This window comes from Diplotaxodon limnothrissa, linkage group LG1, assembly GCF_057381915.1.
Source record: "Diplotaxodon limnothrissa isolate DT_005_m linkage group LG1, D_limnothrissa_male_GT1.1, whole genome shotgun sequence".
In the NCBI taxonomy this organism is placed as follows: Eukaryota; Metazoa; Chordata; class Actinopteri; order Cichliformes; family Cichlidae; genus Diplotaxodon; species Diplotaxodon limnothrissa.
The window spans coordinates 22,634,833-22,779,011 of NC_140596.1; the positions used below are offsets into that span (position 1 = coordinate 22,634,833).

At 40.2% G+C, this 144,179-nt stretch overlaps 5 protein-coding genes across 5 annotated transcripts; 3 read left to right on the plus strand and 2 right to left on the minus strand.

The window, feature by feature from the left end:
• Nucleotides 1-5,493: 5,493 nt before the first annotated feature.
• Nucleotides 5,494-6,961, plus strand: polr2l (RNA polymerase II, I and III subunit L). Its single transcript, XM_085355136.1, has 3 exons — nt 5,494-5,598; nt 6,052-6,156; nt 6,455-6,961. Exons 2-3 carry the CDS (start codon nt 6,062-6,064, stop codon nt 6,561-6,563), a joined length of 204 nt encoding a protein of 67 aa, XP_085211262.1. The 5' UTR covers nt 5,494-5,598; nt 6,052-6,061; the 3' UTR covers nt 6,564-6,961.
• On the minus strand, nt 6,659-13,195 carry LOC146639771 (cleavage and polyadenylation specificity factor subunit 7-like). The gene is made up of 10 exons (XM_085355124.1): nt 13,140-13,195; nt 12,771-12,941; nt 12,145-12,348; nt 11,033-11,136; nt 10,796-10,941; nt 10,367-10,697; nt 10,057-10,160; nt 8,834-8,978; nt 8,357-8,709; nt 6,659-7,179 (listed from the first exon to the last, which is right to left on the minus strand). Exons 2-9 carry the CDS (start codon nt 12,858-12,860, stop codon nt 8,361-8,363), a joined length of 1,473 nt encoding a protein of 490 aa, XP_085211250.1. The 5' UTR covers nt 12,861-12,941; nt 13,140-13,195; the 3' UTR covers nt 6,659-7,179; nt 8,357-8,360.
• Nucleotides 13,196-13,470: 275 nt separating this feature from the next.
• Nucleotides 13,471-17,658, plus strand: sdhaf2 (succinate dehydrogenase complex assembly factor 2). The gene is made up of 4 exons (XM_085355150.1): nt 13,471-13,601; nt 14,541-14,764; nt 15,162-15,271; nt 17,275-17,658. The coding sequence occupies exons 1-4, from the start codon at nt 13,575-13,577 to the stop codon at nt 17,403-17,405; spliced, it is 492 nt and encodes a 163-aa protein (XP_085211276.1). The 5' UTR covers nt 13,471-13,574; the 3' UTR covers nt 17,406-17,658.
• Nucleotides 17,659-26,576: 8,918 nt separating this feature from the next.
• syt7b (synaptotagmin VIIb) lies at nt 26,577-105,948 on the minus strand. The gene is made up of 13 exons (XM_085355403.1): nt 105,852-105,948; nt 105,364-105,467; nt 95,601-95,680; nt 94,429-94,563; nt 88,259-88,459; nt 78,140-78,487; nt 73,133-73,255; nt 36,611-36,746; nt 30,121-30,388; nt 29,841-30,010; nt 29,407-29,521; nt 29,017-29,216; nt 26,577-26,681 (listed from the first exon to the last, which is right to left on the minus strand). The coding sequence occupies exons 1-13, from the start codon at nt 105,946-105,948 to the stop codon at nt 26,577-26,579; spliced, it is 2,082 nt and encodes a 693-aa protein (XP_085211529.1).
• LOC146639774 (uncharacterized) lies at nt 55,529-56,747 on the plus strand. The gene has a single exon (XM_085343328.1). It carries the CDS (start codon nt 56,070-56,072, stop codon nt 56,721-56,723), a length of 654 nt encoding a protein of 217 aa, XP_085199454.1. The 5' UTR covers nt 55,529-56,069; the 3' UTR covers nt 56,724-56,747.
• Nucleotides 105,949-144,179: the final 38,231 nt, after the last annotated feature.

Genomic DNA, 144,179 nt, shown 5'->3' on the forward strand with positions numbered 1-144,179 from the left:
TAATAAAAAATTTCCTTTTGGGTTGTGCGCGTGTGTGTCGTCAGCTGGTACGGACCGGTAGCCTCTTAATTTGCAAGTTACTATCTTGAGATATCACTTTGGTCTTTGGATCGACATATAAATGGCGTCGGGGCTGCTGCACATCTTGCCGTGGTCTTGAAAAGAAGAAATAAATGCGAAAATCCTCGTGAGAACAAAGAGCCATTGCAGCCACAGGACTTCACTTTTACATGGAAAAGTGAACCAAGAGCTGAGCACTGGGGCGTTTTTTTTTTTTAACAAACATCTAAAAAAAAAGAAGCTTTTAGAAAAAAAAAATTTCTTTTTGTTTCAACTTCAAAATCTGTATCTGCGCACACACACACATGCAAACGTTTGTCCAGTGTTATGTAACTATGATGTAACCAAAAGAAATCAGATATTTAGAATATAAAATATATTTAGAATAAAGAATATGTTATACATTTTAATAAATGTATATTTATATAATTTATTTTATTATTGTAATTATTTGTTAATGTATTTATTGTTCATGTACCCAGTGACGCTAAAGCCTTGATTTTCCGCTTTAATTTGGAGGATGTTGCCTTTACGTTATGAATAGCGTCTCTAGCCTACGTCACTCTACTCTTACGTCTTATAGGTTGGGTAAAAGGTTAATAATTGATGGCCATACTGTCAACGACATACCAATACACCCCCGAAATCCTGTAAGATTAAAGTCAGCTCCTTTTATCCACAGAAACTGTTTTATTTGCAGTTAGCTGTCTGATTATCGACAGATAATTAAAAAAAATGCTTCTAAACGAAAAAACAAGTTATTTTAATGTATTAGCCTGTATTTGACTAGTTTAATGATCACAGTAATATAAACTCGATAAATAATGAAGGAAATCCCATTTATTTAGCCGATAATAAGACAGCGGGTCTGTGCTTGCGCAATAATCTCAAAAAGACGTGATCCAGGAGTCGACTCCCCCTAATTTGAGCACCTGATGGTACGTCCCAGTTTCTCGTCCTCTCCCTCTCATTTTCCTGCCGTCTGCTTTCTGCGTCCTCCATCTCTCCGCTGTCTCCCACCTTCCTACGTTAAGGACATTCAACTTTTGCCGTGTTTTCTGTACCACCCGTTATCCCTGTAATATATATATAGTGCTGCTGGATAGGTAGGTGAAAACTATATTTCCTCTATTAGATATTTCCTGTATAACAGGGGACTTTTTTGTTAAGCTGCGTCCAACATGCATTTTGTAATATTGAAGCTGAATAATGCGTTCTTTTAGTCTTGTCTTGTATTTATTCCTCTTCGTTTGTTCTAATTAGCATTTTCCCTGATTTCCTCTGTTGCAGTGACTGTACTCCTTATTTCTTTCCTCCATCTTGTCCTACATTTATAGCACAAATGACTCATGCGGGCTTTACAGAATAGAGAACAAGGAGGGGAAAAAAGATAAAATCTTCATGTTGCATTTCCACTATAGGCTCTTCTCACGGTCAAAGGAGTAAAGATTAAGCCTTACATCAGCTCTGCAGATGCAATGCTTTCCTCCCCCCTTGCCTCCATTATAAAGCTAGAAGATTGTCCCATGAAAAACCTTAACATAGGACGCTTCTGTGGCTTCTTTTTCCTTCAGTGGGAGATCGTGTCACAGGAGATGTCACCAAAATAAACAATTTCGAGCCCCTATAAGCACCAGAGCATTCCTATCAATGTCATATTTCCAAGGTCACATTTAAGGCCCTATCGCCTCACGACTGCTTCACTGCTGTAAGGTGAATCCATGATTATCAGGTGGTCTTTCATATGCCAGTGGCTTTACACTCAACAGAGCATATGACATGATGTCTGAGCCCAGTTTAGAGGGATAATCTGGCAATGTCTGTTTGCTGTCTTTTTTTTTTTCCTCAGTGAAGCAGCACAGAGCTGACCTTATAAAGTATCCTGTGACCAGACCACACCTCTGTCTCAGAGCTGATGGAAGCCAAAGGCAAGCCTGGGACTTCAGCTCCAAAGGCAGCACCTAAAGTGGAGAAAAAGGAGCCGGCTGCCCCACGCAAGTCTGACCCTGCCCCTGCAGCTCCTGAGCCGGAGCATCGCCCTCCTGCGCAGGATGGAGCAGCGGAAACAGAGACAGCAGCAGCAGGTGACGAAGCTGCAGCCTCCGGCACAGACTCTCTGGAACACCTGAAGCCCTTTCTTATTGGTGGGGCCGTTATTGCTGCGGGAGCCATTTTGCTCGGAGTATTGCTACTGGCGAGGAGAAATTAAAACCAAATCATTATCTGAAGTTGGGGTATTTATTGGTTGATGACTTAGATGGTCGCTGCTGATTGGTTCACAGACTATCATGATAAAGATTGGGGACTTTTTCTTTTTGTTTTTTTTAGCCCTGCTTTCACTTGTAGTGAATCAACTCATTTGATTTCCGATCAAGGCTGTATATGGAGCATAATTACACATATTATATGCATGAATTTGCTACAATACTGCATCTGAAGTGTAATTATATAATTATAAAAAACACACTCAAAAAAACCTTACGCCGAGCTAAAAACCTGAACTCTTAAAGGTAGCTTATTCAGCTGCTTTGTCTGGTTTAATCTAATTTGAACAAATATTGACAAAAATGTTTAAATATTTGTACATTCTTGCACCAGAAATGAGCTTGGTTCACTTTGCTAAAAGAAACACGTGAAGCCTCAAATCATAATATTGAACCTTTGAAATATGAATAGCAGCTATCAGAGTTCTAGGTTTTTACTTTACTTTAAAATGAGACTGTTGGAAGAGAAGAGCAGAGAATAGCTGGGATTGTGCACTGTGGTGTATTGAAACTACTCTGGCTAAATCATTGATAGCCTAATGGAAGGTACTGAGTTCCTCTATTAGTATAGAGCGTATGAGACATCGAACTGGCGAACACAAGCAAGTACAACACAATAAAAATTCAGAGAGAACACATAAGTATGCAGGGGTCGAGGAATGGCACATGAAGGGTCGTTGGATGTAAAATATGTATACTGTGGACCAGAGTATAATAGTGCAGTTATTTATTATTGTAGAATAAGCAGATCTATTTTACTGTCAAATTATATCACAAATCAATAACCTTTCGTGTCTTACACAGCAGCCGCAGTCATGCTGTTTCAATCTGTTTACATCTTACAGTAGATGTTTAGCTGTAGCAGGCTGAACAGCCATTAGTGTTGTGTATCAGGTTAAAAGCCTGCTGCCAAAACATGATAGTTATTTCTGTCCTCCCTCTGCCCCTCTTATGTTTTCTAAACCTTGTCAACCTCATTTAGGAATTAGTAATGAGAGCATCCCGAATACTCTTATACAATGAAAGTGTGGTGTGCATGAACTATTGTTCTATAGTTGGATAGAACTGTAGTTTAATCAAAAGGGAAAAAAGCAGTCTCGGTTTTTGTTCCTGCACTCATTAACTTGTACAGCTGTACACATTATTTCCAACTCACATTGCAAAGCTCATGGGGGGGATTGTCCCCCGTTCCATAAGTAGATGCATAAGACAGTTCTAACACATATTTAACTTTAAGGATATGTATACATTTTACACATTACTGGCCATTAACATTGTGCTAACACTCAGCACTCATCACTACACTTAGCACCCCAAGCATGTCCAAAACATAGATGGCCTATGCCAACACTGAAACAAACTTCACCTTACATTGTACAATACAGTGTACCAAAAAAAAAGAAGAAGAAGAAGAAGAAAATTCCTATTTTCATAATCTCAACAGCGTATAAATGCAATAATTCAGATAGGACTCCTCATTTAGCACACGTGCGGTAGCAAGTTAAATTATATAAACATTGTCATAATGTGTGATGTTAGTGATGGAAATGATGGCGATGTTACATACGATGATAATGAGGGTGATGGTATGCTGTGGTATAGTATGGTGGCTGTAATGATAGTATTGATGGTTATGATATATTTTTTTATATATTTATAACATATTTACCTTATGCACCCTCCCCTTAGCTCCCAAACTTCTTAATGTGTAAAAAGAAAGTGAAACCCAACTTTATTAAAGGTAGTGAACCAACCCAAGTGAGTATGTCTTTAATCACAACTTCAGCTTTAAATGGGTTATAAATGATACCCAGTTTCATCTGAACTTTATATTTACATGTCTATTAAAAATCAACAACAACATTGTTTATTTATGATGGCATAGTTGAACCTTTTCTTCTTATGTATATGTATGTGTGTGTGTGTGTGTGTGTGTGTGTGTGTGTGTGTGTGTGTGTGTGTGTGTGTGTGTGTGTGTATATATATATATATATATATATATATATATATATATATATATATATATATATATATATATATACACACACTAACTTCTGGTTGACTTAATTTTACTTTCTGTATTCTGTGATTTGTGATATTTACTACTATAATTTATTATTTTTGTATTTTGTTATTATTTGAATTTTATTCAGTTATTTGTCACAACAAAGTTTATAGTTCACCATGAATGTATCAGACTGCATCAGGTGTCCAGGAACGTCTTTAATCACTCTTTTATTACCCCTTTTGAGGCACATTTCATGTAAAGTATTAGGGTGTATTGTTGGTGTCAGGGTGTATTGTTATGTAATTCATTTTTACTCCATAATCAATATCTGCTGGCCCACGGAAACCATTATTGTGGTCAGGTCTACTTTGCTCAACACGTCCTCCCAGAAGGATGTTTCGTTAATGTGACATAGGATGTAGTTATACCGCTGAGAAGTATTGTGTCTGTTTTTAAGGCATCTGCAGTTTGCTCTATAGTTAGTGTGACAGCTTGCTTTCTGCTGAGTCAACTTTATGGTCATTTTTAGAGCTGTACTTATGTGATGCCAATGCTATATGTGAGATTTTCATAGCTTGGCTGCTGCTTTTCTATCATTTTGCCAATGAACAATTTACATGTATTATTAATAATATGGAAGCTATAAGGGTACATAGAAACTGAATTCTCTCCTAATATCTCCATAGGTCTCTCTTATTAATGTGTGTGTACAAGATAATTTACTAGAAAAGTGATATGTATGTCTAATTTTATTCGTACAAAGATGCGTTATAATGAAAAGAAACACCTACTCAAGCTTTTCGTTTTACCTCTAAATGTCATAAAATTAAATTCACTCCGCTATTGCAGATGAACAAAGGATAACCATCAGCAGGGAGGCAACACATTTCCACACATGAAGTAAATTCTCTTATTTGCACAAGATATTTTCCACATCACTTGTTCATAGATATAAATATTAAGTCCATACAGTTTAGGCTTTTTTTTTTTAATTTATAACTTAGCGATAATTCTAAATGTAGTTAACCTTTACCCATGCTACATCTCTCCGAGAAGTTTTGTGAAATTTTTCTAGATTATTTTTTTCCCCCGGATCTTGATGAAAAACAGTGAGGCCGAAGTAGTCCTTTATTTTGAAAGATTCTAACAGGAAGTCTTCTTGTTGTTGCGGTTGGAGAAAGCAAAGCTAGCAGTTACAACTTCTCCGGTGTTTGTTTCTCTCAGAAGACCATAACTTGTGTACTTTAGCGAACGATAGTGGCAACGGTGAGTAAATAAAACGTGACCTTTTGCTTTTTGTGGTAAACAACCAACACTGCGATTCGCAACATGTTAAAGCAGCTAAAGTTTTATGCTAAGCGCGTGGTTACGCATGCTGAAATGGCTAGCTAGGTGTTTTGTTCAATTAATTTGATAACTGCTCCTGAAAAAACACGCACAGATACAAAAAATATCAATAAACAACGCACAGGTAAACACCGTTTGGGTTTATCACCTTGCATAATTTATAGTTGTCTTAGCTACACACCAAAGATACAGTATTAGCATAATAGTGACGCTAGCTAGCTCGGAATTAGCCGGGCACCTACTAATACTTTCAAGTTAAACTTATCGTCGTTTTTCGTAGATCTACGAAAACAAAATTGGGTCGTTAACATCACATACGTGTTTGATACGTAATTTTATTGGGTAAGTTGAGCACCAGGTCTCTATTCACAGGTGTCTAAACATGATCATCCCTGTACGGTGCTTCACGTGTGGCAAGATTGTTGGTAACAAATGGGAAGCATACCTTGGTCTTCTTCAAGCCGAGTACACAGAGGGGTAAGACTAATACATTCTGTTTTGTTCCACTGACATTGCCTCTTAAATTGTAAGTAACTGTTGTATTATGGCAACACAACTTAGTAGCAGTGCAATCGCTGCACATTGAACTTTTTTCGTTTGTAGAAGTTGAGTGGTTTGAAGTCAGCTTGAAAATTAGTTGATGGATTAAGTGAATCATAATTTCATGAGGCCATTTAGACCATTTTCCTCAGTGTGTTCAGTAATGTCCATGTACTTATTCATTCAGGATATCATGCATTAGCTCTGACATTACTTGTTCTTCTTCCTTCTCAAGTGACGCCCTGGATGCCCTGGGACTGAAGAGGTACTGCTGCAGGAGGATGCTTCTTTCTCACGTGGATCTTATTGAGAAATTGCTGAATTATGCGCCATTGGAGAAATGAAAACTAGAAGAACTGTTTGGACTTTGTGCAGGCTGAAGTTTTGAGCGTTTGTGTTATTAATGTGATGCATTTTTCTAAATAAAAGCTGTTGATGGCATTGCTACATGTGCTTATACCTTTGCTGTCTTGTGTAGTTGCAAAGCTTAGTCCCCACACTTGTTCTATGCATTAAAACCAAGCAGCATGATAAATCTTGTAGCGAGACTTTCAGTAGTTTTACATTTTAATGTGTTAACAGTGGTCCAAACAGAGGCAGTTTAAATGATTTTTGTGGTCCCCAGTAAGCAGATAAAACAACTTGGATTTATGTTTATGGATATTTTTTTGTACATTTAATACAAAAAGTGATAAATTTTACAGTTACATAAATTAGGGGGCGCTTCTGTGCATGCAAGCTTTGAAAGTTGATGTCCCAGCAACAATTCTACAGTCTTTATCTAAAATTACAGATCGTGGAGAACTTAAAAAAGAAAAGAAACTCAGTACCTTCAAAGAAAAAAAGTACACCTTGGACTTTAGAAGATGCATATCCGTAGTTTAATCTGGAATTCTTCTACTTTTGTCCCAAAAAAAAAAAAGGCCTGTCTTTGCTCTGCTTCAGTCACAGGACTTCAGTCTAGGGATGGGAAAATAATACATTTTGAAATCCACAAATTTTACAAATCAGACCTACACTATACTAAACATAAAAGTAAATGTTTGTATGTTTTCAGAAATACATTTCCTAAATGGGTTCTGTCATTTTAGGATGCATCCTGTGGTGTTTCACACAGCAGTATTTGTGCTAATCCCTTACATATATCTTGACTAAAAGTTCTGCATTTGATCAAGTAAAATGTTTTCATTTTACTTGATCAAATATAGCTGTGCTCTGTCTGGTGCAGGCAGATTTAATAAATTGATCCACTGTAATATAGTAAATTTAGTGAGTTTCACTTTATGAACCATATACACATACATAATACAGTAAACTGCCAGAAGGATCCAGTCACCAATCCAAATATTTAAATTCAGATATTCAATCACTTCCATGACCATAGATGTATGAAATCAAGCACCTAGTCATGCAGACTGCTTCTACAAACATTTATGAAATGTAATGGAGCTCCTGCTCTCAGGACAACATACACTCAGGTAACACTTAACCATCTCTCTAAGTTCATATTAAACCATAAGTGACAGATGTGAACTTTACTGCTGAAGTTACCTCTTTTCATAGTACAGGCCTCAGATCTGATGAAAAGTACTATTAATATGAGAAGATATTAGCTATAAGAAGCTTTTATACATTTATAAACCAAAATGAAAAAACTGACACTAAATAATAAACTACTATTACATCACAGCACAAAGTGCTGCTAAATTCCTGAACAAATTGTTGAAGGTTGAAGGAAGTAAAGCACAGTTATTGTGCTCTACATGAATAAATCTGCATTATCAGGTTTACTGAACAAACTAAAAGATGTAAGTCTTATTTAAGTTTTTTGTACTTATTACTGTGTAATGAGAAACCTAACACGGATGACAGAACTTCTTGAGAGCAGGCGACTTGTGTTTTTTTTGTCACCATAAGAAAAACAAAAGGTGAAATAAAAAATGGCTCATTTGTTCAAGTAAGTTGTTCCAGTGAGTTAGCAATATCGGAATGCAACCTATGTGGAACACACCTGGGCTTTCCTTCCATCAGAGGTCAAAATGTCTACTGGAAAAATAGTAGATATTCCAAAAACGTGAAACTGATTGATGGTAAAATATAATTGTAGTGTACAAATTAATATTAGTGAAAAACTTACCTAATTAGTGGTACCTGTCTTTGTGATCTCTGTGTCTTTCCCGTTCCCGTGAATACGCCTTTTCCCTTTCTCCACTCCAGGAGTGCTCCAGGTGTCTTCGAGACATTCCTGCATCTTCACAGACAGAAGAATAGTCCCTATCACGCTCTCTGTCACGACTCCTGTCCCAGTCTCTATCACGCTCTCTGCCACGACTCCGTTCCCGGTCTCTATTACGCTCTCGACTCCGTTCCAGGTCTCTTTCACGGTCTCTTTCACGGTCTCGGTCACGGCTCCATTCCCTGTCTCTGTCCCGCTCTCGCTCTCTGTCCCGACTCCTGTCCCGGTCTCTTTTTCCAGAGCGACTTTGTTCACTGAAAAGAAATATGGTTTTGTAACAAAGTAAGAAATCTAATGCTAGGTCCAACCTGAGTATTAGTTCATATACATACATATATGGACAACAACGACAGCGTTTTGATAGGCAGTTATACAAACCTGTAGCCATAGTTGCCCTGGATAGAGACTAGACAATCCTTGAGTGATGTGACCAGCGTCTGGCATCGCTCATCTCCATACACTCTGGACTGCTTAATGATGGCAATGGCAGTTAATAGTGTTTCCATGGCCACCTGCAGGTCTCCTGATGTAGAAATTTGGGAGATATTAGAAGCATTTGTTTGTTTAGTAACGAAACACTTTAAAGTTCCTAGGGTTAGGTTTAATAAAAAGTTTTTGAAAATGGGCGACAGTTACTACAAAATTCATTAAAGATAGGAAAGTATCTCGGAACAGAAGCAGCAGGGAGGCTTGTTGAGTCAGAAGACATAAAGCCTGGCCTGAGGTGATGATTCACCTATGTGTATACAGAGACCCAGAGCACGCAGCCAAAAAAAGGCTGAGAGGGCTTTGGGATAAATCTCTGCATGTTGTTAAATGTGCCAGCCGAAGCTTCATCTTAAACTCCTCTCAAATCCCAAGTAGAAATAGAACTAAGAAAGGCTCTTATTTCACTCTGATAGAACTAGAGGAGGTAACAAAACGTTTGAAGAAAGTAGAAATTAAAAGTGTGCAAAGCTAGAAAAACATAACCAAAAACCTAAAGGTCCCAAAGACACAGATTGTGTTGTAAAAGCGCTGACAATCAAATCTGATTAAACCACAACCAAACAGTCATGTTTTTCTTATTTTGCCACAAATATGCTAAATGTACTAAATTCTTGAGTTACTCATTATTCTTTGTATCTTTCTTCAAAGGAGCCAGTCTTTCTTGTAATTTTTGCAACTGCAGTATTTTCAATAAACTGAACTGAAGTGGAGACCAAAAAAAAAACAAAAAACTGGCAGGCCAAAATAATAATAAAAAAAAACTATCTATAAAAAGTCATGTCCTTAAAAATAGGAATAATCTACCAAAGAACTAGAACTGTTGCAGAGATCAGACTGATTAGCATTAAAACAGCATTTTCAGAGCCTTTCAAATAATGCATAAAGTCTGTAATGATTTATGTACACAATACGGTATTTATTTTTTATCACTAGTAAAAACATGTATTCCAATTATATCTAAGACAAAAATATACTATGATATGTGTGTGCTTCCTAATTCAAGTGCAAGTTGTGTGGAACAACTTTACATTTTGAGTGTTTCTCCAACTGTCTGTTAATCATTGATAATAAGCATAAAAAAAACCCTGTGTCCCATATGCATTTATACTTACCAGCTGTTGCACCACTCACAGCTTTTGTGATGGCACTGCTGGCAATGGTTCTGTTTCTATTCATAAGCTCCTCCAAATGTTGATCTGAACTTTTAGGTGTGTTTCTGTAAAATAGGCAGTTATTAGTAAAAGTAACTAATGTTTTAATGTTTTCTTTTTTGTAACTTCTAGTCCTAAGTAATCTCTATTCTCATTTATGCCTCTCTGTATCCTGTTCATTGGTTCACGTTCCACTGGAGGTTTAATATGATCTCTCTGTAAATGCCTTTAGTGTGTCAGTGGCTAAAAAAATTAAATAATGTGTTCTCACGTTTGTTGGCTGTAAGCTTTGCTGCTGTGCCCATCCTGTGCTGGGCTGAAGTATGTGGGATGCATACCAAGAGACGGGTGGCTTGGGACAGGGACTGGATGAGGAGGGAACAGCGGGGCTGCCATGAGCGGAGCGATTGGCATATGTGGAAACAGGGGAGGTGGATGACCAAAAGAAGGGCCGGGTAATGGAGGAAAGCTGTTAGCAAGTGGATGGGATGGAAAAAGTGGAGGTATAGCAGACGGGGCGGTCTTCTGTGCTAATAATACTGAGAGAATCTCATCTGACGAATCAGATTCCTTGGTTTCTTTGTTAGTTCGCAAGGGTACACCTGAAAAAAACAAAATACATCTCCATGAAAAATGTTATCCTGACATTTAGTAATACAAACTAAATATCAGGGTGTTGTGAGAGTCGTCTTCCCCTTACGTTTGTTTGCTTCCTCTTCAAAAAAAGCAAGGTTCTGACAAGTGGCATAGCGACAGTCTATCCTTTCCCCGTTGATTTTACACTGTGGTACTTTTTCCAACATTAGTTTTAGTGACTCGTCTGACGTTATCACCACTTCTGCAAAGCTGCATCACAGAGTAGGAGATAAAATTTAAAAGAAAAATACAAAAATGCTTTATTTTTTAAAGGTTTCTCTATATTTTACACAATACTCACCCTCTTGACACACCATTACTTCTGTCCTCAGCAAACTTGATGTCTGCGATGTTCTTCACACCCAACCCTTTGGCCATAGATGTTAGGTCATTCTCAGTTACCCACTGCAAGGATGAGAAGGTTTGTAAAAAAGAAAAAAAAACTGGTAGGGGGAAAGTCATTCAACTTTATGGTAAATGGTAAATGGCCTGAATTTGTATAGCGCTTTTCTAGTCCTTAAGGACCCCAAAGCGCTTTACACTACATTCAGTCATTCACCCATTCACACACTGGCGATAGCAAGCTACATTGTAGCCACAGCTGCCCTGCGGCACACTGACAGAGGCAAGGCTGCTGGACACAGGCGCCACCGGGCCCTCTGACCACCACCAGTAGGCAAACATGGGGTTAGTATCTTACCCAAGGATATTTGGCATGCAGCCAGGTGGCAGCCTGGGATCGAACCACCGACCTTCTGATTAGTGGCTGACCTGCTCTGCCACCTGAGCTACAGCCACCCCATATGCCACCCCTTTATAGGTATAACAGATCATCTACTGCAGCAGTCCCCAACCCCCGGGCCTCGGACCGGTACCGGTCCGTGAGTCGTTTGGTACCGGGCCGCGAGAGTTAAGGCTCAGGTGTGAAATGTATGTTTTTCAGGGTTTTTATCGGTTTTCAGCGTTATTTTGTTATCGTTTTTATCGTTTACTCGGGTTTTCCTTGGTCTTTTCACGTGTGTTATGAATAAATTTTCTTTTTTTCAGTACCGGTACAAGTTTTATTTTGTTGTATTTATCCGCGACACCTTAAAGGCCGGTCCATGAAAATATTGTCGGGCATAAACCGGTCCGTGGCGCAAAAAAGGTTGGGGACCGCTGATCTACTGTATCTATGTAGCCTTTGCTAGTTTCTCCAAATGTTTTAACACATTTGGAGAAGAACTGGAAAATTACTAAAGTAATGCCAACTGTGTAAACAAATGGCAAGCATGGTATAGTGTGCTATCTGTCTTGGCATTATATAAAGAATCTAAAATCAGATTATTATTTATTGTTTTCCAGTAATGTTTAAGTATTAACAGTGTTTCTAAAATGGATGAAAATGTATTGGCAATGCAAAACTCAACTCACCCATGGGAAATGCCCAACATATACAGAAAGTCTCCTTAGATAGTTTGCTCTTTTTGGAGTATTTGCTTCTGTTGATTTATCCTCTTCCTTAGCTGATGTCTCCTTACGTAAGGACTCCTTGGTAGCAACATTCTTGTCTTGGTTAACAGAACCGGTTAGAACGGCATCAAAAAGTTCATTTGCTTCTGCAATTCTATCCAAATCCTGTGAAGTATAGAAAAAGAATAATTACAGCAGTGGGCAAAAGTCTTGTCAATGCTGCATATGATCACCTTTACTTTTCAACACACAAACTCTGTTAATTTTGTCTTTTAAAAAATATTTAACTAAAGAAATATACAACTAAAGCCCAAAGAAACTATTCCAAATCGGTTCTTTGTTAAATTTCATCCTTTTAGTTAAGTATTTTTCATGTCATAGGTGAGTTTTAAGTAGCTCAAAAACATACTAACATATATTCCAGTATTAGATAACGTAAAATTAAAAAAAATTAAAGGATGTGGCACCTTCCTTCTAGGAAGATATGTACCGCAGTTTTATTTTTGACCGATTGTTTCAGTAAACATTATGTTTGATCGTTTCATAAACTGACCCTTTTTTTGCATTGATTTCAATGCCAGACTCACCTCGTCGTTTTGATTCAGGTCACTATATAGATCTATATCTTTGTCCTCGGTGCTTGGTCCAGCTGCATGTTCTCGTCCTGCAGCAGCCATCCCGTGGGCCGAAGATAATTAATTACTTGCAATCCAGCTAGTAATTGTTATTTGTTTTAAGTGCAGCTCGCACATGCACACCTTAGAAATTAACACAAAGGATGCACTTTTAGAATTCAGAAATTTCACTTTTCCTTATTTTGTTAGCTAACGTTAATGTTCCGCTGGACTTAAAATAAACATACTGTGGCTAAAACTGAGTGTGACAAACCGAAAATATAGTTTGCGGAAATAAATGATAAGAAAGCTGAATTATGATGAAAACTTTCACAAACATACAAGGTATTTCATAGCACGAGCTACCAGTTTACTTCTCATTCGTTCTCTGATCAGCTTAAGCTAATGTTGCTACTCTGGCAGTTGGTGCAGCTGACATAGTCACCGGCTGAAAACAACAATCGACTTTTAGTTCCTGTAGTCAAGTTGGTTTAGTTTTTGGTAAAGGGTCAAGCATGTATTTAGCTAATGCATTTGTTTTTGAGTACGAAAAATAAATAAATACACAGATTAACTATATAACCTCTAAAGGTCCAACTGTGACGCCAGCTACGTTTTCCTGCAGTTAAACAAAACCACGTGTGGGCTGTGTACAGCCCTCCCTCCGGTAGTTTCCTGTGACCGTACTTGTGTAATTTCTGTCAGACAGCAGAAAAACATTTCGACAGGGGAGACGGATACGTCAAATTTGTGGACCTTAAAAGAACCTGGGTTAAAATGCTCTCTTCTATTGTCGCGAAAAGGGTGAGCTAGCGAGTAATTCGTCATTTGTGTATTTGTTGCTTGAAATCTGAATCTGTGGCCGTCGTAACGTCAGAGCTCGCCGTCTAATTCTAAACATTTTTAGCGTTAGTACGTTTAATGTTCAATAACAGGACGCAGTAACAGACTTAATAGTATTAAACAAACGGTTCAGTATTTCGCGAGGGTGTGGCATTATTATTGTCAGGGTTGATTTAGCTCTGGTGCAGAGAGGTTGTCCTCCTCATTTTCACTCCAGTCTTTTTACCTGTTTTGCTAAGCCGCTCAATACTTACTTACCATTCATTCAAGCATAAAATATACACCTGAAATGCGGGATGATCTTTGTTTTAGTCAGTTTGCTCGTATTTGTCAAAAAGCACGAGGAAGCATGGAACATGTTTATTGTGATGTGTCTACCTGTGAGTAAATGAAGGACATTGTTTGCATTATAATGTCTAACACTACATGTAAAAATATAAATAAAATGAATAATGAAACATTTGAAACAATAACACTTAAATTGGAAGACTGAAAGCCAATTTAAATTAAACAGAAAACACAAATTCTAGATCATAAAATGAGAAAATGGTAAATAAAGTTGGATGCTGATACCTGAACATAAATTGAAAATACTTAAGAATATTTAGTCTCAGCATGACTCACAATTATCAGTGATGCAATGTCAGCTGAAAAATGCGAACAGCAGAACACAGTCTCTAAATTGTTCCTCATGCAACTTATTAAGCTGTAATGGCAGTTTAACATGTAGATCCAATGCCTGTATTAGCTTTTAGATAATAATTGCTACCACAATCTTGCCCAAATACAATGTTTGTTAGTAACTAGAATAATCGGATGTACTGACTCAGCACGTTCAGAAGACACAGTGGATTATTTTACCTATCACATGTGTCTTTTAATGTGTGCTTGTCCCATCAGCTGGTAACCGGGATGTGTCAGGCTGCTTGGAGACCAGCAATCACAGGGCTGGTGTCATCTCGTGGTTACCGCGGGGACTCTCCCGAAGACACAAAGGTTGACCTGATTGAGATCCCTTTGCCCCCTTGGAAGGAAAATCCAAGCGAGCCCATTGACATCAAGAGACGCCGCCTTCTCTACGAAAGCCGCAAGAGGGGCATGTTGGAGAACTGCATATTGCTAAGGTTGCTGAATTGTACTGATTTTGTCCGTGACCTGCGTTGTTCATTCATCCATCTCAGCTTTAAAGGATGTGTTTACATCCAGTATTTTTTTAAGCACGGTTTTAAGTTTGCCTACCATCGATCTTTGCTCCTTCCTTAATCAAATCCAGTGTAAATGCGATCAGTGACAATAATTCATATCACTGATTTTTAAATACATTCTTGAGAACATTTGAGTTTAAAATGAGGCTTTGGTGCAGTCTCATAGTAAAAATTTCATTGTATATGTGAGAATAATATTTTAAGCATTTTCAATCATTAGAGCTGTTTTTTAAGTTTTTGTTTATCATTGTGAAGGATTTTTTTCTCAGAAAACAGGAAGGAAGCTTCAGATCCTGATAAATTTTCTGTCTTGTAGCCTTTTTGCAAAGCGATACCTGAACACAATGACTGAGAACCAGCTAAAGCAGTATGACAGGCTGATTAATGAACCAAGTAACGACTGGGACATCTACTATTGGGCAACAGGTGAGAGCCAAGTAGTGTTTTTCTTTTTAATTTTGCAGACTCATTTTCATGTTTTGTCTCTGTTCTAGCTCTTAGTTGTTTTGGAAGTGATTTTAATTTTTTAATGCTTTGCAAATGTCTTCCCAAAACTCAGCTCTCTTCATTAAGTCCTCCAACACCTCCCTACAGCTGCTCTTACAACCCATGACAATGTTGGGAATGCTGCTACAACATGAAAAAAAAAAATGACTGTCTTTACAAACTCACCTTCAGTTAGCTCCCTCCACATGTATTTTTAAAACCAAATAGCACTTCTGTTGATAGTTGTAATTAGCTATTCTTCTATGACCCCAAATCCAAAAAAGCTGGAACGCTGTGTGAAATATAAAGTTCAAACAGATTTCAAATCTCATTACTCCACGTTTTATTCAGAGTAGACCATAGAAAACATTTCAAATGTTTAAACTCTGAAGAAGAACATAAATACAGCTATTTTGAATTTGATTCAGCAGCAACATTTTTTTTCTCTTCTTTGAAGAACGTTGGGGAACTTTCAGGACTGGAATCTTGTCCCATTCTTGTCTTATTTAGGATTTAGATGTTTTACAGTCCTGGCTCTTTTTTGTTATATTTTACATTTCACGATGCTCTAAGGACCTGGGCTCTTCTGCTACAAAGCCATGATGGAGATGATGAAATATTCCAAGTCTTAGGAATTTTACGTTGAGGAACATTATTCGGAAAGTGTTCCACAGTTTAGTGCGGATTCAGGAACCTCTGCTCATCATCTGCCTCTCTAAGATGCTCTTTTTATACTCAATCATGCTACTGACCTGTTGCCAGTCAGAATCAGAATACTTTAATAATCCCTAAGGAAATTATGTGGGTTACAGTCCCTCCAAGACGATAACACTAACAGACTGAACTAATTAAATTATGCAGTATATTACAAAGTTAATAAAATATAAGAGAAAGGTCTAACATCTATACAAATAGCTCAATTTAAATATCAAGAATATTAATTTAACTAAATAGCTGCAAAATGAGGATAAATAAAATGGTAAAAAAAAAATAGAATAGTGGCAACTGTAGTAAAATGTTATTATTATTATTATTATTGATTTTTCTTTTATTGTTACTTATTATTATGTTGCAGGATGTTTGAGTTCAGATGAGCAATGAATGAAACTGTATAAAAAGTGCTACACAGATAAATAAACTTGCACATTAAAGCACTAAAGTTAGCAGAAGATGGAAGTTTGGGGCCAGACATTACTCAGTTACAGATATCTAAAAAGCCTTTGACTTGTTTGCAGCAACAAAGAAAACAGCAAAAGTCAATTTGTTTTCACCTTCTAACAACAAAATGTGTAAAACTCCAGTGGCTATGATTATTTATTATTATTTTGGTTTGTTTTAACTGACAGATAAGAAATAATAAATTGTATTTGGAATAATAGATGATGATGATGCTGTTGTTATAACAGTGCTTATAAATGAACTACACTTCACTTACTGTTTTTAAGCTTTATCCTTGGAACTCATTTACTTTTCCTGGATAACTTGGCTTTTTACTCTTGTAATTTACTCTAATTTGTTCCGGTCATTTGCCTTTTTGTGTGTGAAAACAGCTGAAAACAAAATCACTGTGAGAACAGCCTGAGCATACCAAACTGGCAGCATCTCTAGACAAATAAACTGTTGCAGGAATTCTGACAGGACTGGGACAAATAATTACAAAGCTGTTACTAAGTGATTAATTGAAATGCCCCTTTTTTTTTTTTTTTTACATTTAGAAATTAATCAACAGAATTTTCAAAGTGACATAGATGTACTATTGGGATGAAGAGGGAATGATCTTATTTCAGTTGATGCATATTGTGCTGCATCTTATTATCACTGAGGCAAAATATGTTCCATCAGCCTACATCCGTTTCAATTTTATGCTCCTATATTGTTCTAAAATCGACTGAGGTGATTCTTTATTTTATGCTCTTTGCATCCTGGTCTTTTTATACTTACAGAGGCTCAGCCCACCCCTGACGTCTACCAAGGAGAGGTCATGGATATGCTGAAGGAGTTCACAAAAAACCGCAATCATGAACAGAGGCTGGACGCGCCCAGCTTGGAGTACTTGGAGAAAGAAAACCAGTGAGGTCTTTGGCCTGCAAGGCCTTTTACAGAGACTCATTAAATGAGGGTTTCGGAGTGAATGTGAGTGTAATAAATCTTTACAGAAATGCTTCAGAAGTTGAAACTTGCTCTGAATATATTGTATTATAAATGTGTGATTCAGTGATGTATATTCAAATTCCTAGGTTTGCTAGAGGCTTACTGAAGAAGCCACCTTTGACTAATGGCTGCAAGATGATTTGGAAATCAATTTTACTGTGCCTATTATTGACATTGTGGGTTATTTAATAAATGTTAATGCTTGTCTCTTTGCATTGCTGTGTCATTCATGACTGTGATTGTGCCTATAATGCCACGGTATTGGATCACGTGACTGCAGGAAGCCATGACTGACAATATAGACACTATTGTTACATAAGGAAGGTTGTGCAGCCTGCAGTGTGGGTTTACAGACACCAGAGGGAAGCAGATCCCTTCAGTTTCAGTGTCAAATTCAAGCTCCGGCTGATTTCAGTGTGGCGAATGGCTCGCCTGAAACCACACATATCTCACGTACCTTATTTTTAATGCAGGATGCAATGTGAAAATATAAGCTATCTAAATAAATTACAATTAAATTTAAGCTGTGTATTTTTAAGCCTTTATTTACAGTAAAAATACTTTCTGTCAAGCTGAGTTTTGCAATCAAACCACATATATTATTGGTTAAAACCAAAAAAAGGTTGGGTTTTTTTTGTCTCCCCTTCTAGTAGATATGCATGTATTGACTAAGGGGAACATTTTTTTTTTGTCCAGTTATGTGTCATGTCTGTCCAGTGGAACCTTGTACTGAGTGCAGGAGGGAAATGCCCTCTGGCCAGGAGATGTGCACAGACTCTAAACAGATGACAAGCCCTCCTGTGTACGTCCATCGAATATTAATGCACACATGACTTGCAGCCAAGGTGTTACACAAACAAGGCAGACATGAGACTGAGGCAAATATATTCTCCTTTAATAAGGGAGAATATGTTGAGGAAGAATGACCTTCACTTGTTACATTGTCAGCTTTTCCTAAAATAGACCGAGATGATGTCAGAAGGGTTCCCCTCTGTGTGGTTTTTTTCCGTTTCACTGCCATCTGTCTCAGAGCTTACCTTTATTGCGAATGGAAATTAACCAATACTTCAACCATGAAGTTTATTTCTTTTATCCATTTCAGAGGAAAGCTAAACTAGTATGCTACATACACTTTTTGCAGTGGGTGTAAAGGCGATCAAGTGTTCACTCACCGAAAAGGTTGTGTTTGAACCTTCTGATTGGCTGAGGTTTGTATGTGCAGAATTATTTGCATGTTCTCCTTGTGCTTTTAAGGCTTTCTGTGCACATTTCAAAAACATCCATGTTAGATTTACCAGTTATTATGTTTACTCTGAAGTGATCAATTCATGGTGCACCCTGACTCTTGCCTTGGGTAAGCATGGGTATCTATTTAACCAACGACATGGACAGATATATATTTATTTATTTATATATATATATATATATATATATATATATATATATATATATATATATATATATATAAAGACTTTTTGGGTTCTTTTTGTTCTTTTCTTAGTTTAATGCTTGTCAAAAAATGTTAAATTATGTAAGAACATGGAAAAAAGTCCAAAGACAAGGAAAAAAGTTTATAGCAGTAACTAGATCCACCGTGACTGGCTCTAACAATAAAAGACAGCCTACACGTGATTACTCAATCTAATAGCAATTTCAATGTGATTGATAATATAACGTAATAATATGAATGACACTGGGGTCTTTTTCTTATAAAACAGCTCCTTTTACATTCATTATTAAAGTTTATTATGCACCTAATACATGTGCATTAAATACTATACTTAAGAAACCATTAAAATCATTTTACATTGTCACTTACACATAAATGACCTCAATATTTTTATCACCATTGCAGCCGAGAGACCTGAATGTGATCCACTGTTGGTGTCACAATTCCTTGCCTTAAAAGAAAGAATAACACCTTAAGATCCCCCATGCAGGGGAAGCACAATTCAGGTCTTTATTGCTTTGAGGCTTGTTTAGAGTGTATATTCATCAGTTGCCCACACACACACCCACTGTGTCTATCTGTAGCCCGCCGCTCCTGTCATCCTCCACTGCTGCTTCCCGTGTCGTGACAGCTCTCTGTTTTATCCTCAGCACTGCCGTCACCCTCTGCTCCCCTGGAATTTCAATCTCATGTGCTTTTGTTTCCTTATTCCACCAGCACCACCTGCAGCAGCACCCCTAGTGCGCCTCTTGTCTTCCAATGCCTGCTGGAGAGCTGTGCGCATAAGAAAAGTGTCGAGCGAGGAGGCATGCCCGGTTTTATTCTGAAGACGGAAGTGTTAGATAAGTTGGTAAATTGAACACCCTCTGTCATCATTACATGCATGCACACTTGCAGTGAGACAGTTTAGTGTGTAGGAGGCAGAGCAGGCAATTTGCTTAATTCTAGAGATCAGTGCCGATTCTAAAGATCCATGTTAATTACCCTTAAAACCAAGCCTCTTTGTTGTTGTTGTTGTTGTTTGCCTGAGCTGAAGGAAGAGGAAAGCAGGGAGCAAATGTGATTTTATGTATTTCCACCATTGGATGAATTAACTGAAATTTTATCTGCTGATATGTGTATTTGGAATTAAGCTTCTACACAGAGGTGGATGGAATCAACACCCAAAACTCTTTAGACATCTTTGGACGAAAACTGCACATTAAGAGCTCTTTGCAAACAGACCTCTGTTACGTTAGATAGCATTTTGATGTTGGTTGGGTAGCCAACCAGCCACATTGTTTGTGTTATTTTACTGACATAGATAATCATATTGCAAACCTTTAGGTTGGTCTTGCATAGAACAATTTAATTTATGGTACTCCCCTTCAAGCTAGAGCTACATGCGTATTATTTTCATACATAATGTTCTTCAGACCAGCTACTTTTTTTCTCAAACTTGAAGTACATAAAACAGACAATACTTCTGTAATTTTGATTAAATTGGATTATGAATGCATTCCATTTTCTTAACTGGTTATTCAGCTTAGAGTCACTGAGGAGCACACAAGGCAGCACACAATCACGTGGCAAATGTCATTTTTTGTAACAAATTTGTCACATGGTTCAATAAATTCTCCATTTTCAAAAAGTTAAATCTTTCTGGCAATGAGTTCATTTTCAGGCTTTAAGGGGTTAATTGACTTTGAAACATGGTACCGTTTTTGGTGCTGGACGGGCTAGTCTGAGCATTTCATAGACTGCTGATCTCCTGGGATTTTCCCACACCAACGTCTCTGGGGGTTTACAGCGGATGGTCTAAAAACATTTTGAAAAATATTCAGAAAGCCGAAGATCTCTGAATAAAAAAGGCCTTGTTGATGCCAGAGGTCAGAGGAGAATGGACATACTGCTTAGAAGGCAACAGTAGCTCAAAAAAGCACTCATTAAAACCAGTGTATGCAGAAGAGCATCTCTGAATGCACATGTTGAACCTTGAAGCAGATTGGCTACAGCAGGTGTAATTCCTGCCTGCTAAGAACAGGAATCTCAGGCTACAAGTCAGATGGGCTCATCAAAACTGTACAACAGAAGGTTGGAAAAATGTTGCCTGGCCTTTTGAGTCTTGATTTCTGCTCTGATATTCAGATGGGTCAGCATATGGCAACAACATAAAGGCATTTTCTTGGCACCAACACCATAGCCTAGAAGAGTTGCTGAGCATATCCATTCCATTATATCCACACTGTATCCATCTTCTGACGGATGCTGCCAGCAGGATAACACATCACAACACTAAGCTTAAAACATCTCAAATTTGTTTCTTGAACATGACTTAAATGACTTCGACAATAACCAGATCACCATCAATAGAGCGTCTTTGGGATGTGGTGGAACTGGAGACCCACATCATGGATGTGCAGCCAACATATCTGCAGCAACTGTGTAATGTTATCATGCCAACATGGACCAAAATTTTTAAGTAATGTTCACAGCGCCTTGTTCAATCTATGCCACAAAGACAAGGCAGTTATAAAAGCTAAGGTCCAACACACTACTGGCAAGAAGTGGCCATGGATCTCAGGGGTCTAGGCCCACCTAAAAGAGTGACTACACCCCCTCAGCTGCATTTTACTGATGCACTTCAACTATAAGTTACACTAATTCATACAATTTGGTAATGAAAACCTGAAATATCACAGATAAGTTACTGTAATGTGAGCACAGTAGTTCTGCATGAGTTGAGGTAATCAGCACGACTCTGAGGAGGACACTGAGCAGATATTGAGAACTAGTTTCAAAGCACGACTCTACTGAAAAACTGCGAAACAAATGTAAATGTGTTGATGACACTGTGCGCTCACAATCATCCGTCCTACTGTGTGGAGAAAAAGTCTCTATTGTTTGTCTCCCCCTTTGCCTCTGCAATCTAAGATAGATATTTTTGCACTTTTAGAGTTGTGGCTAAATGTCTCCATGACTGTACTATCATATATAGCTGTCCTGAGCCAAATGCCTCCCCCAGTGTCAAAGTTGGTTGCCCATCCAGCACGTATGGTCTGCTCCTGACCCTGGTAGCCAGTAATCAAAAACTTAAAATAAAGACTGAATTAACTATTACTGTGAAATACACGTGTGAGTTAAAGTAATATAAATAAAAGAAAATATGAAAAATTCATACAATACCAGACCAGAAGTATCTTTGTTTTATATATACATTTATATCATTATATACACTGTACAGATTTCAAAAAAATAAATGGTCAATATTTAACATTGTGCACCCCACGGATGTGTAACTACAAAGAGAAAGGGAGTGAAACAGGGGGGTTTGTGATATCAAGGATAGATATCTACAACCCCATTAGTAATGATGGTTCTTTTTCTCTTTTTTTCTCCATACAGAACATTTTCACAATCATTTTATACAGTCAGTATATAAATTAAAATGTTGCTGGTTAACCTCTCTTTGTCTCAAGCAGTCCCTAAAGAGAATGCCCTAAAACAGAAATGCGAGCTTGTCCAGTAAACTTTACCAGTGTTTGGTTTTTGGCCAGTGACGAGTGTAGAAGACAATTTTAGCTCGATTTCTTAAAAAAATGTATCAAACCCTGACTGATCTTTAACCAATATTTAAATTGCATTGATTGACTTTCACTAAGCCTTTGGAATGTAATGCTTTGTCAGCAGGGCAGTACATCAGGACAGACAGATGAATATGAGAGGTGGTTATTTTGGGATGCTCCAAGGCTCTGCTCTGACCTGAGATGTAGCTAACAGTGAAGCAAAGAGGTGATGATTATCTCCTGTCTCACCTTTTTTCCCCCCTCCTCCCTTCCTGACACTTGGAGAGGGAGCGCATATGGTGAAGAGCAAGGCGTGACGGGGTTCATAAGGCACACACAGAATACTTTGTGCCAGAAAGCATGTGTGCACAATGGGGGTGTTTTGAGGGAGCATCAGCTGTGACGTGAAGGAGCAACCCTTCGTTTTTTGGCCTTGGTGAATTAGATTGGTCCACTTAGAGAGGCGAGATAGGGCATAGAGGAAAAACGTCTTCAGCTGCTTTTGTTTAAACTGAAAATCTGGTGTATGGCGGTCAAATGGAGCAACTTTTATCTGTGGTTGTTGTAAAGCTTTTTTCTTGTGACCTTCACTCTCAGCTCATGTATAAGAGATCTAAATGTCCTCCAAACATGAGGAAAATAAGCCTGCTGTGAAGAGAGGTTTGTTCCAGCATCATCGTCAACAAGTGCAGTGATTCTTCAAGAAGTGACAACTTAAAAAAAAGAAGAAAAGAACATACTTCTCTGTACATCTGGATTCATACAGAATAAAAACAGCAAAGAATGCTGTTCAGTATTAAACTGGCAAAATAGAACTCAGTGCAGATATACACACAGGGACTCACAGTAAATACAATCACACAAACATAAGTTCAAATACTGACATTCAACCACGGTGCAAACACACACACATACATCCAGTAGACAAAAAACAAACAGTGGAATGTAAAAAGACTTTTCCCAACCCCAGGTGTTATTACTCTCATTTGTTTCCATTCATCCCAACAGCTCGTGTCTGTACAGGACTTGAGGGAGGTCGCATTCAGGCAGCAAAGATGTTTAAAAAAAAAAACTAAATAAAGACAAACTCTGACTTTACATTCCCAGTTCTCGTTTCAAACAGAAAGGTGACAGGGCTTTCTCAACTGCAGCTCCACTCCCTGTGTCCGTTACAAATCCTCCAAATGCTGCTGTCTTTAAGTCTAGATTAACGACCCAGTTGTAGTCCATGATATTCCTGGGCTCTTAATCTCTTGACAATGTCTGCAACTTGTGGCTGCAGTCTTATTTTGTATTTTGGGCATATTTGTAATTTGTAATCTTGTAACAGTTTATAAACTTTTGATTTCATGTGATTTCTTCTCATATTTTACTGCATGTATTCATAAATTGTCAGTTCATCCCAAAAAAAGAGTCTAAAGGTTCATGGTCAACCTTGAAAACACAAATCTCAACTATATAAATACATTTTTAAAAAACCCTCAAGGTCTGCTTTCTTTTGACTACTACTGACTATTACTCATGGCTGCCCAGAGCGGTTTGCTCAGGCGGAGCCTGCACATACAATCTGAGATTTCTTGAGAGCACAAAGTGGCATCGCACCAAAACAGCCAGTTTTAAGTTACTACTGTAAGAAATATTTTTCTTGTAGTTTCTGGTCACTGCCACTGATGTACTGGACTTAGAGAAACTTGCTGGTATTGCATATTGGTGCAATGCCATGGTGTAGGATTGGGCACTTTATCACCATGAGATCTTGGAGATGGTTAAAAAAACAGCAGTAAAAAGCTAGAAAGAGGACATAAGATCTCAAAAAATGTTTTTCCAATCTATCACTAGTGTTATCAAGCCATGCATTAACGGTTGGCTGCTGTGGTACCACAGCAGTGAAATGTGATGGAAAAAAGTGAAATTCTAGTTGTAGTTTATATTTTCTTATAAACTCGGAAAACGTAGTGGTAAAAAAAAGAAAAAGAAAAAAAGAAAAAAGGTTTAAATATCAGGACATAAAAAACATAATCTGTCCTAGCAGGTCTTACAATGAGGTAAATACAACCTCACATGAAGTATAAAACATACTACACAGTCTCATTTTTTAATTCAAGAAACATTAAGCCAAAATGCCGAAACAGTGTGTGTGAAAAACTATGTGCACCTTAGATGTTTGGTCATAGCGCCACATTTGGAGAAACCCAAACACAGCAGATCAGCACAAACATCAACTGTCAAGCACGGTGGTGGAGGGGTGATGATTTGGGCTTGCAGCCACAGGACCTGGACACCTTGCAGTTATTTATCAAACTATTCTAGAGTCAAATGTGAGGCGATTTGTTTGACAACTAAAGCCTGGCTGCAATAATATCCCAAGCACAGCAGCAAATCTACAACATTGCAGAAAAGCTAAAAATTAAGGTGTTGCAAAGGCCCAGTCAAATTCCAGCTCTTAACCTCAAGTTATTGCTGCTAAAGGCGGTTCGATAAGCTTTCTACACACTATTTCTTCATTTTGGCTTAGTTTCAGTTAAACTAATGTGTTGTTGTGCATCTCAGGTTGTATTTACCACATGTCAATAACTTTTAATTATGTGCTGGTATGTAAAACTTTAGAACTGAGAAAGGGTGTACCTTTGCTTTACCATGTCTATATGTCGTCAACAATTTGCACAGATTGTTTTCTGCTCTCAAAGAAAACCATTTACATTGGGGTTTCTGGACTATATCCATTTACCAAAACACAACAACGTTAAAAATCAAAGTGGTAAATTGTTTGACAATGAAATCCTCTGTTATATATTTCCGGCAGTTAGTCTGATTTTCTGAGCTCAAATCTTTTACATGTGAAACTGAAACTAGCTGTCTTTTTTGAGACCACTAAAGGGCGTGTTAGAAAGTTGTGTATGTGTTTTGGACAGACTGACACTAACTTCAGTGACCTCCACCCACATGTTCAGCTAATCTCATTTTTTGTCATTGTTATCAAGGGCAGTTTGGTTTTCGACAATATTCTTTGTTCAGCCGTGCAAATCTAAAATATTTCCTCCCTCACACACACACACACACACACACACACACACACACACACACACACACACACACACACACACACTCGCACACACACTCGCACACGCACACACACGCATTATCCCCACACTTCCACACTCATGGAAGCTGCTTTTTGCTTATTTTCTGGAAGAACAGGTTGATTCTCTAAGTTCTTTCGAAACAAAACTCATTAAATAAATAAATAAAACACAACATTAATCACTTTACTCTTTTTTTCTGTCCATCGGGAGTTAAAGAAAATAGGAAAGCAGTTTGACACTTGCCCCTTTTAGACCAGTGCTAAATGTTCATGTTCATATCCTTTTTTTCTTATTTTTTTCTTGACGATCTTCATTTGGGGTTACAGCACATCACCCACAGCACGCACAGACGACAAAGGGTTCCAGCCAAGGGAGAATTATTACAGTGGTAGAAGGAGGAGGAGGAGTGAAGAGTGAAAAACATGATGAGTGACAGAGTCCAGTTCCTGTCCATTTTAAATACAGCCCATCGCTCTTCTGTTGCCTGTGCCGCTTTTCCTGATTTTTTTTTTAGGCATTTTAAAGGAATGTCGGAAGAGAGACAGAAACACAGAAGGATTCAAACAATCAAGCAAACAATCAAACAAACACACTGCCACAGCGGATGGTTGGAATGCCTGTTTGATCCATTTTTGGTTGGTAGTTTGTAATTACGGGTGTTAAGAGGTACTGCTCTGATGTAAAACATTAGGGAAACGTGGTGGAAGAAAAAAAAAAGAGAAAAAAAAAGAAAGATGGAACAAGGAGAGCGTATGACATCAAAGACATTTTTAAGTTCAGACAAACGGATGAGACAGGGTCAGGCGGGAATCAGATCTTGACAGGGGTGAAATTTAAGGAAGGTGTCATGAGAACTGAAGGCGAGGAATATCAAAGAGGCCTGAGAACAAAGAGATGATAGATGGTCTGAAGCCCAACAGTGCATTTAGGTAGTAGGGGATATGTGCCGAGGGCAGGGGCAGGGTGGGGGGATTCTTCAGGGGAAAACAATGTAGGCAGGTGGGCTGCTGGGTCCTTCAGGCCTTAAGAGCATGCCACTGGGCCACGGCAGTGCGAGGATGACCCATCATGTCTTTCCAGTGTTTTACCTCTGCAGGGCCACTCTTCCATGAAAGATAAATCTGTGAGGAAGAGACAGTCACTGTAACTTCTATACAGCCACACAGAGATAGATGTTATTTGTAAAGAATGCTCCCAATAAAACAGCAGAGTATTAAGAGAAAAAAACTGTGACTCTTAAGTGTAGCCCTTTCACCACTAAGCCTGCTGCTCTAATTGGAATTTAACTCAAATCCAGAGCAGAAAAAAAGCCATTAGAGCAAGAGATTTCACCCAGTGAAAAACTCAGAGAAAGGCTAATGCTGTTACTAATAGGATCAAACACAGACTCGTCTGCAAGCGATTCTAATGTAGCAAGAAACTCCTGGATTCCACATGAAAAATTGTTCACTTTTTCATTGTTCTCTATTCTACGAAGCTATTCTAATAATAGGCAACTGCGGCGTGAAAGAAAATAATATATGTGGTTAGAATGGGAATACATATAGTACCTGTAAATATTGTAGATGTGTATGAAAGCCTTATAAAGTAAATGCTCTTCCCTGCTGTACACAGCGTATAGATTTTTTTTAAGTGCCTGATGAAACAAAGATTTGATTTAAGCTTTGGTGTATTCCATTTTTATTCTCCTAATACATATACCGTATGTTTATTTATAGAAAAGCTGGTGTTTGGTTTTAAAAACAAGCAAATCATTCACTCTGCACAGGGAAAAAAAGGAGTTATTTTGGTTACTGTTAAGTCTGATATCTGAAGCAGTTATGGGATAAAAGAAACTGTGGTTTTATGGGATATTAAAATCCTGACAAATCCCACAAGTTTCGAGAAAAGAACAATCTAATTTGGTAGTAATTACAACCGAAGCAGAAACTGTTAAATTGCATGTCCAGTGAATTAATTCATATTAATTGTTGAGCAAGCGTAACACAGACTTGTTCAGTCAGAGCACCCAATGTGACTTTGTCTACAGGCAGCAGTACAAAGGAATACATAAACAATGGTCTGCAAAACTCCTTGAGCCAACCCTCAAATTTTTATATTTTGCTTGGAAAATGAGAAATAGGTGCAGTGATTTATTGAAGCAGGTGTAAATATACACGAAAATACAGCATGTAAAGTAAAAACAGAGTTTGTACAACGGGCTTGAAAATCAATATTTGGTGTGACCACTTTTATTCTTCAACACAGCCTGAACTCTTTTAGGCAGCTTTCTTGTAATTCCTTTAAGTAGTCTTCAGCAATAGTTCTCCAGGCTTGTTGAAGGACATTCAAAGCTCTTTTTTTTGGATGTTGGCCGTTTGACCAGTTTTCTCATATTTTTTTGAGGACACACTCAACACCATGCTGCGATATGGCAAGCGTACAGCAAATAGCTCTTTTGGAATTACCTTGTTGGTCAAAAGATGCAATATTATACTGTCAAATTGTGTTACTTTTGGCATTTTTGTAGATTCAACTAAAGAAATGGGAACATATTATGTATGTTTTTGCGACAGGCAGCTAGTAACAAAAAAGGATACAAATTTATAGTTGGTTCTTTGTTAAATTTTCTGTCATGTGTAGACACAGCACTGGTTAATCCCCTCAAGTTATTTGCCTGCTTGTGTGTGTGTGTGAAGGGCAGGACTGAAAATGTGTGGAAAAAGCAGCCAATGTCCAAAAACAACATTTGAAAGATCTACAGAAACCCTGGAGAACTGTTCTTTAAGACCACTTTAAAAAGTCACAAGAAACTCCAAGATTCCTTGGTTGCAAAATATAAAGAAATGAGGGGTGGCTTAAGACCTTTGCACAGTACTGGGTTCATATTTGCCGTTTAAAGTAAAGTACATCTACATGTCTTTGTGTCTAAAAGAAGCTGCAATTTATTAGATTTTTTTCCCCAGAAAGCATTAAAACTACGAAAAATTATAGGAAACTAAAAGATGCAGATAAGAAGTTTAAAATGTTTAATCACGTTGTAACAGAAATACATTAATTTTTCTCAGAGTTGATCAGCTAATTCAACAAAGAAATTCAGGGGATATTCCGGTTAAAGCTGGAAAGGTTTAAACTCACCATCTGCATTTAGCCAAAACAGTAAATGTGCAGTTTGCTGACTGTGTGTATCTCCATCTGCCTCTGTGCCATTCCTAAATGTTGTAGTATTAAGTCTAAATAAAGCACACTTTTACTTTCACACTTAAAATTAGCTGCTTGTTGTTTGCTGCATATGAGTTCATTTACAGCACAGGGGAATGAACTGCATGTTCCAGCAGGGGTCAGTAGAGACTGGCTCACTGATCATCTGCTGATGGTCTGACAGACAGTCAGAAAAACACAGAGGAAGAGAGAAAAAAAGAGGAGGAAGAAGAAGAAGAGAGGAAGAGGCGAAGAAGAGAAGTGGGAAGGAGATACCTTCCCAATGACATCATTGCGGCTGAGTCTGTCCTTGTCCATGACGGTGATAATTATGGTGGTCTCCCTCAGCACGTGGGCAGGCACGTCAAAGGGGAAGGACTCGTTGAAAACAGGGTTCAGACAGCGCTTCATTACCACCGTCTTCTTCTTCTCCACACGCTTGTCCTTGTGCATCAACCACACTTTTACGTAGGGGTCTGAGGAGAGGGAAATGTGCCGGTTATGAAGCAATATAGCATTCATGAATTACCAGAATTGGGGATTTAATGAGAACAAAAAAACAACAACAAAAAACCAAAAATGAAATATAAACACGCTATTTTCTCATTTTCTGTTGTTGGAATGTAAAAATGTATTGAAGAAAGGAAGATGAGGGAGTATCTATACCAGAAGTGCCTCCAATGTCCATGGCTTTGAGGTTGCGGGCTTTGATGATGCTTACAGTGATGGTGTTGGCTGTGGGGTTGTAACACAGAGACACCAACAGATCCCCTCGACTTCCCTGGAAAAAACCATAGACAATAACAAAAACAATAACAAACTGTTCATTTTTAATTGCCTCATTGCATTGCTCTCCATTCTGTCACTCATCCTATGTTTCCTTTGCTTGCCTGTGTTTCCTTCATCTACCTGTCAGCCTCTCCATATTCCCTATCCCTTCTCCCTCTAGCATGCTGCTACATCTCCCATGGGAGCATCACGGCAGCCAGGAATGACATCACCCGCTACATTCTGTCCCATCTTCTCTTTCTCTTCATCTTGCCCCCTCCCTTCCTGTCTATCTTCTTTTCCTCTACTCAGCCTCTTTCCTTCTTACTCACACTGCCATCGCTACATGGTTTCAGCTCCTTCCAGAAAGTCTGCATGTTGGCTAGGTCCAGCTTGTTGAGTGGAATGGACACCTCTCCTATTGGGTCGTTCCTGCTGAAGCGATCGTAGTCAAGAACCTGGAGGTACAGGGTCCTCTGAACCACCTTCTCATAGGGGAACCCTGAGAAAGAGATTCACACACGATAGTCTTAATATGTTACAGTGATCCAGACAGAAATGACTGCCTGCATATGCTGTGAATGTGTTTAAGGAAAGGCTTCCTGATCACACCTTCGAAAAGGAAGGTCTCGTTCCAGTGGGGGTTTAGATTCTTCCTCTTCACTTTTGTCTCCAGTTTGTGCTTCTTGTCTGGCAGCAGGTATAGTTTGACAAATGGGTCAGAGGTGCCAGAAAAGTCCTTAGCTGGCAAATCCTGGCCTTTGAGAATTTTCACAGTGAGGGTGGAGTCTTGAAAACTGTATCCAACACTGAACTGAATACGACCCAGCTTTTCACACACTGGACCCTCATGTTCTTCTTCCTCTGAACCTGGTGACAGCTGACAGAACAAGAGGAGATAAGCAGGGCATTATTTATTTTTATTCAACTCTGTTATCTTATTGGAGGATTTACAGCACTGGGAAAAGTCTTTAATCATATTCATTTATTAAATAAATAATGAATAAATAAATACACTTTCTTGAAATGCTGATTTCTATTCCCCTAGCCACACCCAGGCCTGCTTACTGCCAGACCTGTTTGACCAAAGAATCACTTGAATAGAGTCCATCTGACAAAGTGAAGTAGGCTAAAAGATGTGAAAAAGTTCACTGACATCTATGACTCTGGAAAGGGTTACAAGGCCATTTCTAAGGCTTTGAGACCCCAGTGAACCATAGTGAGAGCCATTATCAACAAGAATGGAGAAAACATGGGGTGGTGGTGAATGTTCCCAGGAGTCCAGGCCTACCAAAATTACCCCAAGAGCGCACTGACGACTCATCCAGGAGGCCACAAAAGAATCCAAACAACATCTGAACTGCAGGCCTCACTCACCTCAGTTAAGGTCAGAGTTCTTGATTCAACAATGAGAAAGAGACTGGGCAAAAACGGCATCCATGGGAGAGTTCCAAGGAGAAAACCACTGCTGACCAAGAAGAACACCAAGTTTGAACCACACCAACACCAACACCAACATCAAATTTGCCAGAAAACATCTTGATGATCCCCAAGACTTTTGGGAATATTCCTTGGACTGATGAGACAAAAGTTGAATTTTATGGATGGTTTGAGTCCTGTTAGCTCTGGTGTGAAACTAACATCTCTTAAGTATCATAAAAAGAACACCATACCAACAATTAAACATGGTGTTGGTAGTGTGATGGTCTAGGGCTGCTTTGCTGCTTCAGGACATGGACAACTGGACCGGTGAGATCACCGTTGAATGGCACAAAAAATTGAAATGAAGGTTTTGGCATGACCTTAAACAGCCTGTTCATGCTTAAAAATGTCCAATGTGGCTGAATTAAAACAATTCTGCAAAGAAGAGTGGGCAAAAATTCCTCTGCGGGGTGAAAGTTGTGAAAGGTATCGCAAATGATTGTAGTTCTTGTTGCCAAGGGTGGAAATATGACAATTATAAGAAAGATTCCAGAAGGAATCAGAGGAAGAGAACCAGCACAATCTTGCAAAAGAGATTTTTTTACGGTACTTCCTGCTTAAACAAAAACCAAAAACAACAAATTGGCTAAAAACAATAATTGAATGGATATAAACTGAATTTTGTTTCCAAGGAGATAAGATTCCAGTTAAAGAATAATATGTGTTAATGCAGATAATGTCATTTTCCGTGCTGCTGAACTGGTGTGTCCAAATTGTGAGTAGATAGACTACTTTCTATAAACAACTTCCACCCACTGTGCAGTATGTTGTACATATGTCATTTGGGGTGGTGTTGCACAGGTAGTAGAGGTGGCGGTTTGATCATTAGCCCAGCCACAATAACAGACTTGTATGGTGACTCTGCCATAGTTGCTATGTGAGTTTGTATGCCTGTGTGGAAAAAGAAACCATCTGTGAATGATTTTATAGCACTTCTCTAAAGTTAAAAAGCTGGGTTTTTTTTTAGATTATAGATCTGTAATAGCCATGTGGCAATGCTGCTGTCAGTGTTGATAATAAAGTGTTTAAAATCTAAGCATACTGCTCAGATTTAAGTACATAAAGGATTATAATAAGTCCCTATAACAAAGAATACTGACGTGATAATGAGGGGGTTATTTTGAATATAAGACTGTTACATTAGACCGCATTACTTTATGTTTTTTTCCTAATGAACTGGGGCTGGATAGGTATAAAAGTGTAGCACCGCGGGAGCTGCACTGCTATGATCTAAATCAAGGGTCAAGCTCTGCAATATTCACAGCATGGTCACACAGTCTGAACACTTAAAGAGGAGCGAACACTAAACAAGTGACTTGAACTCCACACCACGGGGGGCACCAATTCTGAACTTCACCATAAATACCACAGCTTGTAAGTGGCAAACTAGCATGATGTTATGTTGCATGGCTAGCGTCCCCCATAAGAAAAGGGCAGAGCTGGTTGCATGGCTGTTTGGAAAAGCAGATTATCTATTGACAGACACATCCTCTGACTGATGGTGACATGGCCTGAAGGGAGGGAGAGAATCCAGTTTAAAAAGTGCTATCTGATGGGGGAAGAGCTGGAGGCATTATTCAAGGGGCAGAAACATAATATCCAATTCTGTATTTTCCCACACAATCCTGGTGGTGCTGCCCAGCCTCATTCTCTATGCTGAATATGTTCACTTTTCATTATGCAGTCCTCCAGCCAACAGATGGCCTAAATTGCTATTCCCAATTTTCTGCATTTGGATACTCTCGTTTTCTTAGAGTCCCCCCCTCCCTTCTTATCCAGTTTTTAAATTTGCCTTCCTAATTTCTTTTTCTAAAAACCACAGCGATCCACGTGCAACAGAGGCAAACATGGCCAGATATATACAGTGGGGCAAAAAAGTATTTAGTCAGCCACCGATTGTGCAAGTTCCCCCACCTAAAATGATGACAGAGGTCAGTAATTTGCACCAGAGGTACACTTCAACTGTGAGAGACAGAATGTGAAAAAAAAATCCATGAATCCACATGGTAGGATTTGTAAAGAATTTATTCGTAAATCAGGGTGGAAAATAAGTATTTGGTCGCCTCAAACAAGGAAAATCTCTATCCATCCATCCATCCATCCATTCGCTTCCGCTTATCCTTTTCAGGGTCGCGGGGGGCGCTGGAGCCTATCCCAGCTGTCATAGGGCGAGAGGCGGGGTACACCCTGGACAGGTCACCAGTCTGTCGCAGGGCCAACACACAGGGACAGACAACCATTCGCACTCACATTCATACCTAGTGACAATTTGGATTATCCAATTAACCTATCCCCACAAGCTGCATGTCTTTGGACGGTGGGAGGAAGCCGGAGTACCCGGAGGGAACCCATGCAAACACGGGGAGAACATGCAAACTCCACACAGAAAGACCCCGGCCTGATGTTGGAATTGAACTCAGGACCTTCTTGCTGTGCGGCAACAGTGCTAACCACCGTGCCACCGTGCTGCCTATATATAGATTATATCATATTATATAGACACACTCACACACACCACACATAAATGTATCATTTACTCTTGCTTGAGTAACATTTGCTAAAAACCGCAGAGCACATCTGTTTTTTGGAAGTCATGTCGTTAAATGCACAGTTGGAAGAAAAAGCGTGCTAACCCTTTGGGGAAAAAAGTAACTTAGGCTTTCAGCACTTCTACAAAAACAAGGACAGATCTTCATCTAAACCCCAATATATAAAAGAAAAAAAATAAACAGTTTTACATTTTATGTTCTAATTATGCATAGGTAATAATCCCTCTGACTGCATTCCTTTATCAGCAGTGACTCCTGTCAGATGTTTCCTCGAACTGCTTATGAGACCAGCACAGTATTAAGGAGGAATTCAGGACTGCTCCTCACTACATAACTGGTTTGAGTTCATCAGTAATTCTGAGATGACTTGAGTGGACTCTTTAGGTCATGCCACAGCATCTCAGTTGGGTTAAGGTCAGGACTCTGACTCGGCTATCTCAAAGCATGAATTTTGTTCTTTTTCAGCGATTCTGATTCTTAATTTACTTGTGTGCTCTTCGTCAGTGTCTTATTCCATCAGTAAATCTCTCCAAAGCTTAAAGTAATTGACTTTTGCCCTGATACTACAGTTCAAAACTTCTTCACACAACTTTAAATTCATTGTTTCCCCATGGATTGCCAAGAGGCCAGGCCTAATTCCAAACTTACAACATGCTCTTTTCTTCTTCTTGTCCTTTCCTCATTGTTATGCAGCATTTTTCTCACAGTGGATAAAAAAAAGTCAGATTTGAGGGAGCTGCAGAGATCTGTGCAGATGTCCCACTTTTGCTGTCTGACTTCTGTTCTTTTTCACTTCTTTCAGGGCTTCGTGTTGAGTTCGTTGTGTGATCTTTGCAGGCCAGCCACTCTTGGGAGCACAGCAGCCCTACATACCTCCACTTTGAATCAAATTGTCCTTTTGCACCTCGATGAACACTCATAAAAAAGCATTTAACTTTTTTTTTTCTAGCCACCTTTGTGCATCTCTACAATGCACAATGCTTCTTCTGTCCTGTGAGTCAAAGTTGTTGTGATCTAGGAAAGGGTCACACATGTCAGTCTTGAAAAAAAGCAACCAGACTTCACCTCTACAAGCGACACTTCCAGTCGGATCTCCCGATCTCTTAGAACGGCTGATTCCAAGTAGTTTTTGGAGAGCTCATGAGCACTTTTAGCAATTCTTGACTGCAAGTGTTCAAGAACAACATAAAGCACACTTTTATGTTGTTTCATCAGATATTATTTGTCTATAATTCTGAGCTATTATTGTCAAAATGTTACAACCCTTTCCTTTCCTTTGTAACTGCGATTCAAAAATGAATGGACTAACCCTCGGGTGCTCGGGATCCTTCCATTAGATTCCTTGACAGTGGCAACAAACGGTAGAATATCACTAGCCTTATCCTTTAAACAAATAAAGCACATATAAGCCTCCCTATAATGTGTGGATGTGTGATAATAGGCAAAGACACTTTTCACACCACACTTTCCACCACTCTGTGAGCACCACACAAAATGAAAGCCGTGTCAGAGTACGTACTGATAAGAACCTGATGCTGACAGGACCCCCATGCAATCTCCCCCAAACCCCTATCACCTGAGATGCTTGAGTGGGTTGGATGCATATATACTGTGACGTCCAATAACATTTCACTCGGTCCCTCCTCTCAGTACTGTCTGTATATATGACTATGTCTTTTCATATAGCACCACAAGTGGCTCAAAAGTGCAGGATTGGTATTTTCAGCATGAAAGGAGGGTTGTGTAATATATAGATGGCTTTGGCAAAAGTGCCCAGAATGAGTATTATCATTAGGCACTGCCACTGTGAATTCCTCAGACACCCCATGAAACCCACATAATTACACAGTGCTCATACCGATCTGCCATATTTTCACAGCACCCACAGCAGCACTGCATGTTCTCTCACAGCTAATTACCGAACCTCTCTGAATCAGGTGCACGTTGCCGCCCCTCCCGGCGTCTCACTTCAGGGTAATGATTGCTTTATGTTTCAGTTAGCTGACTTACTGTATAGCCGCAGCTAACTGTAACGCTCTACAGGTAGGTGCGCTGAGGGTGAAGGAGAAAGCACTTTCCTGAGTGATGAAAGACTTCTCAAGCAGCTTTCCTCCTCAATTGAACTGAAGCGCGTAGGCTTTCTCCGTCTTTGAACCAAAAGACTGCATTATATACAGTAAGTGACACGTAGCTCATGATAAATAAATCTGCATTGCAACTTTGATCTTATCTTTGAAGCCTTGCCAATTATTTCTCATATAGTGAAATATCAAAGAAAATCATTGCACTTATCAAATAAACCACTGTGATCTAGAAAGCAGGTAAGCAAGCAAAAAGGTTATCTGGTGGGGAAAATTGAAGGTTTCTGAGAAAATCTACTACCTCTAAAATATATTTTCATTTTAGATTGGCTGCAAACAGACACCCCACTGGCACGATACATTTTTGTGTTTTTTCAGAAATGACTTTGACAGGTTAGGTGTTATTATTACTGATAGCAATGATTGTCAAAATACAAAAATAGGGCCACGATGCTTAAAAAGAAAGAAAGAAAAGAAGCTGGGATTGTACTTTATCGCTGACATTTAATTCAGCACAGTCAGTGAAAGTGGATCATTTTAACTCAACTGTCAACTGCTGTTTTCAAAGGTAAGATAAACTGTCAAGCTGCAAACCGCCTCAAAGAAGACGATTAGCTGCTATAAGTTAGAAAACTGGGCAGCACAGGCGATAAACATAAACAGTACTGCTAAATGTATTAATTTGAGCTTTTAAAACAGTGTTCTTTGTAATGGTGATTAATCACAAACGGGTGAAAGTTTTGAACATTTTACACTATTTTCATCTACTCCTTTGGCTCGTCTTCCACTTTCTTATCTCCAGATTTGCATGCACCTTTCATCTTAGATTATGAAAGATGATCTGAAAGTACCAGTGAAGTCTCTCTGCCATCTCATTTATTCTGATTCAGAGGCTTTGCCAAAAGCAGTTCTTCCTCTCTAAATATAGTTGAAATCATCAATGCAGAAAGCAGACTACAGATCTGAGCTATTAGTACTCGTGTATGTTACCATGAGCATGTCACTGGTGACCGAGTTGGCCAAGTCAGAAACAGAAGAGTTGGCTTCGTGGCCCTGCCCGTGGCGGCGTCCGGTCTCGTCTGGAGTCTGACCTCTGGGGCTGCTGCCTGGTTTGTTACCTGGAGTTCTGTTAAAACAGAAACAAGCACAGTGATTTTTACACATATAGCTTGTTTCCAGTGTTCCTAAGTTTATCCTCAATACATGTAGTTTACATCCTCGGGCCAAATATTAATTATTTGTTTTGAAAATTTGTATTTAAGTGTAGCTAAGAACCAATATCCTACCAGACAGGCCACAGGAAGTCAATTATCATTACCTACAGCAAGAACCAATGCAATGAAAAGAACAGTTTTATAATGGCCTATAAAGGGAGAGAATTCACTGTCAATACAGATAACACAAGAAACCAATAAAACTGGATTGAAAAAACTGTCTAATTTAAAGGGCTTACCCTGATTTGAGTCACGGTTTGTGTTATAAGTTGGTTTGCATGTGTGTGTTTCATTATTACACCATGAAAATGTAAAGATTTGTGGCCTCAAGATCCTAATAAACCAAAGTAAGGTAAGGTAAATTTCCTGGCTTACATTACCCAATTACTCTTGTTTCCTTGCTGTTCCACTTCAGATTTTCCAGGTATTTCCTTGTGCGTTTTTCCTAATCTTTCCCTTTAAGTGACCTTTTGAACTAGTTTTTGGGTTTTTTTTGCCCACCTCATGTGGCAGTCTGCTTGCATAGATTAAAGATTTGGATCTTTGAATTGTAATTCTGTCTCGTGGGTCCTTTTCCCATTACATTCGTTTCAAATAACGTCAATCTTCCTGCCAGCATACAGTGACATTAGGCAATAATATGTTTGCAGCAACTACTGGATGGAAAATTACACTGTCCCTGTAAATAACGACAAATATCAGTGGACACTTTAGTAACACCTGGCTGCTACTGTTTTGGACTCCTTTTTACATTCACAGCTGCATGAATTCTTCATTGCACAGATTCAACAAGGTGCTGCAAACAGCCCTCAGAGATTTTGGTCCATGTTGACATGATAGCATCACACAGATGTTGCAGATTTGATGGCTGCAGATCAATAATGTGAATAATTGCGCTGTGATCCAGTGACTATGGAGGAGACCTCAGCTTTGAGCTTTTTGAATGGTATGTTTTCTTGATGGAAGCAGCCTTTAGAAGATGGATACACTGTGGTCATAAGGGGATGGACACAGTCAGCAGCAATAGTCAGCTGGACCGCCATTCGATCTGTGCTCAGTTTGTACTAAGGGGTCCAAAGTGTGCCAAGAAAATATCTCCCACACCATTACATCACCACCATCAGCCCTAACCTTTGATACAAACCAGGATCCATGCTTTCATGTTATTTATTCCAAATTCTGTCACTGCCATCTGAATGTTGCAGCAGAGCGCTGTCATCACCCAGAGAACAGCTGCTCACTCTGTCAGTGCGCCCCAGGGCAGCTGTGGCTACAATGTAGCTTGCCATCGCCAGTGTGTGAATGTGTGTGTGAATGGGTGAATGACTGAATGTAGTGTAAAGCGCTTTGGGGTCCTTAGGGACTAGAAAAGCGCTATACAAATGCAGGCCATTTACCATTTTTTTTTATTTTGTGTTTTTCTGAGATGGTTGTGTGGGCAAACCCCAATCTGGCACCAACAGCCATGCAACACTCAAAGTCAAAGTCCTAAATGCACTGAGTTGTGATTGGCTGAGAAAATGTTTGCATCAATCTGCAGTGAAACAGGTGTACCTAACACAATGTCTGATAACTGACAAGTGAAAACAGTCAACCACGTGCAGCAACAGACTCTCACACTGGTATATTAATAACTGTTTCCTTTTTAAAAAAAAAATCAATTTAATTGTTTCTCCTCTCTCCCCTATTTTGGGATTGGTCATGTCTCCCTGTGCTCTCTTTTTTCCCTTTTCTCTTTCCCCTAACCCCCAACTGATTGCAGCAGATGGCTGCTCCTCCCTGAGACTGGTTCTGCCGGAGGTTTCCTCCTGGTGAAAGTAAGAATTTTTTCTTCTCACCACAGCACAGTGCTTGCTCACAGGGAATCGTTTTATTGTTGTGGTTTCCTCCTGAATACCGTAGGGTTTTTACCTTGCAGTATAAAGAACCTCGAGGCAGCTGTTGTTGTGATGTTGCGCCACATAAATACCTCTGAATTGAACTGAACTGAACATATTACAGTGATCCAGATACTTTTTTGTATTTAAGTTGCTCAGGTAGCATAGGTTGTAATAAAATTGCATCAAAAAGACATTAAAGCAGTCATGGCCAATTTCTTGCAGTGGTTGACTATTAATATATATATATAAATTAAAAACGCTCCAAGATAAACATACACCAGTGCAAAACTTTGTCAGACACCACCTGTCACTTTAGACACTTTGAACTATTTTTAGAAACAAATGCTGCTTTTAACGATGCTGCTAAAAAATTCTTCCCAGCTTTTTCATTATGTAACTATTTGGGATACAGAAAAATACAAACATGTGATACCAGTCTAGGCATAGTGACAAATAACACTAATAAGATGATGCAGCGAGAAAAACAAAAAATAGCGAGAGTGACAGTCAGACAGACAGAAATAGCGAGCGAGTGAGCAGGTGAGATACTAAATACAAAGGTAACAGCGCAAGTTAGATTAAAAGAAGGGAAAGATGATCCACGAGATGAGATAAATTAGAGTAAAAGCAAAGGAGATGATTTATTTTTATTGAGACAATGAACGAATGAATGTGAGACACAGTTAGACACACATTAAGCTTTAGCTCAGAGAAGGGGAGATGGGATAAAAGCTCTGAAACAAAGCAGAACAGAATTGGCGAGGAGAGTCAGACACGCTAAAAAGCAGACAGAGGAAGCAAACTGACGTGTAACACAGGAAAGCAAAATAGAAGGAGGCTGGAGAAAGAGGGGTGAGAGATAGACAGGGGTTACACAGCAAAGAGACAAGCAGAAGTAGAACGATGCTGAACAAGAAGAGGTAAAAAAAGAAAAGGATATGGTGTGGAAGAGAAAAGAATGGATTCGTCACTCCGCGTTTATTTCCTGTGATTTGCAGGTCATAGAGCCAACGATGCACCACAGCCTCAATTCAAACTGTAATGGTTTATGTTCCACAGGTCTGTCAAATGCAGATTAGTCTCACATGCATGTGATCCCTGCAGGTTAAGCTAAAAATACTCAATTGAACCTTTTAATATCGACCCTTAATACGTTAGGGAACCATGTCCCACCTTAAATAATTACATAACACCTGGATGTCTCGCTCTGCCACTGATGTGACTCTCACCGGCACAGTGTGTGGTCTGTGTTTTACACATTGTTAATATTTCACCACTAATACATCTAAAGTTTGTACAGCAGCTGATCAGCTCACAAAGCACAACTTAACACACAATTTTTTTTACAAAGCAAAGAGATGAGTTAAATGGAAAACCTGACATTCTCACGAGACCTACCATATTTGAACAAGTTCCCGCAGAGCCAGGTACCTGCTGAGCTTTGAAGGACCAAACAGTGAGAATAAATGGGTCACATCGTTAACAGAGTTCATAGAGAGGACAGAGGGTACCTTGACACAGACACAAGACTTGTAATTGTGCTGTGGTGGTGGAGTAGTTAGTGCCATTGCCTAGGAGCCTAACATGGAATTGTGGGTGGGCCTAAGGGGCCCGACTGATCATACTTATCAGTGATGGGAATAACGGCGTTACAAGTAATGGCGTTACTTTTTTTCAGTAACGAGTAATCTAACTAATTACTATTTCTATCGTTACAACGCTGTTACCGTTACTAACAAGCAGAGCTGGACCGGCCATCGGGCATACCGGGCATTTGCCCGGTGGGCTGATGGTGATTTTTTGTTTTTATGGGCCGATGGGTGTTTTTTTTGTTTTGTTTTGTTTTTTGTAACGGTATAAACAATGAAAGATGGTGGATTGGCCAGATGCTGGCCGATGTGTAAAAATAACTCAGTTGTTTGGTGGTGGCTATGGTGGAGCTTCCACAGAGGCCAGCAGGTGGATGAGAGAAAGGGGAGGCAGGAGGAGGAGAGACCCGAGGCGGCCTCCGGTCCGAGTGTCAGGTGAACTGAACTTCAGGTAGGAAGTTATGACCTACAGTCTATATGGGTCAGATATAAACCAAGGTTAGGTGTGGTTTATTATTTGTGCTAACTTTTTACAGTCAGTTACAATAACTCGTACTGTGTACTAGCTAGCATGATGGAGTTTCTATACAGCTGGGTGGGTGCTATGATGTTACTGATAGTGAACTTATTCATAAGGTGAGTTAGTATAGTTGCCAACTGTCCCGTAAAAAACGGAATTGTCCCGTATTCAGAGAAATAAAGTAGTCGTGGTAAGCCAATCACATGACTTTAAGATGACAAAGCAACAAGGTGATATATACCAGTTTTTAAACTGTGCTGATAGGCCATGTCATAGTCATGATAAACAATATATATACGCGTGTTTCTTCCTGAATAGTTTCATGTTTACTGTCTAAGGACAGCGCTAGCAAGCACTCTCTGCTTATGAACAAAAATTTAAAAAACAAAACAAAAAACAGCCCGTTCGTTTTGGTGGAAAAATGCACCATGACGGCCAAAAGGATGATACCAAACAAGGCAAAGTAAATACTTTTTAAAGATGTAATGTGGAGGGAAAATCAAAAGTAGTGAAAAATGGCCAATTATACCCTGGACCCCAGAGGGTTAAATGTTTTTTTAAAGTAACGCAATAGTTACTTTTCAAGTAATTAATTACTTTTAGAATCTTGTAACTCAGTTACTAACTCAGTTACTTTTTTGAAGAAGTAACTACTAACTATAATTAATTACTTTTTCAAAGTAACCCAACACTGATACTTATACTTTGTATGTTTTCCATGTGCCGGCACGGGTTTCCTGCAGGTATTATGGCCTCCTCCCGCAGTGCAAACAGGCAAACATAGCAAAAATGATTCATGAATGGTTTGTGGAGCACAACGAGTTTTAAATGTTGACATGAATTCACTCCAATCTAGCATCTGTGGGATGATGTGGGCAAACAAGGGGCCCCACCTCGCAACTTACAGGACTTAAAGTTTAACTGTTGTTAAAATCTTGGTGTGAGATACCACAGCACAGTTTGAGGGGTTTGGTGGAGTCCATGCCTCAAGAGGTCAGGGCTGTTTTATCAGCAGAAAGGTGGACAATATAATATTAGAAAGGGGGTTATAACGTGATGCCTGATCTCTGTATATATACATTGTGTTAAAGGACTGAATGCACATTACATGGCTTTGGTCATTTCTCGACAAATATTCACAGCAAAATAAAAAGGAGATCTTGTAGGGAAATAATGGAGAAAATGCCCAGCTGTGTTTATGTAAGGTTCATTGTTTAAGGTTCATGTGGCCTCTGTCTTGTGTGTTTGATAGTGATTTAGTAGGGCTCATTGGGCTGTCACTTTGCCAACCCTTCCTACAAATAAGCATTTATAGACTCTTTGGGTAGAGACCAGCTGACAAGCATATATTATGTGCCCTATAGTTTAAAGTGAGGAATGTCTTATCCATGAAACTGAGCTACCACTGAAAACACATTTAAAATAAATCCTTCTTAAGAGTTTCATTTAAAAAAAAATAAGAGGAAAATAACTCAACAGTACAACCTACCTGGAATATAGAAACAAACATTTTAACATTTTTAGGTACTAAGTGGGATGCTGAGATTTTAGTGTTGGCAGCAGACATTTAGAATTACTTTGACTGTGCCAATAACCACAGTTTTCAAACCGGTCCCCACTGAAAACATATGCTTGAAAGCACAAAGGTGGATTAAAGCAAGTTCTCTGCTCTTGATTATAGTAAAGACACGAAATACAATCTGGGTTTGGACAAAAATCAAAAGTAAATAAAATCACAAAATGTTTTGACCATGATTCAGTAATTCTCTTTTGTCTTTCCTGGTCTTGGTCCACATCTTTAAATTCCTATCCTTTGAATCTTTGAATGCTGGCTATCCCTTTATTGTTGTGATCAAAAACAGTGTTTGTTCCACTCTTAACTTTGTGGGACACTTTTTAAACAATATCACCATTTCCCAAAAGCACTGATTTTATATTAGTCCCTTCATATGTCTGAGGGCTTATAACATTAATGTTAACTAACTAATAAAAGTTTTGTTGAAAAGACATTTTCATTCTATGTAATCAATTCACAAATGTATAACTTAATTAATCTTCCATGTTTCTCAACCCTTACATGCTATTCATATTCCATACTTTTATATTTTAGCTTGCTTCAGCTTTGACATAATATGTGTCTATAACAAACTTTGAACAATATATCTATTAAGTATGTGTAAATAGCCTATTTGGCATTAATAAATGGATAATCAGTCCTTAATAAATGTTTCAGTGAGAAGGGAAAATGTATTTCTTGCATGTATTTTTCATGTCATGTTTTATTTAAGACATGAAAAAACCCAACAACCACCATGTTATAGTATTATTTTGAAATAATGTTATGATGATATGCGATTCCCACACTATCTTGTCCATCACACTGCCTCTACCAGCTTGCTTTCTTCCCATAGTGCATTCTGGTGCTAGGTGTTCACCAGGTAAGTGATGCACATGCACATGATGTAAAAGAAAACGTGATTCATTAGACCAGGCCACCTTTTTCCACTGTACTGTGGTCGAGATCTGATGTTCACATGGCCATTGTTGGTGCTTTCGGTGGTAGACAGGAGTCAGCATGGGCACTCTGACTGTTCTGCGGCTATGCAGCCCATACCATACACAAAAAACTGTAATGCACTCAGTATTCTGGTGCCTTTCTATCAGAACTAACATGAACTTTTTTAGCAATTTGAGCTACAATAGCTCATCTGTTGGATCAGACCACACGGGTCAGCCTTCCCTCCCCATGTGCATCAGTGAGCCTTGGCTGCCCATGACCCTGTTGCTAGTTCACCACTGTTCCTTCTTGGACCACGTTTGATAGATACTGACCACAGCAGACTGGCAACACTCTACAAGAGCTGCAGCTTTGGAGATGCTCTGACCCAGCAGTCTAGCCATCACAGTTTGTCAGACTTGCTCCTTATGCTTTTATACTTTATACTGCTTTTAAACTTTAAGGATACAAAGTTTGTTTATTTGCTCCTTTATATATCGCAGCCGCTAACAAGTTCTATGATGAAGAGATAATCAGTGTTATTTACTTTACCTGTCAGCAGTCATAATGTTATGCCTGATCGTTGTGTGCATTGATTAAAAAAAGTTTTAATCAATGCACACTTGCATAGATTATGCATGAGAACATATTCACTCCTCTGTCTACTCTAGTATATTGAGGTACTGAAAGTTTTTTTTACTTGATGAATAAAGCTCAAGTAGAGAGATTCAGGTAGAGTCAAACAAACCTCTAAAAGCAACCAGTGGAAAGTGTGCTGGATAATAAATGAACAGGTACTGTAAAAATGTTCCCGTCTTTCAAACATGAGACACACAATTAGTTGTTCGGTGCTCGAGCAGACACAAGAAAAGCAATAAACGATTAACAAAAAACAGACAGCCCCCCTTCCCAAAAAATGCCATTATAATGTATGGATCCAAACTGGGAGTTATCCAGCTCGACATGCAGAAAACATCTGTCAAGCCCTTCCCTCTCTTCAGCTTGATAGCCTAATTTATCAACAAGAAAACAAAGCATAATTCACTACATTGCTCTAACGTGTGCATTTATCATTGAATACTCAGTGAAAACACAAAGTTTGCATAAAACATATACCAGACAAAACATTTATAGAAAATAAGATACCATTTTTAGTAATGTAAAAATTTGTTCTACTCGTTTATCATAAGAGAGATGCCATTAATTGGTTATAAATTTTAAACATATCTAATAAAAACAAAAGGGTCGGATTCTTTTGCATTTCAGGTGATTAGAGCCTGAGCAACATAGGATTTATAAGACTAATACTGATATTTGGTGATGCGATACGCCAGTATATTGGACAACAGTTTTTTCATTCAGAAACATGATACTTAAACAAATTACCATTAGCACTTGCTTTGTGCAGTTAGTCATTTACTCCTTTACATCCTCCCAGGCTACTCAGGTCCGCTAGTGTTGTGTTTGTGGTGTTCCAGACATGGGTGTTGCTGGTCTGGATTGACTACAAGAAAGCCTGCGGCTCTATGCTCCACTCATGGATACTGAACTGCTGGCCACTGTACAAGGCTAAAAGTGCACTAATAACATTCATCAGGAACTCAATGGGAATGTGGAAGACAACGCTGGAGGCCAACTTGAAGGGAACTGCACATACCAAGATGATACATTGTCCCTGCTGCTGTCCTGCCCATGATTGGTCCCCCTAAGCCAGCCCATCATTAAGCGCACTAAGATTCACGACTGGAGTGATCATCATCCACCTCTATATAGATGGATGACATAGAGCTATATGCCAGGAGTGAACGAGACATCGACTCACTGATTCACCTCACCAGGATCTACAGTGAGGACATCAGGATGTCATTCAGACTCATAAGTGTGGCCGAATGGTTGCAAAGTGAGGGAAGGTGATCCAGACTAAAGGACTGGAGCTCCCAGAAGGTAGAATAGGAGATATACAGGATAAGCTACAAATGCATGAGTATCGCAAAGGCCGATGAAAACCATGTTAAAGATGCACAAAGGTTAGCCACAAACAAATACCTCCAGAAAAAGGTGTTGAGAAGCCATCGAAATGGTAGGAATGAGGAAGACATCAATACACATGCCCTACAGGTCATCAGATACCCAGCTAGAATGGTAAATTGACCACAAAGGAAGACAGATGCCACTGATAGGACACCAAAACTCACAATGACAGAGATCTCCAACTGAGGTCCAGCACCCAAAGGCTCTATGAGGAAGGGCGAGGATTAGTGATTGTCAGAACCACAATCCATGATGAAACACAGAGCATTCATGAATATATCAGGAACATGGTACCCGGAGATGAGGTGCTTGGGCAGCTGAAGATTGGTCATTCCTAAGAAACAGGAAGAGGAACTGTCAAGGATGACCACTGACAGATAGCAGAAGTGGCTGATATCAAGAAATCCTACCAGTGGCTGGAAAAAGCCATCTAAAAGGACAGCACAGAGACTTTGATCATGACAGAACAAGAACAGGCCCCACGCCACAGATCCATAGAGGCTGTGGTAGCACATAGTAGTTGTCACGGCGAATGGGATCAGCCGTGTGGAGAAAGTAAAGGAGGATCCAAGCGCAGGCACTCGTGGAGGTGCGAAGGGTGTTTATTGTAAAAATAAAACACGAACACGAAGGTGGGTGAGCAGAGGCACATGGCGGTAGATAACAGGGAGAACACACGGATGAAACACAAACAGACCAGGGACTAGTACACGAGTAGACACGACTTAAATACACACAGAAGAACACAGAGAGATTACACACAGGTGGGGAACACAACTGGAAGTAATTGACGAGACGAGACAAGGGAAGCAAAACTGAATACACTCACATGAGACATGGAGCTTCACAATAAAACAGGAAACAAGAAACAACTACACAAAGACGCAGACTTGACACTGAACTAAACCTACAGGAAATACGAGGGCACCAGAACAAAACCTAAGAACTAAACCCTAAACCAGAATAAACTGAAACATAGAATATGATAATAACCAAAACGGGATGACAAAAGAATAAGAACATAAATCATAATACAGAAGAATACCAAAATATAAGAAACAAGAAATGCTGGGTCAAATGACCCAGAACCATGGGAGCAGTAGGATATAAGATGCAAGCTGGGACTGCATACACGAGGAGGCACAACCAAGTGGCTGGGATAGTGTACAGCAACATCTGTGCAACATATGGACTAGACGTCCCCAAGTTCTGATGGGAGACACCACCAAAGGTGTCTAAAACTGGACCAGTAGTACCAACCGATTCCAGGTACAACACCAGCAATCTCTGTCCAGCAGAGTGCAGTCAGCTGCAATCAGATATTTTTTTAGATACTGCTATAATAGTGGAAACTCTTACAAATAAGAAGACCAGCGCTTCTGAAAAGCAGGCTTCAGGCTCCTCTAAAAATTTGGTTTTTAACCCCATATTCTTGAATGTGATTTCCCTATATCATCACCTCAGACACAGACCTCCCAACCACCCATCATTTTACCAAGCGTCCTTTCTTTGTGTGGATGTTTGCGCTTAGTCTTAATTTTTAAAGGTGGCTTTCAAAAGTTAACTTTGCTAATTATGAACCAGCTATATTATTCAGTATGTTTCCAGCTTGTTTTCAGAACCTATACTGACAAATGGAGGTGACAATGCTCAAAAGCCCAAACAAAACAGAAGACAGGAGAGGAGCCTCCAATCAGAAAAAAGCAAACATTAAGTGCATTAAAGAGGCAGGAGCTAAAATGTTGTGTGGACTGTAGATCATGCACAAATACTCTAGAAGATTTCAGTAATAAAAACGTGAAGCTGAAAATGAACATAATAGGTCTCTTAAAATTTTTATTGGGTGATCTGCCTTAAAACTTTTATTTTTTCATTTCCTTCCTGCCTGAACTGCAAATAAAAACCTGCTGCTGCTTCCTGTGTCATCGAATCACGCCTGTTGACGGTAATGTCCTGGGAGACATTGAGGCTACTGGGTGTGGTAGGGAGGTGAGTTCATCCATGCGTGTCAATGTACATATTTACTCACTGCCAAACACACACACACACACACACACACACACACACACACACACACACACACACACACACACACACACACACACACACACACACACACAGGTTGCAGCAAAGCAGCTGCATAATATTTCAGACAGACATGATAACATCCCCAAATTAGCTTTATGTGCAGTGATATAAAGAAAATGATGAGACGTGACAAAAATAGGCCTTTGTTACTCTGAGAGAACGAGGAGAAAGAGTAATTATCTTCCAGGATAATTCTCACTAAACAGCTGAAATGTTGCTCTGCAGTTATCTGTATTCAGCAGCAGAAATACATACACTACTTTGGCAATCATTAGAAAATAAAAAAGGTGTTCACATGCATCATGCCGTGGTTATCAACTTAAGAATTTCTCCAAAGAGGAGTAAAAATATCTTTAGCCACGAGTTGCCCCTTTTTCTGCCAGCTAGTGACTATCTTTTCTGAAACACAACACCAGTTACATAATTCATCCTTTAGAGGTTGTTGTAACCATGACTACTGAAATGTGTGCTCCCACTTAAGGTTGTACTCACTACCATCATGTATTTTACACGGGGGTGAAGTAACCATGGTAACAGGAGCCTTCAAAAGAGGGCAATGAAATCCAAGGAAGTTCCTCAGAGAGGGGCATATATTAAAAATAGCACCAAAAAAAAAAAAAAAAAGCCTGCAGGGCAAAGGGACCAAACATTTAGAAATGCCTTTGAAAGACACTCTTTGACTTCCTCATACCTACACTCTTCTAACCCCCTGTGACATGCGAAAACACCTCAGCACATACCGCCATGTACGTGTGAGCTCACGCTGAAAATGGCTGATTCATAAATGTCAAAAGAAAGTGCAGAATAACCTCCAGCCAGCAAAACAACAGGCAAAAACAGAAATGGGCAACTATGGACTTCTACCTTCTTTTCCCTTCTAGACTATCGAACTGAAGAAGCTCTCGTTACTTTGCTGTTTCGATGGTAGGGAAATGCGAACGAACAATCAGAAGTTTATAAAACGAGACACAGGAGTGCGCGCACACACGAGCACACACAAGCATCCCCTGGAGAACCACTTCGATCTGCCAGAGTGAAACTTGAAACCCGACTTTTGACCTCATGGCCTCAATCTGAGTTGAAAGCCACCTTCTGAGTAATTGGACAAAGCAGGTCATTACATCCCCGGGGACAATGCAGTGAAATCTTATCTTCTTCTGTGTAACATGTGTATTGTCTGCTGGACAGGCTGGTGAGCACTGATTAAGAAAGAGTGAATAAATGAAAGGAACATGCTTCATTCATCTGGCTTTGACAAAGGTGTGTCATAGAAGTAATTATTGGGGAAGAGACTGGATTTAAAAAAAAAAAGGAAGAAATTTTCATTAGGAAGCTCAAGTTGGAGAGTATATCTTCACAGAAGACTCAATGCAGGCAAAGCAATGTGTGCATTACAAACGTAATGGATGAGGATAATTTCAGTGAGTGTGTTTATTTATTTCATTTTATGGCCATAATTAAATCTTTTTGATCCCACTGTTCTGTCACAACACAGCTCCTTATAGCTGAGACACAAGAAAACAATGTGATGGCTGCACAATTACATGGATTCTGTTTGCTTACAGGTGCCACCAAAGGGTCTATATGCAGACTTTATGAAGCAGCTGATGAGCTTCTGTTTTCTGAATACACAATATGAAATCAGCAATAAAACCTTTATTAAATGTTTAGCAATAGATTCATCAGATTAAATCATAAATATTTTGTCTTCAAGGTGACTATTTAAAAGTGACAACATGAGCTTAGGTTTTATTATTTTTACATTCTACTTAGGTTTTTTTTAATTTAAATATTAAAAGGGTCGAATTGGTATTTATAACTTATTTGACAATTAACCTTAATACATTTTTACAATGTGCAGTAAACTTCAACAGCTCAGTTACACCAGAGTAAATATAGCATGGCAACCTCCTCGTGACAAGGAAAAATAGGTGGTTGCCGGGTGGTTGTATTGAATTTTTGGCATTTATTGACTGATCATAAGTAGCTACAGTGACCAAGATAAGATAATTGCACAGGCTGCCTGGTGGGAGGAAACTTATCTCTAAACAATTGCACTTTAACTCGGACTACAATCACTCTCAGGCGAACTAGCAAAGGCAAATAATTGCAATTTAATTTATAAATGAGATGGCAGTGAGTGCAACTTGTCTGTGTCATGGTTCTGGGTCTTTGACCCAGCGTTTTGAGTCTCCTGATTCTTTCTTCTGCTTTAGGAGATGATTTAAGTTCAAGCTGTGTACTGTTTACTCTTGAATTAGTTCTTCTCTGGTACCTCTGAGTTTTTTTTAACCTACATTTATGTTTCATGGTTTCTTGTGTGATATTAGTTCCCTTTCATGTTCTGGTTTTGTCTCTGTTTTCTGCTCAGCGTCTCATGTGGAAGTCAGTCTTGTCTCCATCTTTATTTACCTCTCTGTCTACCCAGTCATGTCTGCTAACTTCACACGTCTCAGTGTTTGTTACTTCCTATTTTATTTTGATTGTCCCTTAGTTTTGCTTCACTGTGTCTCGTTAGAGTCCATTCAGCTGTGGTCCCTGACTAGATAAATGAAACCAGCAAAAAAAAAGAAAACCAAAGCCTCGCCCTCAAATCCCCCCCCCCCCCCCCCCCCCCCCCCCCCAAAAGAAAGAAACAAAACAAAACAGAGCTATGTTTAAGAACTGGAGCTAAGTCTTTGCGTAATTGTGCTTATATTTATATTTAGTATTTAAAAAAAAAAAGAAAATAATGTATACCAATGCAGGGCAACTGTCCACAGGGGACCTCCATTGCTTTTTCTGGTGCTTGGAAATGAAGCAGATTTCTCTGAGTCTGCCCAAGCTGACAGTTATCTACACTGACAGAGGAGTGCTGATGTGACATCATCACATCACAATGTCAGTCAACACCCTCAGGAGAAGGAGGATAAGGTGAATAAGGGGATAGAAATGGAAAAGGAGAAAGGGCTAGGCAAAAGGCAAGTAGGAAACAAGGTTGTGCAGTTAACTTAGGGAGGAAACTAGGAGAGATGGAGACGAGATGAAGGACAGGTGACAGTGACGTTAAAAACCACAGTGAGAGCAGTTGAGGGTAAGGTAGAAATTGATGAGTGAGGCGGGAAAGAAATGGGCGGCACAGGACAAGGGAGCAACATTGGATGGATGGGTGAGAACATGAGGGATGAGAGTTACTTTCTGGGCCTGAATAGGAAGTGTGTCTCCATAAACATGTATCTGGGTCTTGCTGATCATACACTAGCCCTAGGAGACCATGAAACACAATATAGGTCCCACATCCCATGATGGATGAGGCTGAGGCGCCGATGTCAGCGCTCCCCACCAACGGGGACAAATCACTCGGGCACCACCCCCCTCAACACACAGGCTAATACAACAAATGGAGCCATGGACAGTGCTGGACTGCTTTGATGCTCTTTGAATAGACTTCCACTGACTTGCTCTTGACATTTATCCACTGGATGGAGCTTTTGTTGTTGTAAATTCATGCATGAAGAGGGCTGCAGTGACATCTTCTGCATCTGAAAACTGGGAGGGGAAAAACATAAAGAAAACTCAGATCAGGTGAGTTTACTGTCATGGAAACTATTTATTTTCTCCTCGCTGATCTTTGTCTCTTTTACTGCGACACTCCCCTCACTTTCCTTTCGTGGCCTCTCTAAAATCAGCTCCCTGCTCAGAGCCACAAGCAGCAACAAGGGAAATGGTGAATGAGCTCCAGACTTTGTTCTGACAGTATTTCTTTTTTTTTTTTTTTTTTTTAAAGATATTTCATTTGTGCTGACCTACATTGCTTTTTTTCCTCCAATCAACCTTCCTCCCAGGGCCACTGGCAGCTTCAGAGGCCGCCATGGGGACCACTGGCCAGCCTGGAGAGTCATTAAGAAGCTTGACTCGGCCTGATTGCTGGCTCAGGCACACAACTGAAAGATTCAGATATGCCATCTGACAAAGGGTGACAGCAACTTCCTGCTTGATTTATACTGTACAACATTACCGCTGCCATGATTACAACGTTGATTCCCACCCATTTGAACAATTTAGACATTCAAGACTGTGATTACACCCATTAAATGTCACATAATGGTGGACAAAATGGCTTAAATTTCTTCATCTCTGAAGAGTCTTCTAATTAAGCCTTTTTTCTATTCAGGCTTTGGGCAAAAAACATAAAATAATAAGCGCTCACACACTAGGAAAGCTTATAAATAGAGATATTTTTCATTTTTGGCTACTTGTTTGCAGCAGAACAAGCTGCAGACACAACACTTACCCGCTATTACAACATAAATTTGTAATGAAGGTTATGTTAGCAAACAAAATATTTACACTCTTAGTAGACACAGAGCATTTATTTAGGGATTCTATAAATACCTCTCTTTGTTTATGCTCCATAGTCTTGTGTCTGGTTGCTATATGCTCCACCAGTTAGCTACAAACTTTCTCGTGTGTGGTACTGATTGTTAAAGATCAGAGCACAGGTGAACTATATAAACATGCACGTGGACACAGCTTATATATAATTTATATAGCATCACACAGTTGCTACAGGAAGGTGCTCTATTGGACTGAAATCTAATGACTGTAGAGGCCATTTGAGTACAGTGAACTCATTGTCACATTCAAGAAACCAATTTGAGATTATTTGAACTTTGTGACATATCACATTTTCTTGTTGGAAGCAGCCATCAGTCATCAGAAGATAAAGGGACTTACATGATCACCAACAATACTCAGGTAGGCGTTTTTAAAATGGTAATTAATTCGTGATAAGGGATCCCAAAATCCCCATCCTGCACCTACCATGAATTCTTCTTTCTCCATATTCTGATGCTCACTTTGAACTTCAGCAGGTCAACTTGGCCATGTCTACATGCCTCAATGCAGTGAGTTGTTGCAGTGTGTTTGGCTGTTTAGATATTAGAGTCGGCTTGATGGAGAATGAGATGGTCGTCATTTAAAAATCTCAGTCATTTGATGCACACACACACAAACTTGACTTTCAAGCTGATTTTAGGTATGAATGTTGTACTATCTCCTAATTGTATCATTTGCAGCTAAAATATTGAGTTGGGAAACAGAAGTTAAAAAACTGCAATAAAATAGAAGAATCAGAAAGTGTGTTGTCAGAATAGTTGGTGGTCTTTAACTGCTAACCAGTCAAAGTAATAACTCTCCACTGTGAAGGTGAAAGCTGGATGAGCTATGATAAGCTGTGTAGCTTTCAGTTCCAGTTTTATAAATCATAATGATTTGATTTGAATGAACAGGCATTGACATGCGCATGGCTTGCACTGAGTGGAAGCAGTGCGCAGTAAGTATTTACAGCTTTTACAAACTCAGCTTTCAGAGTCTGGGGCCAGTAAGGGTTTATTCATATTTATTTCTCTGCTGCATCTCTGTGTGTGGTGGATCTCTGAACTCATTAAGATGCAGCTCCGCCATGCAACAATGGTTTTCTGAGATGATAATAACACAAACAGCTTCAGAGCTTCCATCATAGTTATCTGCAGGTGGGTGATTACGTCCAGTACGCTGCAGGGTTTTGGCTGGTCTACCACGGTGACCCAAACTGACTTACATAACATGGAGCTACGCATAAGCGATTACAGGACATGTAGTTTAACCTAGAAAAAGAGGCATGCTTTATTCTACAGATAAAAGAACAACAGGAAATTAAATGTGTATTTAGGTTTGACTTGAAATATTACAAATTCTGCACTGTGCAAAGGCCTTGAGCCTCCCCTCATTTCTTTACATTTTGCTGCCAAGTTTTAATTTTTAAAGCGATTTTGAGCAATATTCTCCAGGTTTTCTGAAGGTCTTTCAAAGTATGTGTCATGGTCCTGCGACCATGACTCAGTGACTTTATGTTTATGTTCTTTATTGTTATTACTTTTGTTAGATTTGTATTGTTGATTGTCATTTATGCTTAGAAATATTTACTTATATATGCTTAGAGTTTTGTAATTAGTTGTAGATTGGTAGAGGTTTTGATCCTTGATAGTCTGCAAACTTTGTGTGTATTAGACAGCACTTTGGGAGCATGAGAGGTCATACCGTGTCTTATTATTTTATGGTAGGATTAACGTAGTTGCGTCTGTTCTAGTCTAAGTGCTCTTTGTTTAGATGAACTGCAGGACTTCCTCACCGTGTTATCTAGGATGAACCATCTAGGGTGAGGGGGAGGCTACCCTCTTCCTGACCAAGGATGTTTGACCCTTTGATCAGCAGTCCACACACACACACACACACACACACACACACACACACACACACACACACACACACACACACACACACACACAGGCAAAGTACTCTTTGTGTATGTAGACGTCGTATGTTAATGAACCTATGCATATTCATGTAACCTCAATAAAAGGGCAGTGTTACAGGAGGACGGACGAGACCAACTGGAGTCAAGCGGTTGTCCGGTTCTCTCCCGTGCACGAGTAACATGAAGAACTTTGCCTATTTGTGTCTTGCTTAGCAGTGTAATTATATTGTCTTAACGTTCCAGCGAATAGGTTTATGCTACAAACCTAACATTAATTGGTCCTTCGAGAGCCGGAGCCCTGGGATCGCATTCACCGAGGGGGGGGGGAGGCACGCTGAAAGACTGACGTCAGCCAGGAAGTTCCTGTGGATTCGCTGTCTGTCTTTCTCCTCGATGAATGGCGATCGGCGGGATTCAGGCTGATATTACACGCTAAGCAACGCCAAGTAAGTTTAAAGAGGCCGACTCTATAACCGTGTCGTTGTGCAGTCTCCGCCATTTTGTGAGGCGTTGAGAAGTTCGCTGCTTTGTGGAGCGATAACTGGGTTAGTGTCCCGAAAAAGAAGTTTTGGTTAAATCGCCCAAGGGTCCCAAGCGTCCGGTGAGTGTCCGGTTTTGAAATCGCCCTGGGTGTGTGTCCCGAGCGTCCCTTCATTGGGTTTTGTCGCGCGAGTGGGTGAGCGTCCCACAACTGGGTCAGGGTCCCGAGCGGTCCGGTGTGAGTCCGGAGTAGGCCTATTTTGTGTTGTTGTCATTGTTGTCGTCGTCGTTTTTGTTGTTGTTGTTGTGTGAGTGTGTGCGGAGCAGAACACGTGGTCTGTGACACCGACTGTTGTTGTTATCATGGGTTTCTAAGCAACCAAGAGTGAGTTAGAGGGAGAAAGACGTTTGTGCTGGACTTTGCTCCTGGCAGCTGACACAAAATGTTAACTCTTTAGCTTGCCCTGATCGACAACAGCCTGTGTGCCAGACCATAGACGTAATTGAGGTGGATAGTTGTTAAAAGTAACCTACATTAAGCTTGTGGTTGCTTAAATTCAGTACGATGACATGTGAGGTGAAGTGATATAGATAAATATTTAAACTAATGAAGTGCATAGAGGCACTTGACCTGTGTGGAAGACTGTCGTCTTATTATGAACCATTGTTGAGATGTAGAGCACACCTGTGAAAACAACTAATATGCTGAACCCTGTATGAAACATCTAAAAGTACATGATGGAGAAGCTGAGTTGAATATGAAAGTGTAAGACTTTGCCGCTGTGGGCAGAGCAACTACTGTGTGATGTTGCGTTGTAGTTTTTTTTTTTTTCTTTCTTCTGAGCTGATGAGCAGGCTACACATTATCAGATCGAGAGCTGTCTGAGAACTACTCTAAGAGAGGGAAACAGAGCTATGATAACTGTGATAACTGGAGTGTGCAACGTTTCCATGAGCAGTTTTCCTGCATCTTGACTTGTGTGTAGAGTGTTCATAACATCAGCATCATGTTTTTGATTATTTGTTTGTTGGGTTGAAAAATAGTTAAATAAACTGGTGATCATATTTACGGATCACCATGGCACATATCATCAGCCATGTGATTTATTTTTGCAGATGACAAAGTGAGTGTGAATGTGTCTGACATCACAGTGTTTTTGTGCACTGTGCAAGAGTAATTGCCTTTGATTGTGAGTGACAGCGGTGATTTTGCAGGTCACCAGCTATTGTAAATAAAAAATTAAAAAAAAGAGTGAATAAGAGGGAGAATTTATATTGTAGAAAAGAAAAATCATAGGAAAAAGGTTTTGTGTTGATCAACCAAAAAAAAAAACAACTATAATTTCATTTTCTGCTTTTAAGAAAGGACTGTTCACAAAAACACAGAGCGAGAGAGAGAGAGAGATATGTGTTGATTAAGCAGTGATGATAATAATGAAATGTCTTAGTTTGTCACTTTCAGGTGAAAAGCAGACCTGAATCAATTTTCCACATGCAGCGGTCGGAAGAAAGTTATAGTTTAACATCATTGGAAACATGCAGGCCAAGTTTCTGGCTGACTTATTTACAGTGCCATGTGTTTCTCAACCTCACAAGCGAGCTCACTCCTCCCTGAAGATAAGGAATGCAGCTCCATGATAAAGAGACAGCAGCAAGTCCTGAGCACAAAAAGTCCCAGCAAAGCAGCAGCAATGTGGATAAACAGCAGCAGAAGAAAGCAAACCCATCTTCCTGTCTGATTGGATGAATTCCACGGAGGGGCGAGCAAGATGGCGGTGGCAGCATGTTGAAATGCTCAAAAAGGACTGAGTGACTCGGGCAAGCCACATGCAGCTAGCATGCTGGCTAGCGACATGAAAGAAATGGACCCTTCATGATGCGTTCAACGTGCCAGCGCTGTGGTGGGAAAGGCTCCATCATAAACACGCCCTGCACCGAGGTTCAGGCCAAGAAGAAGAAGACGATGACTTCCAAGCCCAAGAAGGTCAGCCTCAGCGTGGGCGAGCTGATTGTGAAAGCCGTGGCCGCTTCCAAGGAGCGCAACGGCCTGTCCGTGGCCGCCCTCAAGAAGGCTCTGGCTGCCGGAGGCTACGATGTGGACAAGAACAAGGCCCGTGTCAAGACCGCCATCAAGAGTCTGGTGGCGAAGGGCACTCTGGTGCAGACCAAGGGCACCGGGGCCTCCGGATCCTTCAAGATGAACAGGGTTACTGAGACCAAAGCTAAGACGCCCGCCGCGGCCAAAGCCAAGAAACCGGCAGCAGCTGCTAAGAAGTCGCCCAGGAAGGCAGCAGCAGCAGCACTTCAGCCACTAGCACGAAGTCAACCGCATCAGAGGACAATAGTGAGAGTGGCTGTGACTTCACTGTGCATGTGGAGAAAACGTTTGAGGAGAACTGAACAGTTGGAGTTTGACATTTGCCACCTGTGGAGTAAAATGGCAAGAAGAGACAGTGGGACACAGGACAAAGCTGAAGGAGAACTGCCGGCTGTTGGACTGTTGAAGTGGGAGAGGACAACAGAGTGAGAAGACTAGGTGAGAACACATAGGAATTATTTAAAGCAAACCTGGGGAAAAGAAAACTGACTGCTTAAGTTGGAAAATTGAGACGGAGTCTGAAACATTGCGAAAATAGAAACATATACAAAATCACACACACACAAGCAGAACATGCATTAACCCTACTAACAATTCCAAACACAAAATGACTCATGAAGACTCATAGCACATTAGTTAAGAAATGATTAAATAATAGCAGAGAAGTGTGTAGGAAAGGCAGCTTTAAGAACATGCTCTGCTGGAGATGCAGCTCCACAGACATGCATTAGACCTGCCTAATAACACAAACACATGTAATGAAAATTAGCTTGTTATCTTTCATCAGTGTTACAATAGTGTCAATTTAGCAGACACTTGTTATCAAATGCTGAATTTATCCTAAAGAAAAAAATTGACTCTCCAAGTTGCAGGACAACAGTTTAACTTTTGTGAGAAAAAAGATCCTGGTTTGACCAACCAGTGATCAGACAATAAATTTAGTTGTTAAAATGGTAAATTGGGAGAAGCTCCCTGCTTGATTGAGGCAGCACATGTAATTTACTGTATGAGGGAAATTGTCTTTTGTGATACTATTTTGAACATGCTTTTCTGTCGTCCTGTCAACTTAGTGGGTTAATAGTTGATATGCAAATTAGTTGATCGGTTTTAGATTAATGAAAGGTGACTGAATTCTAGTATGAGTGAATGAGATGTGTTGGAGTTGTTGTGTGTTGAGTGGAGACTCTAAAACACTGAGTTTCCTGCTTTGATGTGCGAGTGAATCCTGTATTTAGATACACAACTCTGAATACGTCAGAACAGACTGTTTTGTGAAGTGCATGACAGCATGTCACATGTTTTATGATGAAGGGAAAAGGAAAATTGAATAAAATAGATCTGTGGCCTAAATGAGTGAAGAGCACAGACCTGGTAATTAAACTCATAGCTAATAAGACATTAGGATTATGTTGTGTGTTGTGCAGCTGATGGTTGATTTGGAGTGAATCTAGCTGATGATTTTTCTTTTGTTGTGAAGTTGAGCCTGCCGATTAGTATGATGGTATGATAAACCATGCTAATGGTATGATTTACCCTCCTGAGATGAGGAGCTTGTGTCATGACTTAACAAGGCCTTTTTATTTTGATACTTTCACAGTGCACTGAAAGTTTTGTTTGATAATCTCTGTTCTTTAAGCAGATCTGCACGTCGGGAATTAAAAGCGCTACACGTCGTCGAGAAAATTGTGCCAAGTGAGTTCTCCACATTTAAATGGACTCTGGAGAAAGCCACTTATTTGGGACAATTATTAAATGACAGTCCCAGTCCAAAAGGATTCAGCGATGTAATCCAAACTAAAGTTCTTCTTTTTCTTTTTGAAATGACGTCATTTTGCTGAGAGTGGAAACTAAATGCGACGATAGGTTCCACTATCAGCAAAGAAAGAAAGAATGAATGCATGAATGAGTGAGTGAAAGGAAAACAAACTGACTGACTGGTAAAAGCTGACAAAAGCTGACAAGACTTTACTGATGTAACACGACTGTGTGAAGTTGACCCCCGCCTGGCAGGGGTGCAGATGAGTCTGTGTGTGCTTCCCTTTACAGGAGCAGAAAGATGACAGCAACACTCGAGGTTGCGTGATGATTTAACATTTTAAATGCCATTTTCTGTGTCTGTGAATTTACTATGTGTGCGTCATTCACTAGCTTGTGTGCTCACAGAGATATCTGTGACAAAGTATGCATACGCCTGCGCAAGCGCTAACATTTGCATTTTCGTTTTTACAGCATTACGGTTCTTCATGTGTTTGATCATGTGATTTATAGGAATACTGGCTAATGTTTCTCTACTACGAGATTTCTGGGTTTATGTGTGAAGAAAACTGTAGTTACAGGCTATATGTTGATGGAGAAATTAATATGGTTTGAGACATACTGTGATGAGACCAGTGTTACTGTTTCCACAGCGAGTGTTAACTTAATGGTGTTTTATGGCACCTCTAGAATCTGTTGACCTGTGTCTGACCTCCGTCTGACCACAGTCAATGTGTATTGCTAATGTTTGTTTCTTTGAGAATGCTGTAGTAGATTCAGCTGAAGCGGACAAGTGACATGGGTAAAACAAATAAGAGATTACGGTATTTATGGAATAGTTTATTATGGGCTCATTTGCTGGCCACTTTTGAACCCATAATAATAATATATGAGTGGAGTGACTTTGCTTAAGAGAAGTCACTGATTACATTAATGTTAACAGAGTACATGGGATAATCCATGTCTGAGGTGAATTAGGGTAATAGTTGTAGTTACTGCTTTGAGAAAACCTGCACATGACACTTGTCTTGCTGATGTTGAATGCTTATTACTCTTATGATACAATTGTTTACAGGTATGAAGTTTGATTTCACTTCCAGATTTTGCTTTCCAGGCCGTGATGGTGTGTATGCAGGCTCCTGGGAGAGCCAGGTGTTAAGCAAACTTAATATGCAACACACGCTAGCATCTTTTATTGCAGGGTTACGGAGCTACTCCAGAGGAGATGCCCTGATGTTGCCTGGGACATGATCTAGCTAATCTTTTTCTTTAAGACAGGGATCCAGGTTTGGTGAGTTGACGCATGGGAATGTCCATGCGTCAAGAGGTGGAGTGCAAGGATTAACATTAAACAATGTTTACTATTATTGTTGCAGTGATTTGTGTGATTAGCCGTTTTATTTACAAATATTAAACCTATGCAAGTGGTGCATCCATGTTCAGATGAGGCTTTGATGGCCTATAAGTGAAGTTCACTGAACTAAAGAATGTGGTTTGATGATTGTTGACATGCTCTCCAAATAGAAGTTTTTCTTCTTAGCAAGGAAATACAGGTCCAGCAGTAATCTCCTGAGAAATCTTCAGAGGCCCAGTGAGAAGCGTGAACCATTCCAGGCATAGCTGACAGCCAGGCAGTGGTTGAGGTCAAAGGTCAAGCTGGTTGGGGCCCATCATGAGATCAGACCTTGGAGCCACGGCAAGGACCATGAAACTGCCTGCAAAATAGAGGAGAGGATCGTCCACAAGATGGGAGCTGAGGCCAGGAGAGAGGCTTCAGGAGGATCAGAGATCATCTTCAGCACAGCAGACATCACACAGAGAGCTGTGCTACTGAGCTTCCAGGAGATTTTAAATAAAATGAAAGATTCAATATTGACGCTGAGGAAGACGACTAAGGTGTACGACGTGCTCTGCCTTAAACCTTCAGCAGCGTTGGAACATGAAAACTCGTGGGATGAGGGGAGCGTGCCAAGCTCCATCGACAGCGCAGAAGGAGTTCGAGGATGACATCATGATTCTGTGAAAGCACAGGAACCAGAAGCTATGGTGGTGATGACAGCAGTTTCCTATGAACATCACCTAATGCTGTGCCACTATACTGTGCATACGATAACACTCTGAAGGCTGCTGGGATCATAACAGCAGTAAGATGACGGAACCCAGCACCCTTTCCACAGAGAGCTTTTTCTGCAGAGCGTGGACAATTAAGGAGTCATAAATATCCCCCTCACAAGACGAAGGTCTGAAGTCAGGTGATGGGGGCTGGTAAGAGGCCATAAAACTAGAGTGCTGAGAGGTCTGCAGCTTGGAAATAGCTGAGACCCATGTTGACGAACAACAAAACCAACTGGTATGTTTGAATGTCTATTCTACATACATTTGGACTCTGGTCCTATGGACAGTGATGGAAACAACTGGAAGAGACATTCATGACGCCCTGCAGAGCTTAAACCACTCTGCAGAGAGACATGTGATGTGCACACCCGGAGGAAGCACCACCAAGCTGAGATGTTTTTGAAAATGTTACCTTTTTAGTTTCACTATTAAATTAACAATTTCTTTGGTTGCTCGTAAGATGTAGTTTGCCATGAGATGAGCTCAATGAATGGGGTAACTGCTAATACATTTATTAAACTGTGTACCTTTTCAGTAATTTAGGGTGATTTGACATATGCTGAGTATAAAAAGGTTTGCATTGAAACTGTCAGACATGAGGTATTCATACCTGGGAACTTTTTAAGCATAAAGGTCAAAAAGGGGGGAAATGTTAGATTTGTATTGTTGATTGTCATTTATGCTTAGAAATATTTACTTATATATGCTTAGAGTTTTGTAATTAGTTGTAGATTGGTAGAGGTTTTGATCCTTGATAGTCTGCAAACTTTGTGTGTATTAGACAGCACTTTGGGAGCATGAGAGGTCATACCGTGTCTTATTATTTTATGGTAGGATTAACGTAGTTGCGTCTGTTCTAGTCTAAGTGCTCTTTGTTTAGATGAACTGCAGGACTTCCTCACCGTGTTATCTAGGATGAACCATCTAGGGTGAGGGGGAGGCTACCCTCTTCCTGACCAAGGATGTTTGACCCTTTGATCAGCAGTCCACACACACACACACACACACACACACACACACACACACACACACACACACACACACACACACACACAGGCAAAGTACTCTTTGTGTATGTAGACGTCGTATGTTAATGAACCTATGCATATTCATGTAACCTCAATAAAAGGGCAGTGTTACAGGAGGACGGACGAGACCAACTGGAGTCAAGCGGTTGTCCGGTTCTCTCCCGTGCACGAGTAACATGAAGAACTTTGCCTATTTGTGTCTTGCTTAGCAGTGTAATTATATTGTCTTAACGTTCCAGCGAATAGGTTTATGCTACAAACCTAACAACTTTCATTATTATTCATGGCTGTTTTGGGATGGTTTGTGTTTGGGATTTTAGACACTGGGTTCTGGGTTTGTGCTCCCTCTGTTGGTCCCTGGTGTTAGTGTTCCCCTGTCTCGTCAGGTTAATCAGGTCCAGCTGTTTCCCCCACCTGTGTGTGATTTCCCAGTGTCTCTTTGTGTACTTATAGTGTGTGATTTCCTCTGCTCCTCGTCGCGTCGTCTGTGTTCATACCTGGTGTAATCCCCTGCGTGCTCTCCCTGCTGTTCTCCCTTCATGCTCAGGTTTGCTATTTCTTTGTGTAGTTTCTCCCAGTTAGTTCATCCTTAGTTCTGTTTTACCATCCCCACTTTATATTGGATATTATCAATAAATCACCCTCACACCTGAATAAGTGCTGCGTTTTGAGTCCTCCTTCCGCTCTCCACACGGCCGCTGTCCCGGACCGTGACAGTACGACGCGACCACAACATGGACCCAGCAGTGCTTAACCCGTCCAGGGAGCTACGGGAGACGCTCATCGATGCCACACAGGAGCTGATCGACCTGTGGCTGGAAAGCCCGGGTGGCACGTCCCAGCGCGCTATAGAGAGGCGGCTACAGCGTCTGGTGACCGGTCTCCCATGGCTTCTGGGCTCGCTCTGTTCGTGGGAGCGGGAGTTTCTCCTTTTGGACCTTGGACTACACCCCCCGTCTGCATTCACTTTCGAGCAGCCCGATGCGGTGAGTGAGCGGGATGCATTGCTTTCCCCAGTTTCCGGGACTTTATTTTCTGGGGCTATTCAGAGCGGGATGGGAGACTGTACGGGTCGCTTACCTACCTTCGTGGTAACGGATCCTTCCCAAGTGGGCGTGTACAAACCCTCTGTAAAACCGAGAGACTGTTTCTCTGCCGCTCCTTCTGAGCCAGGACTTTATTGCCATTCTCCGGCTCAGTTCTGTGTCCAGCCACAAGCTTCCCAGTCTGCAGCTCAACCGTTAGCCTCCCTACGGACACAATTACCGGTTCTGCCGCCGCTCCAGTTAGCCACTCAGCCACCACCACCGCTAGCCTCGCTACAACCCATAGTTCAGTTAATGGCTGAGTCACAACATTCACACTATTTTTCCACCGCTGTTTCTAAGCAGGGAGATGAACTGTTTTACAACGGACCTGTTCCTCAAAAGCTGGCAACAATAGAGACTGTTGCTCACTCTGGGGCTTCCCCAGAGGCTGGGTTACTGCCCTCAGCTTACTCTGGACCCCTGGAGGCCAAGATGCCAGCTGTGACCTGCACCGGGCTGTCACTGCCTGAGCAGGGTCAGTGCTCTGCGCAGCTGCAGCCCTCCGTATGTGTGCCAGAGGCCCACGTGCCTACTGGTTTTGTTTCATGTGTGCCAGAGGCCCACGTGCCTACTGGTTTTGTTTCATGTGTGCCAGAGGCCCACGTGCCTACTGGTTTTGTTTCATGTGTGCCAGAGGCCCACGTGCCTACTGGTTTTGTTTCAAATGTGCCTGAGGCCCACGTGCCTACTGGTTTTGTTTCATGTGTGCCGGGGGCCCCGGTGCCCACTGGTTCTGCGGCTGTTTTCGCTGGGGGGCCCGAGGAGCCCGTCCGGCCTCCTGCCACACTGACTGCCACGTCGGCTGGGGGGCCCGAGGAGCCCGTCCGGCCTCCTGCTTCGCCTGCTGGGGGGCCCGAGGAGCCCGTCCGGCCTCCTGCTTCTTCGGCTGGGGGGCCTGAGGAGCCCGTCCGGCCTCATGCCACACCGGCTGCCACATCAGCTGGGGGGCCCGAGGATCCCGTCCGGCCACCTGTGGCTGCTTCTCCACCTGTGGCTGCTTCTCCACCTGTGGCTGCTTCTCCACCTGTGGCTGCAGCGCTACCACCTGCTACTGCCACGCCTCAGCCTGAAGCTTCGTCCTCGCCCGGCCCGGCTTCAGCTACAGCTTCGTCCTCGCCCGGCCCGGCTTCATCCTCGCCTGGCCCGGCTTCAGCCTCGCCTGGTTCTGGTCCAGCTTCATCCTCACCTGGCCCAGCTTCGGCTACAGCGTCAGCTTCGCCTGGCCCGGCTTCAGCTACAGCTTCATCATCGCCTGGCCCGGCTCCATCCACGCCTGGCCCGGCTCCATCCACGCCTGGCCCGGCTTCATCCTCAGCTTCATCCTCGCCTGGTCCGGCTTCATCCTCAGCTTCATCCTCGCCTGATTCTGGTCCAGCTTCATCCTCACCTGGCCCAGCTTCAGCTACAGCTTCGCCCGGCCCAGCTTCAGTTACAGCTTCATCCTCGCCCGGTCCGGCTTCAGCCTCGTCTGGTCCAGCCTTCGTGCCCGCATCCTCGGCCACAGCATCCTCATCTTCACCCGCAGCGCCTGGTCCAGCCTCCGCTTCAGCGTCCTCATCAGCTTCGCCTGGTCCAGCCTCCGCTTCAGCGTCCTCATCAGCTTCGCCTGGTCCAGCCTCCGTGTCTGCATCCTTGTCTGGTCCAGCCTCCGTGTCTGCATCCTCGTCTGGTCCAGCCTCCGTGTCTGCATCATCGTCTGGTCCAGCCTCCGTGTCTGCATCATCATCTCCGCCTGCTGCGGTCCCGGCTTCCGTGCCCTCAGCCTCGCCTGGCCCAGCCTCGTTTGGGTCTGGAGCTAAACGGCCGTTTTCTGGACCGCTGGCTAGGCTACTGGCCGGGCGCCGTCACCTGAGCGGCCGCCGTTGCCTTCCGCACGGCCGGCCCCCGGACCCTCTTCGCCTGAGCGGCCGCTGTTGCCTTCCGCACGGCCGGCCCCCGGACCCTCTTCGCCTGAGCCGTTGCCGTTGCCTTCCGCACGGCCGGCCTCCTGAACCTTTTGTGCGCCTCCACGGCCTTCTTCGTGGCCGGCCTCCTGAACTGTCCCATCCCGGCCTCCTGTGTTATCGGGCCCCTGGCCGGCCACCTGAACTGTGTTTTGGACTCTGCTCCCCTGTGAGTTTTTTTTTTTTTGTGAACATTTGTTTGGGACTCTGGGGCCTCCGTCTTTGGTCTTGGCCCGGTCCCTCCATCCTGGGCCCCCTGCCGCCCGCCCGGATCTGGTGGTGTGTTTCTGTGGCTGTCGGGGGCCAGCCCTTGAGGGGGGGGGGTACTGTCATGGTCCTGCGACCATGACTCAGTGACTTTATGTTTATGTTCTTTATTGTTATTACTTTCATTATTATTCATGGCTGTTTTGGGATGGTTTGTGTTTGGGATTTTAGACACTGGGTTCTGGGTTTGTGCTCCCTCTGTTGGTCCCTGGTGTTAGTGTTCCCCTGTCTCGTCAGGTTAATCAGGTCCAGCTGTTTCCCCCACCTGTGTGTGATTTCCCAGTGTCTCTTTGTGTACTTATAGTGTGTGATTTCCTCTGCTCCTCGTCGCGTCGTCTGTGTTCATACCTGGTGTAATCCCCTGCGTGCTCTCCCTGCTGTTCTCCCTTCATGCTCAGGTTTGCTATTTCTTTGTGTAGTTTCTCCCAGTTAGTTCATCCTTAGTTCTGTTTTACCATCCCCACTTTATATTGGATATTATCAATAAATCACCCTCACACCTGAATAAGTGCTGCGTTTTGAGTCCTCCTTCCGCTCTCCACACGGCCGCTGCCCCGGACCGTGACAGTATGTCTTTGAACATTGGTTGTTTTTTATTCATTTTCAGTCCAGTGCTGTACCTGACATTTTTGTTTGTTAAGCCACTAAACACCGACCCATCATTCATGCCCAAAAAAGACACCTAACTCAAATCCAGTGTTGTCTACACACAACTTAACAAAGAACCCATTTTCTTTTGCAGTCTTTTGTGCTCTTGCAGCCTACCTCTGATTTTTTTTTTCTCATTTCTTTAGCTGAATTTATGAGAAATGACACTGATAAAACAGTTTGGCAAGCACAAAATTACATTTTTCCACTAACCAGTTGATTCCCAAAAAGCTATTAGTTGAGAAAGAAATGGCAGGCCAAAAAAATTATCTACAGCTGATAAACAGTATCTGAAAGTCATGTCTTTTTTTTTTTTTTTAATAAATAGGACAGGGGGAATGAATGAGAGAAAGAGGGGGAGAGAAAGAAAGAAAACCAAAGGGGAGAAGAGACGGTGAGAAGGGGGGGGAAGGGAGAGAAAAAAAAAAAAAAAACTCCTGGGTCACCTGTATGGAGAAAAAAAAAAAAACAAACAAAAAAAAACAAACAGAGGAGACAGCAAACAACAAAGAGCAACATAATAATAGAGAAAACAAAGCACCATCACAATAAACTAGCTAGCCATAGATATCAATATTTACTAAATAATAAACGATATTGTGCAGCACGCAAGATAGACAGCGCACAGTGTGCTTTGAGGTAGCAGCCAAGAAAGCTTTAGTCCGCGTCTGTGAATACCCATGTGTGCATACCTGTGTGGATCAGCATGCTTGCATTCCAAAGGTTTCTCCATGTAATGATCTGCTAGGGAGTGTGGGGGGGGCCACAGCCCCGTCCTCCAGGGTGTGAAGCGGGTATGGAGGAGATCAAAACTCCAGACATCCAGAGGCCCCCAGAACACAAGAGACCATGGAAGACCAACAGAGGGGCAGCCGCGCCACTGTTCCAGTAAGAGCTGAGGAGAGTCCCAGATGAGGGCTCGCCCAGCAGCCGCGGAGCAGAAGTCAGGGGGAGTTGCAGTGACGCGCCCGTGAGCTCCGCCGGCCCCCAGCTGCGCCTGAGTGACCGAGCCCCAGGCCGAGAGGCCGGGGGCACCCCACCTCCAAAGGGGCCCGAGCGAGCCCCAGGCCCCAGGCCCCGACAAGCGGCCGCCAAGGAGTGAGCCGGTGTGTACCCGGACGCCCACCCCCAGACACAAAGAACCACCAACACACCGACACCTGAGGGAGTCCGCCACCGGCAGGGGAAGTGGTGGTGGGTGGAGATAGGCCTCCAAACCTTGGAGGGCCTGAGGTGTCCCCAGAGAGGTGGCGTCTGATACCCAACCTGACATATAGACACAGACATACAGGCACACACAGACACAAACATCCATTCCCACCCTCATGCTCTCATATGCACTCACTCCACACTCAACCAACGTGGAGACAGACATAAAGAGACGCTGTACACACAATCACACTCCCCAAGCGTACTCTACAAACCGGGTCTAGGTACCCTTGCCCCTGGAGGGGGGAATTGCACCCAGACCCAGGTGGTGTTACCCTTTTCCCTGCGGTGGGGAGAGGCAGACCACCCCGACTCCGCAGCAGCAGGGAGGCCCCACACCCCAGACCGCAGTCGGACGGCCAACTCCTCCTACTAGCCCTCCCGCTCCAGCAGGCCGCAGAGAATGGGGGTGGGAGAAGACTCCAAACCTCCCTCCACCCGCTCATTGTAGTGTTGATGCATATGTGTTCTAAGGTGCAATTAAAACCCAGGAGGGCATGGAGCTACCTGCCATGGAGCAGCAGGTAAGCGCATAGTCCCTCCTGCTAGCCCTCAATGACTAAGTGTATTTAAAATTGAGAGGTGGGCAACGACGTCAGGGGTGAGGTATACACCCTGATGGTAAATTGGACTCCGTGATTGTGCCCACCCCCAAGATCCTATATGTATGTCGTTAGCTTCATAGCATAAGTGCCTAAGTCATTGACTTAGTCAAATGACTTAGGCAATTATGCTATGAAGCTAACGATGTGTAATGAGAGTGTGAATAATGTGAATGTCTAAGTTGTGGGATAAAATTGAGGCAGAGGCAGCCAGAAGGGGACGGGGGGGGGGGGGGGGGGGGGGGGTAGCCTCCTCTGCACCCTGGTGACATACCCCCACTCCAAGGCCCTGCATGTGTGGGTGGTTGTGGAGGAGCGGGAAGAGGGAGGCAAAAACAGGAAAAAATCTAGCAAACAAAGCCACAGAGCCTAAAGCCCTGGCTTATGGCCCTTCAATTGTTCCATCTACTGTTTTCCGAAGCTGCATCAGAAATGTGTAAAGGTGGCTGTGAACAAGACGTTCTTACGGAAGGGAAGCCGGGAGAAAAGGCTGAGGTATGCCAAATTATACGAGAACTGGACTGAAATCAGTGACAACAGGTCTAATTGATAGATGCATCCAAATTTGAAAGTTTTGGTTCAAATAACTGTAAAAATTTGCAGAGCGTATTGACGAAAACAGTGGGTGTCTACAGCCATCTGTAAAGGATGGTGGCAGCTTTGTCATGGTTTCAGCCAGTGGTGTTAGGGAACGTGTCAAAATCGATGCAACTATTTTTTTCTGCAACAGAAAAATACCACCATGCAATATTGTCTGACTGTTAACAGTTTTATTTTTCATGACAATAATCCTAAACACACTGCCAACGCAGTAAAAGTATACCTGGATAGAAAAACACACATTGAAACACTATCAGTCATGGGTTAGCCTCTCCAGAGCCCGGGCCTCAATAGAACAGGAAGAAAAGGCAGCCAACATCTAAAGATGAGCTTTGAATGTCCTTAAAGAAGCCTGGAGAACTATTCTGAACACTACTTAAAGAAATAAAAAGAAAGCTTGCCTAAGAGAGTTCAGGCTGTGCTGAAAAATAAAGGTACTCGTACCAAATATTGATTTTCAGGCTCGTTGGAATTGTACATCTTTTTTTTTTTTTTTTGCCTTATATACTGCATTCACATATATATTTTACAGATGCTTCAACAAAATAAGCAATGAAGGTTGGTTTAAGACTTTTGCACAGCACTGTATTGACACTGGCTTTGTATCCTGAATCAAACACTAAATTTAAACTTCTCACAAAACATGACACACTTTTTTTTTTTAGAGGTGATGTGAGGTTCAACAATTAAAACAGGATGCTGTGCAAGTATTTCAGGCTTTAGATGAGTCACAGACAGTAACAAAATATCCAAAGCTTTGATAAGCAGCTCTAATGTCTGAGTGCATTGCACTACGGTGTATCTCTGTCAGCACTGATTCACCCTGTACGACTCAGCATGTTTTGCTGCCATCGCAACAACATGAAAATTAAACAAATATACGTCCTTTAGGTTATCGTTGCTTATTCTGAAATTGGGATTTTCTTCCATTTATCATGAGCCATTTATCCCATTTTCAATAAGACGCTTTTGCTGCAGGTTTTGTTGAGTGCGAAAGCAACGAATGCTTTCTCACTTGACAAAAACAAAATGTTGCCTTGTTACGTAAAAGTGATCCAAGCGACAAATTGATCATATGATATTTTTTATTGCGTCCAGCTGGTATTAGTCACTGTCAGTAGCTGGTTCAGTGCTGTGACCACAGATGTCTGGATCATCACACTTACTGTCATTTAACATTTTTATTATTTTAACTCCATAGTCATTTTTTAAAGGCGGCTGCGGTCTGCTGCTATGGAGCAGACAAAAGATAGATCTTTTTATTATTGTAGACATATTTTTCTTTGGATGAGGGGCTCTGATATGATTCGTGCCAATAATTTGCTTTGCAGCTGAGATGATTAGCAACTAGTAACTGAATCCTAGAAACACATTAAAGCTGCACTAATATTTTCATATTAATGGCTCGAATGACTCTGCCTACTGTGAAAGAGATGGCCCAGAATACTGAACTGACAAAGAGTCATCATCGGCTCTGCAGTTGCCCTTACAGAGATGTTTAGCAGCCCACGCATTCAGTGATTTGGTTCAGTCCCGCTGCTTTCATCAAGCTTGTTTCCATCAGGCATCTGTTGTACGCTACCTGCCCAGCACTGATGGCAGCGTGACAAAGTTAGCAACAAGTGTCTGGACACAGTAGAGAATGAGAGCTAAATTAAGAGTGAATATTGGACTTCGCTGATCAGATGGACCAAATATCTCTCTCTCTCTCTCTCTCTCTCTCTCTATATATATATATATATATATATATATATATTTGAATGAATGCACTTTGAGCTAACATACTCATTATAATATTAGTGCTACAGTATGTTCCTTTTGCTCGCAATTACTAACCTTGTCTCAACAAATATGGATCTGTGCTAATACACAGCACACACTGCGTTTGTCTCTATCCTGTCATTTCTCTGTTATCAGATTAGACGTCTGTAGATATTTGTGCTCTGAGCTGTACTTGATTTCATTAATAAACAAACAGAACCTCAGACCTCCATGGGTGTGTATTTATATCTTGCTGAATATTTCTCTGCAAAGCGGAGAACAAAGGTTTCCCGCGCTTTCTGTCTGACGGCTTCTCGTCTTGTCATGGATATATTCTTGGCCGGAACGTCTCTTTGCGTCGTACTCAGGCTGCTGGGCGCTGTGAAAACGGCCAGGAGCAAGTGAACAGATGGGCACAGGGAGCTTAAGAGGTAGCAGGAGAGACAAGAGAGATGAGGGAGATGGACAGAGATGATGATGGAGAGCTGTTATTAGCTGTGGAAGGACACTAGACAACTTGGCCCACGCAAGCCCTCTGGGTAGAGGCTCGCAGGCTGGCTGTGATTAGAGTTGGGTGCTTGACAGACCTCCAGACAGCTAGAGGGAGAGAGCATGGGGACAAGAGGTAGGCTAGTCCTCTTCCCTGACTTGTCCTTAGATATTTGATATTAAATTTTAAAAGAAAAAAATAAAAGGATAATTGTAGCAATAACATTAGGAAGAAGAAACATTTATCACATTTTTTCTTCCAAGAGAGACTTCTGGTTTTCCATCAACCGCAAATTCACAGCTGACCTAGTTAGAACGGCACACTAATATGCACTGCAGAGAGGTTTTGGGAAAACTCTGAGCATTTAAGAAACTTAATGCAATTCAAAAGCAGAATTTCTGCAAAGGTAAACAAAACATAACAAACAGACAGAGCCCTCGAAAAAAAAACTGCACCTTTATGATGAACTACACCTCTACTTTATCCTCTGCCCAGTAGTGTCAAAACAGTGGGATAAGCACTTTATCCGTCAAACACAGATGCGATAAGCAAGCAGCCTGTTCAGTCCTTTGTTCACTAGCTGAGAAACTGTGCTAGTCTCTGACGGCTGCTCTGAGATCACTGGTAGATGAGAGGTTAGCATATTTTTAGACGGGTGTTTCATGTGAGGAATCTTACTCCTAAATAATGAGGGTGCCCTTCCCGTATGCCTGCAACTCAAAGATCAAACCACCAGTGAAGAGATGCAGACAAGCCAACCATCAGAGGTCTGGATGGAGAAAACACAGGCCATGAAAAATGGGATAAAAGAACTCAAAATGTGGGTATGCAAAACAGAAATTTGAGAAAACATAAAGGTAAAAATAAAGGCAAAAGAAATGAAAGCTCTTTAGTGCTGGAAGCTGGAAAAACCTAATAATTAAAGGTAGAAACCCAGCTAATATAAATGTACCAAGCAGGGCTGCCCACTGAGAATACCAAAGACACTTTCTTAGTATTATTTCTGGGTGAATTTCTCAGAGGAGTGAAAAGACACTAAAGGTTTGGGTGATTAAAAAAGAAAGAAAACGCCATGAGTATTTTGATTAGTTACCTTTGTACAAAAAGCACAACACTAAATAAAGCTTTCAGACAGCACCACGCTTATGCACAGTTATTCTTTATACTGTTATACAGCAGACAGGTTGTATCAAGTATCTTGGGGGAACTTGCCACAGTCTGTCTCACTGTCCTCTGTCTTCAGGTAATCCCGGACTGACTCTGTGATTTTGAGATCAGAGCTCTGTGGGGTTTAGACCATCTGCTGCAAGTTTCCTGCTGCAGCTCTCTACGACTGAGGCAGCATGTTGGTCTTATTGTCAGACTGCAGAATGAATTTGGGAGTGACACTGATACTGTTGTAAGATGATTAACAATCTTAATACCCAAATGCTTTGAAGTTTTACACAATGCAAAATAACTACATCAGAAGTAGATTGTACATTGTGGAGTTTAAAAGGCTGGCTTGTTTTTAGATTGAACATTTTTATTTTATTTGGAAAAAAAGACAAAGGACATACTATTAAACAGAATTGCAGTGCTGGCAGTATAGGCTTTGAAATAACAATAAGGTTACATATATAAAAAGTTCACAGGTCTGTCAAAGTAAAGAGAAAGTACAACCCCTGATCAATTTTCTTTAAGTTCTAAGACTCTACACACCAGGACATTTTAAACCTGATCCCTACCAGGTCATAAAATATAATGAATACAACCTGAGATGAACAACAAAACACGACATATTAGACCATGTCGTTATTTAACAGAAAGTTTAAGAGAAACTAAGCCAAACTATAGAAACAGTGTGTGAAACACACCCCAGCACACCCCACGATTCAGCAACTTCTAGAATCACCTTCAGCAGCAAAAACTCGAAGCAATCGCTCCTTTGTAGGACGTTATCATCCTCTCACATTTTTGTGGAGGAATTTTTGCCCGCTCTTCTTTACATTTTGCTTCAATCCTTGGAAGTTTGTGAAGATTTATTCATACACAGATGTTTCACAGTCCCAGATCAACATTTTAATGAGGCTGAGGACTGGCTTTGAACTGGGCCATTGAAGCACTTCTTTTCTTTTCAATCATTCTTTTGCAGATTTTCTGTCAGACAGATGGCCTCACATTTGACTCTAGCATGGTCGACTCAACGGCTGCAAAGTGCCAGAGGTCCTGTGGGTCCAAAACAAGCACAAATCATCGCCCAGTGTGGTGAAAGCCAAACAAAGCACAGCACAAACACCGCAGTGCTTAACAGCTGATATGGGGTGTTTGTGCTGATGTGTTTGGCTTTCACCAAACACGACTGCGAACATCATCTGCTTCAGAAGTCTTGTGCGTTAGCTCGGATTTACGTTTGCAGACATTAGCTGCGTTGCCATGTTCTTTTAAATAGAACAGCTGATCTCCTGGTAACCTTTCCAAATAAGCCATACTGTTCTGTCTTTCTCTAACTGTACCATGATAAACTTTAACAATTAGGATGCTAACTGATGGCTGTAGAGTCTGAGATGTAACTCTTTTGACAGTTTCTCAGAATACTGCACAATCTGACTTTGGGGCGAATTTGCTGGGATGTCCACTCCTGGGAAGATTAGCGAATGTTTTGAATGTTTTCCGCTTGAGAATAATCTTTCTCACTGTAGAATGACAGACTTCAAATTGGCCATATAATCCTTCATATAGTGATGCTCACACTTACTGATGATATCTAATCAAACTGCACTTGATTACCAGCACCTGGCTGTTACTCACCCTTTAAATCACTATAAAAGCTATAAAGGTGTAGTTAATCTTTCACACACTGCATCTGTACTTTGGCTTAGTTTTTGTTAAATAAGTAAAAAATCACACAGTGTAATATGTAATGCATTGTAGTTATATTTAGCTCATTGTAACAGTTGCTAAGGACCAGATTATGTTTACCAAGTCTTGATAATGTGAAACCTTACAATTGAAAGAAGGTCTACATCTTTAAATACAGTTATAATTTATGAGAACAGTAAATACATAACTGTTGGTTTGTAATATGCTACTTAGTGGTAGTGTTATTATGAATAATTTGCATTTCAAGCAAGACTAAAATTGCCATGAAGTGTTGATCTTTCAGGTGACTCTACTGTACGCTGCGCACTTCTTCATCACCACAGTGGAGATAAATAGCCCTGCCCCACTTAAAATTACAATCCATTACACACCTCTTCACCGTATGACAAGCAGCTACCTCGGCTGCTCGTTTTGTTTTTGTGCTTAACAACTCACATTCTTCACATTCCCCTCTCTCTTTCTCTCATTACCTTTTCTCTGGTGTGGTTTCATTTTCTTTGCTCGCTGGCGCTTCCTGTAGATCTGGGAGGTTGGCAAAGTCATCCTGTTCAGCCAGCCCGATTGCTAGAGACAGAACAACCATCTTCCCCTCACTGGACACACACGCACACAGACAGACAGACAGACAGACAGGACATCACAAGACCATAGAGGCATGTGGGCAAATAGGCACAGGGGCACACACATCCAAAAAACACAAAAACAAGCAGCGACAGATACACACGGCACACAATTCATGTACAAAGACAGAGAGTGGGAGAGAGGTGGTAGATTGCTGTGAGGACACTATTATATTTCATCTTAAACATATGTTCAATCCAAACTGCACTTTTAAATGTCTCTCATCCAAACCTGCGAGCTACGAAGTGATACAAAGGCTCTTTAATAGGACATGAATGCTTGTATTCCTGACAGTTTTGGTTATCAAAAATGTAATTTTCTTATAGTGAATTTGGAAAACACTTCATTTTTTAATGCATGACATGTACCTTTGTACATAACCTGACCCCTTATTCCAAATGTGACTGCCAGCTAGTTTGATGTGCATATATATTTTTTACACTAATATACATTTTCTAGCCAGAAGAAAATAATACCTTGTTGGACAACCTTTAGCTTTGACGGCAGCATGCATTTACCATTACATAATATAAGGTTACACAATATCACTATATTTATTTCTGTTGAGAGTTGCATTAATTTACACAAGAGATGGATCGCTGTGTGAGGTTACGGTTCGGGCTCTGTGGTGGCAGATCCATGTGTAAAAATGATCTCTCATGTTCCCTGAACCACTCTTCTACACTTTGAGCCTGATGAATCCTGGCATTGTCATCTTGGAATATGCCGGCTCCATCATGGAAGAAAAAAATCCATTAATGGGAGAACCGGGTCATCCTGGTCTGGGGCTTATCTCATTTTTGGGCACCTAAGATTGCTGATCCTGGGCCTGACCAACTGAAGCAACCCCCGGCGATAACACCGCCCCAACAGGCTTGTATGATAGTCACTAAGCATCATGGGTGCATCCATCTGCCGCTCTTCTTGCCCTGATGATACCCTTTTCCCACTGACCCATATACATTTTTTTCTAATTAGCTTCATTGATAAGTGTTTTTCTTAAGGTTACACAGCAATTTAGCCAATATAAGGCTCTCAGCTGAAGGTGGTGATTTATTATTGGTCTGGCAGTGTAGATTATGTGTGCTTGTTAAAGGTAACAAGGAAGCACCATTAATTCGGAACCTTTCATTGATCCCAGGTTAGTATTTATTCATTCTTTGGTTTTATTATCAGTGCTGTTTGTTACACAAATGATTTAAACCTTAAGTTATTAGGGAAGTTTTGTTCTTTACCATTAACTCATCGAGGCCGTGAGTTTGCAAAGAAAAGTCACCCGGTCTTTGAATTACATTAAAGTTTTGTAACATTTCAGATAATGTGTAATCCCTCTGATTGCCTAATGTACTGTATGCTGTAGCATTTGGATGAGTAGAGATTTTTTTCAGCCAATTTATTGCTTCAAAGCTGAATTTCTTCAGTTCATTAACACTGACACAACACTGCACTGACATTGTATATGTGGCTATCATTTACTATTGTTTTTGTTTGTTAGAGAATAACAAAAGTGATGTTCAACAACGAATAACTTTTGATAAATAAGTGGGGGCGATCACATTTTTTTTAACACCACTGTATGTTGCCTCTGTGAGTAATAAATATGCTAATATTTGTACAGAAAACCCTAAAAGAAAGGTTTGGATTGTCTCAGAGAAAAACAGAATCACCTGAAATGACATGCAAATGACATGCAAAGCAAAAAGAAAAAAGAAAATCCACAAAAACAGAGGTGCAAGCATACCTGCAACAAAGAAACACAATGTTCATTTGCAGCTGTTATTGTCTCTCTAAACAAGCCTGAAATCATCCAAAATGCATTTTACTGAACAACACTGCGCCATGAATTCAAAGCCATGCAAACAGTGCCCTTAACAAATGAGCATTTGCCCACAACTAACCTTGTGATTCACAGTCACAGACAGTAAGTCACATGTATGTACATATTGTACACTCTTCTAGCTTTTTTTCTCCATTCACCACATTTATTTTTCATTTTTTACAACCCTTTACCATAGCATGCATGATCCAAGGACAACCTTAACATATAGTATTCTTCACCACTACCTCTTCCCTTAAAAGCCAAATCCAACTTCAAAACATGTTTTTTTTTCTGATGTCTTGCAGCCCTTAACATCAGCTGGCTTAGTTTTAGGCTTAGCTATAAAAGATTCAGCCTCACATTTATTTATTTATTTACTTTTTATTTGGTGGATTAGGTGCTGTCTTACGTTTATCTGAATGCCTTTGTTGTGAATAACAGATAGTGGTGGGTGCTAATGAAATTGCAGAGACCCAAATGTTTATTTTCTCTCAAAAATTGAACTGGAAAAATTTAACTCCTGCAGCAGCGAGCCAGTCACGTTGGCAGCGCTGACTTCACGTGTCGACGTGCATGTAGCTTAGAAACATAAATAGATTTAAATAGGATCAAAAGATTTTTTAAAAAAAAAAAGAAAGAATCCTATCTCCTTCCTGATGTTTCCAGTTTCTTCTTAGCTTTTCTCTGATCTTCCTCCTCTCATCTCTGCACATTTCATATTTTTTGTCCCCACTCTCTGGAGTGCTCCCGACCAAACAAGGTGCTCTTTGTTGAAGTAGTATTGACAACAAGAGGAACACATTAGTACTTGAGAGGCTGCAGCCCACTGGGGATGTGTAAACAGCATCTACATGACGCTCATCGATAAAGTGAATGGATTTATATAGATGACCAAAAAAAAGACACACGTGCTCCACGCTGAAATCATTGCCACCTACATCAGGTCTATTGATTGGAAAATGAAAGGGGAGCAGCTCAGATGCCACACTGCGTGACAGGTATGGTCACAGCTGGAGGGTGAAACTGCTGCTTTTGCTTGTTTATACACCACTGATCACAAATGCATGATACCCACACTGCCCCCACCCACCTCCACGTCTCCCTCTCCCACCACCTCCAGGGTCAACCGCTGGCGTGTTTGGTCCAACGAGATTCACGAGGACAGGGACAACCACCTTCGTGTGCATGATGTGCACAGCCTTATTTGAATGATGATTCACATAGGCAGGGAGGTCAATAGCCCCGGAGACACTGCTAATGGGCGGACATGTAAAAGGTACAGAGCAAAGAGCTATGTGTATGGATGGATGTGTGTGAGCATCTATGTTTGCGGTCAGGCGGGAAGGAGAGCTTTTACATGAGGCTGCTTTGCAGAGCACATCATCTGTAATCTATCACTCAAGCTAAGGGGTGGAGGAAGGCTCTCCATGCTCGGTATCAAAAAACAATCACTGACCATCGCACACCAGAAGCTTCTCTACTCAGTGAAGAATGAGTTGGAAAATTGGTGTTGAAAAATCACTCGTGACTTTGGCTAACTTTGCTTTATTTTTTTGTAACCCAGGTTGGGCTTGTTATAAGATTTCTGCTTATGATTGGATTTTTTCTATCAGTCTGTCTTGAAAAAAACTTTAGAAGAAAACAAGTTTTGAAATCTGAATATTTAAAGATTGTTTATTTTATTGTTAGGCCTAACGCTATCCTGCGGTATCTGGCTGTTTTATACCACCTAAATCAAGACATAAAAGATGCACGTAATAGGGAAAAAAACAGAAGTTTGTATTTTATGGTACTGCTGTGTAGTTAATATATGCATGCTGTGGTGATGCACAGTTCCAGACCAGACAAGTTTAAATCAAGTTTGTTTTTCTTATGACCTGCTGGAATTACTATAAAAATATATTAAATATATGATAATAAACAGATGTTAAATCTGAACTTTTGCATGTGCCAGCGCTGTTTTTGTAAAATTTAAAACTATACACAAGTAAATAAACACAAATAAATGTAAATGGGAGCTGAAGAACATTAGAAAGTGATTATAAAATACCTTAAGAGAAGATAATATCACCTATTATTTGAGACATTTACATGATTGGCAATTAAAACCCTTGATGCCCGACACACACCTTTTCTACTACATGCATATTAATATCACTACACCCTGAAAATAATCATTTAAATGAGTCTCTTGGGGACAACCTCATCAAAATTAATAAATTGAAGTTCTGCAGAGACCGTAGAGGATTGCAGTTGATTTTGGTTCCATCCTGTGTAAAAAGCACACGCTTTGCCATTTTGTCACTTTATTAGACCACAGCTTATTCGGCAGCCCTTCAAGAAATCCCACACTCATGAAGAATCTCTTTCGGTTTCTGGTGCTTTATACTGAGAGCTTTATTTTGTCAGGCATGAGTGAAAAAAAGGGGGGCGAACAAAAAACCTCTCAGCAGCACTCAACAAGATTTAACAGCACCACGTTCCAGCAGTAGGATGCAACGTTTGAGTTACTTGTTTGAGTATTTAAAATTTGAGTGTGTTCCTTCTAATTGCCTACATTTCAGAAGGAAGTTTGATCCGCTACTTTTACGTACAGAGATGCTTTATTATCAACTTAACCACAAATGTGGTGCATTTAAAACAGTTCAAATTAGCCCCGTCAACCACCTGCAGCAGCAAAAAGCTATTTAAACATTAATGATATAGTGATAATTATGTATTAGTGCGACACTCACGGGTCCATTTTATTATTCCTGCTATACTTCTCTTGTTATGAGTAATATTAAACATTTATATTTCGGTACACTTTTGAAAGCAGAACTTTTATTTTACAAAGTAATTTCACATTCGACTATTTATACTATTACTTACAGGATTTGAAGACTGACAATGCCACAGATCACACTCCAGCACACAAACGACAATTTGAAAACTGAAGGCAGGATTTAAGAGACTACAATGAAATGGTGCACTAAATTTAATAAATTTGTATTTGCAGTGATCCTCAACTTTACTTATAGGAAAGTAAAGTACTTACAGGAACGACTTAACATCCAGACCTCGGGTTCGGATTTGCTCCACCATGTGGTCCCAGCTGCCTGGATTTGACCTTGATCGGCCTGTCCCTGTTCCTCTGTACCGGGAGGCTCCAGCCGGACTCCCCCGGACCCCCCGCGGGCCCCCACGGTGGCCCCCCCCGCCTGGGCCTGTGTGCAACTGGCCCAGACTCTGCGAGGTGACTGGGGGGTCGTTGGGACCCGGAGGAGGCTGGTGAGTGAGGGGCTGTTGGAGGCTCTGCTGCCGGACCAGGGGCCGAGGGCGCGCCACAGCTGAGGACGGGATGTGCTCCAGGGTGGAAGCTGATGAAAGGGAAGCGTCCCCAAAGCTGAACAGATACATGGGAACACCGAGGACAGAGATGGATACAAAAAAAAGGAAATAAATGGAGTTAGAGATACGTAATGGGAATATAGAAGAAAGAGCAGGCCGTTTTGAGATGAAAGGGTGAAAGATGAAAGTATAAAACAAATTTGTAACATGTTATTATGTTGATATCAAAAGGAAGAGAGGATAAAAATGGCCAAAACATACATAAGCACAGCACTGACTGAACTCTAGGAGTCTGCAGTGAATATCCAAGGGAGAGAGACTTGAGAGAGAGCAAAGATCAGTAAAGAAGGAGTTGCCAACAAGCTTGAGATACTTGTTAAACATCTGCAAGAAAACAGCTGTGCTGAATTTTTGCCTTATCTTGCCTAGCTGACCATACGTGTTTAGTCTGGCATACAACATATCATTCATATCCAAACTGGCGACTAAACAAACCTCTGCTTTTTGTAGAATCACAGACAAATTAAAAACCTGCAGCCAGTGACACTGGTCCCACTGGAAATGCACATTTTGCAGCATCAGAATGCCAAAATCAGGGTGTAGTCTTCTTTGCAGCTGTCCTTCAGGTTGATAAAATGACGAAAGCCAAACAAAATTATTTCACACGGAGTGACATGGGTGACTCTACATTGAATCTAAATGCCCATCATGCCAGCTGTTCCACTAACGAGCAGCTAGTGCTGTCTAATAAGCCCATTAAAAGAAAACACACGAAGGCAGTCTGTCTGTCTATGAGCAAACAAACTGATGAGTTGCATTCTGATGTGTTCAGCGGTCATAGTTTGGGAGATTTTTTGTTGTTGTGCGTGATGCATTCAGTGGGATCAGGTCTTAAAACTGCAGCCGAAATCTAGAAAGGGTGAATCTTCAACATAGACAGATCTCCTCCTGCAGCTCTTCCTTCTTGTGCCAACTCCCTCCCAGCAATCAAGCATATGAGCATTTGCTCACACAATCAACTCTGACTTTAAACTTCACATAGGAACATGAACCCAGCTCTCCCAGCTGAAAGTTCTCCAGTTAACCACTAATACCTCCAACATCTTAATTCTCGTGTGGACTTGGACTCTTATTCTACTTTACATTACTCCTGTGATCAGGTCTGAAATGATCTGATTGGTCTGGTCTCCCATCACAGGCTCGATTCTCCAACGTCTGATTAGAGCACAAGAAGTGCAAGAGTCTAGTCCCCCCCCCACCCCACCCCACCTAAGACCACTGTAATTACAATATACTGAAAGGTTATTAGGTTCTTTTTCCCCTTTTATGATTCTACAAACATGGTTCCTACCTCAGCGTTAAGTGGAATTAAATTGGAGCTTAAGGTATAGTAGCACTATCTCTTCACTTGAGACTCGGCTCTCCATCTGCAGTGCTGCATTTCTTTCTCTCCGTTATCTATCTCCCTAATTAGCCTTGACCTACTTCTACCTTCTTCCCTTTTGCTTCCACCAATCTTTCTCAAAGGTCCTGTCGGCTCCTGCTATGTTTTCACTCGCAGCTCTTCCTTTTACCTTTGTGGTTCTCCTCTGCCTATTCATCTTTTCTTTACCCTCAGCCCTCACATCACTCTATAGCCACACCACCTCCAATCACCGTTCCTTAAGTCTGCCCTCTAATTACAGGTCTGCTACTCTTACAAGCATGTAATAGTGCTTCACCCCTTATCCTCCCCTCAATCACTGCCCTGCCTGATGACTGTAAGCTTGTGCTAAACAGCTCTGTCTGAAGCTAATGCAGTGAGGGAGGATTTACTGCCTGGACTTGAGTTGTGTACAGCAGCGCTCTTTGGTATTACCTCGGCTCTGACTCTGTTGGAGAGCCAGGAGACAAGCACCCTGAGGAGCAGTGCAATGCTGGATCAAGTAAATACAAGACAGGGCTCATATACATGCTCTGGTGCATGCATGTTTTCTCTCATACAAACGCACACGGAGCACACCATTAGATCTTTCCTGGGGAGAGACTTTGATGAGTGTGTTTGTTTACTTGTGCCTAATATTCGAACTGAATAAATGTGAATTAATGTATAAAAGTCATTTGGCGGATTTCTGTTGAGCAGAATTATACGGTTTTGAAGTGGGAGGAGGGCATTTGGGGTTCCAGAAGTTTGACTTTTTTATTTATTTTCCTACACAAACAGCTATGGGCGACTGTTAGCAGGAGCACTTTCATGGCTTGGATTATCCCAGCTTGAATAATAGGGGGCAGGGATAGCTCAGTAGGTAAAGTGGTCGGCGGTTCGAATCCACTTAACGGCTACCCTGAGGTACCCCTGAGCAAGGTACCGTCCCTACACACTGCTCCCCGGGCGCCTGCTTAGTGGGCTGCCCACTGCTTCACTGAGTGAATGGGTCAAATGCAGAGAAAAACAAGTAATTTCCCCATGGGGATCAATAAAGTATCCATTATTATTATTATTATTATTATTAATCAGTGCAACAGGTGAGCAACAGCAATCAGGAAGTCCGATTTTTCAGTAAAAAGTCAAAAACTATGACATAAATCGACGTCATTAGGGCAAAACTGTTTTGAAGATATGATCATCATTAGAAGAAAAAAATATTTAGAGCTCTGATCAGGAAAAAGAGTTTCAAGCTAGATGTTCATGTAAGAAATATGAACAACTTAAATCTTAACACAAACAGTTCACACAACCACTTATCCAAGCATAAACATGAAATAACTAAAATATAATCGCACAACTTCTAAATTAATCATTTGAACCTAAACATTTAAACTTTTATGAGTCTTTGTACTGAGCTACACAGTCTTTGTACACCAAGACTATGTAGAATATATATTTTTAATAACAGTACACTGTTACAGTAGATCATCAGGTGTAAAATGGGATGTTAAAAGAGGAAATTGATGACCTACGTTATTGCTGCATGATGATTTGAGCAAATGAACTAAAATTTGCAGCTAACTTTGGTATAGCCAAAATAAGAAGGTGACTTAACACCTTTAACACCCCTATATTCACCAGACACTTCATTAGTTACACTTTTCTAGTAATGAGTTGAAGCCTCTTTTGCCCTCATAAATGCATAAATTCTTGGTGGCCTCTGAGATTCTGGTCCATGCTGGCATGACAGCATGTCAACATTCACTTGGGTGAATCTCCCATTTCACTACAACTCAAACGGGCTCTATTGGATTAAGATCTAGTGACTGTAGAGGCCATTTGAGTACCATTACTTGGTAGGCTAGGCTAACTGAGGCCACTGATGGTACTGAAGGGCAGAAAATGTGTATCCCCCACACCATTACACAAGAATCAGCCTGAGCAACTGATACAAGATGGGATTTTTCATACTGTTTATGTCTAATTCCGACCACACTGTCTAAAAGTCATAGCAGAAATCCCAACTCCTCAGGCCAGGCCACATTTTTCCAATCTTCTGTTGTCCATATTTGGTCATCCCATGAGAATTATAGTTTCAGCTTCTTGTTCTTAACTTGTTCTTGGTCCTTTACCGCTGTAGCCCACCTGCTTCACGGCTTGTTGTGTTGTGAGGTCAGAGATGCTCTGCTTCATACTTTGATTATAACTAGCGGTTATTTGAGTTATTGTTGGCTTTCTGTTTCAAATATTTTTATTGAGAGCAAGTATCATGATTGTAGTTTTTACAAATTGACATAACATAGCTTATGCTCCTTTTTTTCTCTAAACTAACAAGGCAAATAATTAAACAACACCAACAACAAAAAAAAAAACAAAAAAAAAAAAAAAAAAAAAAAACCCGCAGTCACCCATAAGGGGTCCCAATACCCCGGCTGTCGGCAGAAGGGAAGAGAAACAAGTAAACAAAGTTTTATATTTTCCCAAGGTATATAAGTAAAGGGTGCCAGATTAATTCAAACTCTTTTACATTGTCATTCATACTATATCTTATTTTTTCAAGATGAAGAGTGTTTATAAGTTCAGTAAGCCACATTTTTAATACAGGAGTCTCATTGCCTTTCCAAAGCTGCAGGATCAATTTCTTTGCAATAATCAAAGCATATGCCATAAACCTTTTTTGAGAGTGTTGTAAATTTTGTGTTTCGTTGGAAATCCCAAAGATGATTACTGTCGGATTTGGTTCAATCTTACTTTTAAAAATATTAGACATATAAGTAAAAATATCATACCAAAAACCCTGAAGCCTTGGACATAATGCAAAACAGTGTAACAGATTTCCATAATGTATCTTGCATTTTTCACAGAGGGGGGAACACTCTGGATACATTTTGTGAAGTTTTTCCCTTGAGTAGTGTAGTCTGTGTATAATTTTGTACTGAATTAAACAGTGACGGGAATTAATAAAAGGCGTATTTATGTTGTGTAAGGCCTCCTGCCAGAAATCTTCTGATAGGAGAGTCCCAAAATCTTTTTCCCACTCCTCTTTGATTGAAGTAGTTGAAGGTATACTCATCTCCTGTATTGAATTATAAAATAATGAAATTCTCTGTTCAAACCCCCTTCCATCACTAAGACATCTGTCCAAAGGATCGGACGATATGTTTTCAAATTGTGGCAGGTATGTACGGATATAGTCTCTTAGTTGAAGATATCTAAAAAAATGACTGTGAGGCAATCCAAATCTATCTTTTAAATGTTGGAATGACATAAAAGTATCATTTAGGTATAAATCTTTTAATTTACAAATTCCCAATTCCTGCCATATATTGAAAGCTGCTTCATACTTTGATTATAACTAGCGGTTATTTGAGTTATTGTTGGCTTTCTATCAGCTCAAAGCAGTCTGGCCATCCCCCTCTGACCTCTGGCATCAACGAAACCTTTTCATCTAGGGAACTGATGTTCACTGGATACTTGCTCTTTTTCTGACAATTCTCTGTAAAAGTCTAAAAAGGTTATGTGTGTTCAAAGTTGCCTAAATTACCTTTCTTCTAAATGCTCAGTCTGAACTTTAGCATACTCTGCTTTGCTGCCATTTGACCAATTGATTAGATATTTGCTTTAATGAGCAGTTAAACAGGAGTACCTAATGAAGTGTCTGGTGAGTATGTAATACCCCTTATTTTGGGGGGTTCAATAGTCACGTTATCATAGCTGACATCATGAAAAATTTGTATATCTTGATGGTTTAATGGTGACATTAAGCCAGATGTCTGAGCACATGCCGTATTACCTGCTTCAAGTCTTTTCACTGTCTTGAGTTTGACTAATTTTATCATTTGAAATATTCTAAGCCCTTTTCAAGTGGTTTCCCTTAAAATTGTGCTTTCAGGTACTGTACATCATTGCTGCCTTCTTTATCGGCACGGTGGCACCAGCCACAGTCATTCATACACCCTGAGCACGCTCCCTTTTTATCTGCTGTATCCAATTACTGACTTAGAGGGTTATTTTCACATTTCTTCTTGCTTGAAAGTCAATTAAGATGACTATAAACCTTGAATGATTTCGTAATTAAGGGAAATTGAGGAGGGTGAAAAACAAGGAGAGCGAGAAAATATCAACAGTGAAGGGTGAAAGATCGTATGGCAGAGAGACGTAAATGCTTAAAAATAGAAACCAATTCCAAAGGAGAAATGGAAATACAGGTGGATTTAAAAAGAGCAGGAAAACAAAACAGAGGAGTGATAGGAGTAAAGAATAATGTGGTGGGATAACTTAATTGTGGGGCGATCATGGCTCAAGAGTTGGGAGTTCGTCCTTGGGCAAGACACTTCGCCCGTTGCCTACTGGTGGTGGTCAGAGGGCCCGGTGGCGCCAGTGTCCGGCAGCCTCGCCTCTGTCAGTGCGCCCCAGGGTGGCTGTGGCTACTATGTAGCTTGCCATCACCAGTGTGTCAATGTGTGTGTGAATGGGTGGATGACTGAATGTAGTGTAAAGCGCTTTGGGGTCCTTAGGGACTAAGTAAAGCGCTATACAAATACAGGCCATTTACCATTTAAATTCATGTTTATATCAGTATACTATTTAAATAAAGGTCACTCAAACATAATGCACAGACACAAGAAAGCACAATTTCAATAAATGCTGCGAGGTGAGGAAACAGAACCATTGTCCTACATTTAGGGCATGTGTTGTCTAATTGGTGAAGATGTTTTCTTGGTTTGCTTGCAAATTGTTTATTTGCCTGTGTTTTCTTGCTGTGCACTGAGCTCTCCAGTTCCCTAATTTTCATTCATCATTTTATGCATGGAGGCAGTTTCTATTATCTTCAGTCCAATCAAGAGGCAAATATCAATTCTGAAATCACAGTTTTGCTTCCTAGTTTCTAATTAATCTATTCTATCAGAATAACAGGGGCAGGCAGTATTATGAAGAGTTAGCTAGCAATGAAGGAATTGTGACTGAGTGGAGAGATGGCTTTCATCTACTGTGCTGAACGCTATTGTAGAGCTCCACTTATTAATCTATTGTATATTACAGAGTACTGCTCTTAATTCAATGATCAAACTGTTTCCAGGAGACCGTTTGATTCACACATGTTATTGTCATTATATCTTGTATGTGCTACAGGTGTTGAAAAAAAATTCAGCTTTCAGCAACCAGTTTGTTTGACAAATTATAATTGCAAAAATTCACTTAATTGTAGTTTAGAAAGCACTATTTGTGATGATTTACATTGTTGGATAACATGCATTTCTTTTTTAAATGTTTTCTCACACTTACATATTTCACGTCATCAAATTTGCAGTTTTAAAATAGTGATTTCGTTTACTAAGGTAAAAAAAGGGGTCCAAACCTACCTAGCCCTGTGTGAAAAAGTAACCGCCCCCAAGATATCACTTAAACCTGTCTGACACGACCAAAAAAAACTCAAGATGTCAAAGTCATTGACATCTATCAGTCTGAAAAGGGTTACAAAGCTTTTTCTAAGGCTTTAGGAATCCAGTGGACCACAGTGAGAGCCATTATCCACAAATGGAGGTGCAAGGCTTGCAACAGTGGTGAACTTTCCCAGGAGTGGCTGGCTTACCAAAATTACTCCAAGAGTGCATCAACGACTCATCCAGGACTCATCGCAAAAAACCCAGAACACCAAAGTGCAGTACTGCAGGCCTCACTTAAGGTCATAATTCATGATTCACAAAGAGACAGAGCAGAAATGGCACCCAAGCAAGAGTTCAAAGGTGATAACCACTGCTGAGCAAAAAGCTTGTCTCACATTGGCCAAAAAATTTAAGGAAAATATTCTGTGAACTGACACAACAAAAGCTGAACGTTTTGGATGGTTTGAATCCCGTTACGGCTGATGTAAAACTAACAGAGCATCTAAAGAACATCATATCAACAATCAAACATGGTGGTGATAGTGTGCTTGTCTGGGGCTGCTTTGCTGCTTCGGGACTTGGACGACATTCTTGATGGAAATGTGAATTCTGCTCTCTGCCAGAAAACCCTGAAGCACAATTGTCAGCTGTTAGTTCATGCTCTGAAGCTCAAGGACACTTGGCTTATGTGGCAGTATAAGTCAAGTTGTCAGTGTCCTACTCAAAATCTGGACTTAAATCTGATTATGATGCTTTGGTATGACCGTTGGAAAACCCTCCAGTGTGGCTGGATTACAAACAATTCTGCAAAGAAGGGTTGGCCAAAAGTCCTCCACAGGGATATAATAGACTCATTGTCAGTTATTGCAAATGCTCTATTGATTACTGAGAGGGGCACAACCAGTTATTAGGTTTAGGTGGCAATTATTTTTTCATAGAGGGTCAGGCTGGCTTGGATAGCATTTTTCCCTTAACATGAATTTTGTTTTTACTCTGGTTATCTTTGTCTAAAATTAAAATTTCTTTGACTATCTGAAATTTGTAAGTGTGTCAAATATGCCATAATAAAAAAATAAAAGGAAGAAATCAGGAAAGGGGCAAAAACTTTGTCATAGCACTGTATAGTAATGACTAGTGATGTGCGGATCGATACTGAAATATCGATTCCTCCGATACCAGTCATTTATGTTCCAGAATCGATACTCATATTAAAATATCGATATTTTAGTAATTTAGGGTAAATTTGTAGGTTATCATTAACAGGAACAGAGTGGAAAGAAACTGTATCATTTGGATTGTCTACATTGGAAGGAACTACTTAGTCTTTCGCCTGTCATAGTCATGTGCAAAGTACGTCTGTATAAATGTGTCCAGCCCCTTGGTGTGCACACTCACAACAATGGCTGAGCGTAAATGGAGTCATGTGCAGACGTATTTTACTTCCACAAAAACGGTTGAGACGTAGTTTGCAATACATGTGGCGAGAAAGTGAGGTGTTGTGGCAACACTACTAACCTCATCAAGCACTTCAGAGTAAATCATATCACAGAATATGATGAGCTTATGTTGAGGCGAACTGAAGAGGAGGACAGGGACAGGTGCTGCTAGGGCGAGACAGACGTCTCTCACAGAGTCCTTTAGTGCTGCAGGCAGGCAACGTGTTCAAATAGCGCACAACTTCAGTTTTCTTATTTCTATATGTTAACTGTGCATTATTAAACGATAAGAACAAGTAATCCGATGTCCTGTAATCATTATGACGCTATAATTTGAGATACAATAACTGAAATACGTTTTTGTACAAAGTATCGGTATCGGATCAGTATCGTCGATACCACCCTGAATTTTACTTGGTGTCGGATCGGAAAGGAAATCAGTGGTATCGCACATCACTAGAAATGACACCAAATCATAAATCTTTATCTCTGCAACGAAGCTGTTACATTAAGCTTGTGTGCGTTTTTTAATGCCACACAATGAGGGCAGCTGTTAATTCCATCCATTCATTTTCTTAACCACTTATCCAAAGAAGGGTCACAGTGGGGCCTGGGATGAGTGGAAGAATGTGTAAAGGTCACACAGAAAGGTTATAGCTAACAAATAGCTATCCTGAGTCTATTTTGTATTTCTACTTCAAAGTTTTAGAAACTTGGGACTGTTTTGGTTAACGCAAAATGAAGACTGGGGCCATCCTGTAACTTGGCCCTAGTCTTTACGTATACGTATTTCCCTTTGGTTTCTGAGAGATAACATCCTTGTGTTTGTATTTACTGTATGTATTTACAGTTTACTCACACTGACTCTTTAGCAAAAAAAGAATCCAGTTTTCAGACTTTTGCCCTGATTAATTAAAGGGAGTTTCATGTCAATGCAAGCAATAAACTGCTCAAACTTTGGGTAACTTTTACTACCTCCTCCCACTACGCAGCACCGTTATCGAATGATGTTGTTTACAGTATCATCTTATCATATTCATCCAGCAGTTACTAACAGAAGGTTCATTCGTATCACTAGCCCGGATAAAACTGCTCTCCTGCTGTTTATCCAGCAACCCACTCAGAGTTTAAAAAGCTGTTACTTCAGATGAATGAACATGTCGTTTCTGAAGATCTTCAGAGAGCATCTGTTTTGTCTGAAATTCTTGAAACTGTTACAGCCTTCAGCAAATTGGAGCCTGCAGAGGAACAGTACGGCTGCGTGAATTTGCTTTGTCTGCAACATCACTTGGTTGGCAGCTGACATAAAAATGGCATTTGTTTATGAGTGAGGAACCTCTCTGTAGCCAAGAGGTTTAAACGGTTACTCATGCATAGCAGGTGCATTCTGCAAAGCATCTTCTCTTTAAAGCCTGCTTTACATTGTCTTCACCTGCACAGGGTTTCAAATGTGTAAAAAGAACAAAAAAAAGAGTACATGCAACTACTCCATCCATGATATTTTTACAGACTCACTTCCTTGATTGCCACACCATGCTGCTGTTGTGCCCGCTGTAGCCCCTCATGCGTGCCCCATGTCACCATGCGCCACTCACTTGCTAAACCGCAGGCCTCCGGCATGCATGTGGCTCTGGACCGTCTGCCAGCGCCCGGCCTTGCTGCCCCCCGTCACCATGCTCCGCACGCTGTCGCTGCGACTGGGCCCTGCCCCAGTCCCAGAGCAAGCACCACCCCCGCTGTCACTGGCCCCCGGTGAGGGTCCAGCACCACCCTGCCCACCCTTATCCACAGCCCCACTGGGTGGAACGGTGGGGTGGGTCGTAGACAAGGAAAACACGGACAGACAGACCCACGAGAAGGTACAAACAAAACAAAAAAGAGAGAGATAGACGAGAGACAGACGCACAGAGCCGGAGAGCAAAAGTGTTATGAGTTAGTCAAATCGATGACTAAGACACTTCACAGGCACTCAGTCTAGCCACAAGTGTCCAGTGAATAACAAAAACTTGGAAGAGCAGCTGCTCGTCACCAATGCTTTGACTAAATTGGAGAGGACAGTCATCTCACTCTTTGGGGACTAAAAGGGGGCAAAACATATTTACAATAATTCAGTTCAAAGCTGCACAAAAGCTTACTCTGTTCATTGTAAAATATGTTATTAAAGCAACTTCTTAATGTCGAATTTACACAGATTCTCACTAAGTGTGGAGTGATATTCAGAAAACCTTTGTTATTGTAGCTGCTCAGTCCACTATATCCTAGTTTAAGGTAAGAAAAGGACCACAAGAACCCGACATTCTGCCCATTTCACTCATACATGTACACAGCAGTGACCAAGCCGCTGGCTCTCGGAGGCAGGCATAACAGCCGAGAAATGATGCAAATGCGTCATTTTCACATTTTAAGACTGCAGGGTATGAAAACAGAATGCTATAGTCTGTTCACAAGAACTCGCCTGCAGCACTTTTATGCATTTGCATAAAATATTTCAGTTAATTTGCAAATATTCCCATTGAAATAAAAAAAAAGCATTTCAATATAAAGTGTCCTCTTTTCTTCTCAGCATGCCACAAACCCAACCCCAGCTGACCTGGACTCGGACGTCACAGAGACGAGTACAGACAGAACGCTGAGATCAGTACGGGACCTTTTGATTGAGGACAAATCACACGACACACAGGTGAACAACAGGAGGGCGTCCACAACGACATTCAAGCATTAAGTGTAGGCTGACAGTTAAGTGAATGATTGTTTTTGCAATGATGAATGTGATATAATTAATCACAACTTGAATATCATTACTTGAATAACATGTTCTTTTTCGTGACTTGATCCCTTTTTTCCTTGCTTTTAGATATAATTTGTCTGAACTGTTTCCAAACAGTAATTTTCGATTTACCTCAGAAAGACACCTTTGAAAGCTGCTAAACAAACTTGCTTTGTACAAAGGAATCGCCACAGTAAGGACTATGAAATAGCTCAGTGATCCACTATCACCCTATTCAGAAATCTCACCATTACTATCTTATCAAATGCCACACAGAATTAATCTTGTCAATAACAGAATGAAATGCAATCACAACAAAAGCTATAATCACTGCTGTTCGCTGAATTTAAAAATAATTTCAGCACCACTGCACAGACACCAAATAACTGAGCGCCCGGTGGTTTTGAAAGAGTCAAGTGAGTTATAATTAGAGAAAATAAGAAAGAACAGGTTCACTTAATGCCTCAGTGACTGTGTGAGGTGCATCTAAATGATGGAATGGAGGTTGATATGAAACAGACGTTGCACTGTACACCAAGGATACAGTGTCACTATTTTTGGAATAAGGCTTAGTAGACTAGACTCAGGAGGGCTATCGGGGAGGCTTAAAGCACTCAAAGTACTATGAGTGATAGTACGAGTAGTGACAACAAGCAGAAAACACAGAAAGAGTGAAGGAGAAAGGGGAGTGGGGGTAAAAACACGTAACTTTACACTCACAAAACCCCCCAAAACAAAACAGTGAAAAAAGTCAGACCAAAAACCACGTCATTAAAGGAACAGATGGACATTTTGAGAAATACAATTATTTGTTTTCTGGTGGAAAGAAGAAAGTACCACCCTCAGATATTGAATATAATACTGAAAGTGTGAACTTTCACTTTTCATTCAAGATTTGTAACAAAAATTTAGAATTAACTGTTCAGGAATTGCAGCCATGTTTACACACAGTTACTCATTTTCAAGCTACAAGCTAACATTATTTAAATATAAGGATTGTTTTCAGTAATTAGATGAAAGAACCCATTCATCCCTTGAGATGCTCTTCCAGGCCTTAACTGCTGCTACTTTCAGTTGCTGCTTGCTTCTGGGTCAGTTTTGTCTTCAATAACTGAAAAGCTGCTCTGCTGGGTCGAGCTGACCTGGGCATTGGACTGCATTTGAGCAGTTTTGCAACATTTGGAATTAACTGTTCAAAGAACTTTTCCCGTTTTTTTAGTGTAACCAGTTCACCCATTGTTGTAAGCCTTCTGCATTTACATTAATGAAGCTGCCTCTTTATTTGGTGCATGTTCAATAATCAAGATAAGGAAATCCGATACAGTTTGGTTTGTTCATTTGGGTATAGCTTTTCACTTCTTCTTCAGTGGAAAAACTGAGCATAATATCAACGAATTGGTGTTGTTACTATCCTCCTATCATCATAACAATTGTAGTCCAGAATCAACATAGCAACTGACGAGTCACAATGTCTTAGCATTAGCCAAAAAAATAGCTAACGCTATTAAAAACTATCACTGGCATACTAATATCAGTAACATAAATCTGGCTAGGAAACCTAACTTGATAATATATTTATTACACTGTTCAAATTAATAAAGAAAACACTGGAAATGTTAATAATTTTTTTTCATGAAGAGGGTTTTATATTAACAAAAGCTTCTTTTTTCTTTTTGCTCCACATTCCAAAGTTATGACATCACAACAACGTGATTGGTCAGATGCAATGTTGATCCTGGACCAACATTACAACCCGATATTACAGATATTACATGCTGGTCATGCTGGTCCACTGCGTCCATTTCACGCTTTGCCTCTCCAAAATGTGAAACAGATACACATGCAGAAGTTGCAGTAACAACAGAGGGAAACATTTTATTTCAAGCCCACATGAAAATAATCACAGGAAAGCATTTTATTAGACATTATGAACGCATTTATATGTAAATACATATTAGCCGCACAGCTTAATCGTTTCTGGCAATTAGGCACCCTGAAATGAACTTCATACATCATCTCCGCTGGTAATTCAACTTCTGCATGCACAATACAACTTCTGCATGTTCACGTTTTGGAGAGGCAAAGCATGAAATGGACAAACTGGACCGGTGTGCCTATTACATGTTTTGCTGAAGAAGTCACTTTTTCTTCAGACCTCTGAACTCAAGCTAATCTGACCACATCTTGACTGCAGATATACAGTGGGGCAAAAAAGTATTTAGTCAGCCACCGATTGTGCAAGTTCCCCCACCTAAAATGATGACAGAGGTCAGTAATTTGCACCAGAGGTACACTTCAACTGTGAGAGACAGAATGTGAAAAAAAAAATCCATGAATCCACATGGTAGGATTTGTAAAGAATTTATTCGTAAATCAGGGTGGAAAATAAGTATTTGGTCAATAACAAAAATACAACTCAATACTTTGTAACATAACCTTTGTTGGCAATGACAGAGGTCAAACGTTTATTATAGGTCTTTACCAGGTTTGCACACACAGTAGCTGGTATTTTGGCCCATTCCTCCATGCAGATCTTCTCGAGAGCAGTGATGTTTTGGGGCTGTCGCCGAGCAACACGGACTTTCAACTCCCGCCACAGATTTTCTATGGGGTTGAGGTCTGGAGACTGGCTAGGCCACTCCAGGACTTTCAAATGCTTCTTACGGAGCCACTCCTTTGTTGCCCGGGCGGTGTGTTTTGGATCATTGTCATGTTGGAAGACCCAGCCTCGTTTCATCTTCAAAGTTCTCACTGATGGAAGGAGGTTTTGGCTCAAAATCTCACGATACATGGCCCCATTCATTCTGTCCTTAACACGGATCAGTCGTCCTGTCCCCTTGGCAGAAAAACAGCCCCATAGCATGATGTTTCCACCCCCATGCTTCACAGTAGGTATGGTGTTCTTGGGATGCAACTCAGTATTCTTCTTCCTCCAAACACGACGAGTTGAGTTTATACCAAAAAGTTCTACTTTGGTTTCATCTGACCACATGACATTCTCCCAATCCTCTGCTGTATCATCCATGTGCTCTCTGGCAAACTTCAGACGGGCCTGGACATGCACTGGCTTCAGCAGCGGAACACGTCTGGCACTGCGGGATTTGATTCCCTGCCGTTGTAGTGTGTTACTGATGGTGACCTTTGTTACTTTGGTCCCAGCTCTCTGCAGGTCATTCACCAGGTCCCCCCGTGTGGTTCTGGGATCTTTGCTCACCGTTCTCATGATCATTTTGACCCCACGGGATGAGATCTTGCGTGGAGCCCCAGATCGAGGGAGATTATCAGTGGTCTTGTATGTCTTCCATTTTCTGATGATTGCGCCCACAGTTGATTTTTTCACACCAAGCTGCTTGCCTATTGTAGATTCACTCTTCCCAGTCTGGTGCAGGTCTACAATACTTTTCCTGGTGTCCTTCGAAAGCTCTTTGGTCTTGGCCATGGCGGAGTTTGGAGTCTGACTGTTTGAGGCTGTGGACAGGTGTCTTTTATACAGATGATGAGTTCAAACAGGTGCCATTCATACAGGTAACGAGTGGGGGACAGAAAAGCTTCTTACAGAAGACGTTACAGGTCTGTGAGAGCCAGAGATTTTCCTTGTTTGAGGTGACCAAATACTTATTTTCCACCCTAATTTACGAATAAATTCTTTACAAATCCTACCATGTGAATTCATGGATTTTTTTTTCACATTCTGTCTCTCACAGTTGAAGTGTACCTCTGGTGCAAATTACTGACCTCTGTCATCATTTTAAGTGGGGGAACTTGCACAATCGGTGGCTGACTAAATACTTTTTTGCCCCACTGTACTTCTCTGAATGTCAAAGTAATCCTGACAAAAACTGAAAAACTCATTTTCTTAGTGCACTACGTTCAACCCTCTGTGGATGTTGGTTATTTATTACACAATCCTGAAAAGAAGATTTTAATATTTGGCGTTGAGTGGGGAATGGGGAAAAGTTTTGTTAAACAGTGGGATCTTTTCTCTGAGGGTTGTCCGTCTCCATGGTAACAGTCCATGGGCTGCAGGTGAGAGGTAGGGAGGGTCTACCCAGGTGAAGTTAGCAGGGCTGTAAGCAGTGGAGCTATCAAAGACATTCATTTGTACACGCTGTATGTGATTTAAGAGCAAACTATACTGTTGCTTCCCCAGTTTACTCTTCTGTATTGTTTTAAAGACACAGGGCTCAAACTCCTATACAACTGCAGCCTTTCTGTCTGAAAGCAGCAGTTTGGAAATTGTGCATAATTTTAGTTAGTGTCAGCGCAGCCCAAGGAATCACAGATATTAAGGGATGGTGCTGCACATCTCTATCAGCTGCTGTATGGCCAGCAGTGCATACTAAACACCACCTCACTGTGGACATGCCTGAATGCAAAAACATGAGGATTACCGGGGAAGAGGGGAGAATTCCATTTAAAAGATATGTGATCTGACAGCGTTACAAAATCAGGCTTTCTGTTTCCCTTTAGGCCAGGGGTGTCAAACTCAAATACACAGTGGGCCAAAATTCAAAACTGGAACAAAGTCGCGGGCTAACGTTAATATTTATTGAAAAAAAATCTTCCTCTAGATATAAGAATGAATCTTTTCTTATGGACTCAAACAAGTTTTGATGAAAAACTGAATATGGAACAAGCAAAGCTTAATACTAAACAATATATATATTAGCTGTATAATACCAGTAGGCCAGCTCTAATAGTAATTTGGTATGGCTTCGCGGGACAAATGTAATTAGGCTGCGGGCCAAATTTGGCCCACGGGCCAGAGTTTGACACCTATGCTTTAGGCTATTAAATGTGATCTTTTCACTGCTCTGAGTTGTGTATTGATCAGCCTTTGATTTGGAATATTTTTGTGCTATTTGTCTCATACCTATGACCTCAAAGAGCAAAAGATTTTATTATGTTGACCACTCCTACAGCGTTGTACAGAAGCCCCTGTTCATTACAGCCCTGCCCAGACAGAGGAGTCCCTTACCAGACATGAATGAGACTCACTTGGGCGTGAGGCGGGGGTCTCCGTAGGGTGCATAGGGAGACATGTTTAAGAGGAACTCCTTGGGTGGGTAGGAGCTCCACCTCTGTTGGACATTGCTGCTGTCATTGTTATTCCAAAAGTCTCTGTCTAGATCGCTGTAGCCAGAGAGAAAGCAAAAGGTGAGACAGGTGAGAGCAGTAAACAATCACAGACATATATAAAGAAGAGAAAACAAAGCAGATCTCGAGAAATGTTGATAAATAAATTAAAAAGAAAATCTAAAAAGAAAAATACTCTTTTTAAATACTTTTAAAATAAATTTAACATGAATTTGGCTACAGGATGACTACAAGTTTATGGTCACCCAGTATCATGAAAAGTAGGTCAAAACGCTCAGAAAGGAGGAGGATGGAAGGACGTGACCTGTGTGTTTTATCACGCTGTCAATGATGAGGAAACAAAACAAAGGAGATAAGGAGGCAAGGGAGAAAAGTCAGTATGAATTTAAAACACCAAAAAAAAACCAAGTCAGGTATGCACTCAGAATAAAAACGTCAAAGGAAATAGCTCAAAAAAGCTAATAGATTTGTGGCAAGTTGTTAGCGTCACCCTCTTGTATTCAATAATGCTTAATTATATTTGAAACAGGGGCAGAAGTATATTCATAGCTGTCGATATCCTAATCTTAACAATTAGCTTAGTGTGCTTATTTCTATTAATTCCAACTAGAGCAAACGGTGAGCAGGCTGTTGCTATGTCAAAAAATTGGGGAGGGGTTTAAATATAAGGTAAAGACCATTTACCATAATGCAGCCTTTGATTTACATCAGCAGACCAGGAGGTCAGAACATGATTTTCAAAGAGTGATCTAAAAATAGCAGCAATGTTGGAAGTGGTCCAGAGCTGCCCAAGGACAAATTTAAATCAGGTAGTTTTTTTTTATGGGCACAGTAGCAGCGTCACACATCGTATATATATATATATATATATATATATATATATATATATATATATATATATATATATGATAAATGCTCACTATCTTTAGGGCATAATTTCAGGGAAAGCATTTGAGTCCACGCACAGAGCTAAAAGATTAGTTTGCAATCACAAATAGCTGTTTAAATGTGATACTATCACCACATCATACATTATTCCCACGTGCCCCATCTACTCCCTCCCTGACACCTACTTGATGGCTTTATTTTCCCCTCGACCTCTCACTGAATCTGGAGAGCTGGCAGCCTCCATCCCGGGCTTATTCCTCTTCCCCTGCAAAGACACGAGAGAGACAGAGAGAGTAAGAGGGACACACATCTTAGAGGCGTGTTTCTCATCGTTTATAAAGGCATCTGTGCAAGTCAAGTGTTCATTACTCAGGTTTTTAGAATAACATCAGGTTCCAACACATGTTGTAAAATGTAATAAATGAGGGAAGAGTGCACACTGGTTTGATGCCAGGGACCACTTAACTAAAATGAGATGCAAATACACAATCTCACATGCATGATACATGGGCAAAAATGTTTTCGCACACAAGAAGCACACACGCAGACACACACACACAGCGCAGCTGCAGGCTACATCAGACTTAAAGTGAAATCAGACACATTAAGATAATGAGATAACTCAAGATTTCAAAACAGGAAGTCATTCGTGAAAGCCTTCGGAGGTGCCACCGCATTGTTTATTACAGCTGAAGCTGTAGTTACAGCATAGCCGGAGGGCCTGCACATATCACCACTGCGCCTATGCTGTGATGTGTGTCTCCTCAAAAAAATCAAAGTAGTTTTTGGGTCTACAACAGCTTTTGTTTTCTGAAAAAGCTTCCCGTGCTTGTGGAGATTGCTGTGCATGTTTTGATAGTTAAGATTGAACAAATAAGTTAAATTCTCCATCGCTGCCAGGAAGAGTCAATAAAATGTAATGGAAATCTAACTGACATGCCTTTACTGTAGTGTCGCAGTAGGTGAAATCAGATGCTGGGCTGTACCATATATAAAAAAGCTGCGGGTCATGCAATTAAACCTCGGCATCGAAAAAATCTGTGATATGATATGAAACAATGATATGTCAGATCTTATATAAAAGGGAAAAAAACACATTTACAGACTGGAAATCTAAAGGGTTTCCTCTCAAACCGAAAACAGCTGCTTTTTAAGGTGAAGCCAGCTCATTTGGGAGACGGTGAAATTCCAACCGGGCAACGTAACTGCATACATTGCTGCTGCGATGGCTTATAAACCGTATCTTACCTACTCTGTGCAAATATTTTCTACTTAATGGATAGTGCTTTCAGCAAAGCAATATACAGTAGTTACAGTTATTGACCTCTATGTTTTATTGAACTCCATATTTATTAAACTCTTGGGGGTGATAACACTGAGCTCTTTCCCGCTGAGTCACACCGACTCTCGCTTCTTACATAATGTTTTTCCATTATAAGCTCACGAGAATGACATGAGGTGCACATATGTAATAAAGTGTCCACCAAATAGGCAAGACATAAAATTGCTGTTAGACTTTTTTATGTTTGCTTTGAGGCAAATTACATGTTGGACTCGTTCCTATTTGAAGATTTCAGCTACATTACCATCTGTTGCTGTAATTAATTATCCACAAAATCAACTTGACATGCGTTTTAATTACATATGCATATTTTCATAAAAAATATATACCAATCCTCTCTACGGACTATTAATAAGAATATCGCACCATGCCAGAGGGGTAAAAAACTCAAACTTGAAATGTGGTGGTGACATTTTAAATTTAACATTAATTTCGCAAATGCTGACTAATTGAGTGTTGAAGGGCAGGTATTTATATTATTTTAATCTTTTTCTCGTTTTCTTGCTTTTTCTCAGTGTGTCTCTTAGAAGCTGTTTGAGGCCGAAGGTGTGACGTGATTCCTTCCTGCACTCTCGTCACAGCTTCGACAAACAAAGGTGAATTTTAATGTCAGGCCGAGAGAAAAGCAGCCATAGTGGTGTTGCTTGAACACAAACATTATATTGTGTACTACTTGTACTTTTCCTGCTGTTTGAGGGACCCTACAAATGTAGAAAACATACAAATTTAAAAGCCGGCTGAGCAGTGAGTTCACACCCAGGGCAGACATACTGCTAGTGACACACTTAACAGCTACTCGTCCCGCAGCCATGTAGGTAACATAAAGAAATGATGAGGACAGTCTGACATCAGGATTTGCTGTGCTGCTCTTCCTTACATTATATGTACACATCATCCACAGTGGATTTTAATTCAAACAATAAAGATGTGGCTAAAGTGCAGACTGTCATCTTTAAGAGAGGAAACAAATGCTGTGTTTCCTCCCTTGAGATCCTTTGCCAGGCTTTAACTGTAACATCCCATTTGTTTTAGGTTGACAAACTCACACTTAAAATCAATCCTTTGATTTTTCTGAAAATCGACAGTGCCCCTTATAATCCCGTGTGCCTTATGTATGAATTCTGGTTGTGTTTACTGACCTCGAAATGATTTTATGTACACGGCGCTCAAAAATCTGTCAAATGTTTCAGTACGACTTTGCTAAGCTACGAACCCGCAATGCTTGATGGATTGTCGGAGCATTACGGCTATCATAGGCAGGAGCCTCACGGAGTGATACGTACTGTGCTTCAACATAATATTACCGTATTGTGTGTGTATATAACCTCTTTTTAACCCTCCTGTTATGTTGCGGGTCAGATTCACCCAGAACAGAAGAGATGTCATATGTCATCTGCATCACTACAGAAAAAAAAAAAAAAAATCTAAATTATAAAACAAAACTGTAAAATAATCAATGCCAGTGTTTCTGACACTTTTGGATGAGTAAACATGCCCCAGGTCAAATTGACCCAGGAACATAATTAGTGTTCCTGGAAACCAACATAACAGGAGGGTTAAGTTTTGTGGATAGTCTACATGGTTAGGGTTATGGTTTTCACTGGAAATGCCTTTTGGTTAAACTGTCAGCAAGGAATTTGCATTTGCACAGTTACATTTTTATATAACTTTAATGCAAATAAAAAACAGCTGCTTGTTTAAGTGAAAATACATTGATGGGTTTTTTTTGCACTAATAAAGTTGTGGAGTTGTAAAGTATTTTGTCTAGTGTCAATTATACCGTCAGTTATATCGTTATCGCAAATTTTCAAATGTATATCGTGATAAATATTTTTGGTCATATCGCCCTGCTCTAGTGCAGTGTTCAATACTGTTGACCATAATATTCTAGTAGCGCGGTTAGAGCACGCTGTAGGTATTTCAGGTACTGCGCTGCAGTGGTTTGTATCATATCTATCTAATAGACTCCAATTTGTGCATGTAAATGGAGAGTCCTCTTCACGCACTAAGGTCAATTATGGAGTTCCACAGGGTTCAGTCCTAGGACTAATTCTGTTTACATTATACATGCTTCCCTTAGGCAGTATCATTAGAAGACATAGTATACATTTTCACTGCTATGCAGATGACACCCAGGTCTATCTATCCATGAAGCCAGGTAACACACACCAATTAGTTAAACTGCAGGAATGTCTTAAAGACATAAAGACCTGGACGGCCACTAACCTTCTGCTTCCTAATTCAGATAAAACTGAGGTTATTGTACTTGGCCCTGAAAAGCTTAGAAATATGGTGTCTAACCAGATTCTTACTCTGGATGGCATTACCTCGGCCTCCAGTAACGCTGTGAGGAACCTTGGAGTCATTTTTGACCAGGATATGTCCTTCAATGCACATATTAAACAAATATGTAAGACTGCGTTCTTCCATTTGCGCAACATCTCTAAAATCAGAAATATCCTGTCTCAGAGTGATGCTGAAAAAGTAGTTCATGCATTTATTACTTCCAGGCTGGACTACTGTAATTCATTATTATCAAGATGTCGTAAAAATCACTGAAAAGCCTTCAGCTAATCCAAAATGCTGCAGCAAGAGTACTGACAGGGACTAGAAAGAGAGAGCATATTTCTCCTATTTTGGTTTCCCTTCATTGGCTTCCTGTTAAATCCAGAGTTGAATTCAAAATCCTGCTCCTCACATACAAGGTCTTAAATAATCAGGCCCCATCTTCTCTTAATGACCTTGTAGTACCATATCACCCTATTAGAGCAGTTCGCTCTCGCTCTGCAGGCCTACTTGTTGTTCCTAGAGTATTTAAAAGTAGAATGGGAGGGAGAGCCTTCAGTTTTCAGGCCCCTCTTCTGTGGAACCAGCTTCCAGTTTGGATTCGGGAGACAGATACTATCTCTACTTTTAAGATTAGGCTTAAAACTTTCCTTTTTGCTAAAGCATATAGTTAGGGCTGGACCAGGTGACCCTGAATCCTCCCTTAGTTGTGCTGCAATAGACGTAGGCTGCCGGGGATTCCCATGATGCATTGAGTTTTTCCTTTGCAGTCACCTTTCTCACTCACTATGTGTTAATAGACCTCTCTGCATTGAATCATACTGTTATTAATCTCTGTCTCTCTTCTACAGCATGTCTTTATCTTGTGTTCCTTCTCTCACCCCAACCGGTCGCAGCAGATCGCCGCCCCTCCCTGAGCCTGGTTCTGCCGGAGGTTTCTTCCTGTTAAAAGGGAGTTTTTCCTTCCCACTGTCGCCAAAGTGCTCGCTCATAGGGGGTCATATGATTGTTGGGTTTTTCTCTGTATCTATTATTGTACGATCTACTGTGCAATATAAAGTGCCTTGAGGCAACTGTTATTGCGATTTGGCGCTATATAAATAAAATTGAATTGAACTGAATTGAACTAGCCATGAAACTCCTTGTCAATTAGCCGATTACATTTGCACATCTGAAAATAAATAGTGTCTTTAAAAATGGCAATGCACTGTTTTTTATTGCAATGCCAACTCCTGTGGATGAAAGTCGAAATGGTGCACTTCAATCACATCTTGATTTAAAATCCACTTTGGTGGTGTACAGAGGCAGAAGTATTTATGGACCTCACTGTAAAAGTGAGAAAGTCACCACAGAGCAGCTGTCACAGACTTTCTCATAAAAATCCGAGTTTTGAACATGATTTTTACAGAGAAAAACAGCAGTATAAAAAGATTTTTACAGAACTCCAGAGAGAGCTTATACAAAAAAATCTTTAAGGATGAAAACGTTAAAACATTTGATTAAATTAAGTGTTAAATGAAAAAAAAAAAACAAAGATTCTCTGGGTCAAAACTTTAGTCCATGTGGAGTTTTTTAATGCAACCTTATAAATATTTAAGAGAGTAGTCTGAAAAACCTTCGAACAGATGTTTCCAGAGTTGAAAGAGGACACAATGAATTTTAGCTTCCTCATGTCTAGACAAAACAGGTCACTGAAAATGGCCCACATTGCAGTAAACCAAGACCAAAAAGAGAGCAGAATTATTATGCATACATGAAAATGCTGTCTAATCTATCTATCTATCTATCTATCTATCTATCTATCTATCTATCTATCTATCTATCTATCTATCTAGAGAAGAAATGCAATGCAAATGTGCATTTTCACACAATCGAGTTATCAAACTTTTTCAAAAGATTTATCTAATTTTTCATTTCCGTTTCTGGTTCAAATGCAACTCTTGTACTCAATGAAAGATATCATGCTGCTCACAGCCTGGGGGCTTTCAGACACTGCACAGAGCCGAATGTTTATCTTAATTCGGCTTTCAGTGTCCTACAGACAGGTGGCCTCTTTATGCATTCTACTTTATCGCCAATGCATCTAAAATAAACTCTATTATTCAACATGTCTCTTCTCATATGTCCAACTCAACTCCACAAACATCTTCAATAGAGAGCGACGCTTGGGGCCCTGACCTGATCTGTACCTACATCCAGCCACAACACTGCACTGGAACACATGTACACAGACTCAGAAAAGGAAGGATGGCATAACAGTCAAGTATATGCTATCAAGTGCGGCTCATCTATCATTAAGCAAAATCATAAAATCTTCAGGAGGCTGGAGAGAGGTTGGAGAAGGTACAATGCTGACAGAGTGTGGGAGGATGTGAGAAACAGACGGTAGGATCGGGAGGATGGGGAGAAGCAGAAGCAACTGAGTACGACTGAGCGGAGGGCCAAGTGAGAAACAGGAAGAGACAAGACGGGAGGTTCGAAACTGGATCTAGAATAATGAAGCTGTGCAGAGGATGATAAAACTGTCACATGAGATGAACTGGAGATGTGAAAGACACAGAGGGTGATTCCCTGTTCAGAGCAGTGTGGCCCTGCTTCCCTCTGGATCATCCTCCTAAGTCACACAGTCATTATGCTTGTCACACACCTGGATGTTCAGCAAAGACCAACAGCACCTTCCACACTCGCCTGCCTGTATGCATCTGCCTCCCTCTTCCTTCCCTCTATACTCCGATATTAAGTATCGGTATCGGTCCAATACTGACGTAAATTACTGGATCAGATATATGGAGAGAAATAAAAAATATAATCCGATCCATTAAATATCAAAAAAGCACCTCACAAAACTTGCAACATGGCGTAACTCGGCTCATAACCGTAGCGCGTCGGAGCAGTGTGCATCACGTGATAGAGCAGCTGTGTGTGTTTGTAGCCTCGCTACCAAACCGGCATTTCATCTCCGAGAAAGTTATCCCAGAGAGAAGTAAAGCAAGTGTGTAAGTTCATCTCTGAATGTTTGTAAAGCATTCCTGCGTTACGCTTAACAACCGATATATAGAGCGACCGCCTCTTCTCTCTCTCTCTCCCTCCCTCTCCTGCTGCTACTTCAATCATGAAACTGCTTAATGATCAGCTGATCGGCTTTTCTGTTGCGAGTCCGTTTGTTTTTGGCCCACTTTGCACCAGAAAGAGGAAACCAGCGGCTGAACAACAGCAGCACGTTTAAGCTTGATAAGCTGTTGTTAGAATTTATTTAATATTACTTTCTACACCAGGATCTTTTTCTATGTAGCTGACGGCTGGTAACTGTGCAGGGGCGGATCTACCAAAGTTTAGCCAGGGGGGCCGATAGGGCATTAACAGGGAAAAGGGGGGCACAAAGACATACTTTTCTTTCTTATTCTCATTTAAAATGTCTAGTTAATAATAAATAATTATCTGAATCTTACACCCAAAGTTTTAATCTGATGTAAAATGTATAGAAGTCCATTACTGTATATAGTAACTATTAAGTCTAATATACCCTAGTAAGCTATAGTACTTTTTCCTTTGGGAAGATACCATGTGTGCAGTCTGCAATTCTGTTGAAGAAAGATGTTGAATCTATTTAATTATTCTTGAAATTTTTTTTATTTCTGTGCATTTTTTTTTTCACACTGCATCAAATTAAAGTTGATTACGTCGATTAAGCATCATGAGATGGTGGGGGGGGGGGGGGGGGGGGAGGGGGGGTTCCCTATTTTTTTTATTTTTGCTGGGAGTCAAGGAATGGCCAAAAACCAACTAAAATGACCTTTAGATAACAAAGCAGGATGGGCATGTACTAAAAATGGACAACAGCTGATTTTTTAAAAGGAAAACAAATTTGTTATGTTATGAAAAAAAATTGTAATCCAGTGATTTCCTTTAAAATGCATCTGTTGTCCTTGTTATTTCTCGCTCAGAGAAAGAAAAAATAGTTCATTACAAGCAATACTGAACTATCCTTACTGACTAGAGCCAAAGAGGTTAGTCAATGAAATGATTAATCTGCTGACAGAAAATCTTTGACAGTAAATTTTGATCAGTAGGTAAGATTATAGCTATTTTTTCAGGTAATAGTACTCACTATTTGCAGATTTCACTATCTAAAATCTGCACCCCCACCCCCAACATAACATATGTGTATATACAATGTATGTTCCTCTTTTCTTATAATTTTTGTGATTATTTATTTAACCTTAAGGAAATAGAAAGCAAGCAGAAGGGAGAACTAAAGTTGCAACAGATGCAAGCAAGGGACAATACTAGAAAAGGGCAGAGAGAAGCAGTGAAATTCTGACAAGGACGGGGTGATAAGGTGACAAAGAGACAAATACAAACCAGATCATTTGTTATACAGAGAGAAGGTGACACAAAAACACAGAGAGATATGGATAACTTTAAAGTAAACAAAGATAAGAAATGGGTTTGTTTCTCAGTCGTGAGCAATTGTAAATGTTACTTAGAAGGTGTTTTTCATCTGTAATAGCTCAGTTAACTCTTAGCTTGTCGTGGTGAATGAATTGCTGTGCTACAGTCACTATTCAAACAGAGAGAGATGCGAACAGGACAAAAGAGATGCATGAAGGGGGGGAAAGAGAGGACAAAGTGGGGGAAATGCCAGCAGATCAAAATTAGGAATTACAGTTACTCGAGCAGCCAATTGCTCAAAGTGACGCTCATTAGCATATTAATCATTAGCATGGAGCGGCTGTCATGATGCACGAGGCTCAGAGCCACGGCCACAGTTACAGAGGTTTCTGTTCATGTTCGCCGCCACAGCCAAATATACAGCCTCTCTCCTGCTTCTAATGCCATGGCGCAGAAAAAGCACAACACTATTTAAGGCAAACACATTCAATTTAAGGCTGCAGATATTTCAGAAGAAACCCTGACTGTCTATACAGCTGTAAATCTTCTACACAGCTACAAGATGTTGTTCTGAAACAGTTTGACTGTAAAGAAAGACTTGCTTCAACCCTCCGTTATAAGGCAGAGGACCAAACCTTGAGAAGTTTTCCCATCAGTCACAGTGGATCTGCAACTCTCATCTGCAGTGTGAGAAACTGAAAGCTGTATGTCAAGTCTCTAGTATTAATTAAGTTGATGCTGATTTAACTCTGCAATGACAAGCGAACCATATTTAATACACGAGTCTTTGTGAGTTTTTGACACTGAGTTTTCATCAATGTGACACCCCCATCTCCCCACCTCAACCCCACAAAACTAAAATAAACTGAACATATTTAAGCAATAAATTGCAAAAAGTAAAACGTTGCATGCAGAAAATATTATACAAATTAAAACTTACATATATACAAATTAATATCTAAAATCTGTTTTACTTGTGAGAAGCTTCATTAAACACTCACAGGAATTTTCTGGCAGCTTTTTCAAAGTTCAGGCTTTAAAGAGTTAAATCACATTAATTTGAATTTTCATGCAGAAACACTGTTTGTTTGTTTTTTTTCATTCACTGGTCAGTATTGGGGCCATTTTGCTTTCACAACATGTATTTTCTCAGAGGAGTGAAAAGAAAACATTCAACTTGCACATGAGAGTATTATTTCAGTACACTCTGTTCATCCAAATGAGCACATACTTTGTTTGCATATCAAAATTTTGCATTTCAGATAACATTTAATTTATTTTTGAATAAAAATGTGCAAGATTTAGTAATATATCTTTTTTTTTCTTTAAAGACCACCATATCAAAATGAGGTTTTTTTCTTCATCCTGTGCACCAAAAACGTTCGATTCATTTGAAGGTTAGGACACACAATAAATGAAAAATCTTGTTTTCTATGCAGGGCATTAAAAAAGCTGTGCTGATCCTTCCAATAATGAATTATTCATACAGTGAGAAGGCCCAGCAGAATTTCCACAACCTTCTTACTTCCTAAAAAAAAACGGATGTTACACTCAGCCAGTTTGTCCAGTCATCCTCCAAAACAAGACCTTACAAATTGTACCAACTGCCTCTAAAACACTTAAATATGTAGGATATAACAAAGATACAGTTGATGTATCTGGTTAGATTTTCTTTACTATACTTGAAAAGAAAAGAAATCACGAATCTGCAAAGTGATTATGCAACTATTTTTATTCCAAAAGTTTATTTCTAGAATAAATGATGCCACCTACTCACCAGGGGAAAAAACCCAACATCTCAGTTTCCATTTCACAGTGATTTCCTAGATGCCTATTAAAGATCTACAATATATTCTTGCTGGGGTCGCTGGGGACTTAAAGCAAATGTCATGGTCATTAAAATGTGAATAATAAGTATTGGAACTTACCAGTTTACGTTGGCACCAGGTGCAGACGCCACACAGAGCTACCAGCCAAATGGCACATACTATGAATGCAACAGACACCAGGAATACACTGAGAGACACTGAGCCTGAGGGAGAGAGACAGACACACACAGAGGGTGTTAGTGCATTTATTGTAACAATTAGCCTTTTGAAGCTCCTGAGGTTTAAAGTCTAAGATGACTTGTTGAAGGACAAAAAAAGACAGAGCTCAACATTTTGGGGAAATGCTTGAGATAATCAGGAGTGATGCTTAGTAATGTGCTTTCCTTCCTTATTTCCTTCCTTCCTTTCACCATTCATCCTTGTCATTTGGCAACTGTCATCAGTAAGACAGAGAGAAATGTAACAGGAACGAGGGGGGCACAAAGGCAGTGAAAAGGCATCATCCCCATGTTCCCTGCATGTATCAATGGGCGATGCGCACATGTCAGGAAGAGATAATATCACGAGGCCAGAAGCTGTGCAATTACCAGCTTCCTTTTGCTCTCTTCTATCTCGTAAATCCTTCAGCAACTTTGTTCCCGTCTTGACAGATGAAAACTTCTTCCACAGCCTTCCATTCTTCATCTCTATTTCTTTCAGTTTCTGCCTATCAACATACAGCTCATCCCGCTGTCTGCCAAGCAATTCGTAATCCACTGGCACAAAGCAAAAGCAATGTTGGCAAACAATGAACTCATAACTGTTGCATCCTTTTTGTCTCTGCTACGCAGATGATCATTTTCTGAGTTCCCCTCCACCTGAAAAATTCATCTGACTGCTGAATTTTCCCTTGATCCCTTGACTTCATTTTTTATCCCTGCCTGTGCACCGACAGCAAATTTGTTGAGGCCAATAAATATTGGAAGAGGATCAGCTAAGTCAACTTAATCATTCTTATCCACCCTCTTGCCCATGCTCGCACTCTTTCCATCCACTTTCTTCTTCTCGTATTATGCACCTCATATATGTTAGTTTGGTTATTCAAATGTCAGCTTGTTTTACCCTCCATCCCCAATAAAATTAAAGTCTGTTCAACTCTTTGATAGCGTATCTGATTTTTGATTGTGGTGGCAATTACTCGAAGATGGCAGGGTTGAATTTTTTGCTCTGAGCCTTTCACTCTGGCAGCAGAGGGTGTGTTGTAGTAAAGTGTTTTGGTGCTTAACAGATAAGTAGGCTCAATCCTACAAGTGTTTCCATGCCCATTTAGAACAACACAACTAAAGCGGCTACAGTGCTCTTCAGCTGAGTAAAACACAACTAGCTGGGAAACAGAATAATCCTTTCATATCTTTCAGAATGAAAAGACAATGTGTGCGAACACATAAGAGCGATATTTGATGGGGTGTAATCAAAAAGACAAATTTATGATTGCATGATGAGAAACTTTAACCGGCTCACCACATAGAACATCAAGATAGCACCAAAGTTAAGCCAGTGCATGATCCGTGATGATATATGTGCAAGAAAACTTTATTCTTCACTCACTAATTATCTCTCTATATAGTTTCTAGTCAGGTTCACCTTTAATGCCCAAGATAATTGAAAGTTCAAGATACTTTAAAGATGCATACAAAGATATAAACGAGTGTATGCAAGCTATTACTGTATTGCTGCTTTCTTTAGTCTTTGTTATGGAAACAATGTTGTCATGGTGCACTGTTTTCGAGTGCTTGACTCACTTTTTACTTTAGAGAGAACATTTAAGAGCTGCATGAGAAGCTCTTAACCTCCTAGGACCTGGCGTCCACATATGTGGACATCGCATTTTGGGATGTCTAGACCAAAATAATACATTTTGCTCTACAAAATGAGCAAAACTGGGCCTGATATCCAGATACGAAGACATTATACTGCCACTGTTCTATTGACATTTAAAACAAATGTCCTCATATGTGGATCTCATTTCTCTCAGAAACAAAAATCAGGTAAAAAAAATCTGGAAATTCTTTGTTTTTACATTCATCAGGTCCCAATATGCCCAAATATCAAAGAGAAATTAAAAATGCATGCCATGGAAGAGTCCAGGTCTTAGGATCAGAATCCAAAATGTCAAGTCAAGTTTCTGAAACTGAGGAAAAAGAAGCTGAGAAAAAAAATGCCTTCGCAAGGAGGCAGTAAAGCCTATATGTTATACTGACATTGTTTTTTTTTAATCAATGTCAAGTGTGTTTTTTAACCTGTTATATACATAATTAGTTAAAAAGCATATCTTTAGATATCATAATATCCTCTTAATAATACTTTCTTCATGTAAATATTACGAATAGAGACAAACAAACACAATGCAATATGAAAGTCCCTTCTTATATTTCAAACTATGTGCAAAATGCTATAGCCAGCCATGGCCAAATTATCAGTGGACCAGCTGATTTATATAGCGCCAAATCACAACAAAAGTAGCCTCAAGGCACTTTATGTTGTAGAGTAGATACAGAGAAAAGCCCAACAATCATATGACCCCCTATGAGCAAGCACTTTGGCGACAGTGGGAAGGAAAAACTCCCTATTAACAGGAAGAAACCTCCAGCAGAACCAGGCTCAGGGAGGGGCGGCCATCTGCTGCAACCGGTTGGGGTGGGAGAAGGAAAACAGGATAAAGACATGCTGTAGAAGAGAGCCAGAGATTAATAACAGATATGATTCAATGCAGAGAGGTCTATTAACACATAGTGAGTGAGAAAGGTGACTGGAAAGGAAAAACTCAATGCATCATGGGAATCCCCGGCAGCCTACGTCTATTGCAGCATAACTAAGGCCTAACTATATGCTTTAGCAAAAAGGAAAGTTTTAAGCCTAATCTTGAAAGTAGAGATAGTGTCTGTCTCCCAAATCCAAACTGGAAGCTGGTTCCATAGAAGAGGGGCCTGAAAACTGAAGGCTCTGCCTCCCATTCTACTTTTAAATACTCTAGGAACAACAAGTAGGCCTGCAGAGCGAGAGCGAAGTGCTCTAATAGGGTGGCATAGACTTGTGGCATATTATAAGTACTGACCTATACTCAGTGCTACCAGTTCTCAAACAGCACTGAATCACTGACTTCATGCAGCATCACACTGTTTCTGTGACATTCCTTCTCTTCATTATTTCATTCATGCCTGATTTTGCCTTTCATGTGTCATTTTGTGCTCACCTGGTTTCCCACATCTATCCAGTGACCCATTCCCAATTCCTTTAACTCCCTCAGTGTTTATACTGGTTTCATTCATTTAAACCAGACTGTCTATCCAGCTGTATTTCCCCTGGAGCTTTCCAGTCATTTGTGTGCTCAGTCTGCCCAGTTTTAATTCCCTATCTGTTTATGGACTTTGCCTTTTGCCTGTCCCTGTGATCCTGCTGCCAAACCCATCCACCCATTTTACCCTTCTCCTGTCCCCCCGGTTTGCTTGTTTTGTGCTGCTGTGACAGAAACATGTGTTATCTCATAAATGCGCCATCCTGTGAGCTCTGGTTATCTTTTCTGGAATAGTTACAACTCAACGGTACTATATTTCAGCACCACAGAGAGCTCCCTCCACCTGCAGGCTAAAGCAAGATCTGTGTACCTGATGATCTAATGAAGGATCAAATGGAGTTCAGCAGCACAGTTTATTGTCCTGTGCCTTCATTCAGTTTGACATTTATTTTTAAATATATGAAATAAATGTCAAGTCAACTGCAAGACTTTCTAAACACTGAACCGCTAAATATCCGCAACACAGAGAGGAGGAGCTGTGTGTTTGCAGCTCGCTTCCTGTCGCCAAAAAAGGCCATGAATCATAGAAAACATCCCAGAAACCGGAGTTAGGATCTCTGGCTCGTGGTTACAGATGTGGGTTTGCTGACACATTGTGTTACACCTCTGACAGCAAAGGGTTTTTTTCATGAACCTTTTTTCATTTTTTGTTTGTTTTTTTTTTTGTCACTGACTTTAAAAAAAAAAGTCAAGTTGAGAAAAAATTCTCAACTTTATGTTAGAAGAAAACAGTAAAGTTGTAAAGCAGCAAGTTAACTTCATGAACCTAATGGAGGCAGTCTGTGCACTTAAGGCCACATTAAGCAAAGGGGCCAGAGGATTAAATTGATGGAACAAAGAAATGATGAACTGCAACAACTTTCCAGTTCTGATGACCTCACCATGACTGGGCTGGATACTTAACATCGCAGCTCGGCCTAACAAATACGTACCTGTTACACCCTTATCCATGCAAGGATAAAAAAAATCAAGCCCGGTGATAAGTTTGCAAATCAAAAGTCTAACCCTGAAGTGTTGAGACTAAAAATCTTAAGCGAACTGTAGGGTTTATGTCAAAGTGCACCTGACAAAGAAAAATACTGAAATTTCCAGAAACTGGCTTCAAAGTATTAGTGGAGTCTTCACTAAACCAGCAGCTTACAGTTAAAAACCAGATTAGAAATAAAAACAAAACAGATGTATATGTGTATTTCAAACCTCTGCCTACTAATAAGTTTACATATACAGATTAATGGTAACATTTACCTTATGCATCATGGAAAAACTGTACAGGCTATGCTGATGTAACAATATCAAGTCAGGTCTTGGAGGGTTCAATAAATGTGAATTGCCTCCAGATGAAGCCCCCGCTGCGCTGTGTTTAGTATCACTCTCGGCACCACCTATGGCTCCAAATATAAACAAGACACTGTTACTATAACTCAAATCTCTCTCTCTCTGTCTTGTTCCCTCTGTGTAGTATACAACTGGAGCAGCCATAGTCGGAGATCCTTGTGATAACAATAACTGCAGTAAATGTAACACAGAGACTGATATTTAATTAGAAGTGATTTGCCATTCTTCAACATATTTTATTGTTGTCAGCATTTTTCAACTTGCAGTGTCCTGTCAACACAACATTATTTTCAATTATGGTAAGAAGACAAATGATTGAAACTGCCCATCTGAAAAGAAGTCTCTCTAAACATGCCTTAGTCTCCCTTCTCCCCACATGCAGCTCCAACAGATTGTAAGCCATTATTTAGTTTTCTTGTATTAATGTAGACTGCATCCTTGTGTTGCATTAATTTTTAATGATATTTGGTAGAAAGCTTGTTAAACTAGCTGGGGGGTGGGGGGGTCACTGGACTCCTATTGCCTTCCTGATATAAGCCCAGCTTGTATCAGGAAGGAAATCCGACATAAAATCAAATGTGGATCATCAAGAATGCAAGAGAAGAGAGTGCAGGCAGGTTGAAGTGGAGCGGGTGGAGAAGAGTGTCAAGGGTGATTTGTGACAGAAGGATCGCAGCAAGAGTGAAAGGAAAGGTATACAAGATGCTAGTGAGACCTGCTGTGATGTATGGTTTGGAGATGGTGGCGCTGACAAAAACACAGAAAGCAGAACTGGGGGTGGCAGTGCTTAAGATTTTCATTGGGATTCAGTTCAATTCACTTCAATTCAATTCAGTTTTATTTATATGGCCCCAAATCACAACAGCAGTTGCTTCAAGGCACTTTATATTGCAAGGTAAAGACCCTGCAATAATAGAGAGTGTCTCAGTGTCGAGACAGCATTAGAAAGAAGTACATCAGAGGGACAGCTCAAGTTGAGCAATTTGGAGCCAAAGTAGTAAGGAGGACATGCAGTACTAGTGTAACAGAGGAGGATGCCTCTGAGACAGCTGACCCACTGTGAGAACCCCTCCCCTAAAGGGAGCAGTCAAAAAAGTAGAAGAATAAGACTTTTGACTCACAAACATTTTCACGCGTTGTCGTTATTTTCAGTTCACAGCTTAAAAAATGTTACTTTAATGACTTTCAGCTGGCATAATTACTAATCAAGTCAACTGATTAATAATTAATTAGCCGTGATATTATGACAGGTGAAGTGAATAACACTGATTATCTCTTCATCATGGCACCTGTCGGTGGGTGGGCTGTACTTCATGTGTTAGAAGCAGGAAAAATAGGCAAACATAAGGTTTTGAGCAAGTTTGACAAGCGTCAAACTGTGATGGCTGGACGGCTGGTTCAGAGCATCTCCAAAACTGCAGTTCTTGTGGGGTGTTCCCAGCTATTATGAAAAGTAGACCAAGGAAGGGACAGTGGTGAACCAGCAACAGGGTCACAGGTGGCCAAGGTTCACGGGCTGGCCCCGTGTGGTCTGTGTGTTCTGCTGGGAAACCATGCATCCTGGCGTCCATGTTGATCTTTGACATATATCATCTACCTGCACTGTCCCTGTCATAGAAACGATCTTCCCTGATGGATGTGGCCTTTTTCAACAGGATAATGAGCCTACCTCAAAGCAAATATGACTCAGGAATGGTTTGAGGAGCACAACAGCGAGTTTGAAGTGTTGAGACATGTGGGACTTGTGGGATGTGCTGGACAAACAAAGTCTAATCCATAAAAGCCCCAGTTCACAACTTATAGGACTTAAAGGATCTGTTGTTGTGGCATCTTGGTGCCAGATACCTCAGCACAGCTTCAGGAATCTAGTGGAGTCCATATCCAGACAGGTCAGACTTTTTGTTGGCATTGAAGGGGGACCAACAGAATATTAAGCAGGTGGTCATAATGTAACGAAGTGAGTAGGAAGAGTAGCAGCTGATGCACAAAATCAATATTTCTCATTAAAATGACTTTCTGTAATGTAAAATTAAGTTGTTCTGTCACAAACTACAGAAAATGATCGCTACATCCTGCAGCTATATCTGTATGGTTCAGTCTCACCACTCTCCTTAACTCTGCTTCCAGCAAACTTCTACAAAACAGCTAAAATAAATCAATGTGTGCTACCTGTCATGCAGTAAAAAGTAGGGCAAAGTTAGCTAAACTAGCTACTGCTTAAATTTAAAAGTCAACAACCATGAGAGAGAATTTTCCAGGAGGACACAACAGAGCTACAAATGAAAGCCATAAATTTGATTAATCCAAGAGAAGCATCAGTCAACTTCACAACATTTTAAAATGCTCTAAAACACACTGCAATTTGAATCATGCATTGAAATGTAAAACAAAAGTTCAATTCAATTCAAGGTGCTCTACATTGTAAGCTAAAGACCAACTATAACTTACAGAAAACTCACAAATAAAAAACAATTGACAATTGATTTAACAGGAAGAAACCTCTGGCAGAACCACGATCAGGGAGGGTAAGGCATCTGCTGTGACTGGTTGGCGGTGGGAGGGAGAGCGACGAGACAAAAAAAATACACTGTGGAATAATAACTAATGATTAAATGCAGAGTGGTTCATAAAAACGCACGGAGTGAAAAACGGAGAGGGAAAAAGAAATACTAAGTGCATCATGGGAAGCCTAGGTCCATTCCAGCGTAACTATGCGAGGATTCAGTGTCACCCTAACTATATGCTTTTAAAAAAGACGTTTTAGGCCTAATCTTACAAGCAGAGAGTTTCAGTCACCTGAATCCAAACCGGGAGCTGGGGGGCCCACTCTACTTTGAAAAATCCCAGGAACCACAAGTAGGCCAGGAATCTGCGAGCGAAGTGCTCCACTGGAATAAGATGCACATGATGATTCAATACCTTGTATGTGAAGGATTTTAAATTTGATTCTGGATTTAACAGTGAGCCAGTAAAGACACGCTAATATGGGAGAAATATATTCTCTCTTTCTAGTCCTCTGCATCATTCTGGATCAACCGAAGGCTTCTCAGGGAGTTTTTAGGACATTCTGATAATAACGAATTACGGTAGCCCAACCTAGAAGTAATACATGCATGAACTAGTTTTTCTGCGTCACTCTGAAACAGGAGGTTTTAATTTTAGAGATATTGCTCAAAAGAAAGCAATCCTACATACTTTTTAATATGCACACTGATGTACATATCCTGGTCCAAAACGACTCCGAGATTCCTCACAGTGTTACTGGAGGTTCAGCTATACACTTTCTAAAAACCTCTAAAGCTCAATTTGGGGTTTTCTGTAGAGAAAAGGATTTTCACACTACCGCAAAAGTTAGAAATAGCACAAGGCAAGTGTAGACTGTCACGGTTTGCCGGGGCAAGCCGTGTGGAGTTGGAGAAAGGACCCAAAAGGCGGCAGCTCTGGTGCAGGTGAGTATGTATTTACAGGAGTGGGTACAAACAGCAATGGTGGGTGAACATGAAACCGGAAACCTAAACTGGGGAAACTAACAACACAAACCAAAAACGAAGATGCAGGGAGGTCCGAGGAAATACATACGGGGAGACGAGGGGAAACAACACAGACGAACCAGCAACTACCATGACAGAAGACACAACTTAAATACACTCAGAGAACACAGGGAGATTACACACAGGTAGGGAACACAGCTGGGAGTGATTAACGTGACGAGACTAGGGAGGCAAACTGAAAACACTCACATAAGACGCAGACCTTCACAATAAAACAGGAAACACATACACGCAATGACATAACACACCAATTTAACACAGACTGGGGGACACAGAACATAGGAACATGAACCATGAAACAGAAGAGTACAAACACCCAAGGTAACCAAAACCACAGAATACTAATAAACTAAACATAAACACGGAGTCGCAGACTCCGGACCATGACATAGACACACTCACTACAGTAGTGCTTGTGATTGTGAAGGTGTCTAAATCACCTTCACAACATATTTCCAATAAGTTTCTGCCATTAAAAATGTAGAGAACGGTAGAAAGTTCATTATCAATCAATGTGCTTGTATGCTATGCAACTATATATGTCTATATCATCTTTATGTAAGTCTCATCCCATCGCATAAGATCTTCTGAACTACAGTAAATGACCTAAGGCACAATATAAAAAATGGATAGGAACACCTGGTTCTTTACGTAAAAATGTAGTGAAGCATCTCTGTTAGTGACTTTATATAAAAAGTGCTGGTGTCATGCAGAACTTTTGTTGATGTGTTTAACCTGAGCTTCAGTGTGCTTTAGATGTGCTGGTAGGCATACTTCAGGCGGGGCCAAGCTATCTGTTCCTCCCTTCAAAAATGTTATACTAAGCTAAGCTAATAAGATCCTTACTTCTGTTTTGAATAGAGAATTTAAAAAGGACCTAACTGTTGAGGTATTAATGATTCTAAGGGTAGACAAATTTATAAAAGCTTGTCTAAACTGTAGTTATTCTTTAAGGTTGTTTTTAAGATGCCTCAGCTTCTCTCTGTCTCTTGAACACTCCTCCACACTCTCCATCCTAATTCAGTCCATGCTCTCCTCACTTGTGGGCACAAATATCTTTTTCTGTCAAATGTGCCCCTTACTGTCTCTGCATTTCCCTTTTTTTTTCTCCACCTGCTGTGCTTATCTGTTGGCGCTCTGTTCATTCAGCCCCTGGTGTTAGCGCCTGACACAACACAGAGAATAAGCACTATTAGTCACCGGAGACCTCCCAAAGGGCCATCTTTTGCTGTAGGTCGGCACAACACGGAGAGGGCCACCACTAAGGGAGGTGACCCTTGACTGGCACAACAAACGCTCTGCCAGAAGAGTGGCGACCAGTGGGAGGAAGATGGGCATGCAATTATACAGAAAAGCAAAGGGAAATGAAAGAGAAGAGTAGGTCTCTGCTTAAAAGTCTGCGACTGTATCAAAGATCAGATCTGGAGATTCTATTTTTCTATTTACTTATTCATTTTTTTTTTTTTTAAACTGCTTGTTGTATAAACTGAGATGCTAAGAATAAAGAGCTGTGGTTTGGCGTTATATAGAACATTGTGTATGACCAGTTTAGGATGTATGTAATGTTTTACAAAGTAACACAGTAAGAAAATAACCAGTTACTGTAATCACATTACATTTTCTGGAAACACAGTGACAAACACTTCACTGTGCTAAATCCAGCGATCGATCGATTACACTTGTAAATATGTCGGTACTTGTACTACAAACGTTCTCCAATCATCTGTTCAGTGCATCAAACGTGCATTTTTCTTCATTCACCTGATCTTGTGTCACTGTGTGGGACTGTACCCTAAGGTTTATGTTGTTAACGGGTTATAATGTGACAGTGCAAATCAGACGTAACTTTATGGACTGACATACAAGTAATATAATGAGCAGTGTAACAAATTACTTTCTCAAGCCAGTGATTAAGTAATGTACTGCATTACTTTTTTAACAAAATTTTTTTTGGGGCCTTTTCACACAGATACACAGAAGAATAACAGGAAATAAGAAGGAGGGAGACATGCGGCAATGGATGGATAAATGGCTAGATGGATGGAGGGGTGGATGGATGGAGGGATGGATGGATTCCAACACTGTTTCCAGCTCATGATTAGTGATGAGTGATAGAGATGAAGAAGAGAGAAGAAGCTGCCAGTGAGAGCAAAGATGTGTGCGAGCACCTGACTCCTGACGTGGCAGATTTCCATTTCAGTGAACCTTTCTATCATAAGTGTACGGGTTAATTTCTCATTAGGCTTTTTCACTGAATAATGGAAAATATTGTCATCTCTGTAATTACTACTGTTAATAGCTTGCTGAGTCACATACTGCAACTATGGAAAGTGACTGCTTTGTCTGATTACCTTTTTCTTCCAAACTAGTTCAATTTGACCTTGTAGATAATTTCTATGGTTTTTACTACCAGTTACTAAATTAACCTCAGAAGCCTTTGTGTAGGCTGGGGGTGGGATGTCTTTTCCCTGGATTGTCTCATAGTATAGCCCGAAGCATCACATTTTTACAAGCAAAAAAGAGGAATCCCATTCTCTTCAGGTAATTAAATGACATGCTTGTGTCAAAAAGTTTTTAATAGAGTTCAAATGTGAATGTTTAAAAGATTGAGCTAAAACGAGTATCGCTGACCTAATGGTTTTGGAAAATTAAGTACGTTTCACTTATACTTTGGTTTGACAATAGAAGGTGATTTAATGGTTAACTCATACACTGAATACATAACATATGCATGACAAATGAACGCTTTATCACCTCATGGAGGGCCTCCAACACATGATAGATAGACTGCATGACCAGTACAATTGGTCCAATTATTCCTGTGTGACATTTTGCTTCGCTTATTTTCTTTTGAATGTTGGCACTGGACCTCAAATTTTACAGCCACACATTGAAAAACATGATAGCTGAATAAATTGGATGAACCTGAAAGAACTGAGACTCCTTTGTTATACAGGTGAAATTGCTCAGCGTTTGTGGGGGTGGAGAAGTGAAGCTACAAAACATTCTGATAATGATCACTTAAATTTGGGTCTTTGGCCACTTTAAAGCAAACTCTGGTGCAGCTCATTTGTCATGTGTGGGACAGCCACTTATTTGTGATAGTAAATACACGATTTTAACAGTTCTAAAACCTAACCTATTATCAAATCACTCTGAGGAGCATAAACCTAAAAGAGCCTGTAACTTAAAAACATGGCTATCAGCGGTTTTTCTGATATAATTTAGTATTCATGGAAACACATTTGCATGCCAACACCAGTGCAGAACTTTGTCATAAATTACAGGCTGTAAAAGTGCCTATGAACCAAAAAATCACATACTCATGTTAGCACTGACTTATATGCAATGTCATCTTTGGAATACAGGAAGTTTCTTTTCTTTGACATGTCATTACATGTGTCATATGTCTCATAATCACTTTGTCATAAATGGATGCGTGGCAGGAAAGATATGAACTCAATATGCAGGACTCATGGGATGCTGTTTTAAATAAATAGATTTAATGCTGAAGTTTTCCAAAAATACAAAAAAGCCAGGAATGCACCTGGAATCTAGGGAAAAGTCACAGCGCAAGGAAGCACACAACCAAGACAGGAAAAGGAGCTATAGAAAATACAACGCAGAGGAGCACACAGCATTGAGTAAAGACACAAATAAAAAATTGCAATGAAAGACTCAAACATTATATACACACGGTAATGCTGGGATAAATCATGGATAATGAGACAAAGGAAGTTAAACTCAATCAAAGGCACAAGCAACCAAAACTACAAAAAACCCAGCAAGTAACAAAGAAATCTAACACAAAGATGAATAGCGGAGAGAAGACACATGGAAGGCAGGGCTAAACTGAAACTCCAGGAATCAAACCAAACAATCACTACAACCCAGAATAAAAAAAATGCAAGATCTATAACTAAAGTTGAAGACATAATAAGCAAAGAAGAGACCTATAACTCACACTATAACTAAAACAGAGAATAAGTAAAAATTAGGAATTTACAGTTCAAACACAAACTCTGACTCACAGATCCTGGAAAAAAAGAATAATTGTTTTTTGAACTTTTTATGGGATGTGAAAAGTGACTTTAAGCCACGGGCTGTAAGAAAGTTCAGAATACTAATAGTTACAGAAATTATATTTCAATCTAGCAGCAAAAAGCACCAAATCCATCCAATTAATGCCCTCTAGCAATTGTACCAATAATGGAGCAAAGGAGGAAGTTGCATAACATAATTACTGAGGAGGTCAAGATTTGGTAAACTGGTAGCAAAGTGCCCAGTCCATTTAAAATCCATGCCCCCAAGTTTATCTTTTCCTGTTATCAATGATTTCTTTTTTGCTCTTGACAATTGCAATTTGCTAAACAATGACATCAAACTCATGGCAGTGGAGCTTTTGCACACAGTCAAGCTTTTTTCTTCTCAGCTTTCACTCTGTGTTTAGAGTCCACTTCCCTCCCCGGAGAAAACTGATGGGGAATCAAAGGGTAATCGATACAAAATCTGACCTTTAAGCAGAATCAATAATGTCACCAGAACCCTTAAAATCTTTCATCTCTAGTCGGGATGGATGGATGCGCTTGCAAAATTTGCAATTAGCAAAGCAGTCGTTTTATCCCACCCCAACCCGAAGTAATCATCTTTATGCTTAAGCTTAACAAAGCTCACCAGAGGGTTGTTACACACACAAAACTATTTTCAATAAAAATGAGCAACAAGTCAATTAATATGACTTTTGTCATAAAATGAAGGAGTGTAGACAGCATAAAGAAGACAGCACTGTGAGTTGGGTTTGAATGTGTCGTGGAGGCACGCTTCAGATTAACAGCGCAACCTGGTTAGAGACTCTTCATTGTGTGGTTTTATTTGAAAAAGGGTTTCTGCAGTCAGCTATTTTTCATGATTCGTAATGAGACTTGAGTGACACAAATTCCACTTCCATTCACATTGTTCACTGTAAATCAAGTTTTCCATTCCACCTGCTATTTGTTCCCCTCGCTTTCCGAAACCATGCATTTCCTAATGGATGCCAGCAGACTTCATCATGCTCCTGCCAAACTATCACTGCGACTCTGTAACCCTGCTACTCATTCAACTGAAACATCAAAAGCATTCGCCCGGTTGCCTCTTTCTTTTCCTAGCCAAGCCCCACAGGGGGACGGGCATGCACAACATTGGCGACTTTCCAGTTTAAGCAGTATTTTTTCATTTCAGTACACAATTAACCTGTGTGTCCATCAGAGACATATATAACTACTGCTACGTACAAGCAAAGAGGGAAACCTTGGACAAAAACACTCAGAGATATATTTTTTCAAAGCTGCTACAGTGACTAAACACAGGAAGGCGTGCTATGTTTCAGCACATGTGATGTGCAGCAAACAAGCTGTTCTTTGCTGTCTCAGAGGGCCGTAACACAACAGACCCATGACTGGCTCATAACCTAATATACTTGACTGGCAGGTGTGTTTATCCAGGCAAAACATCTTAACAGTCTGCAGGCAGAGCCATCAAAGTGTGTTTCTGTAGGATCTGTGATGTGTTGCTCGTAATGAGGAGGATCCAGAAGTTTACTGCGTGCGACAAGACAGGCTATGGGTGAATGGGCACAACTGAAGAGTCATTATGACTAACAGAAATGCTCAAGAGTCAGGGAGAGTGATGGGATCGTAGAGAGAGGTTAAAAACTCTCACAAAGTCTTGGAGGACTGTTTGAAAGTAGAAGAGAAAATCCTGCCTAGAGGAGAATGAGAAGAGATACACAGATACGTGTTCTCCAATTAAACTCCGGTATCACAGATTCATTATCATTTAACCACAGATTACGCTTTACTCAACATAAATCAAAACGTCATTATACCGTCATTCCCTGTCCTGATCTTCTGTGTAGCTTAATGAATGTTAATCTTATTTATTTAAGTTTATAATTCATAATACTGTAATGTATCTGACACTTATGAATATAGATGTGGCATTATATATTTTTCCTGATGATATTAGAACTAGAAAAGAGTCATGCTGCCCCAAGACTATTATAAACACATCAGTGAGCCACCAGGTTATGATATATAGACTGCCGTAGGCATTATTGTTTTAGCTGACATGTTACTGTGCAACATTTTTAGGAACTTCCAGTGCTCAGATCCTCATCCATCAAGCAGTATCGCCAGGGAGGTGTCCGGTCGTTCCCAAACTCAATCTATGGCATCATAATGACATCAAACAAAGCCAGAAAGAAATATGTGCAACAACAAGAGACCTGCAACAGATGGATCAGCTCTGATCTTAACATAATCAAGTCATTCTGATTACAGTACATGAACCAACAAAAATAACTGCACAACATAAATTTACCGAAGAACTGTGACAAGTCCTCGGAGACGCCGAGTTTAGAGCAAGCTATCGCACCTGTCAAGTACCCTCAAAAACTGCACCTGTGCGCGGAGCTGGGAGAACTGGTTCTGTTTTAAAGGCAAAAGGCACACACTATGCAGACCTGTACTGTGTTGCTCTCTGTACTGAGAGGCACAAAATGTGCATCTCAAAATATATGTATACATTTATTGGTGTTGTTAAAAACTACAGTACACGGCCATTTGTGGACATTCTGGAGGAACATACACTCACAACCTTTTTGTCTTCAGAACGGTCTTAACTCTTCGTGGTTTACTGTAGATTCAACAAGATGCTGGAAAGATTCCTCAGAGAGTTTAGTCCATATTAACATATTATGAACATGATAGCATCACAGAGTTGCTACAGAACATCCTGTTCTGGTGACTGTGGAGGCTATCTGAGTACAGTGAACTAATAATTTTGAAATGATTTGGGCTTTGTGACGGGGTGCATTAACTAGTGGGAGCAGCCTTCAGAAAACTGGTTTACTTTGTTCATGAAGAGATGGACAAAACTCAGGGAGGAGGTTTATATAATACTCAGTAGGTACTAAGAGACCAAAAGTGTGCTGAGGAAATATTTCCCATGCCATTACAAGCTGAACTGTATGGATCAGTGCTTTAATGGTGTTTATGCCAAATTCTGACCCTATCTGATTGTATATTTGCACATCTGTGCACCTATAATACCTGTAATATTCTTTTAGAAACATTGGAATTAATGGTTGTGTCTGTTTATATTTATGTTATATTTATATCTATATTTACCTAGTTATATCTCTATTTCTACACTTAATTTTACATGATCCTGTAGGATTAAAAAAATTTCTCTGATTCTGACTAATCAGTCGAGACAATATCCTTCCAATCTTTTGTTCAATTTTGGCGAGGCCGTGTGAACTGTAGCCTCAGTTTCCTGTTCTTAGCTGACAGGAGTGGCACCCAGTGCATTCTTGTGGTGCTGTAGGTCATCTACTTCAACGTTCAACACATGCATTCAGAAATGTTCTGCATACTTTGGTTGTAATGGGTGGGTTTTTTGTGTGTTTATTTTTCTTTTGTGAGTTATTGTTGCCTTCCAATCATCTTGAAGCAGTCTGGCATTTTCATCAGCACCCACTCAGTGGATTTTTCTTTTCTTTTCTGGACCTTGAGATGGTTGAGATGAAATTCTCAGTAAATCTGCAGTTTTTGAAATATTCAGAATAGCCTATCTGGCACCAACAACATTAGAAGATTTAAAGTCACTTAAATCACCTTTCTTGCCATTTCTGGTGATCACCTAACCATGTTTCCAACTTACTGCCGTGTGATTGGCTGATTAGATATTTGCGTTATATAAGCAGTTGAACAGGTGTGCCTGATAAAGTTGTCAGCGAGTGTACCTTCAGTAGGAATATGTTGGATTAAAGAATAGTCTGTAAAACTGAAACAGACATGATAAAGTGAATTTGATGAAAACTAACAAAGCTGGTAGGAAAAATGAAGAATTCACCACGAACGAAGCTCCAGGTTGATCACACCAAAGCGAAAAAAGAAGGACAAATGATAACATAATTTTCTGAAAAGCAAGGCCAAAAATGCACAAAGCCAGTCCACTAAAGCACAAGAATGGCTGGTATTTGTACTGAAGGGTCTAATGATTGAAGTGGAAGTAGATGAGCAGAAGGACAAGTGATGCAACTGGCAGGAAAGAGGAGCAGGTGGGAGTGGCTGAAATTATATGAAAGTAACAGGCAGCCAGGATAAGTAACACAACTTTAAATCAGCAGGATAAGGAAGATGGAACGTGTTAATAGCCTGGCTAGTGAACTGGTATCTCTGCTTCTTTTTATTTCCTGTTTTCAACTTGAAGAGTGGTACCAAATACTCCAAATTCCAGCTGTATAGGTGGCATTGGTACTGTGAAGACAACTAGATATAATAATATTAGCAATATTAAATCACAAATTCAGCTACTACTGCATGCACACATCCACTGTATATATACCCAGATTTCTTCATCAGTTTATTTATCACCAGCACAGCATGTTATGTGATAAAATCCTGTTTGCCATTATCAAGGAAGAAAAAACATATTTCCATTGTGAGCGCTTGTGAACACTTTTTTTCCCTCCGCATTTTGTGTATGGTGCAGTCAGTGTTTTGAATATGAACAACTCTTCCCTGAAGCAAAAAAATTATATAACCATGTCTCTAATCTGTGATATCATGCAAATGTAGAGCTGAAAGCAGCCGCATTTACAATAAATAAGATTGACTTTGAGGACCCATAAGAATGTGAATAATGGCAGTATTACCTCCACAGTTGTTAGTCAAATAAAATGCTCCCTGATCCTCCTGAAAATATTTCTGGATACACCCTCTTTCATTTCTAAAATGAATTCTGTGTGCAGCGTGACACTGACAACAGACAAGTGTTAAAAGCCTGCCATTACATTTTTGTCACATAATTTTTACCACCTTTTTTTACAAACCATATAAACCTATTTTCACCCCTATTTTGTAACTAATAGGGCGAATGCTTAATTCTGTGTTTTTCACACTTTGTTTCACAAAATCCTGCATCTGTTTGTTGAGTAAATTTGTGGCACGCTGGCTGCATCCAGCTCAAAGTAAATGTTACTATAGTGGCTGGTGAATCGTTGTTGTTTGTTCATTCTGGCTGAATCTGCTGAGTACAATTCCCTGTTGCGCTATTGCCTGAAAGAGACACAGCTTTCAGCTTTTTCAACCCTATAACAGCAGACTTGTAAGCTGGCACATTGCGACCTACTAGGCTAGCCTGTGTTTGAGCGTATCATTTGTGATGGAGGAAAGCTGCCCCATGAGTCTTTTCCACTCATCTCTTTACTTTACTTTATTTTCACTTGATTTACTAGACAATGAAATGCAACAATCTCCTAACTCAGGGACTTGGACTATTTAAGGCATACATGCTAACTAACTCACCACTAACTAGGTGATTTAAAAAAAAAGCTTTTAAGGGAGTTAGTACCTCTGTTTCATGAAATTAACTATGAAGCTTAGTGGTAACATAAAAGATTATTTCTATATTTCAAAATACTCAAGATACCTCCTTTTTAATATTAGTGTGAACAAAACGGTAGTCCTGCATCCAGGTTAAAGTTTACAGCCACTGTATACATCACTCATTGCCCAAGCTGCCAAGTCCTCAACTAGAAACCTGCACTAAATCTGTGTGTAGAGATTCTTTTTCATAAAAGTGCTTTAAACTGAGCAGACCTTGAAACAAAGGAGTAATATTAATACCACGTTTCCAACATCATAGTTGCTCTAGCAACATCTGAATATTTCAATCACTAAGATTGTTCCCGGCACAATAAAAACCTAATTGTTATTAGGCTTTTAATGTCAAAGCGTTTCTTTTTTCCCTAGGCTCCGTCTAATTTCAAGAAGCTAGGTCTTCTAAAGTACAACTGTCTAGACTGAACATGGTGGATTTTGTAACTCACTAGCACCAGGACCCTCACTGGTACCCTGAGGGTGATTTCCGCCTGCTGTCATCAGTCATATTGAAGAACATACAGTAACATAGCAAGCAGAATGAGAATCTGTGCATGAGTTGACGCATACATCCAAGAACACAGTCAGCTGCACAGTTGAAGTGCATTGCTGCTACTTCTTCACTGTTGCTGCTCAGTGACAAGAAAAGTTGGGGGTAGGATCCTGCTACAGGATTAGTTAAACCCTGAAAAATAAGTTGCTTTAATGTGAAATTAATGACTTCAAGTTTTGAGCTAAACTCTTAAAAACTGTGTAGTTTACAGTAATTGTTTGATGCATGTAGCATTGCACTATATGATTAACAGCACACTTTTTGGGCCATTGCTAATCTTTAAGATTATTAAGACAAAGAACCTGCTGATCAGTCCCAAAATCTTTCTTTCATAATCAGAATAATTTTCGTCCCAGATAAAGACAAGTCACTAGATTTAAACCAGTCTTGTATGAGTATGGTGGCTGTTTTAGTTCACCCATGACAATCATTTTATCTTCAGCAGCACTTAATTTTTTCCCCCCAGACAATCTATTAGTGTAGTGGTCGTGCACTTCCTGCAGCAGAGGTGTGGACTCGAGTCACATGACTTGGACTCGAGTCAGACTCGAGTCATTAATTTTATGACTTTAGACTTGACTTGAAAAATGTTCTAAGACTTGTGACTTGACTTGGACTTTTACACCAATGACTTGGGACTTGAATTGGACTTGAACCGGTTTACTTGAAAAGACTTGATATTTTACCCCAAATATAAAATTTAACATGCATATTATATAGAGATTGAAAATGTGACGTCATTCACGGGTAGAACCGCAAAGGATTCTGGGAACTCGTGGCAAGCGGTACTAGCGCACGCAGGCTTTCAATTAAAATCAGTTATACAGCGATAAAAAGAAACACAAAAATGTCAAGAAGCCGTTGTATTATTAACTGCAATAGCCGGTCGCATGACAGCCACGGGAAGCCGACGGGTAAAGAGATCGGTTGTTATCGGATTACGTCGTTGAAGAGAAATTGTTCAAGCCATGTTTCCGAAGTAACAGAGATGCGACGGATGGCCTGGATTGCAGCCATTCAAAGATCAAATATAACGTCCCAGAACACTCCAGCTCACAGGTTAGTCTGCTCCAAGCATTTACACGAAGGTCAGTCTGCTGTTGTAGTTAATACGTCATTTTCATAACATAATTGGTGATATAGGTTACAAGCAAGTCTGGCGCTGAACAGAAATTGTCGCGCTATGCTCCTTTATTTATTGTGCATAAATAGTGAATTGTCCTGACACAATATTGCGTTTCGCTTCTGTTATTATGGTACATTGACAAAAACATATGCTTTTATTCACAGGATAAAACAGGTTTTTTGTATCACTAATTGCCCAGTACGATTACAGCATACAATATTGTTGTCACTGCTACATTTCTGTGATGCTACCAGAAATTATTTCCACTACTAATTAATTACCGTTGAGCTCAAAGGTCCTATTAATAAACGGTTAAGGAATGTATATTTATGACGACGATTTGTGAGACTGGTAAACTTATGATACGTACGATGGTCTTTCGTTCGACACGGTGCATTTCAAGGTCCTGCACCCATCTGTCGGTAAACTGTACCTGGGCTTGTTGCAGTGACCGGAAGTTACTAAACTTCATGAGTGTATGCATTCACTCCAAGAACCGTATGATTATAAATATGCATATAAATATGCTAAGATGAGATAGCTGACTTCATCTAACTAGCAAATGTTTTCCAGGCTACGTTGGTGATACAGTTTTTTTTAATGTGTATGATATTTTTGTCATGCGATTTTAAAGCTGGTCCTACAACCGCATCCAAGAATAACATGCAGCTTATCTCAGAACTGTCGGTGAAAATTATTCTTGGAGCTAGGTTTAATTGAGCTGCATTTTAAAGAGGTGCAATTTCACAATTTGTGTATATTTTCTAAGTTCACTATTTTGTCATGTGTTGAGAAAAACACAGATTTTAAAATTACATGGTCTAATATTTACATTTAGCATATAACTGCAACATTACTTTTTCGTTTTTTTTTTTTTTAAAGACTCGAAAGGACTTGAAATTCAAAGTTTCAGACTTGTGACTTGACTCGGACTTTTACACCAGTGACTTGAGACTCGACTCTGACTTGCCTGACATTACTTGAGACTTGACTTGAGACTTGAGGATAAAGACTTGAGACTTACTTGAGACTTGCAAAACAATGACTTGGTCCCACCTCTGTCCTGCAGCTTGTAAAACCAGGAAAGGTCATATTTACAAGGTGTGAGTTTGAGTCAGACTCAGCCTTCTAGGATTATGATGTCATGTGCAAGTGGACCTTTAGTGGACTGTAAATGCCAGCGTGAGCTTCAGAAACCACGTGCTAAGATAAATAGAATATCTGTGAAAGGGACTTGTGAGATGAGCCATTTCCAGCTTTGTGCAAGACATTAACGACTTTTGAAGAAACAAAAACTGTGCGATAGCAGGAGATCTTAAAGAAATCTTAGGAAAATTCTCCCACAAAGAGCAAATTTCAGTGTGATTATATGTAAAAAATCAAATGCTTGTAGCCTCTAATATGAAAAGAATATCCAATTGTAAATGTATGCACCACCTAAACTTTCTGCACAAAAATACATCAAAGTAAAATATAACAGCTCAAACTCACTAACTAGGTTTTGCCATTTTTAACATACAAATCCATTTGCACTCGGCATGGAAGGAGCGCCAGGAGACTTGCAGATAGAACTGAATATATTTTACTGCAAACACATGGAAAGAGCCAGGTTTGAACCTCTTGTGGGAACAGAATTTGCTTAACAGGACAAACCCGCCTTCAGGCCACCCGCACACTTCACATAAAGGAGCCTTGTTTAGAGAACAAATATTCTCTGTGAGGAGGAGCCACATGTTCCTTCATCAAACATCTTCTCTCTTCTCCGAAAGTGCTCACATTTCCACTCCAGAACTAGAAGAGTTTCATGCCGCATTGTTTTTGTTCTATTTTGATCACATTTTCTTACAATTGTAATTATATTTTAGTCTCTTTTTGCATTCTTTTATTACTGTTTATGCACAGAAAGTTGAACAATGAAACTTAAATGCCACACACATCTACTAATGTTGCTTAATTGCTCTTTTGCTTCACAATAACTCGTTGAAGTTCAACGAGGAATAGGAAAGTCACAGGGATGACGGGACCTTACTGACACAGAGGGAAACAAGCAGGGAACAAGGCTCAGGTGAACTTACAGCAAGACAGTCGTCAGAAAGGAAAATCCAAAGCAAGAAACAAGGGAAAACTAGTTAACAGAATAAAATTGGAAATGAATAATAATCATAAAAATATGCTAAAACATGAATGATAAAGATGAGAGAGAGGGAGGAACAGATAGGGAAACACTGAGGCAACTAAACACAAAATAAACAGAAATACAAACTCAAAGCAGAAACTGAAGCTGAAAGAAACCCAAGGATTCAACACCAGCACACAGAGGAATGAAAATCAGCTTAACAGGCTTTAAACTTCATGAATACTAAGCAATAACAAGAACTCAAAAATAACAAGAAATAATGATAACTGATTACATGGTAATGAAATGAAAACAGGAATCATAAGTCAGTCTACTAAGAATCACAAACTCAGAGCGCCATGAGAGTCAAAATGGAAAAAAAAAAGCACTTTTTCATTTCAATTATTAATTTATTGATTTTAAAGAAAGCATTTAATCAACTCAAACTCTGGAAATCCAGACAGTACGACCTCATCTCTAAGAGCATGTGTACACTATAACCAGACAGTGCCCATCATGAGCTTTCCTTTACTTAAGGACAACCGCTTTTGATTTGACGCTCCACCATACTATAACGTCAATAACGAGCAGCATGACTAACCCTAATCAAAGACCTATTTAACACATCCGAGGTTCAACAGCTTCCATCATGCATTTTCCCACAGTATATTGTATGATATTATTTTCCCGATATAGTGTCTGTGCCCTTAATTTCGAAGCAGTGGAGTTGCCAGGATTTAAATTCTAATCTTCTCAGTGTGACATTATTGCAGTGATAAGATCACTCTTCCATCTCAGCTCTTCTGCTGTCTGTCCAGTCCCTATCTGATCTGTCTCTTTCTCTGTATCGTGCCTCCTTTTTTTCTTTGTCAAAGATACAAAGCCCTAAACACACAAAAGCACACACTTCCCTTTCACATGATATACTGTATGTCACAGATTCCGAGAGCAACAATGAAGAGGCTCATGTCAGATGGAAAAAACAAACAAAACAAAAAACAGTCATCAACAGAAGAATTGATGACTGTGGAAATCAGGCTACACCCTAAGACATTAACGTACACGGCTAAATGAATAATCTAATGTAAATGTTACAGGCTTGGTTGAGGGTTTGTTATTGGGTTATCAAGAGGCACCTCCCTCCACACCCTCCTAATTACCAACAACAGACAGCTCATCATGAGGCTTATAATGAGGCCAGCACGCGGTCAAAGGTTCAGCCAAAATAAAACTTCTGTCAGCTGAGTTAATCTACTGTGAAGTCAAATATAAGACACAGCTTTGAAACAAACAAACAAAAAAATCAATAGTTCACAAGCCTAAAAACAAATTGGATTCTAGCCATAATAGTAGCTCTGAAAGTCTACCGGGCAATAAATTCAAAGCTAATGCTAAATGCGCAAGTGCCAACAACTGCATTTCCTCAAATGGCCACTTGAGGCCTTCTCAGAAAGCAAGTTAATCCCCATAGACTCACATGCTAAGTCCAATTTTAAAACAGAGATAAACTTGGCTTGTGTGTAACCTTCATGCTGCTTCAGGACCATCAGTTTCTGCACATGAGATTGTGCCCGTGCATCAAATAGATATCTATACTAGAGTCATTCCAAGAGCTATGTACAGTTACCAAACACTACAAATGAACATGCTAATGATTAGCTGTACAATCAAAGTACTCCTTTCTTATCCATAGCCTGCTGCATCGAAATCGTATCGAATACAAAAACTCAATTAGAAACCACTACCTACTGCTACACTGCCTACTTCCCAACATCATTCAATTATTCCTGAAACCACTATGGGTGTAACAGAAGCTGCTTGGCTGAAAAGGGCTTTAAGAAAGCATGCATCTCCTGAAGTTTAACTCTGTCAAGTTCATGTCATCTCCTACTGTTACTTTCAACGGTAGCATAGCAACAACTGCTCAGTAGCACATTTACTAGCGTGCGCCCTGGAGCAGTGTGAGTGGCATTTTCAAACCGCACACTCTGACTGTCACCTTAATCACATGAACACCACAAGAAAGCAGGAATTGAGCCAAGCAGAACAGACTCAAACATAAGCCAATTTTGCAGAGAGCGTCCTGTAGTATACAGCCTAAACCAACAAAAGCCTGTTGTGCAGAAAAGGGCATTATAGATATTTCCTTTTCCTTGCCACACTGATTTTCACAGTGTAAAGCTGTGTAAGGATTGATGCTTGGCAGACCAAAAGCTAGAATGAAGATTAATCAAATCATGGATATACCGATACCGTCCTGTGCAAAACCATCACATCATATATTTTGCTTCTCAGGAGCCACTAATTTTCAGGATATGATCTTGAAAAACATTTCTCCAACTGGCCCTTCAGTTGAGCTCACATCTCCTGTGTGCTGAAGCCTCATCTGAAATGGTCTCAGTGGAAGGGTGTCTGTCAAGAAGCCACCCTTAAGGAAGGGAAACAGGCTGAGGTATGATAAATTACACAAGAAAATTCAGTGACAGCACTGTCATGGATCATGGAGCTGCATTTCAGCCTGTGGAAATGGTGATCTTGTCAAAACTGATGGAATTATGAATGCAGAAAAGTACCAACAGGCTTTGATCCACAATGCAATACAATTTGACAGTGATCCCAAACACACTGCCAGTGCCTTAATAGCATACGTGGATAGAACAACACAACACCAGAATACTATCAGTCATGGATTGGCCTCCCCAGAGATATTGACCTCAATATTATTCAAGCAGTGTGGGATCATTTTAACTATAAACAAAACAAAGAACAGCCAACATCCATAGAAGAGATCTGAATGTCCTTTGAGAAGCCTGGAGAACTATTCCTGAAGACTACTGAAGGAAATTGCACCTGTTTAGGCCTTTAGGCCAGTTAGAATATTACAAACTCTGTTTTTGCGTTATATACGATATTTCATCATCATTATCATCATCGTTTATTTGTGTAGCACTTTAAAAACACACCAGGCAGACCAAAGTGCTGAACAACACAGATCAAAACAACTAGCAAAATTAAACATACAATAAAATTATTAAAAAATACAATAAAATTAATCAGAAAGGTGTCAGTTTTCCTACAGAGTTAAAAGCCAGGGAATAATGTATGCTTCCATGTATGCTTCCATGTTTCACTACATCACTGCACATATTTGCCTTTTTCTTATATCAAGAAATGAGGAGTGGCTCAAGACTTTTGTATAATTCTGTGCAACCATAAATGCATACTGAACCTGCATCAGTTTCCATAACTACACAGATCATACTGAGCTATATATCTCTCCAAATAATTGAAGTTCCATCAACATCTTTGACATAAATCAGTGGATGACTCAGAAGTCAGAACAACTTAAAACTGAAACAAGAAAAAAACGAAGGAAGATTATAGTCAATGGAGCAAAAGCTGAAGAAGAAAATGTGTCTAATCACATACGACCATTAATATCAAATATCTGGGAAGACTATACTGTGAGTGTCGCAGACATTTGACTAATGTATTTTTTAAGAAGTGGAAAAGAGAAAAAAGATGTAATGGTTCTATGTCTATAGGCTTGAGCTTTACACAGTAACACTCTCATGTTCAGTATGCATCCACAGAAAATCTCCAGTATAGTATTTTATGATCAATTTTAATTGTTTTGAAATCACTGAATGACTTCATCCAGTCTTACCTGACATAGTTAAAATACACAATAGACATATGGGAACCTTAGATCCTCTGTGTGATATCATTTCTCATGTCAGAACTAAAAGGCAGACTGTATTAACTACACTGCTCTACTCTGGAAATCCACTAGATTACCCGGTGCTTTAACCTAATTATTTCATAACTTATAAAAACACTGAGACCCATCAGTATCCATCAGTGCTTTGATCCATCGATTGATCCATCCATCTATCTTCCACTTATCCATGCGTCATGGTGGGAGCAGGCAACAGGATATTCCAGATATGCTTATCCCCAGCAGTGTGTCCTAGTTCTCCCTGGGGGATGTCAAGGTGTTCCTGATGATCACTCAAGCAGGTTCTGGATTTATACTTATAAACCTTTTCCTAGTAAACCTGGGAGGCAGACACGAGGCATCCTAATTAGATGCCGGAACCACCTGATCTGCCTCTTCTTGACTGGAAACATTTGCTCCAGAGGCCCACCCACGCTAGGAAGGAAAATATCTAGTGTATTCATTAGCTATTCATGAAACCATTAATTATATAACCAATGAATGTTATCTAAAATTTAAAAGTCCTTACATTTCTTATAATTAAGACCAAACTAGTCAGGAAGCGATGCGTCAGTGGTGGATAAAGTATGCAAAGGGGTAACTATTTGGAAATAGATGAAATACATCTCTTAGGGTCTTACTGGCAAATATAGGCTTTTAGAGTTTTGTGATGAGCTAATATAGAAAAATAACATTTACTGTGACTAATGGAAACACATAAAGCATTTTATCTGTCACATGTTGAGGTCCAGAGGTTCAGCCACCTTATGCAAACAGCAGATGCCTTATCAGCCCAGTCTGTTTCTGGCAGTGCCACTTTAGAGGCCCTGTGTGGAGGGTTTTATGACTTCATTACTGGCACTTAGACCTGAGAACAGTGTTAACCCTGCCCCACAGCACTATGATTGACTGCACAGCTGAGTGGCTTTGACAAGGAAGTCCATATGGACACACCTCCTTGAGCCCAGACTTTCACTCTGGAAGGGCCTCTCTGGGTGGCTCTGTCACTGCTCTTCTTATCTCCACTTGTTGGTGTTTTCAGTGACCTCTGCTGCTCACGATGGAAGGAAGTGTAAATATATCTACAGTGACACTTAGTTATGAAGACAGACAAATGAAAGAGAGGGGCAGAAATACACACACCTGGGTTGGACGATGACACGCAAAGAGTTGAGCTGAAGACAGCGGTGCAGAACACAGCATTATAGGGAACAATGAAGACATACGTGGATGTATGTGTGTTTGTGGACGTAGTGAAGAGTTGGTCGGAGTCCAAAAAGCCCCAGGAGCAGTCAGGTCATCAGTCAGACTGTGTCCCATCTGTCTGACAAAAGAAGTCTTACTCATGGAGGGGCTGTACTGTCATACTGCGCTCTAGTTTGCACCCATTAACACACAGCCAGGACGCCCTCATCACCCATCACATCAGGATCACATTTAAAGATGGCCCTGATTAAAGATGGCAAAGCACAAGGTCAGAATCAAAGAGGAGAACTGGACCATACCATTGTTTTCTGCTGACACTGTGTCGTTATTGCTGAGACAGGACATGCTTATTATTAGATAACGACATCATTAAAAGCTACCGGGACAAAAATGACACACAAACCTCTGGGAAGTGTTTTTATGCAGAAATCCCTGTTGGTTTATGTCACAAGATGAGGTGTCATTTATGCTGTTTTTCAAGGCAAGTACAAATGAAGAGAAAGCGCTAGGTGCATTCACTGAAGATGTAAATCGAGTGTGTTTAACTCCCATCACAGATGTTCTGCTGATATAAGGCCAAAACTCCCAAAGCTAAATACAAAGTTGTGTAATCTCAGAATTTTCAGTGCCACTTGGCACTTAGACCCACACACCTGCACAGTGTTTTATTATTGCCTACACCTACATATGGCATACTAGTGAATGCTCAGTAAACTTTGAGACTGGTGATAGAAAGGCAGCTATTCACCTAAAATATACTAGCAAAGGTTTATGACTTTCAAGTCACATAAAGTGGAAGGTTTTTTTTTTAGACAAGATGCAGCGATATTGATCCTTAACTTCACAGAGATTCTATTAAATTCAGGGATTTTAGTTCAACTTTAAACCTATTTGAAAAGAGTGCCACCTCACTGAAAGATGACCTCAGACACAAGCACTGAAAATATCTGATACCGAATACAAAAATAAATCTAATACCAACTTGGACTAAAATAATTCAGTTTGTCTGCTTGCCACCCGAACCCAATACAGCCATCTGGATGAACAATAAAGCAGCTTAAATCTGATTTCCTGGTCATAATATTAAAGGTGACAACTCTACACAGGCAAATCCTGGCTGCTGTCTCCTACAATTGTTGTTAAATGTAGTGTCAGAAACTTTTATTTTCTTAAAAGAGATGCTACAGAATCCAGCGGTGCACTTTCATTTTTGCAGCTAGACCAGAAACCTTTTTGCATCCCAAAATGAGCTCCCTCAAATGTATTCATGTACTTTTAAATAATCTCTCTTTTTTAGAGCTATTGCAAGTGAGCGCAGAACGCTAACTGTTACATTGTGATATGCTTAACGGATTTATAGTCAAATACTGTTAACCTTTGTGAACGCTGGAGGTGCAAACAATGACAGTAATATTTCAGATTGTTATGATATGTTCGCAGTTTAAATTTAACAACAGAGACATGCTGATTTTGAATTCAGTGTACAGAACCAGTTTCCTGTTTTTGATTGACACATTAGTTTAAGGTGTTATTACTCATTTATTTAAACACACTAACAAAATGCAGTCACTGGTCACTTTACCAGGTTCAACTGCTCATTATTGCAAATATCTAATCAGCCAACCACATGGCAGCAACTCAATGGATTCAGGCGTGTAGACAACCTGCTAAAGTTCAAACTGAGGATGAGACTTGGGGGGAAAAAAGTGATGTTGCATGGTGGTTGGTGCCAGATGGGCAGGTCTGAATATTTCAGAAACTCCTGATCTACTGGGATGTTACCACACAACCATCTCCAGAGAATGGTCCGGAAAAGAGAAAGTTCTCTGCGTGAAAATGCCTTGTTGATGCCAGAGGTCAGAGGAGAACAGCCACATTACAATACATACTTAACCTTGAACCAGACCAAACTGGGTGTCAGAACACGAAACGGAGCCTACAGTTTACACAGGATCACTAAAACTGTACCTTTGGGATGAATGAACCATGAATGAGAAATCCAGATCTATGCAATGTTATCACGTCAACATGGTCCAAAATCTCAGAGGAGCACCATGTTGAATCTATTGGTGTCCAACCAGCAAGGTGTACAAGTGACTGTCCATTTGGCACTAATGGTTATCTTGACATCTAGTCTCTTGTTTGAAGCTCTAAATACGCAAATCTATAAGAAGTAGGCGTCAAAAACCCAATGACATCACACTTGACCAATCTATGCTCTAAGTCACTATGCTGAGTGCGCCTCTTCATGACAAGTAAATCTTCACAGGTAAAACTGGTGGAATGTTCCTTTAAGTTTCAAGTATAGCATCATTCAAGTGTTTTGTAATCATTGTTGCTGAAGGGTGAGTCATTCGTTGTAGTTCTTTTAGCAGATTAATGCAGAAGAATCAACATCATTTATAAACAAGGCACTAATACAGTGAATGCATCGGTACGTCCCTAGCAGACTGCCATTTTCATGAAATATGGTGTTACACTGTAAGTCTTCTTTTATGAAGCACATATCTTCACTGGTATTCCATGGAAGCAGCAACTTAATATAGTTCAGCAATAATAAATTGAAAAATCGCGGTTTTGTCCAGTAATGAGGTTAATAACAGGTCATTCATCTCTTCCTGTCAGGAACTAAAACCTGACGCACATGGTTAAGCAACAGCATTTAGGGCAGGGGGGGCAGACTTTAAAATTTAACTGGTTTCCAACTGCAATTCAAGACTAATAGAACATTTCTCGCTGTTTGCAACTCAATTCAAGAGGCTTTCAATATTTAATCTTCAACAAAAAAAAGCTTATTTCTGTAGCAAATGTCTCTGAGTTATTTTTTAAAACAGACCACAGACAGACAACCTTTTCTATGCTCGGCTCACCTATTGGCATTTCATATTGGTTTAGCATTTCTATTGCATTTCCCTGCACTAAGATTTTCTGGTTAAAAGCCACTTGGAGGCATGCCAGCATGCATTTAAGAGAAAGTCTTGTTGCTTGTGATAGATGAACCCAGATGAGGACAAAAACATTTAGCCATGAAAGTCCCTTGTCTGTTTCAATTTTTAATCATTTTTCCATGTTAACTGTGAAACTTTAATGCAACGTAAACTTAATTAAAAAAACAAAGTGTACGAGTATTATCTGGTGGCTCGTCATTCGCTGATGCGCCACAAGATTCTATGAAACTGAAGCTAAACATTTCCAGCATGAAAATATGATGTTTTATTCATTTATTAAGCCTAAAATGGTCAAACTTGATAGAACAATTGACACGTGCCTTGCAGTACAGACAAGCTGCCGTGATGTGTTCAAAAGCAGCTCCGTAAACTGCAGTGAAATAGATGAAGGTGTATGAGCTTGTGGACAAAAGACAACCTCAAGGATATGTAAAATACAAAGAAAGAAATGATTACTTATTATTATTACTTATTATGATTACTCTGATTGCCACACTATCAAACAATAAAGACCCCAAAGAAAATAATCGCCACATCATTACACCACCACCATTAGAATGAACTGCTGATGCACCAGTGTGGATCCATGCCTTCATCATGTTTACACTATCAATGTTGCAGAGAAATTGAGACTCCTCAAATGAGGCTATAATCAAATCTTCTATTCTGTGATCATGGTGAGCCTGTGCGATTCATAGCCTCAGTTTCCTGTTCATAGGTGATAGGAGTGGCGCTAGCACATTTTTTTTGAAGGTTTGATGTGTTGTGTGTTCAGTAATACTCTTCTGCTTATCTTGGTTGTAACCAGTAGTCATTTAGAGTTTCCTTCCTTTCAGCTTGAAGTAGTCTGGTCATTCTCCTCTGACATCTACAGAGAACTGTACTCACTGGGCATCTTCTCTTTTTGAACCATTCTCAGTAAACCACAGAGATATTTGTGTGGGAAAATCCCAATAGATCACCAGTTTGTGAAATACTCACACCGGCCCATCTGGCACCAGCAACCATACTACGGGCTGGTGGCTGGTGAGTGTAGAGTTTAAGCTGTGAATAGAAGTTATAAAAGCTGAAAAAATATTGTAAAGGTGGGCATAATCTGGACAAAACTGATAAACTCACAGTCGAGTATAACCTTCCGAGGTTTAAGTCAGGTTAAGTGACAGTACTGTATAGCCAAAGAATTTGCCTATAGCCATTAAAATCTCTACCACAGAGGAAAATCTGGTATTTTATTTGATTCTTACTACTTTAAAGTTTGTCCTCAGAGTTTGTTCTTCGCTGAAGTCTACAGTGCATTGAAATGAGAAGAATTTATCTTCACAGGGACAGAAATGTGCCCAGTTTATTACAGTTCATTGATCAAAGAATGAGAGACATGTTCTTCTGATGCTACCGCTATGAGTTACATAAAACAATACCGCGGATTATCCACAGAATTTTTTAATAGATTTTAATTCATCATTGTCAGGCACACCTTCAGAGTGTAGCAGCTCTCTACATATTTTGATTTTAAGTTGGATCTACTTCCAAAGCAAAGCATGGTTAACAGCATTACCTGCACCAAACAAACTGACAAATACCTCATACGGTTCATTATTCGCTTTATTATTTGAGAAGGAAGTAGTCAAATGAAGTTTTTCCTTTAACAGTTGCACATTTGTAGACTCAATTAGCTAACAAAATACTGCAAATGCAGGGAACATCAACAGACTTTGTATGTTTGTCGATATTGGATGGGATGTCTGCCAGGTCAGCCGAATCATTTCTCTGCATTTGCAAGAGCAATTTTGTTGATCTGGTGGAAAGAGTTGGTTTCTTTTTACAGAACTGTAAGAAAATGGGTGCAGTCTAGTGAAAGCAATTTCATCTTATCAGTGCTGCGGTGCACTATAAGGTTTGTAGTTTGAAGGCCTATATAAAGGCATGAGTAAAGGAAGGCGCTTGCTATTGTAATACATAACCGATGATGTATGATGTATCGCCACTCTGCTTCAGCCCATTTGAAAGCAAAGTCAGGTTTCTATGCGGGCATTCAGTTTATACCCAAAAAGTTTCATTATATCCACTGAAGCTCATCAATGTCGTGCCGTGTTTTGAAAAACAACCCCTTAAAGATGTGAGAAGGTTCAGGATGAGATATGCCTTTCGTCCTACTGCCAACCTGGTGTATTTTTAGAAATCAGTAGGTGTTTACAGTACAGGATGGTGTACTGCAACTGTTAACAGTCTTGGAAACTTCACAGACTACACAAGACATCAGATAGGGTGTCTTGGTTCTTGCAAATCTCATTTCTGCAAGGGTGACTTTTTCATGCCCCCTTGCCTTTTCTTGCCCACTTTCCATCTTTTTCCCAGCCAGCTGGCTTTCTTCGGTTTTCTTAGTCATATGTTAGATTCTTTTTGCTTAACACATGCCCTCTGAATGAATGTGTGATTCGGATTGAGTTATTTAATCTCGTCTAATCCCTAAAGAGGCTTGAACAGTTTAGGTGACATAATTCTGACTTAATGCTGTTTTCTTTTCCCCCCTTCACTCTAAATAAGGGATTAAATTAAACACATCGTGTTTGCTTGATCACGAGTTCTTAAAGACTGGATGATGCTGTGTGTTACAGCCCTCAGTGCTATGATATGTCAGATGGCCTTGAATTTTAAGTAGTTTTGGCCGAAGGCATTTGTACAGAGTCTTTCTAATACAGTACACCAGCACTGTTATGCTGTATCTACACTGCTCTGCTCTGAGACTTTTCACAAAACCCACTGGAATTTGTGTTATTTAGTGTTTTACTTACAAAGCAGAGCCAAATGGTTCATATGCCTGTTACGATTAACATCCGATGCCTAATACTTTTTTTTAGCATTCCCACCGAATGCTGCTGGTGTCACAGAGATATGTTTAAGGTGTCCTTTGGCACTAACGCCTCTGTGCACCAGCTGTGCCATCTTCTTTTAAAGAGGAAAATTCTGTATTAGGAGATTTAAGGGGTACAGAAGACTGTTCCTTTTGGGAGCTTTGTGCTTTGGACTGTTTTTGTTACTTGCTGATGAGTTTCTTTTTCACTCACTTGTTACTTTGGCGTTCACTCGCTGCTTGATTAGGTCCATAGGCAGCTACTGCCTGTCTCCAGAAATTGTCTTAAAAACTATGAAAAGTGCCCACTGCAGCCACTGTCTGTACTTTTCATGCTGTAATCTTGCAGTAGGATAAACTAAGCGTAAATAGCATAGCTGCAGTGGGGTGATTGATAACATAGTCAGATTTGGCAGTTGAAATTCTTAGAAAACTTTGCAAAATTAAGTGTCTGATTTTTGTTTCTTCATTATTACCACGATTGTGGTTTTTGATGACTGAAATGATGACTGTTGCTGGCAGATTTTAATCAACAAAACCCGTTGAGAAAATCTAGTCAATTAAGCCTTTTCACAGTGTAATTTTGTGGTTTCTAGCATTCATTTGGGAATAGATATTTGAAAATAAGAGGCAAAAAAAGCGAAGCTTTTCATTGGAAAACAAATTTTGTTAAGTTAAAAAATTTTCTTTTACATTTTTCATTGGGCTGATTTTGCCATAGCATTGTTTTAATAAAGTAACCTTTACGAGTACTAGTCTATAATGAAACTTTCATTTTGAAAATTTTTTTTAACCAGACCTGTGAATCAGTCACAGGAGCACTTGTTTTCATTTCCAAATGCTTTACCAATTAATTGAATCCTGCATTTTGGGGGAAAATGGTAACCAGATTGCTTACCTCTAATTAATTAAGGCGACGGGAAGTAATTTGTCCAATCGACCATCGAAAATTTATCTGCTCCTGCTTTTGCTGTCAAATTAACACTACTTTTTTAAGCCAGTAACTACTTTTGAGTAATGAACTTCCTATGCTGTTGATAAATATTACTTTCTGTGATGAACACCCTCCACTCTACTAATACACACAAACTTTGTGCATCCTTGGCTTTGTAGCACTAAAGTGCAATGAAGTGCCCACTCACATTTTGTGCACACAATACAGCTGATTATTCGAATACAGCTCATTCATTTTCATGATTAATCAGTGTTACAGCTGAACGGTGCCTCTGCGGTTAGTGCTGTCGCCTGTGAGGAGTTTTCATGCGCCTTTCTTGTTTGTGAGGGCTTCCTCTGCGTGCTATCATCTATCATGTTTGCTCCGAATCGACCACTTCAGCAGTCGTCACGTACACATCAATTACCCACCTGCCAACCACCAAGGCCGCCTGATTCTATTTAATCTAGAAATCGTACCCACCTGTGTCTGCATGAATCCATTTCTACAGCTACTGCACATGTCTGCTCCACTGTTTTGAAGAAACGCCACATTTGGCACACTTAACACATTCGCTAAGGCACAACAGAAGCAGATGAATGTTAAACTTCAGCCGTGCATAATGAGAATTTTACCTTTTTAAAGTAAGTGATTTGATTTCACTTACTCCTTTTACCCACCTGCAGATCTGTCTCTAGGTTACCTGGAGAAATGAAACGGCAAAACAAAGCTGTGAATGCGAGGGTGAATGTGTTCACGAGTGCGAGAGACCTGTGATTATACTGTGATTGCATTGATTGAATTGTCCAGTGTGTTTTCAAGTGACCATATTTTGCTTTTGGGTTTTTTTCCTATTTCTTTTACCCTCTTATTTAGCTTTTTTCAAAAGTCTGCAAAGTTCCCAGACTAAAGTTCACCTCGAAGGGACGTATTCACGGCTCCTGAACTGTCTATAATACCTTGTTTGGCACACCCTCAAACAAAGAATGAGCAGGCTTGTTAGACTGGATCAGCTGTGACTGGTTTTTATGTTGTTAGTCAACATGAAGGTAGCACTCCTGTCAATGTCTGTTATGGTGTTAGCAACACCTGACAAAACACTCACCTGACGAAATCCAAGCCAAATTGTGGGGTCACTACTACTGATGAAAACTAATTTGAATATTATTTTCAAAGAACAGAACAAAAAGCAAGTTTGCGCCATGTGCAGACATGTGCTATCCTGCTGATCTTTTTCATGCTAACTGAACTCAACTTGGACGCTTTTTTATTCCATGTGATTTATTACAATTGTGGGGTGTGGGTTGTGATTTTTTTTTTTTTGGTTTCTAATGGCCACCACGCAAGAAAAACTCAAGAACCATCTAAAGCATAATCGTCCTGTATTTACTTTTGTTGGTTCTGCACCAGACACAAGAAGACTGAATTTCTCGTGTGGTTTCTGGTAACACATTTTGGTTTGCTTGGAGTTTATTTAAAGTTTCCTTTGTGAGGAAACCAACTCATTATCTGATCAGACCATATTAAATGAACCACAGGTGTAAAAACACCCCTTATAAATCATTCCTTTCAGCTTCGTACGAGAACTGGTGAACACAGTTGTACCCTGAGGCACAGGTGTTGATTCATTTTTTGGAGTTTCTTGAAACTAATATCTCTGGCATGCCAATTTTTTAAAAACGTTATAAAAAGAAAAGAAAATTAAAAACAAAACAAAAGATTTAGATGTGGTTGGCCCTTAAGCCTAACCCAATCATGTTTAGCAGCTGAGGAATGCCCACTCATGCTCCGCAAGCTTTATTTCTTTTTGTCTCAGAGAAAAATGCTAAATTTATCCGTACTTGACTTTAAAAAAAAAGAAGTTAAAGCACTTCCCAAATTATGAATTTACAAAAAAGCATCATAGAACTCGCTAAACATTTTTACAACAACACTGTAAAGCTGTGGTTGGATGTTTGTATTTTGGACTTTGGCCTCAAAGATCAACAAACTCCAAAATGAAACAGAAAACAATTTTCATTCATTTGCGATACTTTTTGTGCAAAATATTTTACCACACATAATGTCAGAAAGTAAAAGGATTGCTGAAGGGATTTTATACAAAAATGAGAATTACTGCCAGCACGCCCTGCATCCAGCGCGTGCTGGCAGCAGCCTGATTAACCGGGGTGGTGATTGGCTCATTGTCTGGAAGGGTTTGCAGGCAATTGGTTACCCAAAAGATATCTGGCTATACAGAGAGCCCAGCGGACATGCCAATGCTGAAGCAAGACTCTCATTCCTCCTTTTCTAGCCATCCTGACCCCATCTGTTTTTTTGTGTTATTGCAAAATATTATATGTGTCTTGTTATTAGTGGTTCTTTGTTAGGCAGTAGATTTCTACTTCCACTTGATTTCCAAAGCTATTCTGTTTTCTAGTGGGGCAGTTAAGTAGCTGTGCATTGTTTCCTTTGAAGCTGTGTACTATTTTCTTTACTGAATCATGCTCTCTTTGTTTTGTTGCTTAATACAAAGCTTAATTTATGCCAATATGATCCAGAAAAAAACAATACAGGACAGAGAGGAATAAGATGAATTTTCTACCTCAAAGTTGCTTGAGGTGGAAGAGACATTTCTGCACTGGCTTATCAGGATTTGCCTCTGTAAAATCATGGCCCTGTACCACCCTGTTAATAATTAGTCATTATTAAAGGTAGAGTGCTTTAATATGTGAATCAAGCTGGAATCCTTTGTCATGATTAATTTAACATACTCTCTAATGTCATATCTAATTCATAAGAGAAGTCCAGCTCTTCTCACTGAGCTTTACTTTGCAATGGCCAGGGGGCATAATAGAGGTAACCTAATGCACCTTTGCCATTAAGCACATGAAGATGAAGATGAACGGCTATGATTTTCTATGTTCTTTTACTTGTGGGTGTGTCAGTGAGGATTAAAGTCAAGGATTATTCGCACATAACAACCTTATATTCATTATATAGGACCCTATACACCAATCAGACATAACATTATGGCCTAATCAGCCTAAATTTCAATTGGTCCTCATTTTGCTGCCAAAACAGCCCCGACCCATCGAGGCGAGGACTCCACTAGACACCTTAAGGTGTGCTGTGATTTGGCGTCAACGTGTTAGCAACATATCCTTTAAATCCTGTAAGTTGGGAGGTGGGGCATCAATGGGTCAGACTTGCCTGTCCAGCACATCCCACAGATGCTTGATTGGATTGAGATCAGGGAAATTTGGAGGCCAGGTCAAGGCTTCAAACTTCCTGTTGTGCTCCTCAAACCATTCCTGAAACATTTGTGATATGTGGCAGGGTGCATTATCGTGCTTAAAGAGGCCACAGCCATCAGGGAATATGCTGACTAGTTTGCAGATATGCACTCTGTACGCTGACACCTTTCTATCAGAACCAGCAATAAATACGGAGATGCTCTGATCAATTTGTTTGGCAATCACAATTGGGCCCTTATTGAACTCGCTCAGCCATTTTCCTGCTCCCTGATATATCCCACCCACTGACAGGTCCCACGATGAAGACACAATCAGTGTTATTGACTTCACCTGCCGGTGGTCCTAATCTGAATGCTGATCAGTGTAAAGGGCACAGGACTATTTTTATTTCTCAGACTACTGCTTTCTCTCGGTTCAAAAGGTAAGTTTCTCACACACATTGTAGATGAAGTGACGAAGTAGTCTAGTGGCTCCCTGGTTTGAGGACAAGGTGCAACTCTCTTTGGGGTTGCATCAGGAAGATACTGTTTGAAAGCTCTGCCAAATCAAACGTGAGGAGGTACTCACTGGGGTGACCCTTGTGATAGCCCAATAGTTGATGAGAGAAAACCAGTCACAGCTGAAACTATCTCCCAGTTTAAGCTCCAAACACATCTCATTGTTAGCCAGACGGAAGTTTAATTTTCAGAAACGTGTGTTGTGAAAAATTGGATCATTTTCTTCTTGTTCAGCCTTCAAAGTAAACCCATTTCTGGCAGATTACTTTGGAACGTGACCGGTCATTTTTCTTCTTTTTTTTTTTAAACCTTCAGATCAAAACAGAAGATGAAATGACTCACTGTCATTACTTTCAGTATTAATATAATTCTTTCTCGTTGCACTATAGTCTGCAGCTCAGCGTTTGGACATCTAATAAGCAACCAAGGTGTCCACGTATGTATTACTCAAACCTCTCTGACTCATATTTTATTGTCTAACTATACCTGAAATAACACATCCCCTCTGTTTGACACAAGGCTGTTTTGCAGGCTGATCTAAGGTGATCCCTCTTCACTTAACAGTCCACTGCTTACAATTAGAAATGTTTATCCATTGTAGTTTTGCAGATCCCCCCCCCCCAAAACATATAATATATGAAAAAAATGCATGATGTGTACCAAGTTTGTTTGTGACTGCATTGTTGTGCATGCGTACGACAGGGGATGTGTATAATTACTCAGACATGCAAGGTGACTCACCAAAGTGCCGGGAGAGATAGTGAGAAATAAAAAGAGAGCGAGTAAAGAGAAGCGACAGCGGGATGGGGAGACAAGCTGATTCAAGCGAAGGAAATATGTATGATGACCTAGAAGTACTGTGAACAAATAATCTTCTAAAGTTTAAAATGTCTGACAGATCCTAAGTTGGATGCCTACTCGCTAAAGCCAAAACTAGGCTACCAAAAAACTCAGAGAAACACAGGGATAGTTTAATAAATGATTTAACTAACGGGATAAAATCAGAGTGAAAAACTGATTAAAATGAAATGTACTACAAAAGTAAAGCGGAGATCCATATTTCCTCACACTGCTCTGCCTTTAAAATGTGTTTTCCTTGTTTGTGTCATTAATTTGTTTCAGGCTGCTCTGTAAATCTACAGGTAAACCCAACAAATCCAGAAAATCATTAAATCATTAATGATTCATTAATGTTCACTCTATGTATTGTTGTACAGGCTGTGTATTGAATTCAGGTGTTTTCGGTCTCATTGCCACAGGTGAATAAAGTCAAGCACCTAGCCACAAAGTCTGCCTTTACAAACACGTGCATATTAATTGGTTGTTCTAGAGCTCAGTGACTTCAAGCTGTTGCAGCAAGCCAGTTTGTGAAATGTATTCCTTCCCCTATATTCCAAGATAAGCTGTAATTGGTATTACTGCAAACTGAAAGTGTTTAAGAAACACAGCAACTCAGCCACAGAGTAGCAGCCCAGATAAAGTTACACAACTGAGTGAGGGAATTGTCACAAATACTCTGCTGAGTCTAACTGCAGAGTTCCAGACCTCTTCTAGCATTAACATCAGCACAAAAGATGTGGGCCAGGAACTTCATGGCATGGGTTTCCAAGGACAAGGAGCTCCTGTCTGTAAAATGAGTAGGTGGTTCAGTGCTTGTTCATACAGTGTATGTGTGTGTGTGTTGTAGATGGAGGCAAAAATCACCAACAACACACATTAAACACCAAGTCAGAATAACTTGGACCAAAGTAAAATTAAATGTTGTCTGATAGAAAAAACATTTTAATACATGGAAAATTCTTCAATTTTAGTTTAATTCCTTTTGAATTCAAGCCTGTTTTTAAACTTATGAAAGGCACTGTTTATTAGTGCCTTTTTTGCTAATACTTAGCAGAAACATCTTTGGAATAAACAGCTATTGCCCACCTATCCAATACTGTCTATCCTCTTAAAGCCAAATGAAAAACTACTAAATATGGCAGTTTTTGGGCAATATCTCTATCCACGATAGAGAAGGAGGAAAAACCTGAATTTTTACATTAAAATATGGAAAAAATACATTTTTCTTTCAGTCTGCTAATG

Excerpts from the sequence above, each read along its gene's own strand:
- LOC146639771 (XM_085355124.1), bottom strand. The coding sequence starts at position 12,860 with ATGGCTGCTGCAGGACGAGAACATGCAGCTGGACCAAGCACCGAGGAC. Across the intron at positions 10,942-11,032 it reads AGTAATGGTGTGTCAAGAGG|CTTTGCAGAAGTGGTGATAA; the intron begins GTGAGTATTGTG and ends TCTGTGATGCAG. Across the intron at positions 10,698-10,795 it reads TGAAGAGGAAGCAAACAAAC|GTGTACCCTTGCGAACTAAC; the intron begins GTAAGGGGAAGA and ends TGTTTTTTTCAG.
- sdhaf2 (XM_085355150.1), top strand. The coding sequence starts at position 13,575 with ATGCTCTCTTCTATTGTCGCGAAAAGG. Across the intron at positions 13,602-14,540 it reads CTTCTATTGTCGCGAAAAGG|CTGGTAACCGGGATGTGTCA; the intron begins GTGAGCTAGCGA and ends TTGTCCCATCAG. Across the intron at positions 14,765-15,161 it reads GAGAACTGCATATTGCTAAG|CCTTTTTGCAAAGCGATACC; the intron begins GTTGCTGAATTG and ends TCTGTCTTGTAG.
- LOC146639774 (XM_085343328.1), top strand. The coding sequence starts at position 56,070 with ATGATGCGTTCAACGTGCCAGCGCTGTGGTGGGAAAGGCTCCATCATA.
- syt7b (XM_085355403.1), bottom strand. The coding sequence starts at position 105,948 with ATGAAGAATGGAAGGCTGTGGAAGAAGTTTTCATCTGTCAAGACGGGA. Across the intron at positions 95,681-105,363 it reads CCTGGTGCCAACGTAAACTG|GGGAAGAGGAATAAGCCCGG; the intron begins GTAAGTTCCAAT and ends GTGTCTTTGCAG. Across the intron at positions 73,256-78,139 it reads CTGGATGTTAAGTCGTTCCT|TGAGGGGAAGATGGTTGTTC; the intron begins GTAAGTACTTTA and ends GTGTGTGTCCAG.
- polr2l (XM_085355136.1), top strand. The coding sequence starts at position 6,062 with ATGATCATCCCTGTACGGTGCTTCACGTGTGGCAAGATTGTTGGTAAC. Across the intron at positions 6,157-6,454 it reads CAAGCCGAGTACACAGAGGG|TGACGCCCTGGATGCCCTGG; the intron begins GTAAGACTAATA and ends TTCCTTCTCAAG.